General features: G+C 44.5%; 4 protein-coding genes across 4 annotated transcripts; 2 read left to right on the forward strand and 2 right to left on the reverse strand.

Moving 5' to 3' along the window:
• The first annotated feature begins 33,477 nt into the window (after positions 1-33,477).
• On the forward strand, positions 33,478-33,919 carry LOC118083158 (protein S100-A6-like). Its single transcript, XM_035111287.2, has one exon. It carries the CDS (start codon positions 33,549-33,551, stop codon positions 33,819-33,821), a length of 273 nt encoding a protein of 90 aa, XP_034967178.1. The 5' UTR covers positions 33,478-33,548; the 3' UTR covers positions 33,822-33,919.
• Positions 33,920-44,448: 10,529 nt separating this feature from the next.
• On the reverse strand, positions 44,449-48,399 carry NENF (neudesin neurotrophic factor). Its single transcript, XM_035111286.2, has 4 exons — positions 48,194-48,399; positions 47,152-47,212; positions 45,080-45,183; positions 44,449-44,800 (listed from the first exon to the last, which is right to left on the reverse strand). Exons 1-4 carry the CDS (start codon positions 48,353-48,355, stop codon positions 44,624-44,626), a joined length of 504 nt encoding a protein of 167 aa, XP_034967177.1. The 5' UTR covers positions 48,356-48,399; the 3' UTR covers positions 44,449-44,623.
• A 1,139-nt stretch (positions 48,400-49,538) lies between these two features.
• On the forward strand, positions 49,539-73,447 carry PACC1 (proton activated chloride channel 1). Its single transcript, XM_035111285.2, has 8 exons — positions 49,539-49,835; positions 56,346-56,445; positions 57,083-57,286; positions 59,183-59,337; positions 60,261-60,403; positions 67,304-67,448; positions 69,209-69,313; positions 71,551-73,447. The coding sequence occupies exons 1-8, from the start codon at positions 49,800-49,802 to the stop codon at positions 71,710-71,712; spliced, it is 1,050 nt and encodes a 349-aa protein (XP_034967176.1). The 5' UTR covers positions 49,539-49,799; the 3' UTR covers positions 71,713-73,447.
• A 7-nt stretch (positions 73,448-73,454) lies between these two features.
• On the reverse strand, positions 73,455-121,694 carry PPP2R5A (protein phosphatase 2 regulatory subunit B'alpha). The gene is made up of 13 exons (XM_035111284.2): positions 120,578-121,694; positions 102,425-102,621; positions 95,476-95,577; positions 94,020-94,112; positions 92,923-93,053; positions 90,407-90,466; positions 82,906-83,014; positions 81,484-81,537; positions 78,557-78,607; positions 78,148-78,267; positions 77,940-78,067; positions 75,684-75,785; positions 73,455-74,656 (listed from the first exon to the last, which is right to left on the reverse strand). The coding sequence occupies exons 1-13, from the start codon at positions 120,729-120,731 to the stop codon at positions 74,500-74,502; spliced, it is 1,458 nt and encodes a 485-aa protein (XP_034967175.1). The 5' UTR covers positions 120,732-121,694; the 3' UTR covers positions 73,455-74,499.
• Positions 121,695-140,042: the final 18,348 nt, after the last annotated feature.

Raw genomic sequence — 140,042 nt, forward strand, 5'->3', positions numbered from 1 at the left:
CAGCAGGGGGGGGGAGGGATTTTAAACAGGGCCTTGGGAAGGAAAGAGTTATGTTCCCCTTCCGCACACACCCAGATTTGCTTCAATTTCACTTGTCCATGTACTTCAGATCTAAAACAACAGAATAGCATGCTGAATGAGTGGAATTCTCCCTTATTGACAAATTCAGAAGAATAGTCATGTCTGTCAAATGTAAAAGACTTAAGGTATTATCTGTTATCTGAAGAAGTGTGCATGCACACAAAAGCTCATACCAATGAAAAACTTAGTTGGTCTCTAAGGTGCTATTGGAAGGAATTTTTTTATTTTGTTTAGACTTAAGGTATGTTCATTATTATTGGGGTAGGCTGGACCCAGGTGGCGCTGTGGGTTAAACCACAGAGCCTAGGGCTTGCTGATCAGAAGGTCGGCGGTTCGAGTCCCCGCGACAGGGTGAGCTCCCATTGCTCGGTCCCTGCTCCTGCCAACCTAGTAGTTTGAAAGCACGTCAAAGTGCAAGTAGATAAATAGGTACCGCTCCGGCGGGAAGGTAAACGGCGTTTCTGTGTGCTGCTCTGGTTCGCCAGAAGCGGCTTTGTCATGCTGGCCACATGACCTGGAAGCTGTATGCTGGCTCCCTCGGCCAATAATGCCAATAATGCGAGATGAGCGCCACAACCCCAGAGTCGGTCACGATTGGACCTAATGGTCAGGGATCCCTTTACCTTTACCTTTATGTTTATTATTAGTGGCTTGAAGCAAAATAAGGTCATTCTCTCCCTCTCAAGTCTTGGTTGCCATAGATTATTACCATACAAACTGGTCGCAATTAGATCATGTCGAGTCACAAAACGCACCTGAAGCCCCAGGAATTTTTAACACTGCAGGGAGGGCAAGGATGCTTTCGCTGAAAGCGAGGGACATTTTGAGTTTCCTTGCGCCTGCAACACACAAACCCCGAACACCTATTCGTTAAGCTGCCACCTGACTTGCATGCTCATCTGTACCTATACAATGGTTGTTAGGGTATGATCTTTTTATAAAATTTAATCCCACCTTTTTCCAAGGAGTGCAACATGTTGTATATGGCTCTCTCCCTCTTCGTTTAATCCCACCAACCCTGCAAATTCCCACCAACCCCCTAGACCCCCTAGACCAGGCATCCCCAAACTGCGGCCCTCCAGATGTTTTGGCCTACAACTCCCATGATCCCTAGCTAAGAGGATCAGTGGTCAGGGATGATGGGAATTGTAGTCCAAAACATCTGGAGGGCCGAAGTTTGGGGATGCCTGCCCTAGACACAATAAAAAGACAATGGGAGGATGACATAGGATATGAAATCAACCCTACCCAATGGACCCAGAATGTGGTCTGAACCCCCCTTTAAATCTATATCAATGAAAAGAAAAGAACTCACCCTAAAACTCACCTACAGGTACCACCTAACACCAAGAAAGCTAGCACTAATACTCCCAGGAACCTCACCAAAATGCTGGAGAGGATGCACTTCCGCAGGTACATACCTTCACATGTGGTGGGAATGCCCCAAAATCCAATTATTCTGGGCAACCACCATACGAGAAATATGTAAAATAACCGGACAAGTGTGACGGACCCAAGGACTTTGCCACCAATTAATATGCGACAAACCCAGTCCCGGCGTTGTCACTAAACTTTCGGGGATCCGCTGCCACCAATTATGTGACGAAATGTCCTCCCTCTCTATTACTAAAAATGCGACACAGGAATCCAGGGGTGAAACCACCCTCCCTCTTCTCCTGCCGCCTTAAAATAAACCCCTTTCACTTGTGGGTTTCTTAGTAAAGAGAGTCTTCCAGCTTACGTGGCCTGGTATCATGAGAAACTCTAGGCTGTTTGACAGAATAACCTCTTGCCTACAGTAAAGGGTCTCACTCAGTTTGATTCCCCACTGTAAAAGTTTGCCCTTTCCACTCTGGCAACTTTGTGGCACCCCAGGTTATCCTCCTAAGCCTCCTCAGTGTAACTCTAAGACACAAACCGTCGCCTCTATTCCCGAGGTAAGTTTTGTCCTCTATTGAGCCACCACTTCTGTGAGTTTTGATACCCAGCTGGAATAACTAGGAACATCCACTTTTAATACATTTAAGAAAGCTTTATTTAAACGAGATGACTTTTAAATGCGTAATGGTTTCCTGTGTACAGGCTCTTAGATCATATTCTTAGTTTCATTTAACAATGGCTAGATAATATAATTCAATTAAACTCCTCAGAACACTTTAAGATCTCCAACTCCTACACGCTCCCTCGCTCCCTCTACACTCTCACAACCCTCTCCCAATTCCCTCAACTAACTGCCTCCCATCCCTTTTAAACTCCTGGCAGTCCCGCCCCTGCGTCATTTATCTAGGAGGTTGGGTTTTAACTCTTTACACCCTGGGGTTCTATTGCCAACCAGACCAATCCGTCACAACAAGTAATAGAAATTACCCCAGAATTGGCCCTACTAAACATCTTTCAAGATAATAATGCCCATTTAGACCACAAAGACCTCATAACCCACCTACTTTCAGCAACCGGGAATGTCATAACCAGGCATTGGAGAGACCTATCAGGAGTAGGCTGGACCCAGGTGGCGCTGTGGGTTAAATCACAGAGTCTAGGGCTTGCTGATCAGAAGGTCGGCGGTTCGAATCCCTGTGACGGGGTGAGCTCCCGTTGCTCGGTCCCAGCTCCTGCCAACCTAGCAGTTCGAAAGCACGTCAAAATGCAAGTAGATAAATAGGGACCGCTCCGGCGGGAAGGTAAACGGCGTTTCTGTGCGCTGCTCTGGTTCGCCAGAAGCAGCTTTGTCATGCTGGCCACATGACCCAGAAGCTGTCTGCGGACAAACGCCGGCTCCCTCGGCCTATAGAGCGAGATGAGCGCCGCAACCCCAGAGTCGGACACGACTGGACCTGATGGTCAGGGGCCCCTTTACCTTTACCTTTATCAGGAGTAGGCATGGACCAGTGGTACCAAGTAGTATGGGAAACTGCCTTACTAGAAAAACTAACCAACAAGCTGAAACTGGCACAGGGACAAATAGAAGAGGATGCTTTACCCCGGTATGGTTCCCCTTTATCACACACACAGCCCAACAAGATAATGACAAAAAAATTACCGCCAGCATACAAATCAGTATGGCTAACCTGACCCAAAAATACCCACCCACCCCACTCACACATGAAAACAAAGACCATCATAGCCAATCACAAATGAACAACCACACCCTTGGCCAACCCCTATCTCTCTCACCATCAAAAGAACACAAGCAAATAAAGGAGTACCAACACAAACAAAGCTGACATCAAGCCCTACATATATTAAGCAAAACAGAAACATCTCACCTACTCTCACCCCCATCCACCCTCCCATCCCCTAACTACCTTGTTTTCCCTCTTTCTTCTTAGTGTCTTAACAAATGAAACTGATTTGCAAAAATGATACATTCAATGTTAACCGTTAACAGTCCCAAGCACTGTTCATTCACACACACACACACACACACACACACACACACACACACACACACTTACATAGATGTACACTATATAGTATTACCTGGGAAAGTTGAGAGATGAGCCAGTTCCAGACCTGAAGCAGCCCTCGGTCTCTGGGAAAGCTGAGCTTCTCTCTTTTAGCCTGACTCCTCATCTCTCTTTCAAACCTCTCCATCTGCTCCCTTAGCCAGAACCTCAGTTAATGACCTAAATCTCCTTTGCCCCCCAGGCACCCCCCAAGTAACCAACTGTTGTTACTAAATTAGGTGGGAATATGAAATCATAGCATAGGTGACTAATATGCGCCCTATAATTCTCCACTACCCATGATCTAAATATGAAGCAACCGCATCATCTCGACCTTAGAGTGAGTGAGGGGCTGTATTTCACAGCAATGCCCTTTGCTCAAAAGATAACCTACTAGGGACATCTGTCGTTCGAAAACCGGTGAGACTGACATGAGTTCTAAATATTTGTGTGTGATCCTTTGCTCCTCTAACTACTTCAGTCACTTCCTGCTTTTTAGAGTGTGGTGGAAATCTACAGCCAGTGGCTCTTCCTTTACAATACAAAGACATGTCAAAAACAACATTTAAAAGGGGGGGGGAATCACAATATTTAGAAAAGAAAAAGTCATGTTCAATTACAAAACTAGTGATAGGGAAGTTATTCTTAAATAAGTGAGTTATGAAAGAGACAGTTGGTGTAGTGGTTAGAATGTTGAATCCTTAGGAACAGGAAGGCATGAGTTCTAAGCCCCACAATCGTGAGGCCAAACTTACTCTGCCTAACCTACTTCTCAGGGTTGTTGTTGTGACGATGGAAGGGTGGGTGGGGAGGAAGAACCATATATGCCTCTTTGAACTCCTTGAAGGAAGGATGGGATAGAAACAGTATTAAATCATAGAATCATAGAGTTGGAAGGGACCCAAGGGTCATCTAGTCCAACCCCCTGCAATGCAGCAATCTCAGCTCAAGCATATATGACAGATGGATGCAATACAAACAATTCTGATTGTATTTCTAACACATGGGGAATGTCAATGTTACATGTGGCTGTTGTGGTTGTTGGCTTCTTCTTCTGTTGCTCACCAGCATCTGGTATTCAGTGACCTACTGTCTGAACATGGGTGTTGCACAGAGTCATCACAACTAGAATTGTCCATGAATTTGTCTAGCCAGCTTGAAAAGTCCTCTAAGCTTATGACCAGTGCAACAGGGGAGGCTCACCTGGCAGTGGAATGGTCATTGCACACCTTCAGGCACCAGGCAAAAGCATTCTTTGTTAATCAGGCCTTTGGTTTTTAACTACCTATGACCTTTTTGTCTCAGTGGGATGTTTCAACCTTGTGTGTGTGTGTGTGTGTGTGTGTGTGTGTGGCTGGTTTTAATGGACGTGTTTGATTTTTGCTTAAAATATTGTAAGTCTCCATGGCAAAACAGTGACTTATTATTCTTATTCTTAATGTGGCAGCCAATCCCATAAAACAGGGATGGGAAACGCAGCCAATCCCATAAAACAGGGATGGGAAACCCGTGGCTCTCGAGATGTCAGATTCCAGTTCCCATCATCCCCAGCCAGCATGACCAATGGTCAGGGATTATGGGAGCTCTAGCTCAAAAACATCTGGAAGGTCACAGTTAATTAATTATATGCTGTGTGAAAGAGTTTTCTCCTTTTTAACAGCAGCATTTAAACAGAAAAGCATCAGTTTGGGCTGGTCAAGAGGCCTTTGGGTTTTCTACTCATATGCAACAAAGCCATGACATGCTTATTTCTTATGGTTATATCCTACCTTTCTTCCAAGGATTTTAGGGAGTATTTTCCCTCAGTCCTCATAACAACCACCCTATGAGGTAGATTAGGCCAAGCAATATGGAGTGGCTGGCCCAAGGTTGTCCAGTAAGCTTCATGGCTGAATAGGGAGTTGATCCCGTGTCTTCCATCCTGGCCCATGTCCGCCACAGTAACCGCTGCACAAGAGTAACACTGGACTTGGCTGCCCCATGGGATTCTCTACTGCAAATGTCTGTGACACATTTGATTTCAACCATATTATATAAGGAAACCCTTGAGTGGTTACACACACAACCCAGCATGGCCAATGTATTCTTGGCATCATTCCCAACGTCAGTGGAGTTTTTGAGTAATTACGGAATGACGGTTACAACTTCATCTATGTTGGACAATATTGCTTTCCTCTCACACACCACAGTATTGCAGTGTGGAATAGGTACACAAAATCCATTTTAATTCAAATGGCCCTCATAAGATGAGAAGGCAAGGGATGTTTATTTCACATAATATAGATCTTAGGCTGGCTGTTCAGCTACCTCCAACTGGTATGAAGAACACTGTTATCAGAAAATGTAACGGGCTTTTTAGAAGTTAACTCTAACCAATGTAGTTTACAGCACAATCCTATACAAGTCTACTCAGAAGTAAGTCCCAATGAATCAATGGACCTTACTCCCAAGTAAGTGGCTATAGGATTCTAGCCTTAGACTGCAAACAATAATTTGTGTTCCAGACAAACTATGGTTCCTATCATTTCCCCTTTCTTCTGCCTACCCTGAGAACTCCCATATACTCTCACATTAACAACTATTTTATATGGTGTCAAGACTATTGGTTAATCTGGTTCAGTACTATCTACTTTGATTGGCAGCAGCTCTCCAAGGTTTCAGGTACAAGCTTTTCCGAGTCCTACCTGAAGACACCAAGAACTGAATCTGATACCTTCTGTATGCTAGACAGATGCTATAGACCAGGCATCCCCAAACTGCGGCCCTCCAGATGTTTTGGCCTACAACCCCCATGATCCCTAGCTAAGAGGACCAGAGGTCAGGGATTATGGGAATTTTGGTCCAAAACATCTGGAGGGCCGAAGTTTGGGGATGCCTGCTATAGACTGAGCTATAGTCCTTCTCCTCTGAGGGTGGCAAGGCAACACCCCAAGCCATGATTTTGTTGGTTTGGGTTTCACATCAAACCATGGTATGCCCGAAGGGTGGAGTACAAAACAGTTTCAAACCATGGTTTCAGATCCGTTTGATTGCTGCATTTGCAACCTTATGGTGGAAGGTGCTTAAGGGCTTCTAAGTAGAGCACAGGCCTGGGAGGGTGGGGATCTGTGGACTTCCAGATGTTTTTGGACTCCACAACTCTTTTGGGATGCCCAATGGTCAGGGAACTGTATTCCAGGAACATCTGAAGGATCACAGGTTCCCACACCAGGCACACAAGGACAGCATATCCCTGTATTTTTTTATCCAACTACCAAACACCAGGGGCAGGTAAAAGAGGAAGGCTGTTAACCTCAGGCTTGTATGTTTCCTAGAAGCATGTGGCTGGCAACCATTGGAAAGAGAATGTGCAATTAAACTGGGGGCTTTGGTCAAATGCACAAGCCACTTGTGTCCATTGTAACCAGGCTCAGATTTGGCCAATAATCTGCTGTAGATTAAGGCTTTATTGTATGAATACATTTCTATACCACCGTTTCCCCAAGGAACTCAAGGTGGTGCCCAGTATTATCCCCACTCCCCTTTTCATCCTCACAACACCCCTGTGAGGTGGGTTAGAAATGAGGGGGCAGTGGCCGACCCAAGGTCAACCGCCGGGTTTCACGGCTTAGTAGGAATTTGAACTCTGCTGTCTCTCAGCTCCTAGGCCACTACTCTAACCACTACAGCACACTGCCTCCCAGGAGGTCTCTCATCCAGGCACTGAACAGACCCAAGACCTGTATTTATATCCTGTTTTTAACAAATTTTAACAAGGCTGCTTTCGTTTTTCGCTTTAACAAGCGAAACTCTTCATTGGGCACGTCGTCTCCTTTAAACAAAGGCTCCTGACTGCCGCTTCCTTCTGCATTCGGAACCCAGAGCGGAAGGGAAAAGGTCACTGTCCCTTTAAGGGCGCCGCACGCCAGCTAACATTCCAAGCTTTCCCCGTCCCTCTTTAGCGCGTCACCGGCATTCCGGGAAGAGGTCGGCGTCGGCCCCTCTCCGTCCTTGACAAGAGGGGCGGGCGGCGACTCGAAACAAAGAAACATTCGCGTCGCGGAACAGGAGGAAAGAGGATTCAGAGCGCCGTCTCCGCACCGTCCCTTGCGCCCGAGTGCTTTCCAAGCGCTACGGCAAGCGACGAGCCCCCTCGCCTATCCGCACTCCTCAGAACTGGCAGGCCCGCCGCCGGGTGATGACTCACGAGGGGGCGTGGCTGCAAAGCCCTGTTTCCTTCTCTCGTGCTATGACTCACCGTTGACCGCGGAAGCTCCCTGCGCACGCGCAGCAGTGCCGCCTATTTATAAACTGGCCCAAGGAGGGTGAGTGATGTCATGCAGGCGGCAGTTGGGCAGCGACCGAGATTCGGTCTCGCCCCGCCTGTTGCCTAGCGCCCTAGCGGTGTTTACTCTGATGGGGGCCGCAGGTTGCCTGGCAACCGCGCCAGGTCGCAAGAGAGCGGGAGTGGTGTGGAGGGGGAACACCCCTTAAGCAAAGGCCGCTCAAGAGGGGGACGAAAAGAAATAGGCCCTTAAAACCCTTTAGGCCTTCTGCTCATGCCCAAGAACACTTCCATCATGTTGTTGGTTTTATTTAGAGGGGCTTTTTTGTCCTGCTTTTCAGCCCACAAAGAGTCCCAGGGTGGCTTACTTATGTCCATAATAAGGCATCATCATGCGTATTGCGTATTATATAACACATATATAGCTAGGTGTATTCTGTATGAGAACTTTAAAGTTTCTTTTTAAATAGTCCCAGGGAGGAATAGTAAAGCAGATTCATATAGTTGGGTCAGGATGAGGCCCTGCGTTCTAATTTATGGAAAGGTATAAAGCAAAGTTATTTATGCTGGGTCAAAGAGTTGCTTCTTTTTGCCTAAAATACAGTGGAAAGTTGGATTAATGAGTTTTTTTAAAGTATATTTTAGTATACTATGTTTCTAAAGAAATGTTAATATGAATGATTTTTGATATTATGTGTTAGGTTTATTTCGAAACAAACAAAAAAAAATCCTTCCAGTAGCACCTTAGAGACCATCTAAGTTTGTAATGGATGATTATGTGTGATTAAAAACCAAAAATCAAAAAGTTCTGGGCCGATATGCCTTTAAACATATCTATGGTGTGACCACATTTGGAAGACTCTATAATTCTGGTTGCCTCACCTTCCAAAGGATATTGTAGAGTTGGAAAGGGTTCAGAGAAGGGTAATCAAAATAATCAAGGGAATGGAGTGACTCTCTTAGCCATCATGGTGGCTATGATCAGCCTCCATGGTTAGAGATAGCAATGCTTGCTGGAAACCACATGTTCGGATGCTGCTTTTAGGTTTTCTACAGGCAGCTGGATGGCCACTGAGAGAGAGCAGGATGCTGGACTAGTTGGGCCATTGGCCTGATCCAGCAGGTTCCTTTTACGTTCTTATGACTGATTTGCCTTGCATTAAGCGCTGGCAGCATTCTCTATGGGTGGGAAAACATGGTCCTTGCGGCACAAAAATTTTTTATAATCGGTTTGGTTGTACCACGTGATGAATGTTTGAGATGGAATCCCAGCAGAATATTAAAATTTATTATTTATTTATTACAACATTTTAAGTCAGTATACATCTGTAAAAAGACATGAGGAGAAATGGACCTTTAGGAAGGCAGGAAATGAAATAAAAGCCAAGGACCTTGGGACCTGGGGTCAGATGAAGCAAGATTAGGAAAGAGGGATGATGAAACTGCAGGAAAAGGGAAAGAGCAGTGATCCTAGGAAAGGAAGAGTGGAAGAAAAATTGATAGAGGAAAGAGCTAGGGTGAATCTGATGAGAGTGAATCTTAGTTCTTTTACTATCTCTGTCATTCAGAAAAGCAGGTGTAAAATATAAGTGGCATGTGGCTCACACAGATGTGTGAAATTCAAGAAAGGAATGGAGCTATTCATAGATACTGAAGGCATGGACTATATAAATAAACAAATTCAATTTGTCTGTTATTTTTCACTGTCAGCTTCCCCAGTGTTCTGTTCAGGCTCAGCCCTCAAGCATTTTCAGCATTGTTTGGAGCCAACAGAATGCCTTGGTGCCTTGGTGGTGAGCCTTGCTGTTGATTTCATGGGGAGTATTGTTTGTGTATTAATTTGATGTGCCACCTGTAGTGACTTAAGACAATTGAATCTGGACAGCTTCGTCACGCCTTCAAGAAATGGATAGGACATGGGATTTATATGTAAGTGTTTGGGATAGTGCAGGTCCATTTGCATAAAAGACAATAAAGGGGTAATAATAAAGGTTCCTAGATTTACATTTTTTATGGCTGTGTCCTGCTCTGTTGATGTCTTAGAGCCAGTTAGATCCTTCAATATGGGGTTGGTTAATCAATTGTGCAAAACATGGAGCTTCGATGTCTTACTTTTATTCCCAGGATAGACTATAAAAGTAACAAATTATTTCTAACCAAATTGAAAAGATTGATTTTTTAAAAAAGAATTAGAAGTAGGGGGGGAATAGTGCTGCCAGTTTTTCCAATTGCTTTCCTTGGATGTGATTGTTAATTTTGCTTGATATATTGAGCTCTATAAATCTATGTTTGTGGCCATGTCTTTAAATAATACATATTAACCACAGATGAATTGAAAACGGCATCAGAACAGCAAGGCTTCTTGGTCAAGGGCTGTTCATTTTGCTTCTGACACTTTGTGGGGGCCTTTATTTGTCAATAAAAAAATGCTATGTAATAACATGTAAAATAGGTATATAAGAGATTTGTAATTCAGCAAGAATAAAGGAGAAGTGCCCCATAATAAGGACATAGGATGAAATCCAGGGTTGTAATTCTACTAATGGAATGGCTTTTGATCCAATAGTGGTGTCTGCCAACAGAAAAGGAGAGGAGGTGATTCTCATGGATTTCAGCTATCTTACATAATCTGGAGGACCCCTCAACTGTCTGGAACAGGTTTTGTAGAGGGTCTGCAGTGGGAAGGGGGAAATTGAGAAAATTGCCTTCCTGCTTAACATTAGTGAATGGATCTGTTAGATCAAAAGTTGTTCTGTGAGTGGGACAGCAGCCTTGGATTTCATCCAACAGAGGCTGCTTTATACCCAGACAGACTGCTGATTCATGTAGATTAAGGCTGCAATCCTTAAGGTATGTCCTAGGGCATGAGTACCATTGGACTTAATACTAAGTAAGAAATGCATAGAATTACACCGCCAGTGTTCCCAAATTAGTGATGAAGCCCCTACAAAGTGTGTGACACTATTCAGCCCCTATGATACTTCTTAAGACAAATCCTTCTGAAGACACCTGTTCAACCTTCATTCTTTTCTGTTGTCAAGAGCTGCAGTAGGGTTTGGTCCTCCATGAAGAAATAATGTTTTGGGTACATTTTCTTTTGGTTCCTTTATGTGCCTGTGGTCAGGGGCTTGGAAGAGGAGAATGAAAAACTTCATTTTTCCACATGTAATATTCTGGGATTGCCAAGTCCTAGGAGCTATTATGTTGATGTAATTGACTCTTTCCTGTTCCTGGCTACATAAATAGAATGGACATTTGGATCACCCGTGATTCTTCTAATTTTAGTCCCTATTTCTCAATTCTGTGACAAAAGACAGTGCTGATAAGATCTCAGAGTTTTCACGTGAGTCTCTCATTTCTTAGTTTCCAAGAGCAGAAAACTGGAGATCCACATGCTCATATCAGGAGCGGAAGTTGAACATTAACTTGAATCTTGCAGGCCAGCTCTTTTCCACTCCAGACAAAATGTGAGTCTACTGGAATCTACTGAGAATGTTTTATTCTAGTAGCTATTCATGTGACAGAAGCTGAAGGACAGTGCAACAGTGGCCGAAACCAAACTGCAACCACCCAGAATGTAGAAATCTTGGGGTCTTATTAGCAGTTTCCTTTTTTTAAAAATCTGAATGTGTTGTTGTACTTTCACAAAATCATTCTTATCATTTTCACCAGTATGAGTTTTCCTCTAATTTTAAAAAGGCATGCATTTGTGTCTGCACTGGAGCTGTTAAAAAGAAGAAAAGGAAACACTGCTAAAATTGATGCTTCACCACACTCTATGCAGCAAAAAGAAAGAAGAATTGATTTGGTGAAATTAACAAGGCTTCCCAATTTCTCCAAAGGGAAATGGGAGGGGCAGTGTTGGGATCCACAGAATGCTGTGTAAGATAGTAAGCTTGAGTTCGCTAGTAAAGTGAAACTAGCTGATGCAATTGGCTGATGCAATCAGCCTGCAATACTTTCTATAGAAGTGCTGGGTCAGAATGACTCAGCAGTAATGTGCTGTCAGATGATCAGCTGTCATCGGTTTAAAAGGGAAACCTATACAGCAGAGTATAGGAGAGTGGGTGTGGTCAGAGAGATAGAGTGAGAGGTTTAGAGCAGGCATTGGCAAGGTTATCCGGCCATGGACAGCCACAGCGCAACGCCGGAAATGGTGTCTGCACATGTCCGCAGCGCCGGAAATCGCTTCTGCGGCTGCACAGACACCGGAAATAGTGCCTGCGCAGAAGCAATTTTCGGCATCTGGGCATCCGCAGACGCTATTTACGACGTCGGTGCAGGCACCATTTCCGGCGCTGCTCGCCGAGTCCCTGTGCCACGCTGCGCTGGTTTAGCGCAGCGTGCAGGGGACTCACCAAGTGGGCGGCTTGGTTCACGGGCAGCCCGTGGGCCGGATAAACGGCCTTCGTGGGCCGCATCCGGCCCATGGGCCGGAGGTTGCCGGCCCCTGGTTTAGAGAGAGAAGTCTTCCTACATGCCTTAAGGTGCAAGCCAGGTACTCTGCTTGTTTGTATGAACTGTTCGTGTATCATAGCTTGTAGATATTTGTATATACTGTAGCTCACAATAAATATACTGCACTGAAGAAACTGAGACTGCATCTCTGCTAAATTGCCAAAAAGGAATATGCGACAGGCAGGCAATCAGTACAGAAAGGCATTAATGTAACCAGCCATGTCATGATGGGACTATATCCAAGTACATTCATAGGGCAGCATGGGCAAACATCCAGTGTAGGCAATGAGGACAGGGGAGGACAATGACTTCTGCAGTAGCTGGAGGAGTGTCATGACCTTTAAAGAGGGAAAAGCTGAAGTTTTTAAAGGCCACATGAACTGAAGTGAGGAAAGATTCCCCAATGTACTTCAAAATGTACATGTGATTTCAGTTTAAACTACAGTACTGCCTCTTTAACTCATTGCAACTTCACCTAAGGGCCAGACAATGGCTGCTATTGAATCTGAATGGGAATACAGTATAAGGATTTAGTAGTTGAGCTCTGCACTTTGGCAGAGGAGTGCTGGCAATCCTGAGTGCTGGACCACAATTCCCACCATCCCTGATCATTGGACATACTGACCGGGCTGGTGGGAGTTGAATTCTAATATCTGGAGAGCCACAGGTTCACCACCTTGCTATAAAACACTGTACTGTATATATGCACCAGTTTGCCTCTCTTTTACCGCCTGCATGCATTTGTTTTACAATCCATGCTTCTTCCTCTAAACTCTTACATTAAGTTTTTTTAAAACAAAACAAAACAAAACACATTTTCCATGCACATTTGGTAAGGCTTGTCAATAGGCAATATAAAAAGATACTGTACAGTATTAGGATGTGCTCAGGGTTGTTACAAGGTGACTTCTTCTGCACAAGATTTTTTCCAGACGTAGTGATGACTATCTCTACCTATCTTAAAACGGTTTACCTAAAGAAAATGGAATCGGCCCTAATAATAGAGGAGATGCTGGACAATGGCCAAAGGTAGAAGATATTTAAGAGTTTTGTGTGGATCAATTGTGGATCTCTCACATGCTGGGAAGCTGAATTGTAACTAGGCACATATCACTGGATGTGGTGTGCGGTGTACATTCTCATGCTGTACTTGGTGTAAGATGAAGTGAAAAACACCCATCTGGACAAGCCCTTTGGATCTGATGTTAATGGGCTGGTTAAAGTCAGCACCAGGCAAGAACAAGCCAGAGACAGGTCATCCTGGGCTTTGAGAGAGTGGAGAAACTAGACTTTGAGAGGGGGTGGGTGGGTTTGATGTCTCCTGATTCAGGTTCAGTCTTAAGGTTCTGGTGCATCTATTGTTGATCTCAAATCTTTACACTAGGGAAGAAGACCCTGTGGCCTCCTGGATGATGCAGGATTCCACCTTCAGTCTACCCTAGTCAACATGACCAATGCTCAGGGATGATGGGAATTGTAGTCCAACTACTGTATATCTGGAAAACCACAGGTTTTCCATCTCTGCTTCAGATTGAGGAAGTGGCTATCAGCTTTTCAATCAACCATCAGTGAGAAGAATGCAAATCATTCAAAGAAAGGTTTTATGGGTGTTTGGGAATGCAGACCATTAATATTTTAGGGACACATATTGTGCACTGCAGTAGTGTGCTAAAGATAAGTGCATGGAAGGAAAGTTTCCCAGTTCCTCCTGCTATTACCTGTACCCATTGAAAGCTCCCTGGGAAGGATCTCTATAAAATGGGTGGAGGTGAGGGAACTGTAGAAAATCATGAAGAGGCTTTCTGATTTTGATAACCTCCCCCTCCCATTTCTCAGTAGCCCTCTGTGCTACAAACTTCAACATATAAAATCCAAGGCTATGACTTGAATCTTAAGTTGAGTGAACTTGGCTTGTGTATATTACATTGCACCCATCAGGTTACCCCCTGTGAACGATACACAAAAAAGCATGGTTACTCATTTTTTGCCGCTATGAATCAGCTTTCAACAAATCTTCTCTAATTTCGCCCCTTCCAAAGAAACATTCATGTCTGTTCTACAGAAAAGAAGAAAGCCTTTATTATAGCCCAAGATGATTGGTAGAAACAATGTTTTCCACACTTAGAACTTTCCCTCCAATCATGACCACAAATCCATGTGACTCGTGGTACAAGAGAGATGCTGAGGTCATCAAATTGTCTGTCTTTTGAGCATGACTCTTGACATGTTGACTTCTGAAGATTCCTGCTTCTGGTAGGTAGGGAAACAAAGAGCAGTGTGTGACACAGCGAAAAGAAGCGGTGACTAAGCATTTGTGCAAAAAGAAACACTCCATTATTTTTGCTCTGCTCCCTCTTGGTTATCAACAACCGAAGCTATAATTAACAAGCATTAACACTGGACCCTTTATGGGAACTTGCTAAAAATAGTGAGTCATAGAAAATACTCTCTTTTCTCTGTAAATTGCATGAATCATATGAATTTTGTATTTTTGTCTGCTCCAAGTAAATGTGGATCAAACATACTGGAATGATGCTTTGCAGAATATGATGTGGCTTCCTGGGGATGCACCAGCAGCTGTGTGGGTTCATTGGAGAAGATGGAAGCTAAATAGACCATTTGGTATTGCATTTATCATTGCATTATTGATTGACCACCAAAGAGGTATTAGCTGAACACTGGCTTGCTTCTTCAACAGAGAGAGCTGCCACCTGTGGAGCAAAAGCTCATAGAATCATAGACTTGTAGAGTTGATCTGTTGTGAAGAAAGTGAGACACTGCAAGTCAGAATACACAATGCTGAGCTAGGTAGACTAATGACATGTCAATGAAGGAGACTCCACCACACTCCTTGGCAACAAATTCCAGAGCTGTTCGACAGTAGAATTTGCTGCCAATGAGTGTGGTGGAGTCTCCTTCTTTGGAGATCTTTAAGCGGAGGCTTGACAGCCATCTGTCAGGACTGCTTTGATTGTGTTTCCTGCTTGGCAGGGGGTTGGACTGCTTGGCCCTTGTGGTCTCTTCCAACTCTATGATTCTACAGGGCAGCTTCATACGTGTGCCCATACGTACATGTTTTTTGGAAGATACCATTAGGCAGCTACATATTAGCAATGAAAACAGAAACCTGACACACTGAATGTTAATTATAAAATGTAATTTCTATAGCAGAGCATAAGAAGGGCTTTGCCGTATCAGGCCAAAGACCTAACTAGCCCAAGTCTGTTCTCACAGTAGCCAGGCATATGGTTATGGGAAACCCAGAAGTAAAGCATGAATGCAACAGCACTCTCCCACCCGTGGTCTCCAGCAACTCGTACTCAGAGGTAAAGTTATTCATTAATTTATTTCATTTTATTTCATTTTCTATGCTGCTTTCCCAGCAAAGTTGTCCTTAAAAGGGTTTATCATCCTATTAAAACAGCAAGGGTTGCCTTGTCCTCCATGAATTTGTCTAACCCTTTAAAGCCATCCAAGTTGATCTTGTGGCAGCAAATTCCATAGTTTTAACTATGTTGTGTAAAGAAGTACTATATGTCTTTGGTCCTTCCTCTATCTCCCAATGTTCAGCTTAATGAAATAACTTCCAGTTGTATTATTATGGGAGATGGAGAAAACCTTCTTCCTACCAAATTTCTCCATCTATATCCACCCTTATTAGTCTTTTTTTTCTAAACTAAAAAGCCCCAACCCCATAACCATTATTCATAGGTGTGTTGCTCCAGCTCTTTCATCATTTTGGTTGCCATTTTCTGAACCTTTCCTAGCTCCTTTTGAGGTGAGGCAACCAAGTTTCCAAGTAAAACAGAGCAAGTATTTGACCTTTATAAAATCTGACATGGCCTCTTGGCATTTGCCCTTTCCTGACCAAGGTAAAGAAAAGCTGGTTTTTAAGCATTCCCCCCATTTACAACTTCCTTTATGTTTTATAAAAAAAATTGTGGGGAGGAGAGGAAGGACACTTTATGACATGCTAGACAAGTTCTATTAAGATTTGGACTCGCGTTCTCATGGACTTGCGTTCTCAGGAAGTATATGGAAGTATATAATCAGTTTCCTAGGAATCAGCATAATAGAATTGTAGAGCTGGAAGGGAATCCCAAGAGTCATCTATTCCAACCCCCTGTGTTGCAGGAATCTCGGCTAAAACATCCGCAACAGATGGCTATTCAACCTCTGCTTAAAAACCCAAGGGAGTCTGTTCCGCATAAATTCCCTGGCTTGGTAAAAGCATATATGATTTGCTGAACAACCAGTTTCCAGCCAGGGATGCAAATGACTTGTTCTACTGTGTTTGCTAATCTACCGAGTCGGACCACTGGTCCATCTAGCCCAGGAATGTCCACACTGGCTGGCAGCAGCTCTCCGGGCTTTCAGGCAAGGAATAGTTTTCTGGGGAACCTTGGGTACAGGGTATCAGTGCGTGCTTTGTCCTGTCCCTTCCTTTCCCACCTCAGACCTACCCCTTCTCCCACTTGGTCCCAACCCTTTAAAGAAAACAACGAGAACCCTGAAAAACTCCCTATTGATGGTGGTGGGGAAGCCAATACAAACTTGAATTTCACGGGTTGCCTTAAAAAAAGAAAAGAAATTGCAAACAGTGTAAGTTTGACTTCTAACTTAGGGTGCAAGCCAAATCCTGCTAGCTGGGGGCCGAAGGCTGTGGAGGTTGGGCAGCCAACATTACCATGCAGCCTTTGGTTTAACAGCTTGACTTCCGCTCTCAGCCGAACATCGCTGTTTGACACCAGGCCAGACTATTTGTACACCAGCTGTCTCAACATTGTCTTCTAAGACCAGCAGAAACAGGGTCTCAGGTAGAGGTCTTTCCCATCACCTATGCTTAATCATTTTATCTACAATTGGAGGTGCTGGGGGTTGAGATTGTATCTTCTGCAGATAAAGCAAACTCCCCGTATCCTATTTCTTTTGCACCCATCTTTCCAAACAAACCTCTCCCTTCACACAATGCCTGTCTCACCCAACTGACATGGGATTTCTCCCCAAACCTATTCTCCTCTTGCGTTTCTCTCCCCCCCCCCCCCATGATAAAGGCAGCAGGTGGAGGGCGGGGATTCAGGAAAACATCCAGGCCTGCTTGATGACAACAGGTGTGTCTGTATAGTAAGGAGCCTAGATCCCCCTTGAGTAACTAAACATGAATTCTTATCATTGTTCTAGTTTGAAACAGCCATATCCTAATACTTATTTCCGTGATCTTAATAGATACCTTAATCAGGGTTGCTGGACTCCACATGCCCATCGTCCCTGACCAGAAGCTGTGCCAGCTGGAGATGATGGGAATTGTAGTCCAAAATTTATGGAGGGCACCAGGTTAGTGAAGTCTGCATGAACAGGTGTAAGATATGCATGGTGATCTGTTAAATGCCTCTGTTGTTTCCTAAGCACCTTGTGATGAGCCTAGGGGTATAATATCTGGTGTTTCAAACAAGGCATGAGAAAATTTCAGAAATGCAGGATGGTAATTTGATCCTTGCTGGAAACTCATTTACACCACCAGCCCATAAACAGGGTTTAACACCCTCCAGCTATTTGCTGTGGAAAGATGAGAAGGCTCATTAGGCCTAAGAGGCTGTGTTTCATCCATCAGGCTGCCCTCAAGCCAGTGTTTGCCTGTAATATTTCGACCTGGATTGGGAGATAGCAAGTCGATCACTGTGTAAACTGAAAGCAGCACCGTGTTATTCCTGCTTTCCTAAACAAAAACCAATTCCCCTTTCTCATGCCACCCACACACCAGTGATTAACTTATTAATAAACCAGTGGAAGTGAAACCACTGGTTTCAACAAAGGCCTTTTTATAGCACCTTTCTGTCGCACTTCTCCCACAATGCCCTGCTCTGCTGTAGGTAATCAGGCTCCAATCAGCCGACAATGAATGGCAATAGAAACTCAGGAGTGACAGGAAACCACAGTTGCTTTGCAGGCTTCATGGGACAGGAATGCTGGCCCTAACTTTTAAGGCAGTTATAAAGCACTGCCCCACAGGCAATAAGCTTTTACCAAGCCTTTACGAGGGCCTGAGCTTTTAGTGTCGCCAAGCCCTGCCCTGTAGAACTCCCTGCCACTGGAAGCTTGGCAGTAATCATACCTGCTGGCTTTTTAGATGTCACTCAGGCAAGCCTTCGAAACATGAACTTCATTTCCCCAACCATTATTTTAATGAAAATGTGGTTTAGAAATATTAAGGCAGAAAGTCGTTCAGTCTGGCATCCTGTTCTCACAGCAGACAGGCAGATGGGCACAGAAAGCCCTCTCCCGCCCGTGTTTCCCACAACAGGCATGAAGTAAAACCATTGCATTAGCAGCATCAAAGTGACCTTTCTGGGGCGCAAGCCTGGGCAGTGTGTATGGAGGTCCTGGGCTGCCCAGATGACAAGACCTTTCTCTTGGCCCCCCTGATGTGGTCCAAAGGAAAGCACAGCAATATGTTTGGCACCAGCTTCACTGTAGGAGTTGAACAAGGCACCATCCAACAATTTTAGGGACTCCCCTCTGGATTTATGTAGGGTTTGCTCCTTAATGTTTTCTTTCCCCCAAGATATCTCTCAAGACAGCAGAAGGTTAGGATCAGAGTTTTCCTTCTCCTTGATGGGTTGATGAGCCCCATCTGCCCCTCATGTTCCTCTCCAGCACATGCAGAAAACGCCTTCTTTGACCACTCTTGGTCTCATCCACCAGAGCCTATCTTCACATCCAGGGGAAGTCCGTAACTCACCGAGGGTTTGAGACCCATCGGCTACCCACACCTGGTTTAGCCAGCCAGTACGTTTCCGAGCACAATTCAAAGTGTTGGTGCTGACCTTTAAAGCCCTAAATGGCCTCGGTCCAGTATACCTGAAGGAGCGTCTCCACCTCCATCATTCTGCCCGGACACTGAGGTCCAGCGCCAAGGGCCTTCTGGCGGTTCCCTCATTGCGAGAAGCCAAGTTGCAGGGAACTAGGCAGAGGGCCTTCTCGGTGGTGGCGCCTGCCCTGTGGAACGCCCTCCCAACAGATGTCAAAGAGGAAAACAACTACCAGACTTTTAGAAGACATCTGAAGGCAGCCCTGTTCAGGGAGGCTTTTAATGTTTAATAGATTACTGTGTTTTATTTTTCTGTTGGAAGCCGCCCAGAGTGGCTGGGGAAACCCAGCCAGATGGGCGGGGTATAAATAATAAATTATTATTATTATTATTATTATTATTATTATTATTATTATTATTATTATTGTCGAAGCCAGTCCCAGGGTGAAAGACCACATAAATTGAGTTTCATAAGGAAAACACTGCAGTGTTGTTTGCAATCCGGCTCTTTGGATTTTCCTCTTTGTATTCTCTTCCCCCTTCCCCCTTCTAATAAATCCTTACTTTATATTTTACTTGGGAATTAACTGGAAATGTTAATTCTTGGAACCTCCTTGTTTTTCTGTGCCTAGCCTTTCTGTAAAAGGGTTAGCATGCCGTAAGCGGGGGTGACAGTGTTTCATCTTGGAATTGCAAGTCATGTGCCTAATTGGAAATGATTTCAGTTTACTACACCGGAGAGTAATGCCGCGATGTCCTCACCAAAGGAGCACATGACTCTTGTGTAAGCCGGCTGTACCTGGGAGGAGGGAATTTGATAAGGCTCTCTGGGTCTGTATTGTTGTAAGCAGATTAATAGCTCTGATCCAATAAAGGAGGTCTCTGCAGTGGCATCATCGCAGGGAGCCAGTGTGGAGTGAGGGCTGCTGCCGGCTTCTCGGATCACGCTAGCCAATGAAAGATTCATGAGGAGATGATGTTTTATAAGCCAATATCTCATATTGCCACAGAGTCAGAAGTGTGACGTGAGCCAATCGATATAACTGAGCTCTCCCGAAAGGTGCTAATGGGAGCGTGTTTATGAGAGGAGAAATGCTCCACAACAGGTGTGGGAAATCTCAGGTTCAGAGACCAAAATCCAGCCTACTTGACTCTCCTCAGGCCAAACCCTGACGGTACTTACCTGGCTGCAATGTGTACTTCAGCGCTCGTAATACCTCTTTCTTGTCTGGATGAGGGATAGCTATTGTTGAGTGGCAGTTTTATATTTTTGTATTACTGGGGTTTTCTTTTTCTTTTGTAACATATACAGCTTTGGGTGAGCATTTGCCCAGAAGAGTGTCCTAAAACCACTTTAACTAAATAAAAATCTTGTCTAAATAAAAAATATTGTTTGCCGGGGGGGGGGGGGGAGAGACCAATTCCCTGAGTTGTGTTGGTAGTGGGATTTGGGGCTGGTTGGCGGGAAAACAGGGAGAAATTTGCAGTATCATGCCACATCAACACATGGTTACAGTAACTGGACACAGCCTTCCTTTTTTGGGTGAGAAGAGCTCGCTCTTCTGGTCCAGAATGATTGGTAGGCGTCTGTCTATGTGTGTAAAACTGAAAGCGAGAGAGAGTAGCTGCTTGCAACTGATAGCTCAGCACCCTGTGAAGTGCAATGCTGTTGAGATCTCAGCTGAAACTTCTTGATTTCCCAGAGGCACCTCCGTATACATATAGGTAAACCTGTGCCAGAGGCCTGCACCTTGACCTACGGTAGCAACATCTTCTCCAGTAAGATGGCCTGAAGGTTTTTCTTTCAGATTGCAGAGTAAGGGCGGGAAAACCTTTCCAGCCACATTGCTTTCTGGGTAGGCACGCCAACTCCATGGGGCTGAGGCCTCTACAACCCCCCCCCCCCATGTCCGCTGGGACGCGGCTCAACCTCCCCCCAGTCTTGAAGGGGCAGAGGAGGCCTGGCAGGATGTTGTCCCGGACTGCACAGCATCTCACACAGACCAGCACACCTGGCAGGTGAATGTCGCATCGGGAGGAGGCCTGGCGGCCTATCCCAATGTGACCATTCAGCCCGAACACTGAGATCCAGCACCGAGGGCCTTCTGGCAGTTTCCTCATTGCAAGAAGTGAGGTTACAGGGAACCAGACAGAGGGCCTTCTCGGTAGCAGCACCCGCCCTGTGGAACGCCCTTCCATCAGATGTCAAGGAAATAAGCAGCTATCTTAATTTTAGAAGACATCTGAAGGCAGCCCTGTTTAGGGAAGCTTTTAATATTTAATACTGTATTGTTTTAATATTCGATTGGGAGCCGCCCAGAGTGGCTGGGGAGACTCAGCCAGATGGGCAGGTTATAAATAAAATTATTATTATTATTATTATTATTATTATTATTATTATTATAGTTGTCATGCACAATGCACATGACTTCATGCACATGCACATCATGCACATGACACCTGCCACCATCACCCCAAATGTTGGACGCAACTCGGCGCCTGTGTTTCTGGACAACCGTCCAATGGGTCACCTGTTGGCAAGGCCAGTGTGAGGTAAGGCTAGGCTGAGAGGCAGTGACTGGCCCAAAGTCACCCAGTGGCTTCATGGCTTTAAAGTGAACCAGTAATAGTTAGAGATTTGTGGTTGGATATCTTGCCATATTTAGTGGTAAACACAGTGGGGGTGGGGGTGGGGGTGGATCTCAGTTGGAATCTACCTGCTGGGAGGTCAGCCAACTTCCCAGTAAAACCTCCCCTGTGAAGCTGCTATTTGCCCCACAAGTGAATATTTCCCCTTACAAGGCAAATAGCAACTTGGGAGGTGGCGGAGAGATGCAGTGGGAAAATAACACGAGTGAAAGGATTAATTGCCCCTCCCTGATTGGATTTGTGGGTCTTCAGTACTGCAATAATCAGGCTGCAGTCTTGTGTGCATATACCTGGAAGTCTCATTAAACTCAGTGGGACTTACTTCTGAGTTGGTATTGAAGTAAAATTTAGACTGGTTCCTATGAACCCAGAGAAATGGATCTTGACCCAGGGAGAGCCCGAGGATCCAGGCAAGCAGACGAATTTAAGCGTCTCCTGCCCACCAAATAACAGAGACCAAACCAGGACGTACGAAGCAAGGCACTTTTATTTTCGCTGTTGCAACAGGGTCCTTCCTCTCACTCAGGAGAACAAGGAAGGAACCCCAAACAAAGAGGTCTTGCCCTTAAAAAGAAATTTGAAATTGGTTTCAGCCCACCCCCCCAGAAGCATCATCCATATGTCACAGAAGGGGTGTAGCCCAAGACCCCCCCTCCCTAGATTCATCATAGGTACATCATGAACGGGGAGGTCTGGTGGCAGTAATCTGAGCAGTCTGGACCCTGCCCCCTGCCCCCAAAACCTAATCAACAAAATTGAGAGATATTTACATTTCCCTGTTTCCCAGCCAAGTTAATCACACCCTTTTGTCTGGCACTCAGGTATCAGGATGCCAGGGATTATCACTTTAATTCCTGAGACAATGAGAAGGTTCCCCCCACCCCACTTCTTCCTTGCAGAGGAACACCTGGTCAGAGAGAGTCAAAATGGTGTCAGTCAGGCCTGTTTTCCTGTGCTGCTTCAGACATGTTTCTGTACATTCATGTACATGTTTTATGAACAATTATTATATATATATATGACCTTAAAATTCTTATAACAGTATGGCTAGGAGTCAGATGTTCTTGTAGTCACATCCACATAATACATGTTTGGAAATTGTCATTTACCCATCACAGGCTGTGCAACCCACTGTACCTTTAAAGCACATTCCCCACCCCCAAAAATTCTAGGCCCTGTAGTTTGTTAAGGGTTACTGGAAACTGCAACTCTGTGAGTGGGGAACTACAGGGCCCAGAATTCTTTTGTGGGCAAGAATGTGGTTTGAATGCCCTTTACAGGTACAGTGTAGCCTTTAAAAACTATTTTTCCCGGAATTCTTTTGGGGAGGGAAGCCATGTGTTTTAAATGCAGAAACCTTTTGCTCAGATTGCAAGGGCTTTTTGTCCTTGGCCATTCTGGAAAGGGCGAGCCGTTTGAGTCCCCTTGAGGTTTGCATAAGAAAATGAATTAATATTTGTTTTGCCTTGTTCCTGCTGCTGGTGATTTTACATTTACAGTTGGCAAGGTTAGCACCGAGCAAAGGGAAGCAGCCTTATTTTCCTTTTGCTTGGAGATCGAAAGCAGCATTCCTAGTTCTGGTAACAGGAGCTCATAATTGCTCCTGCCTCCCCACTTTGCACAATGACACAGAGCTTGATCACCCGTCTCCACTGCCCATCAGTCTTGTTTTCGCTTATGATTTCTTGTAAGGCTAAAGGGCCATAAAATATTCTTATCTGCCTTTGTGGCAGCACTGGCTGAAGTGCGTTCTGAGATAACAGCTCTCTGAGCCGGAGAGGGAGGGACCTGTTTAGATTGCAAAACCATCTCCCTGCATCTGGAGAAACAGAAACTCCTGCAGTATAAAGCAGGCCTCTGGAGCTCTGATTGGTTATATACACAGGAAGGTTTGAATGAAATGCCACCTGTACTCTGTAGCCTGGAAGAGGGCAGGACCACAGAAGGGATGGGGATGTAGCTCAGCAGTAAAGCACGTGATTTACCTGCAAAAAGTCTTGGGGTCAATTGCCACATACCAGGTTTCTAATTAAAGGTGCCAGGTATCAGAAGATAGGGAAGATCTCCGTATATGCAAGGGAGCTGATCTGTCACAAATAATTCGGGCACTGTCGTTTACCCTCAAGAGTCACAATTCCCAGCAACACTTATCGGACAGCAATGCCCAGGATTCTGGGAAGGAGAGCATGCACTTTGAATGTGCATTAAAAGTATAGTGTTTGTACACAGCCTGGGGGAGGGGGGTTATTGTTTAGCTCAAGGTTTGCATTATGGGAAACCTTTCAGTAAGGGGCACATGCCAGCAGCAGGCAGGGGCTAAAGTGCGCAGAGGAGCAGGCGTAACTCTTGACTTTGAATAGTAGCAGTTTGAGGTTTCTGCATACAGACATACAGTAGAGCCCACCACACATCTCTCCGTCTCCTATGCAGGCAAGCAAGAGGGATCATCACAGTTCAAGGACACGTTCCAGTCTGGTAAAAGCCATCAAGGAGAGTGGAGAGCGGGGCCATTGAGAGGAGGAGCATGTAAAGGGCCTGATAGAGAGGTGTGGAAGGGTTGTAGGAGTTGGGAACAGGTCAGCAATAACTCACAAGGGGTCAAGGAAGTTAACTATTCAGAGTTAACTATTCAGCTCAGGCCTAGTGAGCACAGCACCTCTTCCTAGTGGATCTTGCCCCAATGAGACAGTTGCGAGGACTAAGACTCCTGCCTACCCCCCTGTCTCTGCTCCGTCCTCTTCATACCTCTGTGGATTCTGGGAAACCAGAGGGAGGGGAGCTGGTCACAGCAGGAGAGAGAGACTCCCTGGCTTCTCAGGGAGCCCACCTCATCTCCGCGTCTTGACCCTTCTCTCCAGCCTCTGATTCTGGACTGCCCTCTGACACAGCCTCTTCCTGCTCATTAAACCCTGTTGCCTCTCCAACTTCCAACATCTACTTCTCCCAGTCTGCTCCTTCTTCTCCCTCTGACCACTCACCATCATCCCACTACCAATCCCCTGGCCCTGAGCCTTCTTCCTTTGAGGGTTCCCCATTTGGTCCCTCCCACCACTCCTCAGCATCCAGCCAGTCCATGACACTAAGGTTCCCAACCTCAGAGGTGTGCAATACAGAACTAAAATGGACAGTCAGTCTGGTTTTGTGTGAGTTTGCCATGTAATCTTAAAGAAAGAAGATGGAATTGTTTTGGTTTTTATCATTTTGTATTGCTTTATTGTTTGTTTGTTTTTAAATAGTGATGCAGTGCATAGAAATGGGTATTGAAGCCTTTCGAAATTCAGGCAGAATAAGAAAGTTGTACGTCCCTGCCGGAAATCCTTCATTAAAGGGGAAGATGTTCCAGAGTTGGGGTGCCACCACCAAAAAGGCTCTGCACCACATCCTCTGCTATGCTTCTACTGGTGGCATCAGGTGGAGCAAGGCATCTAATCATGAATGTAAAGGACAGGCAGGTTCATGTTGCCTTTTCCCCTACCTGCTGTCTAACAAACTAGGGAAAGCATGATTTCTCACCCCAACAATGCTACTCTGAGGGCTGACATGCAGAAGGTGTGCCTCAAATTAAAATAAAAGATGCTTGGATCATGCAACAAAACTGACCTGGAGGTGTATCTGGGCTGCACTCTGTGTTTCCTCAAGGGTAGCAGCCTATTGCCCAGATACACCTTGCTGTAATCCAAGGGGAAGCTGATGAAAGTTTGATGCATAACCAGGAAGTATAAAACAAATCTCAGGAGGGAAGAAAAACATGCAAGCTCTCTTGAGGTTTGAGTACTGATTATTGAATTACCAGGTGCACCTAAATCTATCCGATACTAACTAGAGAACCAACAGCATGACAGTTCATATTCAATTTTTATGTCACCTATGATCATGTGGGTGGCACTGTGGTCTAAACCACAGAGCCTACGGCTTGCCGATCAGAAGGTCGGCGGTTCGAATCCCTGTGACGAGTTGAGCTCCCATTGCTTGGTCCCAGCTCCTGCCCATCTAGCAGTTTGAAAGCACGTCAACTGCAAGTTAAATAGGTACTGCTCCGGCAGGAAGGTAAACAGCGTTTTCGTGTGCAGCTCTGGTTCACCAGAAGCGGCCCTAGTCATGCTGGCCACATGACCCAGAAGCTGTCTCCAGACAAATGTTGGCTCCCTCGGCCTATAGAGCGAGATGAGTGCGCAACCCCAGAGTCATCCGCGACTGGACCTAACGGTCAGGGGTACCTTTACCTTTATTATCACATTTACACTGCTCCTGGTGATAGATTTTGATACTTTCTGCAGGTATTATGGCAATACATAGTATAATCACTATCTTATTATGTTTACAGTGTAATCAGATGAATAGCCTAATAAAACTTTGACCGGGCTTCCAACTCCATTGCTTTGTGATCAGAACACTTGTTGTTTTTTCAAATCAATATTAATTGGATTCTCAAGATTGCCTTGGCCAATATATCCGCACTAGACCTCTTTGGTCTAAGGAATTGGTACTGTTACAGGTGCTGCACATTCCTTCCCCTGAAAAGTATCTTGGGAACTGTAGTTTAACCCCTCACAGAACTACAGTTCCCAGCACCCTTCGCAAATTACAGCTCCCAGGATTCTTGTTGGGGAGGTTGCTTTAAATGAATGTTGCATACATACCATATCAGCCTGAGAATTATATATTATTGAAGACAGCATCTGGCCACATCCACAATATTTCCCCTTGCATTCTTGTTATTCGCCTTGGGGAAACCTTTGTTATGCAAAGATGGGTCATTAATCTTGGTTAAGAGAGTGAGCTATGTATCAGGAAGTCTCCACTTTGAATCTCACTCCTGTCCTTGTCTCACTAGCTGGCCTCAGGTTAATAATGTTGATTTACCTTCTAGACTTGTTGTCAGGATTACAAACAGGGTGCATGTGAAGAGCTCTGAACACTGAAAGCACAGTACTGTACAAATGTTATTGTTAAGATAAGGAGGCTGGGAAAAACCTCTGCCTGAGGCTTTGGTTCTCTCCCAGACTGTCTGGGCTGTTGCAGAGAATCTGTTTATTAAGCATTTGTCCCAATCTGTTTGCAATAATAATAATAATTAAAAAAATAAAAAATAAAAAATGCATGGAGGTTTATATGAGGTCACTGGGGATTTTTTTAAAAAGATAATTTTGTTTTGGATATTTTTATTTTAACCTCTGTATCTGTACTTGATCTGAAACTTTTAATATGTGGAATTTTTTGCTGCTGATGTTTTTATTGTTAAATCCCTTCAATATGTTTTATAGAGTAATGGGGTGGAAATAAATGAATAGCATCCCATGATCACATACTTCCCGTTGCATTTTCCCATCGCTTTTCTTAGCACAAAATTTCTGTGTCTGCAGTTGTGTGTGCTAAGTTGGAAGTAGGTTTGTTGTGCAAGAGTGCCAAATTCATTTTAAGTGTGCAAACCAATTTTGCCGGTATATGAGTGATTCAATACACTTGCAGTCTAGAAGAGACCCTATAGCAGGGGTGTCAAACTCAAATTCATCGGGGGCCGCATCAGCAGTTTGGTCACCTTCAAAGGGCCGGTTGTGTCTGTAGGACTATGTGTCCACTCTTTATTATCATAAATTATTGTCACTGCATTCAATTATTACTGTTTTTTGTAATAATGTAAGCTCATTCCCACCCCCACGCGGATCACATTCCTGCGTCGTGGCGCGTGTGTGGGAGGGGATGTAAACGAGGGAAATTTGAACAAAAGGTGGGGATCGACGGCTTGGGGGGGGGCTCAACTAAACCTTCGGCAGGAAGGAGAAAGCCACTGCTGGGATTGAAAACCTGCAGATGGAAAGACGGCTTCCCTCTCCCGCCCTGCGCACACCCAAACCCCGCTAGGCAGGATGCCACACGCTGCAACCCACCCCATGCTTTGGAGAGGGGCAGGAACATGCGGTGCAGCGCCAACTCCCTGCTTTGCTTTTGCATCCTCCCTCCTCAGCGCCAGAGTCCCTTCCCCTCGCGCTGAGGGAGGGCAGCGGATTTCCCGAGGAGGAAGGTGGCGGCAGCCCCAGAGGATGTGCATCTTCGCCTCAGAGCTGCTCTTCCCCCCACCCGCGCTGTTGTCATCTTCGCCGCCGCCTCTCCCTACCGGGACTGCAGGCAGAGGAGGCTTGAAAACCTCCCCCCCCCAAAAAAAATTCCCCTCCCACCTACTCAAACCGCGAGGCGACTCCATCTGGAGCCCTACATCACGAGGGGCTGAGAGGAGGCGGCGGCAGAGCGGGAAGAGCAGGAACCTGTGCCGTCGTTGCTGCCTCCCTCCCGGCCGCCCCCCGGGGAGCAGCTCCGCCGGAACTGAGAAGCCAAAGGGCGGCTCGGGGGTGGGGGGCAGAGCAAAAGCCAGGCACCCTCCCGAGTGTCTATGAGGAGAAAATGGGGGAAGAGGGAAGAGAAACCTGGCTCCATCAAGAGAGTGACTGTTGCGCTTCGCCTACTTCCCCCTCAGGCTCACTCCGTGTCCCTTTCGCCCGCTCGCTCGCCCACCTCCCGGATGCAGCCGAGGAGAGGAAGGGAAGCAGCAGGCGGCGGCTCCCCAGTGCCGCCTCACTCGCTCTCAGAGACAACAACAAAGCCCGCCAAAAAAAAAAATCCAGCGCTGCTCTGTCCCGGCACCAACTTTGCCGGCGGCGCCTGTAGGGCTTTCCTACCTCCTTGGCGGGCTTCCTCCTCCTCCTCCTCCTGCATCTCACTTCCCCATCTGGCCGCTGAGCCACTGCCTCCCTCAGCCTCATTCGAAATTGAAATTCCCTGGCCAAGGCCGTCAGCGCGGCTCCAGCGCCCCGGCCTCCACCTGCAGCCCCGCCTCCGGTTTTGACCCTCGGCCAATCGCAGGCTCCAGAACTACTGTCAGCAACTACTGTCAGCAGCGGCTACGCGGGCCACATGATGAGGTCTGGCGGGCCGGATTAGGCCCCCGGGCCTTGTGTTTGACACCCGTGCCCTATAGCATTTCTGAGGCATTGCCATTCCTCTCTGCTGTTAGTATAAATGAAACTGCTTCCACATGATACTTGGCTGAGTACACCATATGTTTAAAGCACATTGTTTCCCCCAAAGAATCCTGGGAACTGTAGTTTACCCTTCCAGACTCCCTGGCCTTCCGAAAACTTGCCCTTTAATTCACAGTTTCCTTTCTTTCTCATCCACAGCTGTTGCCAAAACAGACCTCAAATTATTCAGTTGTTTCTTCTCTGCAGCCATAGAACCCTCCGCTGTTCGTTCATCCATTTTAAGAAGTTTAATTTTCATTAGCACACTTGTGCTTGGGGGTGAAGGGGAAATGAATTTTAAAAGTATTAATCGCACATGCACTTTTAAAAGGAGATGAGATCACAAAGGAGGAGCAGAAGGCAAAATGGAGCTATGGGTTGCATAGCGGTACACGGTAATGAACCCAGGAAACGCTGCACAGAAAAAAGCAGGACTTCGCCTACTACATGGCCAACGTCCTAGGATTGTGCGCTGCACTGAAAGTGCTTTGCAAGTCTGCACTGGGCAGGCTGGCAGCTGCAATTACATTTGAAGTTAGAGAAAATCACAGCAAACCAAGTCTTTAAAAAGGAAGGCAGGGACAACAGGCGAAAGAGCTGCAGTGGTTTTGGAAGTTGCATCATTGGGATACTCTGCAATCACTGAGAGAATGAATGAATGAATGGTGTCTCTTCCGGAGAAAAGGGCTTGTGTGAAATCAGTGAGGAAAGAGGGGAAGGGCTGGTCCTTCAGGGCTAGAGCAGGAAATTTGCCTGCAAAAGTTACCAGGTTCAGTTCCTGGCCATGTCCCTGTAGCACTGGGAAAGCTCTCCGTCTTCTTCCTGAAATTGGAGACTGTTGAAAATGCAGAGCGAGGTGGACCAGGGGTCTGGCTATCAGACTGCTCCCTATCGAGATGGTCCTGATAGACCAGGGGTCTGATTCAACAGGAGGCAGGTTCCTGTTACGTTATAGCCACCCATGACCTTCACTTGTCCCTTCAGGCGAAGATCGGAAGCGTAGAGAACAGAGGAACTTGCAAGATGTGTGCGTAACAGTCCCTTCCTTCTGCAATCTTTGCCCTTCCCTTAGCCTACGTTAATACACATGCATACCTTTGCTTCCCCTTCCCCTTCTTATTCCTCATTTGGAAAGAAACTGCCCTGAGGAGAGAAGTCATCCCGCAATGTATTTTAAAGCCCCAAGCACAACTGCCGCCTTGTACAAGTCTAGTTCCTGCCTAGGACCGAGGAAAACAGCAGAAAACTGATCTAGTCTTTGGGCCCCTCCAGGCAGCCTCTTTCATGTGTCGTCCGGCTGATTTGCACTCTTGATGCTCTCAGGGTGGTCACATGGGCTCCTGCATTCAAATTGGTTTCCACCCTCCTGGGACAAGGCATAAACAGCCATCTGTGCATGGTCTGTAAAGGTAAAGGTACCCCTGACCATTAGGTCCAGTCGTGACCGACTCTGGGGTTGTGGTGCTCATCTCGCGTTATTGGCCGAGGGAGATGGTGTACAGCTTCCAGGTCATGTGGCCAGCATGACAAAGCCGCTTCTGGCGAACCAGAGCAGCACACAGAAACGCCACTTACCTTCCTGCTGTATTTATCTACTTGCACTTTGCCGTGCTTTCGAACGGCTAGGTTGGCAGGAGCTGGGACCGAGCAACAGGAGCTCACCCCGTCGCGGGGATTCGAATCGCCACCCTTCTGATTGGCAAGCCCTAGGCCAGGGGTCAGCAAACTTTTTCAGCGGGGGGCCGGTCCACTGTCCCTCAGACCTTGTGGGGGACTTTTTTTGGGGGGGGGGAATGAATGAATTCCTATGCCCCACAAATAGCCCAGAGATGCATTTTAAATAAAAGGACACATTCTACTCATGTAAAAACATGCTGATTCCTGGACCGTCCGCGGGCCAGATTCAGAAGGTGATTGGGCCGCTTCCGGCCCCCGGGCCTTAGTTTGGGGACCCCTGCCCTAGGCTCTGTGGTTTAACCCACAGCGCCATGGTCTGTAGCTTTCAGCAAATACAGTCATACCTTGGAAGTCAAACAGCCTAGTTCTCAAATGTTTTGGCTCCCGAATGATTGAAACCTGGAAGTGACTGTTCCGGTTTTCAAACGTTCTTTTGGAAGCCAATCATCTGACAGGTCTTCCACGGCTTCCGATTGGCTGCAGGAACGTCCTGCAGCCAATCAGAAGCCGCACTTTGGTTTTCGACTGTTTTGGAAGCTGAACGGACTTCTGGAACGGATTCCATTTGACTTCCAAGGTACGACTGTATGCCAAAACTTTTTATACCAGAAATGTGTTTTTTTTGGGGGGGGGGTGTTTTCTTTTACTACCACCTCTGATGCGCTAATGGTGCCACGGCAGTGTGACAAACTGAAGCCGCTTCTTTGTGACATAAGCCACTACCTTCTTGTTGATGCTGTTTTTGTGGAACCCGGGGGTTTCGCACAGCAATCACAGTTTGTACGTTAAAATGGCAAAATGAAATTATGATGCAGGCACAATGTCATAGGTCAAATTACTTACGCTTAAATAGGAGGGGGTGGGTGGGAATATGTATGTGGCACCCACTCTCTTTAGCTGCTTGGCTCTGGATACAGCAGGTTTGCTTGTGGTTGGTTGAGCCTCTTAGGCTTTTGTTTTGCTCTGGAATGGGAGTTTGAATAAAAGGAATGAAGCGCTTTGGAGGGAGCGCTTTGGGGACAGCCCAAACAGGATACATATACACACAGAAAGAGGGGACACGGGTGGCGCTGTGGTCCAAACCACTGAGCCTCTTGAGCTTGCTGATCAGAAGGTCAATGGTTTGAATCCCCATGATGGGGTGAGCTCCCATTGCTCTGTCCCAACTCCTGCCAACCTAGCAGTTCGAAAGCACACTAGTGCAAGTAGATAAATATATGGTGGTGGGAAGGTAAACGGCATTTCCGTGCGCTCTGGTTTTCGTCACGGTGTCCCATTGTGCCAGAAACGGTTTAGTCATTCTGACCACATGACCTGGAAACCTGTCTGTGGACGATGGCTGGCTCCCTCGGTCTGAAAGCGAGATGAGCATTGCAACCCCACAGTCGCCTTTGACTGGACTTAACCGTCCAGGGGTCCTTTACCTTTTTACACACAGAATGAGGACGACTGTGTAAGTGCGTATTTTGATAGAGAAATGAAGGGGTGTGTGCTAGTGTATCAGTGTATTGTTAGCTGTTCTGAGAATGTCAGAGGAGTAAACCCTACACAAATCTGGAGTGGAGTCCCTAGGATATTTGGATGGCGCCTTGTAGTACCCCTCCTTCCCGCAGCTCCTGCAGCCAAGATGGTGCCAAACATATTGCTCTGCTTTCCTTTGGACCACATTAGCAAGGCCGAGATTGGAGGGGGGATCTTGTCATCGGCGCAGCCCAGGCTTGCACCCTAGGGAGGACAGTTCGGTGCTGCTAACAAAGTGGTTTGACTCAATTGTCTTTCGACACAAACAGTTGCCAATAACAATGCACTGTTATGGAGTATCAGCACCTTTTTGCTACCCATGGCAGCCATTTTGTGCTGGCACTCACGGCACGTTTATCAATATATGAATACTGGCAATTCATTAAAAAAACCAACCACCATAAAAACACTGCCTGGAGGAAGTCTTGAGAGTTACCTTTTAAAAATGTGTTCAAAAGGAACCTGAAGGCTGGTTTTTGATATGGCAGGTGCCTCTACCCATGGAAGAGAAGGGGGAGAGGGGGAGATGTGCTATTTCACCCTTTTTTAGCCAAAGCTCCCTATCCGCTCTTTTCTGAAAGGTGCCAATTTGCAAGGGGCAAGGGGAGGCGCTGAAAAACACCAAATCGCTACTAGGAAATACGGGGGAATTCCTTCTTCTGTCAGCATCGCCAGCTTTCAATTGACAGCGGCAAAATCGCTAGGGGTGTGGTAATATTTGGCTCGCTCTCTTCTCCCCCCCCCCCCTCATATGCTCAAAGCAAGGGATACATGCCTGCGCAGATCCTCCCCACATATGAACGACTTTCCATCCAGGTATCAGTGAGTTTCTGCTGCAAGTGTGTTCTTTTTCCTCCTCGGCACACAGATTGTTAGTCATTGTGGTTGCCTCACACAAAGCCGCCATTCACCCACAGGAATGCTCAAGTGCTTTCATTCTTACATAAACACTGAGAGCATCTGGTGCAATGTCTCATGGGGGGTGGGCTTCATAGAAAACAGATGTAGTTTTCACATTTCCTGCCTTGGGGAAATTCTTTTCTGCACTACCTTGCTTGCAAAGGATTCTGGGGGCATGTTCTAAGGTAGAGGTTTTCAACCTTGGTCAAGGGAGGTCAAGGGAGTTGGTCAAGGGAGTCCACAGCTGCCTTGACCAACTACATTCTTTCTGCAGCACCCCTGTGGGGCTCAGGAGCCCAGTTATGTCACCCCATGCCTGCGGAGCTGGCAGCCCCTTACCAAACACCCTCCATTGGGGAGTGTTCCCTCAGCCTCCTCTCTTCTCCCCTCTCCTTGCAAGTCCTCTGGGTGGCCGCAGCTGCCGCCCCCGCCCCAAAGAGAGGCGCCTCCTCACACTGCCCCACAGGGGCCTGGGGAGCACCCCCTGCCCAACCCCAGAGGCACCATTCGCTTGGGGAGCTTGTAACCAGAGCTGCTGCAACAGCCAGCTGTGCAGGCCTTTAGGAGGCAGAGATGTGAGAGGGCATCAGAGGAGGGAGGGAAGTAAAGAGGGACAAGGGCCAGGGTGCCAGGGCACACTGGATGAAAACCACTGTTCTAGACCACTTTCCCCATCTCTTCCGTTCCTGCCACTCAGCACTGGACCATCTTGCTTCTGATCTCTCACCATGGCAGCACCTCTTGACCAAGCTATTGGCATGCTGGTTATCACCTTCCACAAATACGCCGGCAAGGATGGCGATAAGAACACCCTATCCAAGAAGAAATTGAAGGAGCTGATACAGAAGGAGCTCACCATTGGACCGAAACTGCAGGACGAAGACATACAGGCATTAATGAAAGATTTGGACCACAATGGGGACCAACTGGTGAACTTCCAGGAAGATGCCACTTTCCTGGCTGCCCTGGCAATGATTTACAACAAAGCTTTGAGTTCGTAAATGTACACCCCGGTGGGGCGAGGTGTCGTGGTTCGGGATTATACCTCTGTAGGCGGTTTCACGTCCAATAAAATATAAGTTTTGTAAAAAAAACAAAAACAAAAAAACCACTGTTCTAGTGACTCGCAGGCACGGAGGCAGGTAACAAAACAAGTTGAATATCACCACTCTAGGCAAGGCATCATAAACATGGGATATGTCTCGTTTGCCTTTGCAGAAGGTCATATAGGTAGAGCAAAGGGGAGTAGCAGATCCCCTGTGTTTCAGACCACATGCAATCAGACTTTAGGAGAGGGGTTTGGCCAGATATTCTTCATGTGAATCCCCCCCTGACAGAGCAGGGAAAATCACGCGAGACATTGTAATAAAGTGGACAGGTTCCTGTGTGTGTGAGTCTGAGACCCAGGCAAGATTTTGGGGTAGGAGACCAAGGCCCTGTTCAGCAAAATGCGCAGATGGACCCTCAAATGCAGGAAAGCTGACTTACCATATTTGGGAGAACTACACATTACCGCCCGCTCCATAAGACCATTAAATCTAAAATTACCTAACAGCACCACTGTGTGTGGTGATGTTAAATATAGTTACGTGTATCTATTCTGTGCAACATGAAAAAAACACATCACTATAGTGGTCAGTCTATAAATATGTCAGAAGGAAACCACTGTGAATGAAGGAATTATGGAAGAAGGCTTTATTTGGTCTTCTTAATGCCCACGAATAGATTTGAAAGGAGGAAGAAGGGACCGTGTGATGCAGCTATTTCAGGCAAGGATGGCTGTCATTGTTACAGCACACTGCATGTCATAGGCACAAAAACTGTCAACACAGCCCTTAAGAAATTGTGAACTTAAAGGAAGAAGACAACCCACACAGTTGTTCTAAAGGAAGGCAGGGCCTGAAATGTTCAGAAGTTAAAAGAATAGCCTTTCCCCTCTTCTTTTGCCCTTTCCTCTTCTATTTTCCTAATAAACAGCTACAATAATTACACAGAGTGCATTTTCAATCAAAGTTCAGCTCTTGTAAAAATGCAATTGCACGCGTATCTCTTTTGAAGCAAGCCCCACTGAATTCAATGTGGGGTTTACTCCTGCATAAATGTTGTTGTTGTTGTTGTTTATTAGATTTATACAGTGCTTTTTTCCCTTAAAAATGTTTAGGGGTACTCTCATTTTGACTCAAGAAAAACAGCATTTTATAGTTCGAATCGGGGGAAATAAATACAGTAAATGGACAAAAGTACGAAGAACATGCATTACACCGGGAAAGGAAAGGAAGCCGCCATTGGAGGTGGTAACAATGAAACTGACCAATCACCGTGCTAGATTCCAACTCCTACTTCACACATTAAACGCCCACTTCCGTCTGGAGACTCAGGAAACACTGTGACAGAAAATGAGGCCGCCATCGGGGGTAGCAGCGGAACTGACGATTCACCGTGCTAGAGAAGAAACTAATTTTTAAAATATTTTAAGTTTCTTCTCCCATTAGATTCACAAAATGTTTATGGGTATGCATCCCCCTGCATCTTCCTAGAAAAGCATTGGATTTATATACCGCCTTTCATCAAAAGGTCTCAGGGCGGTTCACAACATGAAAACATGAGATAAATGCACAAATAGTTAAAACAGAAAAATACAAAACAATAACCCCTCTATAAGCACATTTAAAAGAAGTCTTTCTTTAATAAAGGGGAGAAGGGGCTGGTGTATACACCATACATTTAAAACATCTAAAGCAAACCCAGATTGATAGGAACTGTAGTTTACCCTCGCAGTTCACAGTGCCCACGATTCTTTTTTTGGGGGGGAGGAAATGTGCTTTAAATGTGTGGTGCCTCCACAGCCAATGATTCATAGGAATCCTGTTCCTTCCATAATTGTTATTGCTACAGAAGTGTTTTGTAAGGGTGACTGGAATGTGCTTTGTATCATGGGCATTAGGTGGAAGTACCAATTATTCAGAAGCCGTGATAACAGCAAACATAGTGTAGGGAAGTGGAACTGGAGAGTTGGGTTATCTCTGGGCAAAGAGCCATTTCCACTCTGCAAAGCACCAACCCTTCCCCAAAGCTATCTTTGCAACAGCAGACTGTTTAGGGCAGAGCTTTCCAAACTTTCCATGTTTATGACACACTTCTTAGACATGCACCATTTTGCGCCACAGTAATTTGGTTTCACTAGCAAACCAGAGCTTAAAACTAATCCCTTCCCAGCTCCAGGAGAGATGCGGGGAGCGTTTGTGCGACACACCAACACACTAAGGTGTCATGTCACACAATTTGGAAAGCTCTGATTTAGGGTGACAAGAGGGAAAGGGGCAGGCATTGTGGGACTGCCCTCCAGGCCTAAATGACAATCCCTGAAGGACATGTGGAGAACTGAACTTAAAGGCTGGAAAAATGAAATACGGAGAGAAGCAAAACTGACAAGATTCTTTCATCCATGTTGACTATGAGCCTTCTGTGCAAACTGATATTTGCAGGGCTAGGCATTCTTCAAATCTTTGTTATTTTCAGTCACAGAGAAGAAGAAAAGGATTCCATTTGCGTGATTATAGATGATGAAATTGGTGTAAACTGTTTTATCCTTTGTGCATTTTGCAGGGTATATTTCTCTCTCTCTCTCTCTCTCTCTCTCTCTCTCTCTCTCTCTCACACACACACACACACACACACACACACAAAACACCTGGGAAATCCCCATCATATGACTCAGCACAGTATTCCTATTGCCCGCCTTTTGCTTCAGCCACTGTAGCACGTTTCACACACATTGCAGCATTTCAGAAGAAAGGAAACTTGGCCACTCATCCTTGGTGTTTCAGAATTTGCATCATAGATGATGTGTCTCTTAAGGTTTCTTAAGGTTTAATGTTTAAGCAGCAAGGAAGGTTGACTTGAAAGGTGAGGCTTGCAAGAAGCTATCAGCACTCACAAAAGAATCTCGCCCCAAGGGCAGTATAGGGAAATTTGCAAACAGTGGAATTGCTTTCCCACAATGTAGAGCAGGTGTAAGCAATTTTTTTTCTAGCAGGGGGCTAATCCACTGTCCCTCATACCTTGTGGGGGGTGGGTGGACTATATTTTTTTTTGGGGGGGGGAGAACAAATTCCTATGCCCTACAAATTACCCAGAGATGCATTTTAAATAAAAGGACACATTCTGTAAAAACACGCTGATTCCCAGACCGTCCGTGGGCCGGATTTAGAAGGCGATTGGGCCGGATCCGGCCCGCGGGGCTTAGTTTGCCTACCCATGATGTAGAGGGTATATTTATCTTGCTACATTCCACCCACACCAAGGGGCAGGACAGTGTTGTTTTGTGTGACCCCCTGAATTTATACTGTTCTGCTCCATTTGGAAATGTGTGTGCTGGTAGTGGCTTTATCTGTTTTTAGAACAGAATATGCCTGTGGGACCCAGGTGGCTCTGTGGGTTAAACCACTGAGCCTAGGGCTTGCTGATCAGAAGGTCAGCGGTTCGAATCCCTGTGGTGGGGTGAGCTCCCGTTGCTCGGTCCCAGCTCCTGCCAACCTAGCAGTTTTAAAGCACATCAAAATGCAAGTAGACAAATAGGAACCGCTATAGCGGGAAGGTAAACGGCGTTTCCATGTGCTGCTCTGGTTTGCCAGAAGCGGCTTTGTCATGCTGGCCACATGATCTGGAAACTATACGCCGGCTCCCTCGGCCAGTAATGCGAGATGAGCGCGCAACCCCAGAGTCGGTCACGACTGGACCTAATGGTCAGGGGTCCCTTTACCTTATGCCTGTGGTTCCCAAACGTTTTTGGGCCACTGCCCTCCTTGGTTCCATAATTCATCCTCAGAGCCCCCTAGCCTATAAAAAACATGATTCACAATAGCTGTTTGCACAACCCGCTAAAGAAGATAATAGTCATACCTCGGGTTGCATCCACTGCGGGTTGCGTCTTTTCGTGTTACGGACGCGCCGAACCCGGAACGGGTTACTTCTGGGTTCAGCATGTCCGTAACCCGTGCACATGCACAGAAGCGTGAAATCGCACTTTGTGCATGCACAGACGCGATGAATGACGCCATGCGCCTGCACAGAGGCGGGTGCTCGGGTTGTGGACTTTTCGGGGTGTGAATGGCACCCTGGAACAGATCGGGTCCGCAACCCGAGGTACCACTGTAACACAATAAAATTCGTAACAGGAAGAATTAAGTGCAAAAATCCAGGCAAAACCATTTACCGGTAGTTTCATTAATTCAACAAAGCTGATGAACTTGATCCAGCGATACCAGCTTTTCAAAGTTGGGTAGTCCTTTATACTTCCAGCTCCCTCCTGGGTAACCCCCCAGTGGGCAGTACCACCCACTTTGGGAACCATTGGTATGTATGCTGTGCCATTGTATCCAGCCCTACAACCTCATGATGAAAGTCGGGTAAGAAATTATGTGAACAAATAAATAAATAGCTGTAGGCGAGGAAGGTCTAGTTCACCCACGCAGCCATTTCAAGTTCAGCAAACTTTCATGATAACCTTTGAGGTGGACACCACTTTATCAAACTGTTTGTTTGTTTGTTTATGCCAGTCTTTTAATTAATGCTCCAGTGCTTTTCCAGCTGTAATATTTTAATAAACAAACAAAAATATTAGTGGCATAACAGCACCATAGCACTCATCTACATGGTAACACTATCTTGCTCATTATAGCTCAGTTGGTTAGCGTGTGGTGCTGATAACGCCAAGGTTGCAGGTTTGATCCCCGAATGGGGCAGCTGCACATTCCTGCACTGCAGGACTAGATGATCCTCAGGCTCCCTTCCAACTCTATTGAAGTTAAAAAGAGGGAAAAATTTTTTTGACCAGGCAGCTAATGGCAGTGACTGGAAAGGCTACCAGGTCCATTTCCAAGCAGAATTCAAGGAGACAGATCGTACCTTTTCAAAAAAATATATTACTGGTACATTTGTATCCCACCATTCCTCCAAAGAGTGATGTAAACAGTTTTCCCCCCTCCTCATTTCATCCTGGCAACAACCCCTTCAGATCACCTTGGGAAAGTGTCTTCAGCAATTTATTTCCTGTATGGCTGCACTTTTGATTTAAGGTTACATAACAAAGAAGATGTGGGACATGGGTGACACTGTGGTCTAAACCACAGAGCCTAGGGCTTGCCAATCAGAAGGTTGGCGGTTCGAATCCCCGTGACGGGGTGAGCTCCCGTTGCTCGGTCCAAGCTCCTGCCAACCTAGCAGTTTGAAAACACGTCAAAGTGGAAGTAGATAAATAGGTACCACTCTGGCAGGAAGGTACAACGTTTCCATGTGCTGCTCTGGTTTGCCAGAAGTAGCTTAGTTATGCTGGCCACATGACCCGGAAAAACTGTCTGCGGACAAATGCTGGCTCCCTCGGCCAGTAAAACGAGATCAGCGCCACAACCCCAGAGTCGTCCGCGACTGGACTTAACAGTCAGGGGTCCCTTTACCTTTAACAAAGCAGATACTTAACCAAGCTGTTCAGGGCTGTTTACTTAACAAAAGAGCTGGGCCCAACTATGTCAGCTGTCTCCTTTTTCTGCAGATTCCTATTTTGCAGAGGTAAAAATGACAGGATTAGAAGGGACCCCAGAAACCTAAATCATCTAACCCCAATTTCATTACAGTGGTACCTCGGTTTAAGTACACAATTGGTTCCGGAAGTCTGTACTTAACCTGAAGCGAACTTTCCCATTGAAAGTACTGTAATGGAAAGTGTATTAATCCGTTCCAGGCGGGTCCGCGGAGTACTTAAACTGAAAGTACTCAAACCGAAGCGTACTTAAACCGAGGTATGACTGTACATACACAATGCCAACAAAAGAGGGAGGACCGCACAAAACCATCCACAAAACCATGGAGCAATTTGCAGCATTTGTGCGAGTGTAGTTTGAAAAGAAGTTTGCAATTCTGGAAGGAACATAAAGAAAATGCACTGACATTAGCACAACAAGGAACACAACTGAAATGAAACGTGGCAATAGTGTGCAATTAAATATGAGGCTTTGCATTGCCCAGAAACCAAATATGATTTTGAATTCCTCTTCCTCCTCTTTTCCCACCGTACCTCCTTTTGACATGTTCCAATACAAGGCTGGTTGGCATGATTCAGCACAATGTGATGGATCATTTGACTCTGTGGGGAACAACATGCGGTAATGAAGGAATGTTTTATTTCCTCATTTTCTTTTTATCTAGAAAGCCGCTTACATAACTTCATACTGGGTGAAACGTGCTCAGGAGTCACACAGAGCCCCTTTCCCTTTGTTTATGGGGCTGCCTCAATCTGGCCAAAATGGAGCCTTGTCTCACTGTGGTCTAAGACAGTCGGAAGCCTGGTATGGTGACATCTGTCATCAGGTTGCTTTAAGGCAGGGATGGGGAACCTGTGGCCCAAATGTTGCTGGACTCTCAGCTCCCATCAGCCCCAGCGGACATAGCCAGCAGGCAGGGATGATGAGAGTTGTAGTCCAACAACATCTGGAGGACCATTGGGAAGAGGGACACCTTTGTCATACAATTCCCATTCAGGTGAGCTGCTTTTCAGTCCTGGTTGGTGTAATCCTATCTCTAACAAGGGGCTGCATCTTTTGGAAGGTAACCGAAGGCCTGTGGTTCAGTGGGAGAACACATGCATTCATGCAGAAAGCCTCAGTTTTAGTCCGCAGCATCTCTAGGTACAGTCGGAAATGGCCCCTATCTGAAATCCTGGCAGTCAAAATACAGGCGTCCCCGCTGTTACAAGCATTCGACTCGCATGCGACCCTGTATACGTGCAGTGCCAGCAAATAATTAAATAAATCTTTTTCTTTTCTTTTTTAGGCGAGGAAAGGGCCAAAATGACCACAAAAAGAGCAGGGAAATTGTAAAAAAAATGTGTGAAAAGAGCTAGCAATCCCAGGAGCTTTTGCACCAACCTTCAAGGCCTGTGGAGAGTTGCGAGTTTGAGAAAGGAGGTTCTCAGGGAGCGATTGTGGTGGAGTCTGGCAGATTTTTGTGGAATTTGGTTTCCAGTTTAGAGTGGGGTTCACAAGCTTTTTAGACAACATTCCCATCTATATGTGAGTTCATGGATACATGCATTTAACTCAAGTTCACCTGTCCTTCCTCGATACATTTATCCATCACACAAATGCCACCCCCTCCCTTAGAATTCAAAGCAGCTCCTGCTGCCTTCTCTCAGTCTCCCCATGTGGCAACATATGGGCCCAGACCTGCTTAGCACCAACTGCAAAACAGTAAAGCGGTCTTCTGGCCCAATGCAGATTATTACCCTGCAGAACAATAAAATGGCATAGGGAGGTACAGTGGAATATCAGCTCTCCCATCTACTGGGCTTCTGAAATCTCCGGAAATGGATGTGTTACAGCAAACCAAACCACGTCTCTTTGGGTACATTTGCTTTGAGGCTTTGCATACTCCCGAGAAATATCTATTTAAATTAATGGGTTTTCATATTTTATACTTGTCACAGGCATGTGTTGAAACCTGCGCCTCTCCATACCGCCAAGTGCCACAATGCCCACTTTTGCCAACCCTGGGTGGCTGTCCACTTATTGTTTGACCCACACTGCCCTCTGGTGGCAAAAACAGGCATGCACACAGCTCCCAGCAAAAGGCGAGGAAGATGGTTCAGATAACCTTCTTCAAGCAGAACATCTTACCTTCTTCATTACCATGCTTAAAACATCTGCACCTACATATCTTCCTGTAACACTGATGTAACACCTGCATTTTGTGACATGGTCCTTCTGATGCAGAGATTGGTACCCAACATACATTTCTCTATAACCAGGCCTTTGACTTTTAACTATCTGTGGCCTTTTAGAAATGGTTGGGATGTTTTTAACGTAGTTCTCTTTCCTCTGGGTTTTAATGTATCTATGTAAAGTTTACTGTCTAGTTGTTAAGTCTGTTTGGGTTGCCCTGGGTTGCTCTAATACTAAAACAATAGGATTGCTCCTTAAGGCAGCAGTGTTTTTACCTGTGAATGAATGAAACTCATAGAGAAGGAGCATAAAAACACGAACGCCTGTTACTGCATATAAATTCCACAATAGAAGAAGATTCTTTAACTACAGCACACACCTGAATCAACATCTTGCAATGCATTGACAGGCCTTTGGAGGGGGGGGGCATTGCACTGTTAAATGCCTTCCCTTCATGCCTTCCCTTTTTGTTCTTGTCCAGGACGCACTAGTTTTCAGCTCTAGGGCATGCGGAAGGCCTTTTCTTTGCACGAGAAGCCACAGCCTGAAATGAAACAACAGGATTTCCAGGTTGGATGGAATGGGTTGTAGACAAATGGGAACCCCTTGCATCTGTGGCTGCCGAAATGAATCTTTGTACTTGTCCCATGGAATGCCCCATCAATAGGTTATTCTCAGCAAAACACACACCTGGCACAGCTTTTGTGTTTTGTTTCTGCGCCACTACAATACCCATTCGTTTTGTACCTTTGTAAAGACACAGATGTCCCAAAGCTTTCTGTGTGGACATGGATTCAGGTGTGCACACCCAGAGGCTCTTAATTAGTTTCACTGCCCTTTCTAGTACCGGTAATGAATTGCTTTTATTGATTGCTTGTCTAAATTCAGTTTTTCATTATTATTGTGAACTAATATTTAATGGGTGGCTTGTTTTTGCCCGTAAGCTGCTTTGAGTAGTCATTGGTAAAATAACAGAAATTTAAATTTAGAGAAATGTGGGAATGGGATATAAGGAACTATTTCCCAGATTTGCCAAGGCATAGCTGCTCATAACACTTCCACAGCTATTATTCCTAGAAATGGGAGCAAAGCGCACTGTTTTCTGTACTATCTCCCGTTTCTGCAAACCGCAAACTGAAAGGGCTTCTGCCGAGTTTCGCTTCCACAATATGACGGCAGAACCCTGGAAGAAAATTTCTTCTGCTGACGGATGCTGACCACAATTGAGGTTGCGTTCTCTCCTGCTACTAATTAATGTGACTGGCGCAGGTCCAATTGCAACCACATGGAGATTTCTGGACGCCAGGTTGGCAACTGGCGAAAGCAAAATGTCAAGAGAAGGATCTGAATTTTTTTTCCTTGAAGCTTGAATTAGTTTTATTCTGGATTGTTTTATCTGATATTTTAATGTGTTGTAAACCACTTTTGAGATTTTTCCTTTAAAATATAAAGCGGTATAGAAATGAAATTAATAATAAATTTCATTGCAAAAAGGGGGGGGGAGTGCCTAGACATTCCATTGTGACCACCACAACCTAGGATTAAATTTCCATTTGGCAATAGCTTATATATTATAGAGTTTCTAACAAGCAGTCTGGCCAGGTATAAAACAGCTTCCTATGGCCAAAGTGGTACCTGAGGGCAGGGACTTCCTGAATCAAAACCCAGTTTTAATGCAGGAAGTTGCCTTATAGCGAGTCAGACCATTGGCTTCAACTAGCTCAGTAATGTCTGCAGTGTTTGGAAGAGACTCTCCAGGGTTTCAGGCAGAGATCTCTTCCAGCCCTAACTAAAAGAAATTAGGGGCAGAACTTTGAACCTTCTGCATGCAAGGCAACTAGTTTCATTCATTTCTTTTTTAGTGTGTATAACACACAACCTCCCCCAAGAGGGATGTATAATCATCTGCTCTTTGAAATCAAACAGTGGGGAGCTTAATGCAACAGAACAAATTATCTTTGAAGAATCCGAAGCGGCTGCTCAGTGTCATCTTGCTAATTTAGCCTCTCAGGTAAATCAACATAACACGACACAATCTCCTTAGGCTATTGCACCTATGTGGTTAGCATCAATTTGTCTAGCATAAGCATGCATGTTCTCCAAGAGCTATGCAAATTAAAGCCTGAGAGATTTCCTAATAGGACTCTTGACAGATGGATAAGGGCATGTCTTTCCTTGGTAGAAACTGGAGATTATGTAAATTAGGTTAAATAGGAGGGGAGGGGAACAAAAAACCACAACGCAACCCTCTCTCCAGAGGACTGAAGTAAATAAAATATGACCAAGCCGCAGTGACAGTTAACAAAAAAGACAGGGGACCCAATTTATATCTAAGATGACAAAACCCAGATGCAATTAATCTCAGGATAAAGAAACTGGAAATATTGAAGTCATTATGAAACAACCGTAACAAAATACGCAGTGCAAGGTTCATACCTGCAGGCATGTTCTGTGTCCTGTCCACAACCCAAGAAAATCTTATGCAGTTTAGGAAGCAGTAAATGAATGAATATAAAACAAGAGGGAGAGCATGAGCAGCCTTGGTTCACTGCAAAGTTTGTAGAAAGAAAAGAACCACAAGCACAGTCCACTGAGATGAAGCATGGTCAGTGGGTGCAGAATCCCAATTTACTGTTGCTAGGGGGGGCTAGAACAGTGGGTGGGTGGAATGGAATATCCTTCAAGCTGGCATGGCTGGAAGGCACCCTGAACTAGGAACACTCCATGCTGCAGCCTTTTTTTGCAAGTACTGCCCTTCTCATAAATACTCTTATTTAGTTAGCCAAGTGACAGGCAGATAGAAAGGCATGGAATATTTCACTGGGGAGGAGAGCATTGGACTAAAATAAAATCCACATTTACCATGATGTTACTGGCTCATCAGCTGCAGAGCCAAGATAGAATAGTAAGCGTCTGGTACCTAGTTTTACCCTTAAAGATGTCAAAAAATGCACCCTGTCACAGGCATGCTATGCCATTCATTTTTCCGAGGGTTCGTCCCGCTTTCAGCCATACATCCTGCTTTTGTCTATTTTCCGTTGTAATGCAGGAGAATATCCGCAGCTTCTTAGAACTGCAACGCCACTGGGTCAAAACTCATCCTTAATGGTGAAGTGTGGCTGATCTTCAGGTTTGAAGTTTGGATTAGGGCTGCCATCTTCATTGAGAATTCTTTGGGCAGTATAGCCAACAATAGGATATTTGGCTTTGTAGACATTGTGGAAGGTTTCCTCCAGAGCCTGCAACTCCTCTTCCGTAAGGCCCACCTAAATGAAGTATGAAAGTGAGTTAAGGTCTGTGCAAGGGGAGGGAGGGAAGAGAGAGCAAATACATTCACTGTGCCGTATGTGACTATTCAAAAGGGAGAGGAAGATATGCAGAGGGACCAGAGATCGCTTCCCCACCCACCAGGTGCCTTTGATCCTGCAAGTGTTTGAGGCAACAGCTAGCTGCCAACAACAACTTAGGCCCAGATGCAAGTAAAGTGATGTGCAGGATTGTGGCCTCAGCTCATGCCACAAAGAACACATCTCTCTTTTTCTTACTGTATCATGTGTGAGATCCACCGGATCAAGCGACATCTTTGCAATCCCTCGTGTGGAATCTTTGCCAGCTAGCGCATTGTACGGTGCTCCTTTCGCATAAAACTCTGTCCAAGGAGGAGAAAATAAGGTCTCAATGAAATTAAGCTAAAATTCATTACCCTTTAAACAAACAAACAAAAAACCTCTCATGGTACTTCTAATACAATCATACCTCGGTTTAAGTACGCTTCGGTTTGAGTACTTTCAGTTTAAGTACTCCGCGGACCCATCTGGAACGGATTAATCCACTTTCCATTACTTTCAATGGGAAAGTTCGCTTCAGGTTAAGTACAGACTTCCGGAACAAATTGTGTACTTAAACCGAGGTACCACTGTATTTAATTATGACCATGGTATTTCAGAAAAATAGCCTATTTCCTTTTAGAACAATGGACAAGTTAGAAAACCATGAGGGGAGAAAAATCCCACAAACATCTGATGGCTCAGGAGCTGAGCGCATCAAATATCTCGTCTCTGGACAACATTTGGAGGTTTGTCTGTTTTATCTTCCTTGTACAGTGCCAGAACCTAAAAAATATTAGATTCCAATACAAAAGAACTTAAGCTTCCATTGTACAAGATGAGAAAGACGTCCACTTAATGCACTTATCAGCCTCCCTGGCCATGAAAGTGACAAGCAAATTATATTACTAACACAGCACTAACAGAAGACCTGCAAACGATCTGAGGGCATCCAGTATTTTAAATAATGAGGCTCAGTGCACAGAAGATGACGGCAGGTGGCAACCAACTAATCACCTAGGAGGCAGCTAAGTGGATTTAAATGGTGATCCGCTGAGAGAGGGCAATGTGCGTTTTTGGCTGAGGTAACCACCAGGCCCAGCATTGGCATCCAGCAATGGTTGGGCAAATGTCAGGGCCTACAAACTCCAGCAGGTGCCAACGAGGCTGCTTCAGCATCCTTTGTATGTGTGTGTTGGCTTACTTTTTATTTACCGTATTTTTAAGGCCCACTCTTTAAAAAGCACCTTTTATTTCCCCCGATGTCTCCTTTGTTTCCCTCAAACATAGCAACCTTAAGTCAGACCCGAAAGGCATTGTGGGTAAATGAAGTCAGCGGCAACTGAAGCCACCCGGCTTGGCCCTTCTCCGACTAGCATCAGGCAGAATTATATATATATATATATATATATATATATATATATATATATATATATATATATATATTCCATGCCTGAGCTGTGCAGATGGCTGCTGAGAAGATACAGTCATTTCATTTGTATGCCGCTTTTCCAACAAAAAAAACCCACGCTCAAAGCAGTTTACAGGAACTCGATGCCTTGATGGGGAGAAAACATGCCTTCCTTCCAGAGGCAAGTTTAGCCACAGACAGCAAAGCTGGGAACATTACTAGGCCTGGTCAGAACGCCCCCTGAGGTCCAGCTCTGAGGGCCTTCTTGCAGTTCCCTCATTGCGAGAAGCCAAGTTGGGAACCAGGCAGAGGGCCTTCTCGGTGGTGGCGCCTGCCCTGTGGAACGCCCTCCCATCAGATGTCAAAAAGGAAAACAGCTACCAGATTTTTAGAAGACATCTGAAGGCTGTTTAGGGAGGTTTTTAATGTTTAAGAAATTAGTGTGTTTTAATGTTTCTGTTGTAAGCCGCCCAGAGTGGCTGGGGAAACCCAGCCAGATGGGCGGGGTATAAATAATAAATTATTATTAATATTAATATTATTATAGTTGTGAGGAATCCTTTGAGCACTTTTTGATGGAGAGGAAATAACTTTGGAGGTGGGAGAGGGGAAGGTACTGGAAGATATTTCAATTGTGGTTATATATTACTAATCTTTTGTTCTCCTCTCTCTTTCAAGAATATCCCAGGACAACGCTAGCTGGGGCTGATGGGAGCTGTGGTCCTGAACATCTGGCGGGCGCCAGGTTAGGAAATATAGAGCTTTCTTAAGAATGCCCTACAGTAGCCGAGGCTGCAGTGCTGAGATTTCTGCCTCTGAACCTGAGCCAGAGATGGGGAGGGAGAGAGGGAGGGACCCTCTGCTTAGAAAGCTAACTCACCTTTTCCAGAGGTGACATCAAACACCACGCCCTTCACAGCTATGTAAATAGGCTGATCCTCCTGAAAAGACATTTCCCACCCCCCCAAATAAGACTCATTTTTATGATATATATATATTTTTTAAATCATCCAAAATAATTTTGTACGCTTCTTTCCCCCAGACAATCCAAAAATGGTGCAAATCAAGTTAAGAGAGAAAGCCTTGTCTGACAAAACCCGTTAAAATCCCTAAAGGAGTATGGGAGTTTTAGGATAATGCATCTACGGAGCACAAGTTTGGGGGAAGGCTGGCACATAGCTGCCAAGTTCTCCCTTTTTTTTAAGGGAAATTCCCTTATGCTAAATAGACTTCCTCGCGAGAAAAGGGAAAACTTGGCAGCTATGGGCTGGCAGCTTTGCTTCCAGGTACTAAACCTGGAAGGAGTCAGCCTTGTCTCCTTGGGGGGGGGGGGCAGAAATCTGCAGTTGGGCTGCAGGGGGATGGGCCATGAACTTGCAGCTCACACACTTTGAGAGAGACAGAAGAAAAGAAATGTGAATTCCTTACGGCATGCTTACTTGGGAGAAGGAGGAAACATATCCTGCTGAGACTTTGACCCAAGCACGTATAAGTTTGCACCGCTGAGCAGCCTGCTTCTGTGGGGGCTTGTTTACTCAGAAAACCCACCGCGTTCATTCAATGGGTTCGCACTCAACGCCCTTCCATTCATAGCAACGGGAACCAAATGCGAGGCAAAACGGCACCCGTCGCTGTTTTGAGCTCTAATCCGGATCCTACCAAGAGGTGCAAAACTCTTCCGTCTATATACTCTTGCGCCCACATTTTAGCAGCGTCTGCAAGCCAAACATCCAATGGCAAACTCAATCTCGGCTGGCTTCCCGCGCCGGATCGTTCAAAGCCAGCAAAATCCGCCCTTGCTCCCTAAATCCTCGGCCAGCAGCCGCTCCTCCCAGCTTCAGCTTGGCCCTGGCCCGCCGCCTTCTCCCGGGAAAGCGCCCTCCCTCCCTCCCTCCCTCCCTGCCTCCCTCCGCCCGCCGTACCTGCTGCCCGCCGTATCTCGCCAGCTCGGAGTCGGTGAAGAGGCGCACGGGTCTCTGCCGGGGCGCGGGCTTGAAGCGCAGCTCCTGCTCGGTCCGCCCCTCGCGGAAACCCAGGAGGGCCGAGGCTAGCACGACCAGCGCCGCTGCGAAGCCGCCGGCCATGGCGCTCCTCCTGCACCGGATGGGGGCCAAGACTTAGAGGGGCGGGGAAAAGGAGCCGCAGGGATCGGGTTTCTCGAAAGCAAACTTCTCCCGCTTGCTTTTCTCTACGCCTTCCTTTCCACGCTGCAACCAGACCGCCTGTGCGCCATACATCCAAAGCACGCACGCTCCCCACCCACCCCCGCGAAGACTCCTGGGAACTGTAGTTTATATTCCTGACAAAGCTACAGTTCCCAGCACTCTGAAACAGAAATGCGCTTCAGATGCATGGCGTGAACTGCCTTCACGAGCCTTTAACATCACTCCTACGTTTTAAAATGAGAACTTGCACTGCAGAAGACATGCGTGTAACTTTGCTTTCCAGTGCTACAAACATGTCACCACCCTGGAAAGGCACGTGTGCTTAAATGCATTCATTTTAAAAAACAAACAAACAAACTGCCCAACTAATCAAGGGAAACTATTTAAACATTTGCCTGTTTTATAGTTGTTTATCCAATCCGTCAACCGACACTGCATTTCTATGCAGGCGAGGGCCCCATAATCCTGGGAACTGTAGTTCGTATGGATGCCGAGACTTAGGAAACCCCCTAAACCCCTCACAGAGCTACAATTCCCAGAGCTCCCTGAGAAGAGGGATTGATGTTTAAACTTCTGAAAACTATAGTTCTCCAAGAACAAAGGAGTCCCCTAGCTCAGTCGGTAGAACACGGCTCTTAATTTCAGAGTCGTGGGTTCAGGTCCCACGCTGAGCAATAAAATTCCTGCATTCAGGGAGCTGGACTAGTTAACCCCCATGGTCCACCACCCAACTCTACAATTCTATGAACCTAGCCTCTTTTAGCACCCTTACAAACTACAGTTTCCAGCCGTGGGGGAAGTCACGGCTGTTAGAAGTGGTATTATGCCGTTTTAAATGTCTTAACGCAGATATGACTCACTTTAGGCTTAGGGAGCTCAGAATAAACTACATGGAGCGCACACATCTGCCCTACAACAGAGGGGAACGGGTTTTTGGGGGGATGGGGGCTCACGAAATCGCAGTGAGTTCCCCGTGCAACGAGCATCTCGGAAGATTGCCGCCTTGCTCGGCACATTTCGAACCCGGCGCTTCCCCAGAAGCCCCGAGTCCAGCCCAATGCTTCCAGGTCACAAACTACATTCCCCAGCGTCCCCTTCTCTACAGCCCCCCCCCCACCTCGGTGTAAGCAACAAACCGTGCAGACCCGAGGTACGGGGAGCGCGCAAGTAAGTTTCTGGAGGAAACAGTGGGGTCGCGCGCGCTTGCGCCTTGCGCCTCCCGGCCGGAGAATGTGTGTCCCGTTACGCCCGGTGCTCTTTGATCCACTTGTCGCTTCCGCAGCTGCCTCGCCAGATCCCGGCTTCTTTTGCAGCTGCCTGTTGATCAAGTCTCTCCACTGCCTTTCTCTTCGCTGCTGGTGCCATGAATAGACAAGAGACTTCGTCGTCTTACCAAGAGGTATTGTATTGGGGGTCGGGGGGCAGTGGCGGAGATCTTGCTCCGAAATCGTCTTCGCGAAGCGCGATTGACGCGCTGCTTTTGTTTCTTGGCCGATCTGAGCAGTTTCTGCTGCTGTGGCAAACAAACAGGAAAACTTGCAGCCCGGGTATGGGCAGACATAACGCAGCTAGATCCGATGCATGCTTAGCGCTTTGCACAGAGGGAACAGCTTCATACCAAGTCTGACCGTTACCCCATCTAGCTCAGTATAGCCTACACACTGATTGGCAGCAGCTCTGGGTAGGAGTCGCACTCAGCTCTGCACTCAGATGTCGGGATTTGAACCTGAGCCCTTCTTCTGCGTGTAAGGCGGGCGCTTTACCACTGCAGTAGAGCTTGCCACTCTTATAGATGAAAACTGCTGTTGGTTCCCTGAAGTCAGGAGTAAGACTAATTGAACTCAGTGAGAGTTGCTCCTGAGTAAAACAGGCACAATCTTGCACTTACAATGAGCCCAGTGGGACTAGCTTCCTATTCTGAGTAGGAAACAAACACGCGATTCTGCAAAAAAAAAAACCCATGCACAAGTTTCTTGCTCGCCAGCGAAGGCTCTGCAGGAAAAGCGTTTTCTTTCCGGTGCACAGTAGTTCCTCCCCGCCCCCCTTCTCCCCCCTCCCCACTGCCCACAGCACTTTGCAGACGTTTGCTACTCCAGATGGCAAGAATCGGAAGTGGGAGCTCCGCTTAAAACTGCAGGACTGTAGCGGATTCTCCTGTCACCGGCAATTGATTCATAATGATGATAATAATAGTATAATAATCCTCCGGATGAGCTGAATGCTATCCTAGAAGGCAGTTGGTGATAATGAGCTCTTAATTATTGTTGTAAGTGATCTTATTATATGCTCAAATGTAATGCCCGCTGAGTTCAGTGGGGCTTAATAATAATTTATTATTAGTAGTAGTAGTAGTGTTGACAGGACTCTCTTGCCTTAATTCTCTTCCCAGTTTGCAACCTAACAGGGTCTCTACATCAACTCCTGCCTTTATTCCTATATTTAAATATAGGAATTTGACCGCCCTCCGTTAATTCTGATTCTCAGAATTCTGTTTAATGCCACAGAGAAAGATAGCCGGACCACCAAGTTAAGTCCATTTTGTAGTGTCAACAATGGCCTGTTTTTATTCCCCCTGAGCGAACTTCTCTCTCTCTCTCTCTCTCTCTCTCTCTCTCTCTCTCTCTCTCTCTCTCTCTCTAACAAAAGGATATCCTGCAGACTCTCTCACAAGTGCTGCCCTTGAATCTTTTTTCTTTTCTTCTGGAGCCCAGGTCTCTTGTGTTCATGGAGTTAATCTGGCAGGAAAGGGAAAGGGGTGGTGATGGCTGTTGGCATAAACAAACCCTCCCAGATCTCACTTTTTAAAAGGCATTTAAAGCAAATCCAGAAAATTGGTTATCCATTTGAATGTGCTCTGCTATGGTGCTATCAAACTGGTCTTAGCCATGCAATGAAAACTCCCCCCCCCTTGCCAGGCTTTGAGGGTTTCACCTCCTTTGCATATCAATGTACCAGCTGGTGCAACTTTAACTCTGGCTCATGGCAGTTGCCTTTGCTTCTCTTTCAAAACTGCAGATGTTGAGAGAGCTCAGCTCATTCAAATGCAATTATAGCATGCCTTACTTGGGAGGGGGGGCATTAGCAGGAGAGCTGCGATGCAGCCCATAATAATAATACTACGATATTAACAATATATTACCATTGCCAGGTTCTCTCCCAAATTCACAGATTCCATAGGGGTTGTCCTAGTGAAATCAAGTAAAGATTGATGCTTCTGTTAGTAACCTAACAGATTCTTCCCAGAAATCGAGATGAAATTGAGGGGGGGCAGGAATGTGGGCTGGCATTTTGATGTGTGGATAGGGGAGGAGCTTACATGGTTATGAAGCCCCAGTGCCACAATAAACACCCACCTGGAAGCATTTGTTGTGACAGAAGTTTATATGGGCTAAGTGATGCCAGAGATGAAATGTGTTGCTTTTTAAGGTGACACAAGACTCTGTGGTTTTTGCATTCACTAATGCAGATGAAGAATAATTCCTGAATTTGCTCAGTGGCAGGGCACCTCTGGTCTTCCAAGATGGTGTTCAGCAGTCACCAGCCACAGCCAGTATAGCCAATGGTCAGGTATGATCACAGATGTAGTCCCATGAAATCGGGAGTGCCACGGGTTTCTGCTCTTGCATTTGGTAGTACAGATGAATAAAGATAATCTCCTTTATAAATGGGGACTGCAGCAAAATGTTGTAACATGGGAATGCTTCTGTCCAGGGTGCCAGCCAAGGTTTGTGGCCTGGGATTCTGATGAGAATTCCAAGGGCCAAGTAGAGAGGTTTAAGCGGCACCTTTGGCTCCCAGGCCCGAGGCTCCCTGCCATTATAATATATTCTCAAGATGTTCCTCTGTTTTGGAGACTACAGGTTTTACTCATTTTTTCAAAATCTTTTGAAACGTCTTTGCAATCACATGTTCAGCTGCTTTTGTGATTGTAAACCTTCTGAGTTAAGTGACCTAAAGTGTTAGTGGGATTGCCATTTTGCTCTTTAAATGGACTTGGAAAGAAATGACATTTTTTTAAAAAAAAACACACCAAAAGTTCCCTGAAGGAGGTTAATGTGTGTTGAAGAACTAAGTAATGTATAAAAGATTTCCCTCCTTCCCTAAACACTCTGTTTGGTCTTTGGCCTCTTCTGGGAATTTTAATTTGTTAAGGGTGATGACTGGTGGGAGTTGGCAGGAGAGGCCCATTCCCCACCCAGAGCTATAATTCTCAGGGGTGGGGGTTAGCCATCAATGCTTCTCAGCGAATTCTCGATATTGTAGCTCCACACCCTTAACAGACCCCTAACAGACATGCTAGTGGTGGGCAAAAGTGGAACAACAGATATGACTTATCTAGTAAGTTACATTTCAGCTGCGCCAAAGCGCTCCAGGAGGGCGTGGAGCAGGACTGTTGAGAGCTGGTATGTCTTGAGGAGAAGGGGTTCAGGCTAAGGAGAGTGCCAAGGGCCACGCGGAAAGACCCAAAGTTTTCCAGTTCCGATGTACTTGCATGTGTGAATCATCCATTCCTCGGGATTTTAGACGTAGCCCCATTGAAGCCAATGTGAATAAATAGCTTAAGTGGCTTGTAGATCATAGCTTCCCCTGCTGTTGCCGCCTTGTCTGACATCTGAGTAAATACTGAAATAGGACACACCTGAAAGCCACCTGATCGCTGTAGCTCACCTGCTCCTAACAGTGTGCCAAGGCTTCTGTGCCAGGTTGATCTGTATTCATTGTGGAGGAGCTGCAGCCATGCGGTCATGTACACACGTAGCAGCCGAGAAGCCTGTTGCATGCATTGTCTTCTCAAGGGAGTGGAAAGCATGAGAGACTTACAGTGCCATGTCTTTACAGTGCCATGGGACCTGCAACAAAGTGTTGCAGTGTGGAGAGCTTCTAGTCAGCTAAGCATTCCATTCAGTCCCCACCAGTTAGCATTCCGCGGCCACTGAGCAGGCTCAGTTCTCATTGGGCTACTTTTGGCTTCCCTCCTTTATTCCCCACCCTTTTCGTTCGTACTTCTGCAAACCTTTGGGGTTTTCCCAAGACAGCTGATAACTTCACTGTTGCTTGCTTTAGTTTTGAGGGCCATTTATCACCTTGAAGGGGTGTTGAAGTCTTGTAATAATAGCCTTATCTGTTTAAATAATACAGCAGATGTAGCCAGCATGGTGCCTGGGTAGCTCAGTTGGTTAGAGCGTGGTGCCGATAACACCAAGGTTGCAGGGCAGCTGCATGTTCCTGCAATGCAGGGGGCTGGACTAGATGATGCTCAGGTTCCCTTCCAACTCTACAATTCTATTATTCTGTGGTGTCCCCAAGATGCTGCTGGCCTACAACTCCTGCTGTCCCTGACCATTGGCCATGCTGGCTGGGGATGACGGGAGCTGACCCACTCTGTGGGTTTCCCCCTTTGATAGAGGCAGATCTTGACAGAGGCTTCAGGGGCTTCTGAAATTGCCTTGACACCACCTCTAACTGGATGAACGAACCTTTCTCAGGTTGGGGGTTTGGTTGGTGCCCAGTTACGTATATTTCTGGGTCTGAGGCCCATCGGTGGAAAAATAAAGCAGACGGCTGAAATTTGGTAGTCAACTGAACTTGAAAAAGTATGTTTTCATTTGCAAAAACAGTGACTTAAATAAATAAAAAACAACCAATTCAGTTTGGGAAAGGGAAGAAGTGGAACGCGCGATCTGCAATCTGCAGGGTTGCTTCGGAACGCCAGGAGACAAAAAGAAAATTGTAGATAGAGGGAGGGAACAAAAGGAAGCAGAATCCTTTGTGCTATGCCTTTAGTTATTTTCCTGTCAGTTCTGGGATTAGATGCTGCGCAGCCTGCGGGGATCATGTCTATCAGATGTGACAAGCCTGTGACATTGACAAAAATGGCCTGGCAGTTTAGGCCTTGCGCTTTGAGTGATGGCTCAAGAAAGCATCTGGTCTGTTTTGCTGCTTTGAAAGGTGTTCAGTTGACTGTTGTTCTGGTCCGCTGAACCAAAGGATAACATAGCAGTGGCTATTATTACAAGACTTCAACACTCCTGCAAGCGGTGGTTGGCAGTCAGATGTCTGGGAAATCCCTTTGCTAGCTGTTCCGGGATTTGCATAAAGGTAAAGGGGCCCCTGACCATCAGGTCCAGTCGTGTCCGACTCTGGGGTTGCAGCGCTCATCTCGCTCTATAGGCCGAGAGAGCCGGCGTTTGTCCTCAGACAGCTTCCAGGTCATGTGGCCAGCATGTCAAAGCTGCTTCTGGCGAACCAGAGCAGCGCACGGAAACGCCATTTACCTTCCCACCGGAGCGGTTCCTATTTATCTACTTGCATTTTGACGTGCTTTCGAACTGCTAGGTGGGCAGGAGCTGGGACCAAGCAACGGGAGCTCACCCCATTGCAGGGATTTGAACCGCCGACCTTCTGATCAGCAAGCCCTAGACTCTGTGGTTTAACCCACAGCGCCACCTGGGTCCCCCTATCCATTAGGTCCAGTCGTGACTGACTCTGGGGTTGCAGCGCTCATCTCGTGTTATTGGCCGAGGGAGCCGTCGTACAGCTTCCAGGTCATGTGGCCAGCATGACAAAGCCGCTTCTGGCGAACCAGAGCACCACACGGAAACGCTGTTTACCTTCCCGCTGTAGTGATTCCTATTTATCTACTTGCACTTTGACGTGCTTTCAAACTGCTAGGTTGGCAGGAGCTGGGACCGAACAACGGGAGCTCACCCCATTGCGGGGTTTCGAACCGCCGACCTTCTGATCGGCAAGCCCTAGGCTCAGTGGCTTAACCCACAGCGCCACCTGCATACAGAGGGATAAATCCAGTCTTTTTGGTTGTGAATGCAAGAAGGCACATTAGAATGGAGAGTCGGGGAGAGGTGTAGATGCTCCACTGAATACTTTGCAGCCCAGACTGGAGACGTAACCAGTGCCGTTCTAAAATTTTATCAGAAACTCCCTACTCCATTTTCTCATTTTCTTCCACAACAGTGAGCACCAGAAATTGGCTTGCTCTTTTTTTTAAAAAACAACCAACACTGCTTCTTAGCTTTATATAGCAGCCTCTAGATCCAGCATTAGAAGCCACAGGTTGGATCTACAACAAATGTTCCAGTTTGTCCTCTTTAACAGGAGTGCTCTTGTTCAGGGTTCTAGGCAGTCATTTGAGAGAGCAGCTTCCAGTCAATGCAGATAGTACTGAGCTATATGCGCTAATGGTCTGACTTGATGTAAGGCAGTTTCCTATGTTCCTTCCACTCTTTTACAGGCGCGCATGCACAACCACATACTCGGAGATTATGGTTTGCCAGAAGTGTTTCCCTACCCCCTCTACTCAATATTCTATGACTAATGAACATGCTCAGTACTCATTGGGCTGTTGGTCTTTTGCCTCCACCGTTTCATTTTAATTTGTACCTCTGAAAATTCACGGGGTTCCCCTAGCATTGCTGAGAGCTCCCTCTCGGTTTCTCAGTAGCTCCATTTTGGCTCCATTTCTGTTCTCATTCACTGCCTGAGATTGCTATTGGAGGGAGTGCTCATTCATGCTTCCCAGTCCATTGGCAGCCATGAGCATACATGGAGAGGCAATTTAGAGCCGGGTTGGCAAACCTCTTTCTGGCTGGGAGTACCAATAATGATTCCCCTGGCCCCTGGTGGGCCAAATTTCACAGGTGGGCAGGGCTGTGTGATTAACACTGTGCAGAGCAGATGCAGCAGGGAGGCTGTAGGATGAGTGAGAGTAGCCCGCTGAGTGTGTGTCTTGTGGTTGAATTCCACTAGGAAGAACAGCTTCTTTGCAATGTCCTGGATCAGCTCCTCAGATACATCTTCAGGGTAGAACGTGGCATGGAATTTGAGCCCCTGTAGAAGCTCAGGGCTGTACCCACTACACAGATTTGATTGTTTCCGTATTTTATATTTGCAGCTGAGTGAAGATGTGGAGCACACAGATGCAAACTTGGAACCTGCAGAGGAACAAGTAGACAAAGAGGATCTGGATGATGCCAGCTCAACTATCCTTCCAAGTAAGATCTACTGATCCTGTGTAGCTGGATTTTAAATGTGATTGCATGAGAATATGCGCGTATTGTTTTCATGTTGACAAGAGATATTGCAGTGATGCATGTCGCAGGGTAGGGGGATTTCCTGCAACAGGTGCAGGAAAGCCTCTCTTGAAGGGAGTTCTCTGGCTGTGATAGAACATGTGCTGAGAGCAGCAGCGCCTGGTACAGTTCTACCTCGGAAGTCGAACGCCCTGCAAGTCGAATGTTTTGGCTCCCGAATGCCCTGAACGTCTTCCACAGCTTCTGATTGACTGCAGGAACTTCCCACGGCCAATTGGAAGCCGCACCTTGGTTTCCAAAAGTTTTGGAAGTCAAACGGACTTCCGGAACAGATTCTGGTCAACTTCCGAAGTACAACTGTATTATGAAAAAGTGAAGCACCTCCATGAGGCAGCCAACACTTGCCTTCGTCAAGCAGCCATCACTGCCTCCATTGGCCAACCATCACTTGCCACCAGCAGGTCCCTCTGCAGCCTACTCTCCCTACATGGGGAGAAATCAGTCTTTGGTTCTTTCCTCCTTAACATGGGGCAAATTTAAATTCTGACACCATATGTTCCAGTGTGAGTTAAAAGTCTCAGATGAATGTTTTCTCCAGTCCTAGACAGCAACAGCCCTTCGGTGCGTTTCAGCAAGTCCTGCCTGAAAAACGTCTTCTCGGTCTTTCTCCTCTTCATATACCTGCTGCTCATGGCTGTAGCTGTCTTCCTGGTCTACCAAACCACTGCTGACTTCAGGGATAAACTCAAGCACCCCGTGATGTCGGTCTCTTACAAGGAGGTGCCCTCTTACGACGCACCTGGTAAGATTGGAAACTGAACGATGAGCTTTTGGGGGGAATCTGGCAAGGTTGGAAGTTGCATTTCAGGCCTCCACAAATCTGTGGCCAGCTGCCACTTTGCTTACCAGCTCTCAGGCTTGCGCACTGTTGGGTTGTGGGACCTAGGCTGCCTTTGTCGATGCTTAAGCCTTATGCAGTTAAGTCAGCAGAAGCTTCTTCTGAGGAACACAAGGAACCCTCATTTTGTGGCTCTGCAGATGCTGGAGGTTGCAGGTGCCACTTGTTGAAGCCACAACAATAAGCTGTGTGTTACCTATTCTGTGAAAACACCCCCTTTTATTCAGAGCTCTTAAGGGTGGAATTAAGTGTTGCACGAGATTCAGGACTACCTTAGCCCCATGCAGGGTCCCCCACTTCTTGCCCTGTTAATACTTGGTAGGAGATTAGAAGCTGCTTTTTCACCGAGTTACATTCTTGGTCCATCTAGCTCACTAAGGTCTACTCTTGCCGGCAGTGGCTGTCCATGGTTCGAGTCAGTAGTGCATTTCCAGCGCAACATTCCCCATGGCCTGACATTGTGGCACTGGCTGCTTCTTGTGAGGATAGGAGTGTGCAATGAGGACCAGACGCATGGTAGATTGCAATAAGCATTGCAGAGAAGAGGAAGAAGTGGACATGGAGCTGTGGCTTTGGGTAGCCATGGGCAGACTTTCCCTCCATGAATTTGGGTGGCAAATGTTTCTTGTAATGCTTCATTCTCCTAAGCATCTAAGAAGAATCCTGCTGGATGAGGGTGAAGGTTTGTGGAGGGAGACTCTTAAGTTGGTTAGTGCCAATGGTTCACAAATCACTGAGGGGAGGAGTGGGTCCATATGTTTTAAGAGAAGCAATTTCAAGACTGTCGCATGAGAGACCTTTCACTGTTCTTCCTGTGCCAGGCAGTTCGAGACCTGTTTTAGCCTTTAGCAACCAGTGACTTACCAACTTCAGGAGTTTGGGGTTGAACTAAATTATCTAAATTCACATCAGTGCTGCCTTGATTGCTCTGGTGGATGATGTGTATCAGGAGAAAGACTGTGGGAGCTGACATATTGATTTCAGTGGCTTTTCATGCCCTTGGCCACAATGTCTCTCTGAGTTGCCTGCATGGAATAGGAATGTGTGTGCATGTGTGTGGAAGAAACTGCTTTATGGCATTTCCGTTCTCACCTGTCGGGTTCCAGAAGGTGGTGCTGTGGCATCCTTTTCTCAGCAGCCAACAAAATCAGGGGGATTGCTTGTGGAAGCCATTGATGCCCATAAGTTGAATCTGGATGTTTTGGGTCTTTTTCTCCTTCTGTAAAAGCCAGTCCCCTTTCCCCCAACAATCTCTAACATGACCAAGTAACGGAACACAAGTTGCGGCTATGCAGATTCAGTCTTAGTGGACGGTGCCGTCAGCCATCTTTCCCTGCCCCCAGGAGGCCTTTGGGAATGACACCAAGTCACGACACAGTGTTGTTGCCATGGGGAATTCTGTCGCAAGAATGCCGTTGAGGGTGCTGAGGACAGAGGGATGCACAGTCCTGCAAAAGTGTAGAAGGAGGGGAAGAATCTCAGCCTAGGTTTAATTGTTTTTCAACTGTCAGGGGACTCTGGATACTGGGGAGAGATTTTTCTCTTCCCTATGATCCTTTGTCTGAAGAAGCTAGGGATTGAACTTTGTCTGCATGCAAACTTTGGACTTTCTGCCAAAGCGCTATGAGGCTGCTTCCAAAATTTGTGGCTTTTGTGGTCAGTCTGGCCCAACATTCTACCCACCCTGACTCTCACACCACATTCTGTGTGATGTGTAAGCAATGCTGTATCTGTGATGGTTTTGCAGCAGTCCGTGGCTGATCCCGTTCGTTAGAAATGTAACATTGCTCTTCCAAACAGGTATTGCCCTCTACCCAGGCAAGGCTGAGCTGCTGACCTGCAAGCACCACTTACACAATTACATCCCACCTCTGGTAAACCCTGGTCAGCCAGGAGAAATTGAATGCACTACTCAGAGAATCAACTACACAGATCCTTTTGCTAATGGAACAAAGGTAATCATTAAGAGGAAGGACTCAAGTCAGTTGGGAAACCCTTGAGCGGTTGCAATCCCACCATCAGACAATGTCACTTATCTTGGAATGCCACTGTGTGACAGAGCGGGGAAACTGACTGGCTCCAATTTATACTTTAGCTGAGATTCCTGCATTGCAGTTGGTTGGACAAGATGACCCTTGGGTCCCTTCCAACTCTAGGATTCTATGAGTTTGAGACAGCTGTTGTCATAGCTGCTGCTAGAGAAGGGATGGGGACCACCCGTGGTCCTCCAGGTGTCATTGGGCCCTAACTCCCATCATCCCTGGCCTTTGGTCTTGGTGGCTGTGGCTGATGGGAGTTGTAGTTCGCAGAGTTGGAGGGAGCTTTGTAGGCCACCTGTTCCAAACTCCTCCTTGATGCAGGCAGTCCAGAGCTATGGCATCCCCAGCAGATGGCTGTGTCCATCCTCTGCTTGAACACCTAAGCAAGTGTCTGTTAATTATAGAGGAGCCCTTCCTGGGGCAGGTCTTGGGAGCATGATATTTAACAGAAAACGATAGCACATGTATTGGAAGTGATCCGCTGCAGGGATCCTTCACTTTGTAACTTAAGGGTTAGTTCTCTTGTCATCTAGTCAAGAGGCAGCGGTGTCGTGGTGGAGGTGTTGATGTTTCATTTAGGTTTCGTTTTGAAGTATTTTGTTATTACTCCCGCAGCTGACATAGAAAAGTGAGGTTGGAGGATGGGGTGGCTTAATGGGTGCCCTCCAGAAGATGGGACTCCAACTCCCATCATCCTTGACCATTGGCTATCCCTGTCCTAACACCAGAAAATATCCTGATCAATCCAGAGACACTCATATTGACACAGGATGAAAAGGTTCCCTTTTGTTCGTCTTACTCCTCTTCCCACATGTCTCCTCTGACCTTTCTACTCGTAGAAATTTGCGGTGATCGTTGAAGGACCTCGTGATGTGAAGCAGCAGGAACTGGTGTTCATGCAGTTCTACCTCAATGAAACGGACCAGGATTTCAGCGCAATAGACTACCTTCTCTTTTCTTCATTCCAGGATTTCCTCGAGAGGTACAGCTGCTCTCCTCATAATTTCTGTTCAGTAAAGAGCAGCGTGGTTCGAGTGTTGGACTAAGGCATCCCAGGTTCAGATCCCCCTTTGCCCGTGAAGTTCGCCGGGTGACATTAGGCCAATTTCTGCCTCTCAGCGTAACCAGAGAGAAACATGTGTGAGCCCGTGTTCCCTCTCAGTGATTCTTCCCATCCACTGCTTGCTTTGGAAGGAACTATGGGAGCTGGTTTCACACAGTCATGGGATGAATTTCAGGGGGTCCCCCGTGGTACCTAGAGACCACCAACCCCCTACATTTCCTGAATGAAAGAAGGGTAGAAACCAATGGGCAACTTTACAGAATAGATTAAAAACAAGAGCTAGGATTTATTGAGTAAAAGGGAGAGGGAAGGAAACAAAAGGAACAACTCTGGTGAGTTTACAGTGCACTGGTAAGTCTTTTAGCAACCAAGTAGGAAGAGGATGGAGTCCAGTAATTAAGACTTACGTGATCCACAGGTGAGCAATCAGTTTCTTCCACTTGCCTCATGAATTCCAGAGGCTCTCTGCTTCCGAAGACCATGCAGATGGAAGGCAATGAACAGGATGGAGCAAGCATGCTTGTCCCCACTGACCCCTCCTCATGTCTGTACAGGGCTTAAGTCAGGTATGGCCAAACTTGGCCCTCCAGCTGTTTTGGGACTACATTTCCCATCATCCCTGACCACTGGTCCTGTTAGCTAGGGATGATGGGAGCTATAGTCCCAAAACAGCTGGAGGGACAAGTTTGGCCATGCCTGGCTGAAGTCAAGCAGGATTTGTCCTCTGTGCTAGGTTGCACGCAAAGATAAATTCATGCCTCCAGGCAACGAGGTAGCATGCGATCCGTTTAGACAGGCCTTAAACTAGACTTTGAGTGTCTCTCTTTGAGGCCCTGCATCTAAGTGAATTCTGCATAATTGCCTGCTTAGAAGTGTTTCGTGTAAATTAAGCTTAGTGTGAATCATACTTGAGAATCCTGCACTTCCTCTTTTGGGTTCTCCACACAGCGTATTTGGCTGCCTTGGTAACCCACAATTAGCTGGTGAATGTGGAAGCTTTTGAAACTGTAGTGGGTAAGATTGAATAATTAGGAGGCCCAGCCAGGCCTGGTAATGGAGCAAAAGAGGCTCCGCAAGACAGTGGAGGGGAAGCATTTATATTTCCATCAGAAGCCTCCTTGAGTCAATAACTGCCATGGAAACTTAAGTGGGAGAGGAAAGGAACCATCTAGCAGTGATATTAATAAAAACCCTTTCCTGGCTGTGATTCTTTATTTCTGCTTTGGAAGGAACTATGGGAGTTCCTTATTGCTTAGTGCATAGCTGCCAAGTTCTCCCTTTTTTAAGGGAAATTCCCTTATGCTGAATAGGCTTCCTCGCGAGAAAAGGGAAAACTTGGCAGCTATGGCTTAGTGCCAACCCCCACCCCTCACACACCCTAAAGAACAAACCTTCTTCTGTTGTCTGCAAGGCTTTGAAAGCCTGTCCTCAAGGTAAAAAATTAAAATCCACTTTAGGGCCATACACTTCCATCTTGAAAGAGTTTCATGACAAAGTGATGGACAAGGCTGAAGACATTCTGAGGGGGTGGGGTAGAGGCAGAATTAAAAAGAAAGGGAAAATGAATGGTTTTGATCCAGAACAGGCATTCATCTATATCAGGCATGTCCAACAGGTAGATCGTGATCTACCGGTAGATCACTGGACATCTGCAGTAGATCCCTGGTAGATCATTGACTCCCCCCAAAGAAGCTGAACAACTGTGGCTCCCCTTAAAAAAGCTCAACATTTTACCTCCTCCCTGAAAAAACTCATCAACTTTGACCTGGAACCCCCACCCCAAAATGGGCCTTCCTCCTTCCTAAAAAAAGCTCAACAATTTTGACCGGAACCCAAAAAAGGGGGGATAGATCACTGCCAGTTTTTAACTCTGTGAGTAAATTGCAGTCTCTTGGGAGTTGGCCACCCCTGATCTATATTAACAATGCATTAAGTCCCCAACAAATGCACACATTTTTCATTGGACCTTACCTTTAGTGCTAGATTCAGCGAGCCACTTCCCTTCTGGCTCTAATTTTTTGGTCATTCTTCTGCCTTTTGGGAGAACGCTGAATACTGACTCCCAACACTTCCAAGCCATAAGGACTAGAATCATAGAATCATAGAGTTGGAAGAGACCACAAGGGCCATCCAGTCCAACCCCCTGCCAAGCAGGAAACATCATCAAAGCATTCCTGACAGATGGCTGTCAAGCCTCTGCTTAAAGACCCCCAAAGAAGGAGACTCCACCACACTCCTTGGTAGCAAATTCCACTGCCGAACAGATCTTACTGTCAGGAAGTTCTTCCTAATGTTTAGGTGAAATCTTCTTTCTTGTAGTTTGAATCCATTGCTCCGTGTCCGCTTCTCTGGAGCAGCAGAAAACAACCTTTCTCCCTCCTCTATATGACATCCTTTTATATATTTGAACATGGCTATCATATCACCCCTTAACCTTCTCTTCTCCAGGCTAAACATACCCAGCTCCCTAAGCCGTTCCTCATAAGGCATCATTTTCAGGCCTTTGACCATTTTGGTTGCCACACGTTCCAGTTTGTCAGTATCCTTGAACTGTGGTGCCCACAACTGGACACAGTATTCCAGGTGAGGTCTGACCAGAGCAGAATACAGTGGTACTGTTACTTCCCTTGATCTAGATGCTATACTCCTATTGATGCAGCCCAGAATTGCATTGGCTTTTTTAGCTGCTGCATCACACTGCTGACTCATGTCAAGTTTGTGGTCTACCAAGACTCCTAGATCCTTTTCACATGTACTGCTCTCAAGCCAGGTGTCTCCCATCCTGTATTTGTGCCTTTCATTATTATTATTTTTGCCCAAGTGTAGTACTTTACATTTCTCCTTGTTAAAATTCATCTTGTTTGCTTTGGCCCAGTTGTCTAATCTGTTAAGGTCATTTTGGAGTGTGATCCTGTCCACTGGGGTATTAGCCACCCCTCCCAATTTGGTGTCATCTGCAAACTTGCTCAGGATGCCCTAAAGACTAGAAACGTGCTTTATTCTTAAACGAAGGTAGAGATTCCCCAGGATGCTGAATTCTCTTGGATTCACAACAATTTATGGGCTTTGCAAGTATTTGTACCCTCCCTTGCATCATTAGCCTGCTGCTTATGCTATGCCAGCTTGAAGCAGATATAGTTTAATGATTTCGGTATTACATTTATATCTTGTCCGTCTTCTCCAAGGAGCACAAAGTGGCAGTCCATGCTTTCTCCTGCCCACTTTATCCTAACAACAACCCTGTGAGGTAGGTTTTATGCCGAGAGAAAGGTGACTAGCCCAGTGAGCTTCCATGGCCTCCCAGGTCCTAGTCCAGTCCTCTAACCACCACACCACACTGCCTCTCATACAAAACTCTGTTAAATTAAATATTATCATGTTAAATTGTTCTGAAACAGCCGGCATGATCTCAGGCTCACATGAGCTGCATAAGAAATCCTGCTGAATTTATAGTCTTCCGGTAATGGTCTGTGCTGTATTGCAACTCCCCTTTGCCAGAGCAATTCCCCGGGGTGCATCCAGTTTCCTTCCTTCTAAAAAACCATCCTGTTAAAAAACGGCTGGCTCCAGGTTCCTACAGGCCTTGGGAGAAGAGATTTACAGTGTGTGTGTGTGTGTCTTTGTGTGTCCCTCCTGACCCCCATGCCCAGGCAAGAGATCTGCCATTGTGTTCCTTCCAGGGCACCTTTGCAGGTGCTGATGCTGGGTCTGTGCACAAAGTGCTGTTGAGGAGGTTACTATAGCTTATAGCTAGGACTCCCTACAGCTTCTACAGCAGTGTTTCCCAACCCTGGGTCTCCAGCTGTTTTCGGACTACAATTCCCAGCATCCCTGACCACCGGTCTTGCTAGCTAGGGATGATGGGAGTTGAAGTCCAAAAACAGCTGAAGATCCAAGGTTGGGAAACACTGTTCTACAGCATCCAGCCCAAGGAGACTCGTATGGCAGCAAAGGCAGCAGGGACTCTCCTGCCGTTGCTATTTATGAAATATGAGCCTCGTGCTGTCGGTGACCATGCAGTGGATTATTACTGAGCTGTGGAAAATATATATATATGTATCTGTCAGAATGGGTCTTCGTGCGAGTTACGCTAAATGCCTTGGAAGAACACAGAATGGAAAATCAATTTCAGATGTCATGGAAGAGTTGAATGCCGCAACTCTCATCTCCCTGCTTTTGGTGTGCCCATTACAGTACATTTGTCTGCAAATGTATTTCCAGAGGCTGTTGTAGTTGACTTTCCCTACAGGGGCTGGAATCTAGAGGGAACTCACACCTCATTGGTAGAGAGGAGGGATGCTTGCTAAAGGTCATCTGGGACAACCCTCTGCTCAGTACAGCATCCCTGACAGAAGGTTGTCCAGCCTCTGCTATAGTACCTCCAGTGAAGGAGAGCCCAGCATCTCCATTTCCCCCATGTTTTGTACCTATGCGCTTCCAAATTTCAGGTGCTTTAGGCCTGGCTATGGTTATGTAGCCACCAAGGGAAGCCACTCTGCACGTGTTTCGAGGCATTCTCACTGAAATCACATCTCACAGCTGCTGGAGACACACCTTCAATACAGTGGTGCCTCACTTAACGAATGCCCTGCTTAATGAAATTTTCGCTTAACGAAAGGATTTTTCGAGCGGAGCTTGCCTCGCTAGATGAATGCGTTTTACAAAAAAATTGTCTAGCGAATCGCGGTTTCCCATAGGAATGCATTGAAATTCAATTAATGTGTTCCTACGGGCAAAAAAAAAGTCGAAAAAAATCCAGTGCATTCCTATGCGATTCACTAGACGAATTTTTCGCTATAAGAAAAGACCCGTGGAACGAATTAATTTCATCTAGCGAGGCACCACTGTATGTGCCTTTTCAGTTTTAACTGACAATAAAGTGGTCACTGTAGAATTCCACTTTTATATTCAAGACTCGAAGAGCATGTTAGCTAAAAGACTAAGCTACAAGTCATGAATCATAGAATCATAGAGTTGGAAGAGACCACGAGGGACATCCAGTCCAGCCCCCTGCCAAGCAGGAAACACCATCAAAGCATTCTTGACATATGCCTGTCAAGCCTCTGCTTAAAGACCTCCAAAGAAGGAGACTCCAACACACTACTTGGTAGCAAATTCCACTGCTGAACAGCTCTTACTGTCAGGAAGTTCTTCCTAATGTTTAGGTGGAATCTTCTTTCTTGTAGTTTGAATCCTTTGCTCCGTGCCCGCTTCTCTGGAGCAGCAGAAAACAACCTTTCTCCCTCCTCTGTATGACATCCTTTTATATATTTGAACATGGCTATCATATCGCCCCTTAACCTTCTCTTCTCCAGGCTAAACATACCCAGCTCCCTAAGCCGTTCCTCATAAGGCATTGTTTCCAGGCCTTTGACCATTTTGGTTGCCCTCCTCTGGACATGTTCCAGCTTGTCAGTATCCTTCTTGAACTGTAGTGCCCACAACTGGACACAGTATTCCAGGTGAGGTCTGCAGCCCAGAATTGCATTGGTTTTTTTGCTGCTGCATCACACTGTTGACTTATGTCAAGTTTGTGGTCTACCAAGACTCCTAGATCCTTTTCACATGTACTGCTCTCAAGCCAGGTGTCACCCATCCTGTATTTGTGCCTTTCATTATTTTTTTTGCCCAAGTGTAGTACTTTACATTTCTTCCTGTTAAAATTAATCTTGTTTGCTTTGGCCCAGTTGTATAATCTGTTAAGGTCATCTTGAAGTGTGCTCCTGTCCTCTGGGGTATTAGCCACCCCTCCCAATTTGGTGTCATCGGCAACCACGCTCAGGATGCCCTCAAGCCCATCATCCAAGTCATTGATGATGAATTCAAGACTCAAAGAGCATGTTAGCTAAAAGACTAAGCTACAAGTCATGAAGTATCCAGATCTGCCTTCTGCGTGAACTCACCGCCTTAGGCAGACTCAGTTTCTCATTCCCACATCTGCATTATTGGGATAATAGCACTGCCCTACCTTAGGAGGGCTATCGGGGATGCAGGTGACGCTGTGGTCTAAACCAATGAGCCGCTTGGGCTTGCTGATCAGAAGGTCGGCGGTTCGAATCCTCGTGACGGGCTGAGCTCCCGTTGCTCTGTCCCAGCTCCTGCCAACCTAGCAGTTCAAAAGCATACCAGTGCAAGTAAATAGGTACCGCTGCAGCTGGAAGGTAAACACCGTTTCCCTGTGCTCTGGTTTCCATTACGGTGTTCCGTTGTGCTAGAAGCAGTTTTGTCATGCTGGCCACATGACCCGGAAAGCTGTGTGTGGACAAAAGCCAGCCTGAAAGCAAGATGAGCGCTGCAACCCCATAGTCACCTTTGACTGGAATTAACCATCCAGGGTCCTTTACCTTTTTTACTTAGGAGGGGTATTGTAAGGATAATACGCACCCTGAACACTCAAAAAGGCTTAATAAATGTTTGTTGTTGTTGTTTATTCGTTTAGTCGTGTCCGACTCTTCATGACCCCATGGACCATAAGTACAGTGGAACCTTGGTTTATTAACACCTTGGTTTACGAATTTTCAGTTTACGAACCCATCTGGAACGGATTAATTCACTTTCCATTACTTTCAATGGGAAAGTTCGCTTCAGTTTATGAATGCTTCAGTTTATGAACAGACTTCCGGAACCAATTGTGTTCATAAACCGAGGTACCACTGTATAGTTAATTAGGGGGTCTTCTAGCAAAACCGATAACCAAGGCCTATAAAGCCAACACTACCACTTGCTAAATTTCCCCACCACCAAGGTAACAAGTCCTTGCAACAGAACTTGTCAGCTTCTTTTCGTTTCCCACACTAACACTACCTCCTTCTACCGCAGTCCAAACAAGCCAGACTTTATGAAGGCCTGTGAGAGCTCCTACTCCAGCTGGAAGTTTTCCAGTGGTTTCCGAACTTGGGTCAAAATGTCTCTGGTGAAAACGAAAGAAGAAGATGGCCGGGAGACGGTTGAATTCAGGCAGGAGGTAAGGAGGCAGCAAAACACAGCTTTTATTGCTGGGGTGTGTGTGTGTTCACACCACGCAGGTTCGCGATTCCGCGAGCGCTTTGTGCTAGATGTCGTGCCCCCTTGTTCTCCTTCTGCTCCCATAAGGGACACGGTGCCAGAGACTAATCAGAGTGAGAGAGGATGCAGCTCAGCATTTGTTCTTTAGTGACTCTTCATCCTGCACATTCATTCTCATCCACTTCCAGAGTGTCAAGAGGTTCACGGGCAGCACTTTAGAGAACAGATTTTCCTTTTGGATGATCGCGAGCCCCAGAGATTCCTGGAGCTTTTGTAAGAGCTTTTGTAAGAAATCCAAAATCCACAGCCAGGCAAGGATGAGGACTAACCAAGTGATCAATAGCAAGTAGGCTTCACCTAAAACTTTTCCTCAGGAAGGATGTTAACCCAAAAGCAGGGAGACGGGGAGTGGCAATGGAAGGAGAGACAAAAAGCCAGGCTGAGTGCTGTGGCCACGAGCTCTGCATTGCAGATTGATTGAATATAGACAAGTAGAGCAGATTGGAAGCAAGCAGGTACTGAACGCAAGAAGCTACTAAGAGCAGATACTAAGAGCAAATGTTGCACTGAACTCTTGTTTAAAAGTCTTGACTCTCTTTCTCTTTAAATTCAACCTGCAACTGTTCCCACTTTGCTCCCTCTGCTTGCTGAAGGCTATGATGTTTCACAAAAAATCAGAAAGAGATTCGCAGCCTTTAGGGAAGGTTAATCTCTCTTGCCCATCCTTCCAGTTTAGCAAGGGCAAAGCGACTGGGCATAACTCCTCTCTCCCTTGCCACCCGCCACCCCTCAGCTCCTTTGCACTCAGTGCATTTCCGCCAGTGTCTTCACATTAAGTAATGTGTGTGTGAAAAAACAGATGCAGCAGTTCTTGGATCTCTCCCCCTTTTGTGTTTTGGATGTGCTCTGCTGTTGTTTTCTTTTACTCAGTGGTTTAATGCATTTCCCCCGGGCGGGGTGGGGGTGGGGTGCAGGTATCGTTTTTATAAGACTTAGGTCACCTTGAACTCCCGTATTGGAGTAGAAAAGGTTGGGTAACAAAATGCCAAAAGTAAATAGTCACAAGGGATGCCAGGGAACAGTTTCCTTTGTGAGCCGAATGACTGTTTTTTAGAATTCCCCACGTGCTTCTGTCTTGAATCTGTAGCATGTTTGGAAAAAGCTACATGTCCCTTGGAAGAACGTGATAAAATCAGCACCCCTCATTTTTTACAAAGTACATGGCAAGAGGCAGAGGATGCTAGAGGATAAAGCTATTGGTGGCTATCAGTCATAATGGCCACGTTCTGCCTCCTCTGTCAATGGCAGATGTGGAAGATCTCCGATGCAATTGAGTTCTGCTTGCAAGCTTCCCATGAGCATCTGCAGATGAAGGGCAGTATACAAATTTAATAAATCATCACCACCACCATTGTGAGAAAAGGATGCTGGGCTAGGTAGACCATTAGCCTGACCCAGCAGTGTTCTTCAATGGCAACTTCAGAGTCTGATTTTGTTCACTGAAGTCTAGCCTCAAAACAGCCCATCAGTTTGATATCCTTTTTCTTCTTGGTGTTCCGGCTTTTGGATTTCCTGGCGTGCTATGGTCCATGGGGTCACGAAGAGTCGGACACGACTAAACGACTAAACAACAACCCTTTAAAGGGAACATGTATTCTGGAGTGGATTATATGACATACTAATGGCAAAACTCTCCCCCCCCCTTTGCCCTGTCGCCAGATCAGTGTGGTGAACTACATTGAACGAAGAGCAAAAGCAAGCGGTGACCAACTCTTCTTTGTTGTATTTGAATGGAAAGACCCTTTTATTCAGGAAGTTCAAGATGTGAGTAAACTAGATGCAAGGTTTTCTGGTTTGTTTCTCTTAAGAAGCCAAACAGAAATGTCCACAACGATTGGAAATTGAGTAGATGGCTTTAATTGGGGTTGTTTAAAGAATGCGTGACCGGGAAGGTGGGAATTGGGAAGCTGTATGGACTAGTCCCGTTCCCATGACAATGTGTGCCATAGCCATCCCTCTCCCCTGCTGTCCAAAACTTGACAGGCACGGGAAGGGGCTCTATGGGAGAGCCAGCATGGTGTAATGGTTAGAGTGTCAGACTAGGATCTGGGAGACCTGGGTTCGAATCCCCACTGAGCCAGAAAGCTCACTGCGTGACCTTGGGCCAGTCACTGCTTCTCAGCCTAATCTACCTCCTAGGGTTGTTCATAGAATTGTAGAGTTGGAAGGGACTGCAAGGGTCATCCAGTCCAACCCCCTGCCCTGCAAGGATCTTTTTCCCAATGGGGGGCTCAAACTCATGACCCTGGGATTAAGAGCATCATGCTCTATCCTAACTTGGTGACTCTCAGCTTTAAAAGTATGAGGATCCATCATGGAAGAGGATTGCATTTGAGGCAAAATGTGAATGCTCACTACTCACCGCTACCTGCACATTCCAAAACAAGGTTAGGATAACTTTTCCTTGATGCTAAATGCTATGTTTGTACAAGTAATGTCATCGCTGTTTTTAATATGGAAGGACCACTGAAATGTGCCACCTTGAACTCCTTGCAAGGGGTATAAATTAAATACAAATGTGCCCATGTATGTGTGTAGAAGTTCTCCACACAAGCAAGGCCCCCTAGACCAATTAGCACCCCCCCATGTGAAGGAGCTTATATCTACCGTATTTTTTCACTCCATAAGATGTTCCTGACCATAAGACGCACTTAGTTTTTTTCAGAGGAGGAAAACAAGAAAAAAAATTCTGAATCAAATGTTGTACTAAACTATTTAATAAACAACCGGTCCCACCGCTGCCTCTTGCTGGGGCAGGCACAGGAGGTGCGGTTGGGAGGGGTGCTGCGCTGTGCCTCTCCCAACCGCGGCTCCTATGCGGGCTCTTGCAAGCGGCAGAGGCGGCAGAGGGATGAGCGGCCCGAAAGGGCTGCTTTCGGGCTGCTCGTTCCTCCACCGCCACTGGGAGCCATGGCTCCGGTGGCAGAGGCACCCCTCTGCTTGCGACTGCAGCGGCAGCCGAGGGATCCCACTGCCGTCCAGTGCCTTCGCTCCATAAGACGCACAGACATTTCCCCTTCCTTTTCAGGAGGGAAAAAGTGTGTTTTATGGAGCGGAAAATACGGTAATTGCATACAGATCTTCTGCACATGGCATGGGAGAAGAATGACCACCATTGGCATTGGGACCCCTCCATTGGCACCATTGGCACCCTTCTGAGTGATCCCCCTCCCCATCCCCACCCCTCCCCACCCCTTCTCTACATAAGTGCCTGGAAACTTCCATTTCACTGTATCTGAAGAAGTGTGCATGCACACGAAAGCTCATACCAAAATAAAAACTTAGTTGGTCTTTAAGGTGCTACTGAAGGAATTTTATTTTATTTTATTGGCATTGGGAGTTGGATTAGCCCACACAACTCTATGACCCCCTTCCATCAACACACGGGAGGAAGAAAGTAGGCTCTGTTTCATCTCCAGAAGTGCCCACACTTTGACTTAGCTTGATATGCAAACTATGCCTGTACGTAGGTTCCTGCCTCAATCATTGATGGTGAAGGATCACCAGATAGCAGGCTTGGAAAGACTGCTTGAAGCCTTGATGCTTTTGGGAAAGGTTCTTCAGAGAAACAGCTTTTTCTGTTTTGCCTCCAGTATTAAGAGGCAGCGTGGCTCTGAATACAAGTTACTGGGGAACAAGAACAAGAAAGGGCTATGAAACACAGTGGCAACTGGATGCTGGATCAGATAGGTTTTTGTCTTATCTGATCAGTGGGGCTGTTACAATCCCAAGAGGGCAATTTATTCCCAGCCCCTGGACATGTAGGATTGTGCATGGAGGGAAATGGTGTTGGAGTGAGTGCAACTTTTCTCTCTTGGGTGGCTGGGATGCGGTGGGGGGAGGCTGAAGCTATGAAGAGCCTTCACTTGCGGTAACTACAAATCAAAATATTAGTTAAAAAACCTGCAGTGAAGGTCAAAAATATATAGCTATGAGGAAGAAAACCTGCATTGTAAACGTATCTCTTTCTCAACCATAGCCTTTTCTTTCTTTCTCAATAGATTGTCACTGCAAATGCTTGGAACATGATTGCAATTCTGTGCGGCATTTTCTTGGCTTTGTTCAAAGCAGCCGATTTTGCCAAACTCAGTGTGAAGTGGATGATAAAAATCCGGAAGCGACACCTTCAGAGAAGAACTCAAGCCTTGAACCACATAAGCTGAGGGCTGAGCGCTACTGAGTTTTCTATTATCACTGGGGAACACCGGTGGGCCTGAGACTAAACTAGCCTTCAGGTACCTTGGACAGAAAAGCTGCAATGGCAGAAGGATGACTTGCTTAACTGGAGTACAATACACTGGACACTTGGAAGTTTTAGAAAACTGTATAAGAAGCTCCTTCTAAATCCATGCTCTTTTCTAGAAACCTGAGTTCCTTTGACTAAGCTCTGAACTTCTAGGAAGATTCCCAAAACTATATTTAACCCTATTTTAACAGAACTCACAAGGAGGATAGATTGACAGGGCCCTTAGTTTGCAGGGAAACAGAACTGGCCTCTTTTAAACACATTTCTGCCTATGTTAAAATGGGATGTCTGCCTCAGAGTTAAGATTAGTAAGTCATGTTGCATGCCCAAGGCACAGTTTTTGTCTCTTGGGTCTTCAGTTAATATCTCAGGGGAAAAGACTCCAGCTTTAAGGGCCTACAGGACTTCTGGTTTAAGATAGGCTGTCAGTCAGTGGGTGGTATTGTGCTAGAAGAACGATTATCTGAATCTTAAGGCAGAGAAATCTCCCCAAGCATTGCTCTAGCAGAGAGGCACACCTCAACGGATGAAAGTATATTACTAGTAAAATTCTGGGCACTAGTTGTGTATTGGATCAGTGTTAATCTCTTGACTGACCCAAGTGATGGAAATTAATATGGTCAACAGTGGCTGACTATATGGTATTAATAGCAGTTTCAGCCTTCGGCATTCCCTCCTGAAGGAGTATGAACTCCACAGTGCCTGCCTCTAATTCACATTCAACTTGCAGTTGCTTCAGGATGACAAATAGACTAGATTGACCTTCACTGAAGTTAGCATTGAAAGGGGTTCTCTCCGCAAAACAGAAGCACTGGAATTTTATCAAGCTTTCCTATTGGATTAAAATGTATTTGTGTTCTGAAGATTTTTGAGTAAAATTAAACCTGTCTCCTATGCTTACCTTTTCAAACTATTCTTGTTGGTCCATTGGACAGGCAGGGCCCTCCAACTTTCAGACTCATTGTCTTGCCTGCATGAGAACAGGGCACAACGGGTACAATTCTGCTGTGTGATAGTAATGAGAGTTGTGCGGCTGCAGAAGCAAAAGTGCACACTGAAAAGCTAGTGAATATTAGACTAACATCTTGCCTTCATTGGTTCTACAACATGAGCAGAACCTAGCCAGTTAGTCAAAATGCTAGAGAAGCATTGTTAACTATCTCAGTTGCCCACCACCATGAGAAATTCCTAATAGAAAATCCGTGCATATTTATAAACACTGTACACAAGGAGCTCCTGCTGGTTTTTTTTATTGTGGCGGTGGGGGAAATAGTCACCAAAGAACCCCCTGCTTCCACTGAATCGCACCTTGTGTTCTCTGGACAAAGGCTCATTTAGAACTACACCAGAGACTTATGTACATTCATTTCTTCTGCCAACTTCTCTCCTTTTCAGTTTCACAGCCCATATTTTGTTCAGTCCTTTCATTATATTTTACATAAAATTGAATACCTTTCTTGAGAGCCCTTTCCACCCCCCAAAACACAACCAACCTTCTGTCTGGCATGGTAAAGCTACAAAGATGGTAATATACAGCACTAATTACAAACATAAAGACTTTATTGATGCTGCTCAATCCCTCAATCTTTCAATACAAAACCATTTTCCGCACAATTGCAATTTAAGAGACTGGAATGGTACTCTGATAGAAAGTTCTGCAAAAAAAAAAATTAAACACCCCACCTGATCAAGTAAAAAACAGACAAGACTTCTAGAGTCAGCTTCCCATCTTAAATAAGCACACTGTATTTTTCTTAAAGCGAAACAAGGAACTGTTTTGTCACACAGATGTTTCTATACCCGAATAGGAATTGCACCTTTGATAAGAGACTGGACCATCTTGAAGAGCCAAGTTGAAAGCAAAAGCTGCTAGGCTCTCTACGAGGAGTCCTGAGCTAAGTTAGGAGCTCCATTGATTGGCTCCACCCCCAGTTACAGGACCAGACAGATAATGACTGAATTCTCACTAAATAGAGACATGAGAGCCAAGCACAGCACAGCAACTGTTGGAGTGGAAGCCAATGACAGTTTCTCTTTATCCAATCACAGAACTCACATGTGCTGTATTGTATTTTTAACTTGTGCTTCATTTACACTCCATCCCCATAGCGCTTTGCTCTCTGAACCTCTTTATGTAGGAATAGCTCTGAAATCTGTAGTGGACAGATTATGAATATCTCATTCAGATACAGATTGCTATTCAATCCTAGACACATTTACTCAGAAGCAAGCCCTATTAAGTTCAATGGGGCTAGCTCCCATTTAAGTAGGAATACAGCTACAGAATTAATTTGAGAAAATACAGAAAACCTAGAAGTTTCTTCCAGAATCTCAGCCAAAGTCTGGAGTAATGTGAAAGCACACGGGAGGGAAATGTAAATAGCTGACTTCTATGCCTATGTGCAACACAATAAAAAAGAGAAAAATTCAAGTCATAATTTTCACCACTCCCATAATTAAATCACACACATCATGGATGATAAAATTCATTTCTATGAAATGTCAGAAGTGACAATATATCAATGATTAGAGACAAATTTACAATATGCTGTGGTAAATAATGTCACATTCAATTATTGTATTTAAGTTCAAAAAAATCATTTACATTTTGCCAGAGGGGAAAAAATGGCCATTTCAAATATACTGATGAGGTTTTTCTTTTGCATTTTTACATAGTTTTTAAAAAATGTGTATAAAACATGCCTCACAAAGAGAGGCTCTCTTTCTGATTTGGCACTTGATCATTTTGTGCATTTGCCACGGAGGACGTGTTGCTTGGCTGGTCAGACACAGCGTTCTTTAGTTTTAGTTCTTCCAGCTTTTGCCACAGTTCTTCACGTTCCAGCTCTTTCTTCTTCTCTCTGTAGAAAAGTACAGTAAAGCAATGTGAGTCTTTGGTCGCTGTGCACTCAATGAGTTTGATAAAGCAAGCGTATCAGAAGTCCTGTTTATCATAGCGTGAGCTGGTGTTCACTGCCTGTTGGTGGCTAACTGGCAGCTTACAAGCCACATCTGACCCACAGCATCTACTAGTTCTGAAGTGGACCTCGTACACAGCTCCTGGATTGGCTCAACAGCATCATGTGAGGCACTTCTTCCCAGGTCGCTGGACTAGTAGTGAGAGATGCCCAGAGGGCTCTGGGGTGACTGTCTAATCCACTGCAGAAAAAGGTGCTGGCAGCAGAAAAGCTGCCCTCTCTGAAATAAGAGAATGCCCTAGACTAGAGGAATGTCCTTTCCTTTAATGTTGAGAGGACTGGGAAAGGGGAGGAGAGACTGAGTGACAATGTTATGAGACGAATACTCAGTGCCCCAGCAACTTGGATGGAAAAGTTATCCATTCCTTGAATAGATGTATAAGGAATATTTTAGACCGCATTTCTGCCCAAAACATCCTTCAAGGTAGCTTTTCAGTGTAAACTCAAAATCATAATGCAAATAATAAAACAATATACTGATCAACACAGGTGCAGCAAAACGCCACATATAGGAACTGTCAACAGGAAAAACAAAAGATAAAAAAAGGAACTGAAGACCCAGCGAAACAAAAAGGTTTTTTAAAGAGTATTGACTGTAGTGGAAGGAGTCACACAGATTACCTAGTGGAAAGAGTTCCACAGCTTAGGTGCTGCTACTGAAAAGGCCCTGTGTCATGTCATTGTTAGTTGCAGTTCTGACAGTGCCAGGATGCTTTTACAAGGTCTCTACCAGGCAACGCTGGCATGGTAGGACAAGGCCACAGAGCTGCCTTCCTGACCAGCATTGGGTTTGCTTGATGAGGCTATTTAGCTACAAATTTACCATAATGTCAAATTAGCATTAATTTAAAGGATGTTTTCAGGCACATTTTGTATAGTCAAAATGGAGGTGGGTGAAGTAAGTAAATACCTTTGTCTTTCTGCTTTATAAGTACTTGTGAGTTCATCAAATAGTTTCCCATTCATCTCCATCAGTGTTTTCAGCACATTATATACTAATGCCACAATGGTCCTAGAAGAAAAGGAAAAGTAGAATGTTAAATTAAGAGACCGAGATGTTGTGTTCCAACATTTGTCTTGAATGTCTGACTTTAGTTTCCATTCTGTATAAAATACAAGGCAGCAATATAATCAATTAGGTTTAAAACAGATGCTCTCTCTTGAATATCTGCAGCTTCACGACTCAACTTGTGCACTGGGGATGTTTGCCTTTGATCAATCAAGTTACAAAACACTGGGAAGGAGTTCCAGCTAATCCATCTGAACTGATTGTTACCATTGCAATATTACATAGTTCAAATATTGGAAGCATTTGGTATGCGTCACTATGTAACATCAAAATAGGGAATGCTATTTTCAACAAATTCCTATGTTCAAATAGTGTTATAAATGCCACAGTTGCAAAAAAGCAAGCACTTTCATAATGGCTGGCATTTACAAGTTAGAACTTATGTTTATCTAAAACCATTTGAAGAAACGAGAATAATTTTTGTGTGCTTTCTGAGCAGATTTGTCTACAAATTTCACTCAGTCTTTCATTCATTCTGTTACAGTATACGCCTTCTAGAGAAACACTATTTTTTCATAATCTGCGCACACACCCCCACACACCCCAAGACACACATTACTCATTGCCAGTGATAACCAAGAGCCACCATGACCCTTGGGGTCTCTTCCAACTCTCCAGTTCTATGATTCCGTGAAATGTATAGTGCAGATGGTGCCAGAGTCTTGAATCAGTTTCTGCAAGGTTAAATCCTGTCTAACCTATTTGAGTTCTTTGAGACAATCAATAGGCATGTGAATGGGGTGTTCCAACAGATATTGTGTACTGAAGACTAAAACAAAAACAAAAAAAACCTCTTGGTAACATCCCTCACCTGGGTTAAGCTTAGCGGTCAAGGAGTAAGAGGACAGATCCTCTTAAGAATCAGTAACTGGTTAAAGAACAGGAAGGAGAGGGCAGGAATAAACAGTTAAGACTCCCAATAGAGTGTTCCCTCCAATGATTTTTATTGGGACTGGTAAATGTAAATGATCTAAAGTTAGGGGTCAGCAGTGAGGTGCCCAAGGTTGCTACTGACAGCAAATTGTTCAGGTTGGGGGGGGGGAGAGAAAGAAAGGTTATAAAGGTGCTACAAACCAATCCCTCCAAACTGGGTTGAATGGGCAGAAAAATTACTGTTGCAATTCAATGCAAGCACATTCAAAGTGATGCCCATTTGGGGCCAAAAAAGTTCTAACTTCATAGGGGTCTGAACTAGTGCTGACTAGCCAGGAAAGAGATATTGGGGCCATGACAGATAGCTTGATACAAATGCCAACCCAATGTGTAAAACAGACCAATTCCACATTTGGAATTATGAAAGGATTGAAAATAAAAATGCAGACATCACAGTGCCATTATACAAATCTATGGTGGAATTCAGCACGGTAGGTCTGCAACTGACGTGGGGGTTGCATTCTGGGGATGATGCCTGAAACCAAAATCGCATAGAGTCAAAACCCATTGTGTTCAGTGCCAGGTGGGATTGCCAAACTCATTTTTCCCAGAACCCCACCCCCTTTCGCCCCCCTTTCAAAAATTTTTCCACATGCCTAAAGCTGAATTTGCACAAGTTAAATGAACCCAAGTTGCAGGCTGACAGGTACTGTGAGATGTAGTGATGGTTACCAACTTGGACAGCTTTAAAAGCGGATTAAACAAATTCCTGGAACATAAACTATCATAACTACGGTAGTACCCTTTGTTCTACATACAGTTATCAGGGGCAGTATGAACACCAGCTGCTATGAAGCAGGAGCAGCAGAGTGCTGTTGTGCTTATGTCCTGTTTGTGAGCTTCCCATAGGGACTTGATTAGCCACTGTATGAACAAGATGCGGAACTAGATGGGTCCAACCCCTGCAATGCAGCAATATTTCACCCAATATGGGGCTGAAAACCACAACCCTGAGATCATAGAATCGTAGAATTGTAGAGTGGGAAGGGACCCCAAAGGTCATCCAGTCCAAGCCCCTGAAATGCAGGTATCTAAACGAAAGCATCCATGACCGATGGGTTAAGAGTCTCATGCTCTACCAACTAAGCTATCCCAAAACCACAGCAGTTAATGTATGAGTATCTGAAGGAACCTTTGAAAGACTGAATGCTAAAAAATACATACGGATTCCAGTGTTCTTTGGAGATCTTGTACAAACTAGCAAACATAATTGGCAGAATTTTATCAATGTTCTCCTCAATCAGACCAAGAATGTATTCATTGTTCCAGAAGTACAAAGCCCTTTCAGCAACCTGAAATATACATATGAGAATTATCAGGACCATGAGGTTGCATAGAGTCTGTTATAAAATTTGAAAATGCCATGTTATACCTGAAAATGTGAACTTGACACACACTTGGCTATCTGTTTAAAGAGAGGTTCTTGTATTTTTTTGAACTGTGTTGGTTCTATAACATCCAGGATTTCTTCAATTTCACCTAAAAACATGACCTGTTATAAAGAAAAGCATGTGGGCTTGATTCTAGTCACATCAGAAGTGGCTACACAACAGATCTATGACAAACAGTAAGTTAGTAACCAAACTCTTGAGCACTAGAGGGATGTCCCAGGGGTGGACTTCAGTGCTAAGACAATTCTTTTTAAAATATGAGTAGAATCCTACTTATTAGCAATATTACAGCTAGAATAAACAGCGTTCAGACATGCTGTTAATTATTATTTGCAACATGCTGTTAATTATTATTTGCAATTCAATATATGGAAATTAATAAGAACTGACCTCTTTCTGGCTGCATGTTTTTGGCCAAAATTTGAGCAATCCTCTGATAACCTAGGTTGTAAAAATAATTTAATAGGAGTCATTACACACCCGTTAAGACTGATTCATACATTCAGCCACCCACAATGCACAGAAAGACTAACTTAAGTTTGAGTACTATAATTATAAAAAATTTAGATAAATGCATCTTGGCTTTGAGTGCAGTTCTATTCCAGTCGTATCTCAAACTGTTTTAGCTCCGTGTTTTCGAAGGATAATTCATACATTTATTAGTGTTATAGAACACTGCCTTGTCGTGGCGAAGGGGCTTGAACAACTCAGAGAAGCTATGAGCTATGCCATGCAGGGCCACCCAAGATGGACAGGTCATAGTGGAGAGTTTTGACTGAACGTGATCATACCTAGAGCAGGAACCGGCAAGCCACTCCAGTATCCCTGCCAAGAAAACTCCATGGACAAAGACAACAGGCATCTAAAAGTTATGATGCTGGAAGGTGAGCCCCTCAGGTCGGAAGGCGTCCAACATGCTACTGAGGAAGAGCGGAGGACAAGTACAAGTAGATTCAGAGCTGATGAAGCAGCTGGGCCAAAGCCGAAAGGTCACCCCAGGTAGTGTGGTTGCTGACCTTGAGCCAGACATCCTGGAGAGTGAAGTCAAATGGGCCTTAGAAAGCACTGCTAATTACAAGGCCAGTGAAAGTGATGGTATTACAGCTGAACTATTTAAAATTTTAAAAGATGATGCTGTTAAGGTGCTACACTCAATATGCCAGCAAGTTTGGAAAACTCAGCAGTGGCCAGAGGATTAGAGAAGATCAGTCTACATCCCAGTCCCAAAGAAGGGCAGTGCCAAAGAATGCTCCAACAACAACACAATTGCACTCATTTCACATGCTAGCAAGGTTATTCTACAAGGCAGGCTTAAGCAGTATGTGGACCAAGAACTCCCAGAAGTGCAAGCTGGATTCCAAAGGGGCAGAGGAACCAGAGACCAAATTGCAAACATGCGCTGGATTATGGAGAAAGCTAGAGTTCCAGAAAAACATCTACTTCTGCTTCATTGACTACACAAAAGCATTTGACTGTGTTGACCACAGCAAACTATGGCAAGTTCTTAAAGAAATGGGAGTGCCTGATCACCTCATCTGTCTCCTGAGAAATCTCTATGTGGGACAAGAAGCTACAGTTAGAACTAAATATGGAACAACTGATAGGTTCAAAATTGGGAAAGGAGTACGACAAGGCTGTATATTGTCTCCCTGCTTATTTAACTTATATGCAGAATTCATCATGCGAAAGGCTGGACTGGATGAATCGCAAGACGGAATTAAGATTTGATGACACAACCTTTAAATTTGATGACACAACCTTGATGGCAGAAAGTGAGGAGGAATTAAAGAACCTTTTAATGAGGGTGAAAGAGGAGAGTGCAAAATATGGTCTGAAGCTCAACATCAAAAAGACTAAGATCATGGCCACTGGTCCCATCACCTCCTGGCAAATAGAAGGGGAAGAAATGGAGGCTGTGAGAGATTTTACTTTCTTGGGTTCCATGATCACTGCAGATGGTGACAGCAGTCACGAAATTAAAAGACGTGTGCTTCTTGGGAGAAAAGCAATGACAATCCTAGACAGCATCTTAAAAAGCAGAGACATCACCTTGCCGACAAAGGTCCGTATAGTTAAAGCTATGGTTTTCCCAGTAGTGATGTATGGAAGTGAGAGCTGGACCATAAAGAAGGCTGATCGCTGAAGAATTGATGCTTTTCAATTATGGTGCTGGAGGAGACTCTTGGAAGGAGTGCTCACTGGAAGGACAGATCGTGAAGCTGAGGCTCCAATACTTTGGCCACCTCATGAGAAGAGAAGACTCCCTGGAAAATACCCTGATGTTGGGAAAGATTGAGGGCACTAGGAGAAGGGAATGACAGAGGATGAGATGTTTGGACAGTGTTCTCGAAGCTACCAACATGAGTCTGACCAAACTGCGGGAGGCAGTGGAAGACAGGAGTGCCTGGCATGCTCTGGTCCATGGGGTCACGAAGTTGGACACGACTAAATGACTAAACAACAAATCTTATATTATTCTCTTGGAATTCAACCCAAGGCTTTTAAAAGGCTGAATTTACTTTTCTATCTGTACAAAAATGTACATGGTAACTTTAAAAACCATTTACACATTACACAAGAAACTACAAGGAGTCAGATAAACCATTAGTCCATCTAGCTCACTCTGTGTCAGAACCATGCTACCAATAGGAGTCTTTCCCACTTCCCAATTATTTGGACAAACACTGATCTTTCAACAAACACCAAAGGAATACGCCATTCCTTAATTTTCAATCTTAAATTGATTTAACAATACAGTACCTTTATTCAGGTTTCATTTTGTTGTCTGTATTGCACATATTAACAGAAATGTGGGATACAAATTTTACTGGTATACTTACTCATTTCGGGACAAGAAATACATGTAATGCTAGAAATATCTGTACTAAACTCCACTTTTTCATGTAGGTCAAATGTTTATCAATATCAGCTTTGTTAAACAGATCTGGTCCACCATAAACACTGCTTAATGTAAAATTCCCAGAGGCGAAAAGTATACTGTAGTAATCTTGAGATTCTTGCTAATTCAATTATTTTAATTTGTTCAGAATTCAAGCAAAGTCAAGATCTATGACTTAGGCAATTCCTATTAACAAGCAGTCATGCTTGCAAAATTTGGCATGGTTTAGTGGCCAAATCATTATTTGTAGTCACATTGACCCTTCCCTGCTTCTAAATCCTGTGGCACATGTAGACAAGGTGGGCATGTTTTCATCTCCTACGAATCTTTGGGAGCTGAACAAACATAGTGGAACCAATATTATTATTATTTAAACCAAGTGCACCAAAAAATTTCAAACTGAACATACATCACTTACCGGTTCGGTTAACGTCATATCTTTTTCCAGGAACTGAACAACACAATAGGCTAGCTAAAACACAGATAAAGGTTTAAATGTTTTGTTGAAAAAGATAATATTGCACATATTTTCACTGTTTTAAAAGGCAATTAAGCATGTGGCCCATACATGGTGATTACTAAATCTACAGAAAATGAGACTAATATAAAACTCTGGCTAAACTTTATGATCTGAAAGATCTGGATTCAAATTCAGATCTCGAGCACTCCATTCTTCTCTGCTATGAGGGGAGAGGAACAACTGGTCCAGGAGAGCTTCAAATAGAGGATCTCCTGGTTTAGTGAAAGTTGGTTGTCCACTTTCCTCCTAGTCAAGGTAAGACAGCCAGGAGCATGCAACCGAAGTATGGGAAGGGGGCGGGAGAAAGAAACTATATACTAAGAAGAAGAATATGAGCATCACTGCTGACATTGTCTGTAGTAGTAGTAGTAGTGAATTCATTACTGTAATTGCCTTCTAAACCACTGTCTGAAGGCAATTTACAGATAAGAAAATTAAAAACAAGAACAAATCTATTTAAAAAAAGAAAAAAACCCTAACAAGAGGACACTTGTGGTAAAGACCCATTTTATCGACCTGTGGCAACTCAGTTGGATGGGTGGCATTTATTATTATTATTATTGGTGTTATTGTGTTATTTCATCTTTCTTTTTATTATGTATTTTGTGTTTTTATCTTGTATTTTAATGTTGTGAACCACCCTGTGTGATCTATGGATGAAGGGTGGTATACAAATTTAATAAAATAACAACAACAACAACAACAACAACAACAACAACAACAACAACAACAACAACAACTTAAAGCCATGTCTCCCAGGTGCATGCTTTACTTTTCTAAACTGTAATATATAGGTCAACTGTAACAAATCCTGTACATTCCTAGAATCAATCAAGTACATGAGAAAATTAAGTATATAAAACAGAGAAAACAATTATAACAGACAAAAAATAAAAGGCAAGAAACTATAAAATAGGCATATAAGGTGAGTAGTTGCACACGAGTCCAAGTAAAGATTATCAATTTCATCAGATCGTCAAGTACAGTATAGTTTCAGATTTGCCAGGCTTGTGACGAGGGTTGCCTTGAATCTGAAATATTTCTAAAACCTTAAACTAAAGTAAGCTAACTTTTTCAAAAAATAACAAATAAAAATAAGATCATGTGGTCATATCTGCATAGCCTAGAGCAGGCATCCCCAAACTGCAGCGCTCCAGATGTTTTGGCCTACAACTCCCATGATCCCTAGCTAACAGGACCAGTGGTCGGGGAAGATGGGAATTGTAGTCCAAAACATCTGGAGGGCCGAAGTTTGGGGATGCCTGGCCTAGAGTATTCCAATCAAGATTAAAATCCAGTAGCATTTACAGACAGACATACCTGTGCATGAAATAAAGCTAGCGCCTTTGCAGTATGCATAGGGATGAGAACCTTCATAAGGAACTGCTTATGTTCTGCCTTCAGTGGCAATGCAAAACCATTGATAATACTGTAGGGGGGGAGAAATTAGACAGGAAAGATTATTACTGTATCGTTTTAAAGGTAAAAATGTACAGTTAATATTAAAAACATAGCGTAAGATCAATCCATCAATGCACTAAATCCAAAATTTCTCTGGACTGTAAGGTTTTATTGCATTAATCCTGTTGCTGAAGACATTGACTACAGGGCAGCAAATCTCAGGAACTGTTTATCAGGCTTGCTCCTGCTTCAGCAATCAGATGACCATCCTTTCAACTAGGGGCAGCAAGTGCTTTTGATGTTGGATGTGAGGGACAGGGGATATCGCGAAGTCCCTCCCCTCCTGAGTTCAAGCCCGTCCCCGAGCAAAGGGGAAAGCAGGGAGAGTTCCGATTCCAGTGGGGAAGCAGGAAGTCGTGTCCGAGGCTCAGGCAAGGTAGAGGAGCCAGGGTCCCAGGTGGGACAGGAAGGGGCAAGCAAGGGGGGAAGACCCATCCCTCCAACTCCAGAATTACGCAGGAAGAGGAGGGGCAAGAGGATGGGTCTGCCAAAGCTTTTGTGTTGGAGAAAGACGCGCCAAAAGCCATTAGGAGGTTCTGAAACCGACTGACAACATCGCTCCGTGTAAATAGCAATGACTTGAGCACTGTAAATACGCAGCACCAATAAAAGAATAAAATGCAGAGCTGCGTAGCGTCGTTACTCTGAAGTAGTCCACTCCGGCCACTGTGACAGCAACCTCCTAATCATTTTTGGGCTACTTCGGAGTTGCCGGGATGAGCGTGTCCGAGGCGGAGAAGTGGCGGCAGATCGCTGAGCAAGCCCAGCTAGAACTGCAACAGCTGTCGCTGCAGGCGCAGGGAGAATTGAAGGCAGCTAAAGAGGAGACTAAGAAGGTCCAGGACGACCGGCTACAACTTGCGGAACAGGTGAGAGAGCTCCAGGAAAAAGAGCAGCATTTAAGGGCGGTGGCGGTAGACCTCCAAAACAAGCTGGATGCAGAGAAAAACAAGGCGGGAGGGGCTCCCCAAGTCCAAGTGCTGCCAGGAAGGAGAGCAGGGACCCTTGTAAGCAAGTTCAATGGAGACCCGAAGGAGTTTCAGGGCTTTGAGACTGAGATCGTGTATGCTCTTGAGCTGCACCAGAATGAGTTCCCCGATGATGAGCACAGAGTAGCGTTTATTGTGGAACATCTCACCGGAGCAGCCAGGGAGTGGCTAAGACCATTAATCGCAACCAAGAATCCTTGCATGAAAAATGTCCAACAATTTCTAGAAGGTTTGAGGACGATGTATTCGTCCGATAGTCATTTGGACCAGACTAAGGAGGAACTGCATAATTTACGCCAAGGAAATATGACAGTTCGCGCATATTGGGCGAAATTCACCATGCTGGTGCACAGACTGGGGTGGGTTTTGGATTCGCCTCCCATGCAAGCTGCGTTTTACTTGGGTTTGAGCGAGGAGGTGAAGGATGAACTCTCGAGAGGTCCAAAGCCCAGTACTATGGATCAGCTGAGCAAAGCAGCTCTGGCGGTGGGGGTGAGGCAGGAATCCCGGTGGAACGACAAGCAAGCGACGCGCGCAAAGCGGGCTTGGTTCCCACGGTCGCAGGAGAAGCCCCTCCCTCAACAACCCTTTCAGGCCACGCCTGGAGCCAGCCAGGACCAGGAGCCCATGCAGATTGATAGCGCGCGCGCGCGGGCTTTTCAAACCCCAGCGGCGCCAAGACGCAAGGAGGGAAGGGGCGGGAATTGCTTTCTCTGCAACTCACCCCAGCATCTCGTCAGAGACTGCCCACATCGCAGGGAGTGGCAAGGAAAGGCGGGAACGGTGGTGCCCTCCCCCACTGACGCAGCACCACAGCAGGGAAACGGGAAAGCCTGGCTGCAGGAGACAAGGGGCAGCAGCCAGGCACAGTCAGCAGACAACAGCCCCAGCCCGCCCACCCGCACAGAGAGGTGCAGAGCCAGCCCACCCCTCCCAGAGCAGGAGTGGTTCTAGAAGTGACGCTAACGCTCCCAAATGGCTATCCCCTGACGGTCCTCGCCTTAATTGACAGTGGGGCGTCCGCCAACTTCTTCTCGAGAAGCTTTGCAGAAGAGCACCAAATCCAGCTTTTGCAGTTGGATTTTCCTCTGCACGTAGCAACCATTGACGGCAGGGAGCTGCTGGGAGGGGCCATCACACATCAAACCCCCCCCATGAGAATGACGGTGGGAAGGCACTCAGAGACACTGGCGTTCAACGTCACCACCATCTCAGACCCCCCCATCGTCTTGGGCATGAGCTGGCTGGCGCGCCACGACCCCTCCATCAGTTGGCACCAGAGGTGCATCACGTTTGGGTCAGACTTTTGTCTGGAACATTGCATGCAGCACCAACCAGGGGAGGGGCCTCCGATAGCCACGGTGGCCACCATGCATATCAAAGGGGGTGAGGCAATACCCAAGCAGTACTGGGACCTGCAGGAGGTCTTCAGCGAAGCGGAGTCCGACCACCTACCCCCGCACAGGCCTTTTGACTGCCAGATCAACCTGGTGCCAGGGGCGACGATACCCCCAGCCAAGCTGTACGCCATGTCAGACCAGGAGCTGGAGGATCTGCGCGCTTTCATCGACAAGAACCTCAAGCGGGGGTTCATAAGGGAAAGCAAGGCAGCAGGGGGCAGCCCGGTCTTCTGGGTGGACAAGAAAGACACGCAACAGCGCCGTCTTGTGGTGGACTTTAGACGGCTGAATTCGGTGACAGAGCCCGTGGCTTTCCCCATGCCCAGAGTGGATGATCTCCTGACAGCGGCACGCAGGGGCAAGATTTTCACCAAGCTGGACCTAAGGGGGGCGTACAACTTGATCAGGATCCGGGAAGGAGATGAATGGAAAACCACGATGTTCACGCCTCTGGGCTCTTTTGAATATCTGGTGATGCCCTTCGGTTTGCAAGGGGGCTCAGCATGCTTCCAGGCCTTCATGCACCACGTCCTGGGGTCCCTCCTCTTCAGGAAATGCTTGGTCTTCCTAGATGACATCCTTATCTACTCGAATGACCCAGTGCAGCATGTGAAAGATGTCAGAGAGGTGTTGCAACGCCTGAAGGAGCACCACCTGTATGTGAAGCTGGAGAAGTGCAAGTTTCACACCAAAGAGGTGGACTTCCTGGGCTACAAGCTGTCAGACAAGGGGCTGGCGATGGACAAGGACAAGGTGCAGGCCATCCTGGACTGGCACAGCCCCAGGACGCGCAAAGATGCCCAACGCCTACTAGGCTTCGCTAACTTCTACAGGAAGTTCATCAAGAACTTCTCTCGCGTTACGGCTCCCATCACGGACTGCCTGAGAGGCAAGCAGAAGTTCAAGTGGACACCAGAGGCGCAAGCAGCGTTCGAAAGCCTCAAGAGAGTGTTCGCCTCAGACCAAAACCTGTTCCATGTGGTGCAGGACGCGCCCCTACGCATTGAGACAGATGCTTCTGAAAAAGCTGTGGGCGCAATTTTGTTGCAACTGGACGCCAACAGGGAGTGGAGACCCTGTGCCTTCTTCTCCAGGAAGCTGACACAGCCTGAACGCAACTACACAGTGTTTGATAGGGAACTTCTTGCGATCTACGCTGCGTTCCAGCACTGGCGACACTTCCTGGTGGGCGCGAAGCACCCCATCCAGGTGTGCACAGACCACAAGAACCTGGAGTTCTGGAGAACTGCCAGGGTGCTCAACCAGCGGCAGATACGGTGGGCAGAGTTCTTCTCGAACTTCAACTTCTCCATCCACTACATCCCGGGGGAGCAGAATGTCAGGGCGGATGCCCTCTCCCGCAAGCCAGAGTACATGGAGGAGGAGGCGCCACCAGCCCCAAGGCACATTTTCCCCCCGTCGGCATGGTCCTGCGGAGCAGCTGTGGTGAGCGAGGCAGAACTCACAGCACTGACGGCAGCGGATGAATTTGCCAACCGCATCTTCAGAGAACTGAGAGGGGGGAGGGAGCAGGCAAAAGACTTTGCAGAACGCAGAGGGCTGCTTTTCTACAAGGGTGCGCTGTACCTACCCACCACCCAGCTTCGACGTACGGTCCTCAAGCAGATGCACGACAACCCTACAGCGGGGCATTTTGGAAGGGACAAAACCGCTCACCTAGTCATGAGACACTTCTGGTGGCCAGGGGTGCGGGAAGATGTTCGAGACTATGTAAGGGGCTGTACCACCTGCCAGCGGGCGAAGGTGGTCAGAGCAGCGCCACCAGGGTTGCTGGAGCCCTTAGCCACACCACACAGGCCGTGGGAAGTGGTGTCCATGGACTTCATCACAGATCTGCCTTCGTCCAGGGGTAAGACTGCAGTGTTGGTGGTGGTGGACCTTATGTCCAAAATGTGTCACTTTATACCGTGTGCCAGGGCAGTCTCGGCAGAAGAGACAGCCAAACTGTTTGTTGATCACATTTTCAGACTGCATGGATTACCTTTAAGGGTTATTTCGGATCGTGGCCGCCAATTTGTTTCCAGGTTCTGGCGGCGGCTCATGAACCTCCTGCAGGTGGAGGTCAGCTTGTCGACGGCTAGACACCCGCAGACCAACGGACAAGCGGAGAGGGTCAACGCCATTCTGCAGCAGTACCTGAGATGCTACGTCAGCCAGCGGCAAACGGACTGGGTGGATCGCTTGCCACTAGCAGAATTTGCCTACAACAATGCAGTGCACGTCTCCACAGGGGTGTCGCCCTTTAAGGCCAATTACGGGCGCGACCTCAGATCTTTCCCAGAGAGGGAGAGGGAGGAGGAGGAGGAGGAGGGCCCACAGGCTGAGGATTGGGCAGAGGAACTGGAGACGGTGCACCAGCAGCTCAGAGAACACTTGGAGAGGGCCAAGGAAGCGTACAAAAAGGGGGCAGATCGCCACAGGCGACAAGGGGAGGTCATCAGGGTGGGGGACAAGGTGTGGTTGTCCTCGGAGGGCCTTCCCACCAGAGGGAGGTGCAAAAAGCTGGCGCCCAGAAGGTTGGGCCCCTTCACGGTCACGCAACAGGTAAACCCGGTGGCATACAGGCTGGCACTGCCAGAGGACATGAGGGTGCATCCAGTGTTTCATAGATCGCTGCTGTCGCCGTACAGGGAAAGCAGCAGGCTCCGAGACAGCGAACAAACCCCCGAGGGAGGGGGGGAGAGGGAAGGCAGGGAGCAACTCAATGAGGCCACGGCCATCCTGGACTCAAGGTGGGGGGTGGGGGGACTGGAGTACCTCATGGCATGGGAGGATGCTCCACCGTCCCAGAATGAATGGGTCCCAGCCACTCAGATACAGGAGGAATTCTTGGTGGAAGAATTTCACGCCCTCTTTCCCCACAGACCCAAGCCCTGGCACATGGAAAGGGAGGGGGAGGAGGAGGAGGCACGGGAGAGCAGCTCACCATGGCGCTGGGAAGCGGAGTTTGAGGAACCAGAGGATGAGGTATGGGTGTCACCGAGATCCACCCAGTCAGAGGAAGGAGCAGATTGGCAGAACGTTTTTACCCCCACCAGCTCTGACGCCACGGACTTTTTGGGATTCCCGTCCGCCCAGGCGGAAGGGGGGGGCTCGCAGGACTGGGGGGAGGTATTCACACCAACGGGCTCGGAGAGCACTGAGTTCTTAGGCTTCCAGTCGTCACCGACACATGGGGGGGGCCTGGGGAGGGGTGAAGGAGAGCTTGGGAGGGGGGTGGATGTGAGGGACAGGGGATATCGCGAAGTCCCTCCCCTCCTGAGTTCAAGCCCGTCCCCGAGCAAAGGGGAAAGCAGGGAGAGTTCCGATTCCAGTGGGGAAGCAGGAAGTCGTGTCCGAGGCTCAGGCAAGGTAGAGGAGCCAGGGTCCCAGGTGGGACAGGAAGGGGCAAGCAAGGGGGGAAGACCCATCCCTCCAACTCCAGAATTACGCAGGAAGAGGAGGGGCAAGAGGATGGGTCTGCCAAAGCTTTTGTGTTGGAGAAAGACGCGCCAAAAGCCATTAGGAGGTTCTGAAACCGACTGACAACATCGCTCCGTGTAAATAGCAATGACTTGAGCACTGTAAATACGCAGCACCAATAAAAGAATAAAATGCAGAGCTGCGTAGCGTCGTTACTCTGAAGTAGTCCACTCCGGCCACTGTGACATTACCAAAAAAACCTACAAAATCAATCCAGAGCTTAATCAATGTAGCTAAGTTTGTATCAACTCAGTGCAACTTCTAAGAACTTTTGACTTTTGTTCTCCATATGAAACACACTTCAGTAGAAGGAAAAACATGCAACTGCATGATGATCATTCCATGACAAGGGTAGAGAAGCCTATTCCACGGCATGTGCATATTGGATGTACGAACATTGAAACAGATCTGTGGGAGGGGGTTAGTTTAGATAAGAGCTCTCCAAACAGGCAAGTCATAGCAACTGGGGTGAGCCTCGGAGTGCCCCTTTTTAATATTTTGAAGATGGGCTTCAACTCAAGCACCTTACTTCCCAAATTAGGCAATGCTCCAGTTGCCAGTCACCATGAGGAATCCTCTTACTGAATTCTTTTGAAAAAGTGTTCTCTGCTTTAACAATGTTTAGATGGGACGATAGTTGAACTGGCAGAAATGGTTTTGGTGAAAGTCACCCCGTTAAGAATTTAACTATAAAACTAATGCTTTGGAGAAAGGAAGAGACAGACAGGCTGTCACAGGCATCATATTCAGCCAACCTCGGTTCCTGGCAGTTATCCCAAAGTTGCAGCATCACATGGTGTTTCTACAATTTTAGATTATGGTGTAAATCATTTAACAGGAAGCAAGGGAAAGGATTCACAACATACCAGGGCAATGCTGCAGTTATGGGATGCTCCTGAGGCCGGGTTGGAACAATGTGTTAGTACATTAGCTAAATGCAACCTGAGGCATAAAAGCTAACACAAAGGAGAAACATTATTATTATTCTGGGCCATACCAGAAATGATTATGGCAGTCCTGATTTACCTAAGGCTGGAGTTCCAAATACAAAGAGAAGGGCCAGGTTTAGCAGCAGAAAGGGAGCATGGATGATGGATGCTAAACCCTTTCTGTGTCCACTATTTATCACCCCATAGTCCCTTCATCAAGCCTTTTATATCCAACCAAGATCACTTCTGTTATGAGAGCTTGGCTGAGGGGTATTTCATTCAACGAGAAAAGCTACAAAGAGGAAAGCGGCTGCCAGAGGCCAGGGATTTGGTTCTACATTTATCACAAGCAAGCTCCACTTATGGTTACATTTCCCAACCACCTCTTTCTGTGTTTAACATACATGGAATTGCTGCTCCCATACTCAGGGAGCAAAACCAAGAACAAAATCCACCAAATCTTTTGAATGTAGCGCAGATGGCTCTGATGAGTAATAAACTGTAACAATAATGATAATACCTCTACCTGATTGGCTAACTGGTGAAAGAGTAAACCTACCTTCCTAGTATCTCAAGTAGCTCAGCAACACCATTAAAATGTTCTGTTTCATATATAAACCTGTCAGGATACATTTACAGTCAGTCAATATATGAGCAAAATGGAACACAGAAAATAAACACACACACACACACACACACACACACACACACACACACACACACTTCAAGAGTTTCTTTTTTCTTTTTCTTTTTTGCCTAAATTTCAAATCTAAATCTAATAAATAAATGAAAATATTAAATTGCTATGGTCAGCTTCATTTTAGTCTAGAAATAAGGGAATTCATTTGCAATATTGTACAACAATGCTCTAGCACTAGAGGTAGAGAGGTAGGCTGGGGTGCATCTAAACCAGGGGTCCCCAAACTAAGGCCCGGGAGCCGGATGTGGCCCAATCACCTTCTAAATCCGGCCCGCGGACGGTCCGGGAATCAGCATGTTTTTACATGAGTAGAATGTGTCCTTTTATTTAAAATGTATCTCTGGGTTATTTGTGGGGCCTGCCTGATGTTTTTAGATGAGTAGAATGTGTCCTTTTATTTAAAATGCATCTCTGGGTTATTTGTGGGGCATAGGAATTCGTTCATTTCCCCCCCCCAAAAAAATATAGTCTGGCCCCCCACAAGGTCTGAGGGACAGTGGACCGGCCCCCTGCTGAAAAAGTTTGCTGACCCCTGATCTAAGCCATATTGCATATTCGGTTTCAAGTCACCATCACTAAACATCCATTCATCCATAAAACTTGCCATATCAGCAACCAGACCTGATTAATTTCTACAATTTTAGAAAGAGGAAAACCATCAAATTGATTTTTAAAACCACAAAGAAAAGAAGACAAGTTAAACGTCTGTGCTAGAGGAATGAATATGTTATTATATCCCTGAAAATTCAATGCCACAAACATGGGCAGACACTCCACTCTCTCATACTACTCCCTCAAAAAACCCTTGCATGTTGCATATAAATTACACACATGTCTCCAGAGCTGATACACTGAAGTAGCAGGAGGTATTTGTGCTGCTGCCAGAGGAAAAGGAGAAGGGGGAGCCCCCCTTGCACCAGCTCTGGGAGTCTAGTACTAAAGACAGCACAGCAAGGCTGGAAGAAGAATGTGCAATTTCAAGCAGCAAGTACAGTTAAAGTGTTTCTTTTTTCTTTTTCTTTTTTGCCTAAATTTCAAATCTAAATCTAATAAATAAATGAAAATATTAAATTGCTATGGTCAGCTTCATTTTAGTCTAGAAATAAGGGAATTCATTTGCAATATTGTACAACAATGCTCTAGCACTAGAGGTAGAGAGGTAGGCTGGGGTGCATCTAAACCAGTACAGTTTAGACATGTACTAAAAAGACATGTACTAAAAAGTACAGTTAAAGTGAAGCAGCCTTTCTATACACTGAAATACTACCGGTTTCAGCTTTTTAAAAACACATACACACTTTTCTTCATAAACCTGTATGGATAGTAGTTCTTTGATCAACTGGTGACTTTTCTAGCATTACTTTATCATTCTCCTTTTTCCTGGCCAGAACTTAAGTGTGACAGAACTTAAAGGCCTGCCTGTTTTATATGTGAATTACCACTTCACTGGGCACCTATGGCAAATATAAATGTTCCCCAGGAGCTACAACTTATGGTTTCATGCTTGAAGCCTCCAATCTGCAAACAATGGTTGCTGAATCTGCTATCTGTATATAATACTTTATGCCTGAAACTTTCTTGTTGCCAGAGTCAGCTTTATTATCTGCAGTTCACACCTCCTCTGGCATGCAGAGGGTGAGCTGTTTCTTACAGCAGTTTTCAACTGGGGGGGGGGGGGATATGTGAGCAGAACAACTTCTGCTTGTGCAGCAGGACCTTCCACCCCTCCCCCCATGCCACACCCTAATTTCCTCCAGAGGGTTGGGGAAACTTCCAGGATAGATTATGGGGTGTGCAGGGAGAAGGGGGTGGGGGTTCCTGTTGCACGGCAGAAGTTGTTTTGCTCACATAAAGCACTACTTAGTGCTACATTGAATAAAACACCGTCTTTTAAAGCAGCTGAAGCTACCTATCTTTTAGGAGGAAAACAGACAAAAACCTGCTTTTGGATGCACTTTATTCATATATTATTCAGAAGTGGGTGAATGAGTTCACATCAGTCAATGAATTCAATAAGTTTAACTGGAATTACGGTATGTGTGCAGAGGATAGCAGCCAGGTTGCACAACATGTCAGTCTGGGATTTATGGAGAAGATAGGAAGAATGTTCTCAAGTTATGGAAAGGTACCTCAAGGGGGAGACAGTCCATATTCCCCTAGTCCTTTAACCCAGCAGCAGCTCTTTTTAAATCCATTGCTTTCAAGAGTAAAAGAAGGGTGGTTTTATTGTTTTTGTTTTGTTTAAATCCCCATACATGTGGATAAGCACCCTAGTAAAAAATTGTGGCCAAGTAATTTTATTTTTGTTAAAACACATTTGCAAGATTAATTTGTATGTTTAGTAAACAAACAAACAAACACTACATATATTATACCTGAGAAAAATATTGTTGATTTGTTTTCTGATGAAGGCTCTTAATCCAAGGAATTTGCCATAAATTCGGTGAAGCACTGTTTTTAGGAAGTCGCGTTCTCGTGGATCTTCACTATCAAAAAGCTCCAGCAGCTATTAATAAAGCATTGCTTATTACTTCAATACCCAGTAACTAAATCCCTAATGGAAATAGAAACAAGTTTGACCCTCATTCTTCCCGCCTCCCTCTAAACTATACCAAAATTAAGCACTGGATTGATTCAGTGACATGTTGTCAAAAATTACTTCACACATAAATGCAGGTCAGGGAAGCTCTCAGTGAATTCATTCTTTATAAACAGCATTACATAAGAAAGAGCAAAAGCATAGATGTTACATCAATTCATCGGGCAGGTAGGGGAACACACAAAATCTACTGCAAGGAAATACCTTTAATTGGCAACAACCAAACCACAATGTTGTGTCAAATTTCGGTTGGTCCTAATAAAAGTATTTCCCTATTTTAGAGAATAGGAACAATATTACTGCCATGTAATAAGTTCATAAAACATTTCCTTAAAACTGGTTATAATTACACCTATCTAAGCCCACCTAAGCCTCTGAAATGAATGAGCACAACCCAAAACCAAAGATAGGTTACATAAGCAAATCCTGCTAAAAATAAGTCTTAAGCATAGTTAAAAAATTTAATGCACATTATTTCAGTATGACTCAGGTTTGGGTCAATTTAACCATGAAATGAGCCCCATGTTGCTAAATTAGCTGAAGCGCTCAGTGGCAATGTAGTTTCTCCACCAGAGTTTTGTTTCTTGCTCTACACAATGATACATGCAACATTGGCTCAAATCCAGAGTTCCCATAAGCAGAACCAGCTGCTCCTGCTTTAAGTCTTCCTCCCTCTGCTTCCTGAAAAACTACTCCAGATAACTGGGGGTCCCTTCAAGACAACTTCCCTCTTCTGCCAGCGGAAGCATAGACTGGATTGAAGCTCTCCTGCAAACTAAAGAAGTCCTTCCATTTGTGGAAAAGGTTCTTTAGATACAACCAATTATCTTTATACAAAATTAGCAAATTACAAATATTTCAGATGACTATTACCTGTTGTACAAATTTCTGGTCAATGTGACGTTTCGCGATGCTAGGTTGGAAATCAGGACTTTCTAAAAACCTTAGTAAAAATTCGTACACCAGCTAGGAAAGAGTAAAACAGACACTTTAGGAAAATATACCTTTAAATGCAATAAATTCACAAATTTAAAAGTAGCAAAAAGCTTATCCACTATATAAAGGGCCAGCAGAAGTGTGTTCCGAATAAAAGTAAATGTTTTGGCTCTTAAAGAGACAGCACCTCTTTTCCTGATCTACTGTGATATTTCAGCAGCCAAGCGTAGCCTCTCTCAGGCTTGGTGCAGAGGAATGTTTTCCTGATCTCCTGTTAACCATTCTTAAGATACCAGGAGTGCTTCTGAGCCATATCCTGCCAGCAGGAGTATACAGAGTATCCAAGCCAAAGTACAAAAGAATCAAACATGAGATGACAGTTAGGTGCAGCCAGGGCAGCAAAGAAATCAAGATAAATGTAGAGAGTAGAGCAAATATAGATTTGACAGTAAGGTAATCAATAATTCTGTGAGGGTCAGGTTCAGTTGAGCTCCCTTCCAAATCTACAATTCTATGATTCTATGAAATTAAAGAATGAAAGCTGTGGGTTCAGAAAGTGACTGAGAAAAGTCAAAGCAGTAGGAGTAAACCTCAAGTTCGAGGAGTTTGGAGGTGAAAGGTAGACGGGAAATCAATATTATATAGTTACTTAGGAATGAAAGGTATATATATCATTTCCAAAACTGCTACCCTCTAGCATACTACTAGCATACTAATGCATGAAATATTAATACAGTGGAACCTTGGTTTTCGAATGTAATCAGTTCTGGAAGTCCGTTCAACTTCTGAAACATTTGAAAACCAAAAATCAAAGGGCTATCAGCAAAGTGAATGGTGAAAATGGAAAAACACGCCACAGAAGCCGTTCAATTGCCAAGGCGAATTCGAAGACGGAAGTATTCACTTCTGGGTTTTTGGTGTTCGGCTTCTGAAATGTTCGGCAGCCAAGACGTTCAAAAACCAAGGTTCCACTGTACAGAAACCGCATGAATTGGGAATACATATACAGTAGACTCTTGAGAGTCCCATGGACTGCTAGAAGATCAAACCTATCCATTCTTAAGGAAATCAGCCCTGAGTGCTCCCTGGAAGGACAGATCGTGAAGCTGAGGCTCCAATACTTTGGCCACCTCATGAGAAGAGAAGAATCCTTGGAAAAGACCCTGATGTTGGGAAAGATTGAGGGCACTAGGAGAAGGGGACGACAGAGGACAAGATGGTTGGACAGTGTTCTCGAAGCTACGAACATGAGTTTGACCAAACTACGGGAGGCAGTGGAAGACAGGAGTGCCTGGCGTGCTATGGTCCATGGGGTCACGAAGAGTCGGACACGACTAAACGACTAAACAACAACAACAACAACATACAGTAGTTACACAAAGGAACAATATACCTGTATATGGGGCCATGAAGCTTCTAACGTAGGCTCATCTTCTTCTGGATCAAAATCCGGATTATCACTTGGTGGAAGTGTCCTGAAGATATTAGAACCAATCTGGAACAATATAGATATGTTTTAAGCTAATTTAATTGTGCCTAAAATAGGGCACAAATATTTATTTTAATGTATTTATATATTTTTAATTATTTATTGCATTTAGACATATGACATGCAAGAGTTACATGAAGTGAGAATTAATTTAAAACAACAGTATATGCTCAGAAAAAAACATTTCTGACTACATTAGCAAGATGTGTTATGATGTAAATTGTTATAGATATGAAATGATGTATAATAGTGTATATGTTTGGATTGTTGACCATTAGTAAAAAGGATTTTGAATAAAAAAAAATAATTTACAGGAATTTATAGGGAGCAAGGGAGAAAAAGGAAAGTTAAAATATATACTTCATGCACACCAAACAGTAAACTATGGGTACTGTTCTGCCATATACCTCATTATTTGTATAATCAACAAAATCACAAAATGCAGAAAAATTATTGTGTTTCTTCTGGCCTCTTGCTACTTATAATTTTTGTGTCAGTTTTTCCAATAATGCTGTTTACCAAATTACATTATACCATTGATCCATAGTCAATAATTGTAGTGCTTTCCATGTCCTTGCAATGGTTGTTTCTACAATGGTTAATAGATGTGTTATAAATTCTTTATTTCTAATTTGTAACATATCAAAACTATAAAAATTAAGTAGAGCTAGTCCTGAAGTCATGAAAACTTTGCCTTGTAATTAAAATACTTATGTAAATGCATTTTTCCAAAACCTTTCCATTTTTGGACATTCCCAACACATGTGCTGATATGTCCCTATAATAGGACATCCTCTCCAATGCATGGGAGATCTGTTTGGTTTTAGATTAGTACCAGTCATGTACAATTTTAAGGGTTCTTTCTCTTGTTGCCAATATAGATTTATATGGCACTTTTACCCCCTACACAGTTCCATGTTTCTTCAGTTTTTAACTTCCAATTCAATAACCAGCACCTTCTCAAATTTCGCTGAGGGCAAAACTGAATCTCTATAATAGATTTATAGAAAAAATGTATTAATCCTTTTGTCATTATATTTTCTTCAACAATTATTTTCTCATATGTCATTAATTATCTTGTGGCTTCATTTTTAACCTGGGAATTTGTTAAAAGGGACCTTAATTGGTAACTTAATAGCCATGGCATTTCCATAGTTCCCAACTGAATCTGCATCTCTTTGATGGTAAGTGGTCATCCATCTTTATAAAAATCTTTCAAATAATGCAGCCCCCCCCTTTCTGCACATTATATTAATAAAAGGAACAAGAAGTAGACACTGGAATCAAGGTCAGGGCAAAAGTGTCCCAGTGGAAAACTTATAACAAGAGATTGATGGAACATAAGGAAAGTAGGGATGGAAAGCAGGATAAAGGACAAGCCCAGGGGAGGAGGCTAGTAATGAAAAGGGTGTCAAAGCTCCTGTAGCAACAGTCCCATCCAGTATACTCTGAAGTATTCTATGGAAGATGGGAAGTGACTACAGCATCAAAAATTGACACTTGAAATAATAATGTATCAAGAAGTTTTTAATAATAAGCAGCCAACAAAGGAAGGAGCCACTGGAGTAAAGGGTAGGGAACAGAAGATATTAAAGATGGCATTTTGCTACTTCCATGTGTCTGTGAAGCCCCAGTGACCACTTTTGTCCAGTGATCATACTTCTGCTTCTCCTGGTTTTGAAACCTGAAACAAATGCTGCCTGCATGCTCTTTAAACATTAATTAGAAAGGAGACTATTTGAGATGCTTCTCTTCATAGACTGTGGGGCTGATATTTAACATATTGTCTACAGGGAAAAAGACAAATAGTGATCAAGAAAAATGGTAGGTTTTGTTGTCATGGATTACTGGTTTGAATAGAGCAGTTCAAATCAAGTTCTGTTCAACAGTGGGCACAGAGTCAGACAATAAGATTATTATTTTGACTTAGCCATGGTATTTACACACATTCAGTCTCCTTATCTGCTCAAGATTTGATAAAGAATTCTCATGCTGCCAGTTTCACATTTTCTTCTTATACTGCAATGCCAGGAGCAAAAACCTTCTAGTTTCTGTACCAAAACCTTAATAAATCTATGGCCTAAGTGGGCAACTTTCAAATTTCACAGAGGTTCCAAGTGTATAAAGTTTAGCTGAATGTTATATTAAATACATGTAAATGTTATTCACATGTATCATAAGGGTTGAGCACTTTCAAGGTGAATTTGACAGATGGTGCTAAAAAGAAGCTGATTAATCTACAGCTGCGAAACAAAGAGATAGATAGATAGATAGATAGATACAGATACTTTATTGTCATTGTACATAGTACGAGATTGCATGCCATCCCATAAAAACAAAAACAAAAACACATACACACACATCGCAACTCCCCAAGATCATATTACTTAGGACAATATGATGAACTATTGTTTTAATGGAATACATTCACTGCTGTTGTGAAGGCACAATGTGCCTCTGCTTTACAATTTACAATAATAAATTCCCAGACCTCTCATGGAAATTGTTGTTAAAAGCATCTTTGAAGATAAGGAATGAAAGGTCAAATGTAGAACTACAATTTCAGGAAAATATCTGTTCAGAAAGAGAATCTTACATGTTATTTGTCTGGGGGCAATACTGGAAAGTATTGGTTTCACCTGCCCTAGAAATTTATCCAGAAATGCTGGATATGCTCCTAACATTGTAGGAGTCTCACTTGGCCATTACTGGCTTTATCTCTGGAACATCCAAGGAAAGCACTGGTAGAGACAGGAGCACAGTTCAGACATCATGCTAGATTAAATGCAAGACCATGGACTGACAAGAGTGAGCACCTTAGAGACTCGCATGCCACTTATACCTCTGTCCACCTTTAATGACAACTATGATTGTATTTATTGCATACCTAATCTACATCTTTACATTTTCCTTATTCTCCCCCCCCCATTTTTCCTCATTTTCCTTATTCTAACTACTTGTCAGGTTAGGAAAAGAGGTCAAAGACATTTGGCAGCCATGATCTTTTCTGAGCTATCACTTAGCCAGAAATGTCATGGCAACTTTTCCTACCTGGTGCTGCTACTGAATGGCAGATCAGTGCGTAAGACTAGTCTCATGAAGCAATTGACATGGTGTGTATTACTGAAGCCTTGGTGGGTGAACTGAGCAGGCCTGACCTGACTCAGTGGTTCTGGTTTTTTTAATTTGTGAAGGAGCTGCTTTGCTCTAAAAATGTAATAGGTCTTTTACATATTTTGCAGGTCTTCACTGAATACATATTAATAATCTAACATTGCACTGCATTATAGATCTTTAACTTTGTGTATGCTGTAAACACACACACGATCACACCCACCCACCAAGGAGCTAGGACCAGTCCTGCTATAATCTGAATACCTGTCAACATCCAGAGGGGTAGCTGTGTTGGTCTGCTGCAACACACACAATAGCTTAAGGCACCTTAAAGACTAACAGATTTACTGTAGGAAAAGCTTTAAGTCTGCTGAAGCAAAAACAACAGCTGGGGCACCATAAAGACTAAAAGATTTATTATAGAGCAAGCTTTAAATCTTCAAGGTGTCACAAGGGTGTTTTAAGTAAGTTTAATTAACCTAGCAATAAACTAATATAGGTATCTAATTCAAAGACTAGGGTTGAACACATGGGAAACTAATTTGGTTTTCAGCCATTTCTAGAATTAATGAAATTCTAATCATAGTATATGCACTATGAAATTGCATATACCCAAAAGTTACAAAAAGGTTTGGTCCAGAACTATACATTTCATATTGGTATTACATTGATCTACAGTAGATCCTCTCGGGACACAGGTGGCACTAAACCACAGAGCCTAGGGCTTGCCAATCGGAAGGTCAGCAGTTCGAATCCCTGCAACGGGGTGAGCTCCCATTGCTCGATCCCTCCCATTGCTCCGGCCAACCCAGCAGTTCGAAAGCACACCAAAGTGCAAGTAGATAAATAGGTACCGCTCTGGTGGGAAGGTAAACGGCGTTTCCATGTGCTGCTCTGGATTGCTAGAAGCAGCTTAGTCATGCTGGCCACATGACCCGGAAAAACTGTCTGCGGACAAACACCGGCTCCCTCGGCCAGTAAAGCGAGATGAGAGCCGCAACCCCAGAGTTGTTCGCGACTGGACTTAACTGTCAGGGGTCCTTTACCTTTACCTTTTACAGTAGAACCTCTACTTACGTCCCACTCTACTTAGGCCCATTCCAAGTCACAACCATGACAAACCCGGAAGTAAACACCATGTTTATTGCGTTTCGAGAAGCGACTGCCGCTGTCTGCACAATGTTGGAGGCAGCAATGCTTCCGAATGACTGTTGGTGGAAACCATGGAAGGGGAAAGTGCTCATGCTCATTTTCTGCATATTTCCCACAGGAATCTATCTGGTTGGCCACTGGGCTGATCCAGCAGGCTAATCTTATGTTCTTAAGAGATATCCTGAAAAGCCTGCTACCAAAATTGATTTCATTCATTTTTACAACATTTTTGAAATCTGGATTACTGTTTAGGAACAATACATCTTTATTTGATCATCTTAATTATGTTTTTACTTGGTCAACAAAGCTTTTTCCAGGATTCCTGACCAGCATCATCCACATTGCATAGTGAGAAACATTGCAGTTTGCCTGCTTTTCTACCACTGTATACTTGGACACTTGTTTTCCAGGAACAGAGACAATGATAATTGTAAATGATAATGCCAGAGTTACTAAAGATAAAGCAACTGATAACGTGGACTCTAATCCATGAAAGTTTATGCCATGGTTAATTTGTTACTGTTCAAGATGCCAAAGCACTTTCTTTTTTTTTTGCTGCAACAGACTAACTGTGCTACCCATCTGGAAATTAAAGACAAAGATTAAACTTGTAAATTTATATAAACAATGGGTGCAATCCACAGCCAATAAAATCAACAACAGATTTACCATTAACTTCAATAACCACAAGCAAGATTTCAACAATACATTTACAAGCATTAAGTTGTGAAGTGTCATATCTTAATTGACATGTTTCATATAAAATGTTGTTGGACTCTAAATAGTCATCCCTAAAAGGGAATAAAAGCTGACCATTGCTCAATAATATTACATTTAAGATAGTTAACCAATATGTGCACTTTAAGATAGTTTAAGATAAGTAACTATCTACGATAGTTGATCAATATGTGCACTTCAACTATACTGAGGCTAAGGTTGTGGTGTACATACTTCTTTTTACTCTGTATTCAGTGCTCTCCAACTGCTGGTTTGTTGTGTACACACAACTTTAGCCACATTCCTCATCTATCCTGTCACTTCTTGAGAAATTCTGCATTTGCCCCCAAACCAGCTTTGATCCAATATGAAAATGCAAGACACAAGAAGACATCCACGCTCCTTCTCCAGCCATTGGTGTGGAGAGAAAGCAGGTGACTTGGAAACACATCCAACTATACTGATGAACACTGTGGAAATGCAATCTGAAATACAGTTGGGAGGGGGTTTAGGCTGTTAATGTGTGCACAGCCTAAGTAACTTTACAGGTGTGACTAACATGCTACAAAGTCCTACATATTAAGTAGGAAAAGGGACAAACATTTTTGCAAATCGTTAGAAGCCAATATTGTGGTGCTTAGTGGGCAGCCATACATTTATATTATACACTAGCTGGCCCTGCCACGCGTTGCTCTGGCTCATCCCTGTGACTCCCCCCCCCCACTCTGTCACGACCCATGACCTATTCTGCCCCCTCCTCCCCACCCCACCCCGGTTCATCCCCACCCTGTCCTGACCCATGAGGCATCGCCCCCCTCCCCTGTCACATCCCTGTGACTGGTGCCAGTCCCCTCCCTGAACAAGTGCACATTCAAAAATCAAGCAAACATTTTTTACACCAGCATTTGTTCCTTTGCACTGTCTGTTTTGCACTAACAATGAAGGGTCAATGTGATGTCAGGAGAAGGAGCTGCAAACTAAATTGCTGTTGTTGGAGGGAGAGAAATGACTGTTTAAAGCTACAATTTCTTCTGAGACACAATTCTATATATAGGAAGAGACTTCTAAAGGGTATGAAATTGCTGGGAGAAAATTGAGGTATAAAAGTAGCTAGAGCAAAAGCAATCTATTGATCAAGATGTGAACTTTTCCTGCTTCAGGAAAACATAGAACTGGAAACATGGGAAGAGGTTTAGCAACTTTCTCTTGGCCTCTTACGGCTTAAGGAGACATGGAACAGCCCTAGTCTGGCTCTCACACACCTTTACCTCTCCCACTCCTGTGTGGCCAGGAGAAGTAGAAGCTTCTGCTTCTGTGCTTGCTTAATAGAAGCTTTTTGTACAGACTGCGTAAACAAACTGTAGTAATATAAAATATGTTTAGCTTCAAACAAGAGAACTCAATCTGTAGTTTTTGAAGCTATCTTATCTGAAAGTAACCACAATTAAAATTAACTACAGTTCTAGGTCAAGCTAACACAGGAAGCTGTGGTAAAGCAAAAGCTCCCAAACTCCTCCTCCTCCTGGGTGTGGTGCCCACTTAACCATAGTTTAGTGTGACATCCAAATGCAGCCATTGTTCTCTCCAGCTATAACCTTTGAGCTCTAATCCTTCATTCTGCAGTAAAAGAGCGACAAACAATGAACCCATTCCTACATCCATGTCACCTAGGAGTCTATGGTTGTCATGCAACTAAATGTAACCAATTTTAATCCGTTACAATTTAACAGCAAGTTAACAGGTAGTGTCAGCAAAAAATTTGTTCTGCCATAGAAAAATTAATACAGAACACAGACTATACTTAGCAAAAAATATTGGGTGTCATTTTTAAATGTTTGCAAGAAGAGTATACTTCAGGTGTTTTACTTACCATTTTTACTATATCAGAATATGCTGATTCAACTAACACACCACGATGTGTTGAAACATATTCCACCAGTTCATTCAGTGTTGCTCTTTTAATTTCTTTGCTTCTCAAGTCAGAGACAGAGTCCATGAAATCAAACAATACACAACACTGCTGTAACTTCTGAGAGAAGAGGTCTTGCTGTTCATTTGAGGTGGCATCTATAAAGGAAAAAAGGCTGCAGAATTAGAATTTAATTCCTGTAGAATTTATAGAAACCAATATAACTTCCATCTCAACAGCAACAAACTAACACCAAGCAGGAAATATCAAATCCAATGTTCTATTAGCAGACATATAATTGTTACTTTATGTATAGAGCCCCTTCTTCAGCAGCACTAGCTGAACTGTAACATATTTATATGTTTTAATTTTTCTAATTCTGATATGGTCCTCTTTCCATGATCCTGAGGAAAATTGTACAGTATTCCCAGGTTCTAGGAAATGCTCTTAGGTTTGCTACAAAGTCAGCCAGTGCAAATTGCCCATGCATTTAGTGAGCAAGGGTTCTTTCTTGAGGAGGAATGCAGAACCAGCTTTCTACTGGCTAGAGAAGTGGTTCTCAAACTATTTTCTCTGGACCACACTTGCAGAATAACAATTTTCTCATGCCACGCTGATTTTTTATTAATAAGAAATACATTGGAAAACAAAATGGAAGAACTCCTAGCAATGCTTGATTTACAACACAGAACACAACTATTATCACAGGACATCCAGAAAGTATAAAACAATGCAGCTACATATTCTGCAAATAAAAATATTAGTTTGATACTATATTATACTGTGCTGTGCTGAAATGTTTAAATATTTCTTTGATTGTCCTTGAATCTTCTGGCCACACTTGTCATCCTCTCCTGTCACATCAGTGTGGTTCACCACACCCTTTGAGAACCACTGGGCTAGAGTATTGAAATTAGGCTGGATAAACCCAGTCAAAATTCCTGCCTAGCCATAAAATTAACTGGGCAATTTGGGACAGTCACACCCTCTCAGTTTAACCTACAAACAAGATTAAACTGAATCTGAGTATCACATGCAAAATATAAAAATGTCCTACTTCATGACATGCTGCTATGCATTCTCAACTAATTTTACTAGTAACATGCCATTAAAACTGTCCTAAGCAGAGAAGTACCCTTTCGGTTTATCATCAATTTACATTTTTACAGTTCTTACACAAACAAAAAAATCAACCCAGGATCAAATACAGTATAATACTGTTGCTAAAAATCACAGGGTCAATCACTTTGCAGTTATCTTCCAAAACACTCATAACATGTTTACATATCTATATCACCACACTTTAAGGAAATTATGAGAGAGAGTAACTTGTACAAATGTGTCATGAGAACATCACAAGTGTAGCACAGTGAGCAATAACTGCCAACAGACTTTATTGTTAAAAATTGGACCACCATAAAGAACGTTAAAACCAGTGTTCAAAACTCCCATTGTTCTCGGCGCATTTTGCAATGGGGAATTTCATTAGTGCGAGCAGTTTCTGAGCTCTGGGAGCAGTACTGTGCCTAAGATTTTAGAATAAAACTGCAGTGGAAGGAAAGGAGGACCTTTTTCTGCCTCCCCACTTCCAAGCTACTCTCTGAACACTGGAAAAGAGACCATCTTGAGAATATTAGAAAGGTGGGTGGGAAAAGGACTAGACCATTTGAAAAATGAACATAATATTTTAGCTGCAGTTCATTGATTTTCAGCTTTGTATTCTGGTTATAAAATAAGTGCACCTAGAGTCCTAGACATTCCATTGTTGTGCCCATAACCTAGGTTTAAGGTGTCGTTTAGCTCCTAGCTTTCATCTCAGTTTCTAACACTGGTTAAAACACATATCACCATGCTGAGGAGAACCAATTCAAGTAAAGCACTCCATGGGGTAAAAAATTCCTATGAGGAGGGCCCCAATTCCCATCTCTGCCTATAGTCTACTCTTCCCTCCCAAGCAACATAATACTGTATAAATTTTCAGAGAGTTCACCAATACAGTTGTAGCTTGGTTTTCAAACAGCTTAGTTCTTGAATGTTTTGGCTCCTAAACGCCGCAAACCCAGAAGTGACTGTTCCGGTTTGCAAACTATTTTTGGAAGCCAAATGTCTGACAGAGCTTCTGATTGGCTGCAGGAGCTTTGGAAGTCAAACGGACTTCCAGAACAGATTCCGTTTCACTTCCAAGGTACGACTGTACTAACAACCAGCTTTCCAAGGAGCACAACATACAAAGACCTCTATATTCTAAATATATTGGTATACAGTTCATTTCAAGCCTTTTTCTACACTCCTCCTTCTAGTTTGTGACATAAAGTAAACAGTCACAATGGCACAGAGAGGGTGGGTGCCAATCAGTGAATTTGTGTGGTCCCTCATTGGCTTCTATTCATCAAGCTTCCATTCTTTTTTAAATACATGCTAGAAAAGTAGTAGAACCTGAGTAGGCATATATGAAAACTTACGACATGTAATAAAAGTCAGCAGTGGCTGCCTGGAGCCCTGTCTAAATTAATATTTCCAATGTTTTTCTACCAGTACAGATCTGCAAGGTTAGATGTTTCCCTCAAGGAAGAGGATGCAGAGAACAAAGCAATATCAAATCCGAGTTCATGTAGTCATTTTGCTTTATTTAATGAACTGATTTATAGTCCACCCTTTATCTGAGGGTCCTAGGGTGGAATCAGAAACACTAACATGAGAAGAAATAAACATTACAATAAAATTAAAAAACATAAAACCAAATGCAATGCAAATATTCAAGTACAAATTTAACATTTATCAGCATCCAGAATTCAAACCACAATGCCTTTTTCTTCAGCCCCTCCAGTAAACCTTCATTCTATTTTATTCTCAAGTCAATTTCTATAGAATCCAGGCAAATTCATATATTTCTCCCAACCTATCCTAAAACCCTCTCCAGCAACACATAAAAAGATAGAGAGTTCAAAGCAATTAATTTTCCTTGACATGCTGCAGATATTGCCTGCAGGAGTACAATGTGAGGAACTCATTTTCTTCCACTAGCACAACACAAGAAAAACATATAAAATACTCAGAGGACAACTATTAGCATACTTCCATATCCTATGTAAAGTATCCTCCAAGGATAGCCAGAAAAATGGAGAAGTACTGAGGTACAAACAGAGAGGAGGTTTTCTGCCTTATTAATGTGTGTCTCTTATAACTGACTATCTTCTGCAGATTCAATATGTATCTTCTGAGCATTCAATTTCTGGAGATTGTAACTGCACAGAACATGTTTCTTAAGCCACTGAAATGGAGTTGATTCGCCTCTAAACAACTTTTAATTAAATTAAATAATTTAATTTAATAACACATTAAGTCATCCCTACCAATCTTGGTGTGTTCTGGAGTGCTGCCCCGAGTTTACCTAAATGTCTCTTTAAAATGCTTTGATTGATCTTGTGTCTTGTCTGCTCCTGCCATCCCTGCAATAGTCTGGTTGTTTAGGTATGCAGTTAGACAGATCTAAAGACATCCAAATCTTCCATAAGAACATTTTAAAATGTAAATTCAGACAAAAAAAGCTAAGTGTACACTCCTAGAGCAGGGCTACCAGGAATACACAACTTGGCTAGTTAAAAACACATTCGGCTGCACTGGCTATCATTTCTTACATTTCTGCTAAAGGAACAATATACATCTCTGCACTTAGCTCTCACCTCTGACTCCTCAAAGCTACCAAAAGTGACAGCGGCCACACCCCGCACCTGTGGCTCCTTGAAGCTGTCAACACTGGCAGTGGTCACACCCTGGGAAAACTGCTTTGACTGGCTGGCCAAACCAGGTGAGGTAGCTGATGGGTCTCAAAACCTCAGGGAATTAGGGACTTCCCCTGCATGCAAAGACAGGCTCCAGCAGATTGAGCAAATGAGACCAAGAATGGGTCCAACAGTCAAGAAAGTGGTTTCTGCACTTGCTGTAGAGGGAAGTGCGGGGCAGATGGGGCTTGTCAACCTGGGAAGGTAGTCCATCTAGGAGAAGGGAAACTCTTATCCTAAACCCCTGCTGCCTTGCAGGATATCGTTGAGAGAACGAAAGGCTAAGGAGTAAACCGTACACACATCCAGAGTAAACTCCTGAAGACAGCTGGAAGGCACCTTGTACGCCTCTTTCTGGCAACTCCTGCAGCCAAGCTGGTGCTAACATATTGCTCTGCTTTCCTCTGGACCACATCAGAGAGGCCAAACCACTGATTGAAATGCTCTAGAAAATCAGAACACCTGGATCTGGTATGTCTATGTCATTAATTCATTTAGGGTGCAACCATATGGCCCCTGTGAAAATGTTCTAGGGGGTCATTCATAGGATTGTAGCTCTCCATCTCTGCCTACAGAGCAGGAAGCCTAATCATGGATGCCTCTTTTTTGTAGCTATGGAAGCCAGTGGGAAGGAAGGGGGAAAGCTAAAGATGGAAAGCAGAGCAGGTGGAACTAAAATGCCACACCCCTTTTATCCTGCTGATTCAAGGCCAAGAAGGCTTTTGATTTGGTTCTTTGTCTGCCTTTGATTCCCCCCCCTCCACTAACTAGGTAGGGATTGGTGTATTGCGCTCAATAGTATCAGACACCCCTTAGGTAATTGAAGGTTTATAAAAATTATACTAACTCTTGGAAATGTGGTAGGAATTCTTTATTACACAGTTGGCGGCATTTGAGGGAAGAAATCTTTTATAATTAAGAAGGTTATACCACAAGTCATACTTTTAAATACAGTACCTATATTTATTTTCTTATTTGGACTGTGCAGTATCAAGGACTGCAGACTAAGCTTAGCATGTATTTGACCTGTGATGCTAGCTGGAATTCAATTATAGCAGAAACACTGGACAAGCATTTGAATGGTCTGCAAGTGGGAAGAACAATGAAATTGGAATAACCTTCTCATTATATACATTTTCCAACTCAAATGAATTTCCTCCAGAAATAATTATTCTGCATGGAATATGAAATGCCATGTTCTCAGTCTGATTACCCAGCACAACAGAAGTGCAGAAACGATACAGGAAAGTTGAACATTCTCACTGATGTGGGCATTTTCCCAAGTTATGCCATTTCACACCATTATGGATTCATTGCCAATTAATTTGGCTGACCACCGTTTTATGCCTTTACTTCTCTCAGTGCTCCAGCTTATTTTCAGTAGTCACAAATAGACCATAAATACATACAGTGTGTGTGTGTGAAATGTGACTATTCACAAGCCTACTTCAAAAAAGTGTATTAGGATATTATTAAGATCTTCCCTGGCTGTCCCTACCATTCTTCAGAAAAAATGCAAGGTATAAAGCAAGTAACTAAAAATGATCAACAAAGATTTGAATATTTCAGTTTCCAAAGTTCTGAAAGTTACAATTGTACAAAAGATAGCACACAAAACCATAGTTTCCTATTGCCAAGGCAAACTGAATGCCTAATGCATCTATGAATAGTTGGGCAAGTTTAAAAGTCCTTACTTGATATATATCAAAACAATTATCCTATTCAACACACTGAAATGAGAAGTGCTTGCTTTACAATTTCATACCCACTTTGACATCCTACAATTTGTCCACTAATGTTGTCAGTAACAAGCTCAAGGTAAATCCTGCTGAATTTTACCTACCAAATTTCCTGAACATAGGCTACATTAGGTAAACCAAATCTATGGCCTGTTATCCACATGTCAACTTAGCAATTCAACTTATTGTGAATATGCTACTGATATAATTGGTTTCCCTCAGAGCTTCTAGACATGTGCAAGGCCTAAGAGAACATGACAGGTGTTAACTTGGAAGCTAGCATAATCTGTAGGGCCCTGGAGGATGGGGATTGGGGGAGGTGGTTAAAGATGTTTGTGATTTCTCATGTGCAATTAAGCTGCTGAGCAATGAAGCTGGAAGAAGCAGAGCTAGCAGTCAGATAGGGAAAAGAATAGGTAGCAGTAGCAATCATGCATTTTGTTGCTATTCTTGCAGAAGTGTTTGCACCTCAACATAACTTGTCCCAGACTCATAGCCTATGTTATGAGGGTTTTAAGGCTTAAGAGCTTTAGTCACCTCTTTACCATTTGAAAGAAAGATACTGAATAACATTTTCCATTTTTAGACACTGCTGTACAGTGGTACCTTGGTTTTAGAACAGCTTAGTTTATGAACAACTTGGAAACAGAAGGCTGCAAACCCGGAAGTAGGTGTTCCGGTTTGTGAATTTTGCCTTGGAAGCAGAACCTGTTCTGCTTCTTGTTGAGTGTGTTCTGTTTGTGAATCGAGTCCCCCGCTGCTAATCAGAGGCTTCCTGTTGAGTCTGTCGGCTGTTGAGTCCCAAGCACCCACGCAACACAGAGGTGATATTTGGAGCTTTTGTTTTCGCTAATTTTTTGTGTTTTTGTTTGTGTGGCTTTTTCGATTTTTAGACTGTGACTGTGGCTTGTGGCTTCATTTTTGTGACTGTGTGGAACCCAGTTCAGCTACTGATTGATTGTGTGACTGCAGAAATGGATAAAAGCCCCCCATCCAAACAATGACTATCATCAGTGCACACAAGAAATTTTTTAAAAAAATTTTATCATCTACAATACTGTCTTATTTATTTTATAGTACAGTACATTGATTATTGCTTTCATTTTATGGATCAATGGTCTCATTATATAGTAAAATCCATTTTAAATTGCTGTTTTAGGGATTGTTTTTAACATTCTGTAACGGATTAATCCATTTTGCATTACTTTCTATGGGAAAGCACACCTTGGTTTTGGAATGCTTTGGTTTTGGAACAGACTTCAGGAATGGATTAAGTTTGGGAACCAAGGTACCACTGCAATGGCACACTGGAATAATTCTTCTTGTTGTCTGCTGCTCTCATCCATGTCTACAGAAATAAAATTCAAATACTGTATTCTAAAGACCTTTATAACTCTAAATCAAGCATTAAACTTCTACGTAAGTTAACTGCTTTAAAAACTGAGATAGGTTTGTTATACATCAACTTTCTGTAGCTTTAGATGTTGTTGTGGAAACACGGGTAGAACCATAGCAAAAATGGCAGCATAATGTGAGGCTACATGGACAAACATGATTCACTGATCTTTAGTATCCATCCCTTTACTTCTTTTTTATTTACGAGTTGTGAGTTGGGACCACCTAACCTTTGTGTTTTGGCACAAGGCATCAGCAGCACCTTCATAGGCTTTGTGCAGTGTTCATGTCTGTTCTGCAAAGAAGCTTTTTACGATTTAGAAACAAGAGGGCTGCTGAGTTTTTCATATAAGCCCTTCTCACTTCTACCACACCACCTATGCATATTCATAAGAACTGCCTTCCTGAGCAGATTGTTTTGCATCCTGCATCCTAGCAAATATTTTAAGACCAACAATGTGCAAGAAACACTATCACTCACAACTGATGGTACATAGTTTGCCTCTATCAAAGGTCTAAGGACACCCTGGCTGCAGTGTGACATTTTGTAACTATCTTGGCTGCAAGATTTATCACCGACAGGCTTGTCTACTCTCCTCAAGCATCTTTCCACACATTGCAAACACTTCAAAATATAGACATAAATTTATTTTAGCCTACATTACTGGTTCCCAGTACCTGCCTACAGTCTTGATTTCTGCAAGGCAGGCCTTGCTTGTGAGACCCTTTGGTGACTACAGTCCATAGGGCAACTACATATAGCAGAGCACCCTGTTAATGAAACACCCTCGCTGTAGACATTTGGTTTCCCCCCCTCTCACTCTGTTTTCAGTTAGCAATTGGGAACCTTTTTGTTTCTGCATGCCTTCAGTTCATAGTGGAATTGCCCACACATGTGCAACTTTTTAATGGGCATTATACTGTATTTTTATTGTATATTATATTTCACTGTTTTACTGCTTAAGGTTTCATTCTTGAAAGCTGCACTGTGCTCTTTCCAAGAGGAACAGGAACTGTGGGGAATAAAAGTAACAATGATAATATATCGGGCACTGCGTGAAATCCAAAATCATGTGAGCAGACTTCCACTTGTACATTAAGGATTCCCCTTCCTCTCTTCCCTCTGCAGACCCACACCATCCTCAAAATCTGCTCAGAGTTCTTCAACTCTCCAGAACAGATTTGAGGAGCACACAGGACAGCAGAGAGGCACAGAAAGTCTCAGTGTCCTACTAGAAGTCAGTTCAAAGGATGCAACACATTATTTCTAAACTCACCATATTCCTAGAAAGATAATCATAAATTGGGCTACAATTCATTATGTGTTTGTTTAATATGATGTATTTACTGAAAGAATAATGTGGCACTAATTAGACAGCCATACCAGCCAGTTTCACAAGGCTAAAAAAGGTTCTTATGTAAGTTTTAAGTGCATACTTAGGGTCTTTCAAGAAAAGAAGAATAACCCACTTCTGGAACAATCCTACTATATTTGTATAAGCATACTGACAATTCAAACATTACAATTACTTTGAAGGCTGGATCTAGAAACATCACAGAAGCGATTCAGTTAAATGCATTCTAAACTTCATACAGGGACATCCCATTGATGAAAGATGGGACTCTATAGCACCATCAGTGTTATAACACATATAAAGCACTTTATCTTTATGAATGTACCTGAGTCCATAGTCTATATTTTAACTAGCATAGGATGGGTGGGGGTAGGCAAGAGACACTAGCTAATTTCTAAGTAAGGGAACATTCTAAATAGCTTTTGAACAAATAGAAGTTACTACAAATACAAAAAAGGAAAGAAAATTTGGTTCCAAGGCTTGTGACTATATACACTAACACAGGATAGCAAACATAGGCTAGCCAACAGTCAAGGATGCTGTAGACTCCCAATAGCATCTGGAGAACACTATGTTGGCTACTCTTGCAATAACTTCACATTAGCTGTTTTAAGACAAATAAAATCTCACCTCACAGTGAACTGCTTCATGAGAGACAGAATTAACCAACAATGAAGGGAGGGGGAAACAGTGCTGTGTATTGTCCTGAGTTTAAACCCATGCACTCATTGGGTTGGGCTCTCAACACATCACTCCATCTGTTTGCCACCTGCAACTAGGAAGAGGGATCCCTGGACAGTACACTGCTTCAGAAACAAACAAAATCTCTCCCAACTTGTTCAAGTTTCCCCTCTTCTTTTAACATCCCTCCCCTTGTATCTCCCTCCCCCCTTTTTTTGCATTGTGAATTGGCAGGCAAAGATCTGGGTTTTTTATTTTTGTACAACACTCAGCACATAAATAAAATATAAATATATAAACAAGGTGATGGCTATGATAATTATAGTAACAAATATTACAAATTATTAGAAATAATAAACTGACATTCTGCTGAACTCTCTAAGTCCTCTTGTACTTTGTAGTGCAAGGGAAGAGGTCACATTATTCCAACACCACACATGCAGCATTTCTCCCTGCTGAATATATGAATTGCAACCAATATCATTAGGTATTTTGTTTGGATTCCTTCTATACTGCACAAGACTTAACTTCCAAAGATGATGACATGTAAGCCCAGATGATAAGATCTCCACTTATAATTAACATCTGGAGAGGTGAACAGGAGCACTCATAGCATGTATAGAAAATGTCAGAACCAATTATTGCTTTAGCCAGCAGAAAGCCTCTATAACATGGAATACTGTGTGAACTAGGCCTCAAAGATCTGCTGATAAATGGACAACAGATTTGCAAACAAAACCCTTTAAAAATATTATTGCCGCCAGTCAGTAGGTTGGACTGGATTCCCCCCCCCGTAGGTTTTTATCTATGAAAGGCAGGTTTAAAATATTATAAATGAATAGACTTCAGACCAGATAAAGTCAATTAACCTTCAACAATATTTAATATTTCTCTCCTATTCAAGTAAATAAGTTTATTCAATTTAACACCTGCACAACTAGAATCTGACTCAACTTGAATGCAATAAACATGGAAAAAGAAATTCAATACTATGCTGGCACAAAGATGCTGAAGATTAAAATAGAAAGGTTCTGCATGTGAAGACTGTCAATGGACACTATATTTAGCAATTACTGTTCATGAAAGTGTATTTTTTTAATTCAGACATTCTAGGGAGGTCACATCTTGAAGAACTTAAGCTATGAATAGTATCTTTGTTTAGAAGACATGGAAACTTTGCAATGCTATGTGAAAGCTGTGTTAATAAAACTGAAAATACCTTAAAAGCCTACATATTAAAAACACAATACAGTAGTTGTTGATCCACATTTCTAAAATTTAAGAATGTATATGTTCCTTCCTTTTCTTAAGAAATCAAGAGGCTAACATTAAAAACAATTAACATAATAACTAATCATTACTGAAACAAAGCAACAGGACACAAAAAAGGGACAAAGTCTATCAAGATAAAAGCAAAACATAGATTGATAGCTCCACTGCAGCAACTAAATTAGCAAAATACACATTGTGTTCAATTTCAAACCCTTATCTAAAATGCCAAGCATTTCCCATTCATCTAAAACACTCAATATTGTGGCTAAAAGTACTAGAAAGCTGTAAAAGGTATAAAGCAACAATTAAGGTGACCCTGGTCCTTATGAACAATTTGTGGAATAGATCTGCAGATGCTGAATGGAACATATGACAGAAGGTGTAGGATGTTACATAACCAGACTAGCTTTGGTTGAAATCCTAAGCATATTTATAGGGAAGCTCAGCTGAAATCAACAAACTTTCAACTTTTTTATTTCTCATGAAAGATATCAAAATTATTTAATATTTAAACATATGCAAAACAATTTCATATTAAAAACTATTTTTTGTACTCAAAATTGGGATAAAAGTATGTGCTTAAAAGATTCATTTTAAAAGCAAAGTCTTGAACAGATGCTGAAAAGGCCATGGGGAGAGCACACCCCAAATGCCCAATTCCTACATCATACAAATGGACCTCCTGATAAGATAGAATCTGCAAGAAAACTCTCCCTGCAGAACACCACCCTGGTTGGTTGCATATATAAAGGAGTGAGCTTATCCTTTATGTATTGCCGTCCCAATATGTATAGCACTCTGTTCACCAGTACAAGCATTTGGCACTTTGCCCAGTAGATAACCAACAGTGTAATGTGATGGCAAAAGTCTGCCCAGGGAGCAGTCAAGCTGCTGCGTTTTACACTAGTTGCACTTCTGTTCAACCCCAGGAGCAGCCCCCCCCCCCAGCACATTGCAGTAGTTTAACCTGGAGGTTACCACATTGACCAGGCTACCCAGGTCCAGAAATGTCTATAGCCATCTTACCAGCACAAGCTGGTAAAACACATTCATAGCTACTGAGAGCCTCTAGCAGAGATTATTCAGCAGCACCCCCAGACTACAAACCTGGTCCTTCAGGGAAAGTATGGCCCCATCCAAAGCAGGCAATTGAGGGAACCATGCACCCACAGCACTTTTGTATTGCCAGGTTTTGGAGCTCCAGTGAGCATGCTAGCCATCTGCCAAGTCTAAGCCAAGAGCCCAGGTTCAAATGGCATGCTAAGCTAAACCTTGATTTAGCTCACCAGAGTGTGGGAATGAAAAAAGACTGGAGAGAAACTAAGCACTCCTCTCTGGGATCCTGCATATTTACGCAGTCCCTACAAGCCACAGTTTGGCTTACCAAGCTAGGCAAATGAGGTCACAAGCAGAGATTCAAAGAATACCGTAAGTCTTGCTAGCAAAAGGCCATGTAATGACTTGTGCTAGCACAATGGGGCTTTCCCCCCCTCCCTCCTTCCATTCTGCCCCAAAGTGGCTTGGGGTAGTCAGCAGAACCCCCAAAACAATGCACGGGGGGGGGGGGTTGTTCTGTCTGGCAAGCTGATATGCTTGTGTTGATGCAATGCTTTCCATAGCACTACACTGGATCCTCTCCTAGTGTCTCATTTTAAGAAATCATTAAACACCTATCTGGTTAACTAGGTTACACTAGATTTAGTATAATACTCATGTTACATTTTAAGTTTAATCTAGCCCAGATGGATTTATCAAACTACAGCATTTGATAAGAGTTTTTGAAAAGTTTGCCCACTGTAAAACTATGGTTAAAATAACTGCTTTGCAATTATATCAGAATTATCTCCCTTGAGAGTAGAAGAGGTACGGAACACTTCTGTCACGCAAATTCTTGAATCCATATTTGGACACTCAGTTTTTAAATTGGAAAAAAACTGAGCCTCAAAAACCTCTCTCAAATCTTGAAATTCTTTGGCATACTTCCAATCCTTTCACTATAAAGGGCATACGTTTCCACCAGGAGTCAACCTCATTTGAAAACAATATAAAATAAACAGATTTGATTTCAGTGTTTTTTTTAAAAAAATCTTTTTCTTTTCCAGAGTTGAAAATCTGAATGTTTCCACGGTGCTAACTACAGATTTCCCACTGGGTGCAGTACTTTATGAAATCAACTCCCTAATGGTATTTAATCTAACATAGGCACCATCTTCCTACCGTAGGGTTTTTGTTGTGGGTGCCCAGTCTCTACCCCGTCTGTCTCTATGGTCGCCTCCACACAACGCGGCCACCATGTGTCACCTCCATGGCTGCCTCTGTGCACCACATGCCAGACGCCATGACCACCACCTTACTTCTTGTGCTCTGGCACCATGGCAACGACTGAACTGGGGCCTGCACCTCTGCTCCAATGTCCTGGTCCAGTCTACGCCGTAGTGCTGAAGCGCATGCACCATCACGTGACATCATCATATCATAACGTCAGCACATTGTGGCATGGTGCACGTGTGCTTCTATGTTCATTCAGCAACATGCTTTCTTAATTTGATATTCTATAGGTATCAAACAAGGACCAAAAATGACAGTAACATTTTAAGTCTAAATTATAAGGGTAAACCTAGCAAGTGCTTTAAATGGAATCATAATAGCCCCAATTTAGTATGCCCTGTAATATAAATGCACAAAGCAGTTCCTCCCCTAATTTTACCAGTCCATACAGTGATACAGTACTTTATTACGGCCATAGGCCCATATCAAGTTATCAACACAAAACAATGTACATCGTACAACAGAACAAAACAAAACAAAAGTAAACAAAATCAATTCCATTCATAAAAATCCTATCCCTATAAATATTATAAAATTACAATTACAAGGTAAAACATATCACTTAGATCATCTGGTCACCACTATAAATCAAACATTAGGGCAAAAAAAAAATCAATAATCATAAACTAACCCATTTTTCCTCTTGTAGGATAGAACTGCAATCAGGTATCTAGCTACAGGGAGTGATGTACTTGGCTCGTTATCCTGTAACAAATATGTTAACTGGGATTCCGAAGTCTTATCCAAAGTTTCAGATATTAAGGGGGATAAAAATCTGGTCCGAGGGACCATGTGCAAGGGGCAACAGAATAATATGTGATGGAGGGATTCTATGGATCTGTTGTCACATGCACACAGAACTGAACTCTGGCCTTTCGAGAACCTATTATTCACAACATTGCAAGGAAAGACATTAAATCTTGCCTTAATAAAGGCAAACCTATGGGCCGCGACTGATAGGGATGTCAAATAAGATGGAATCTGCGGGGAGGGCACTATGCCGAGGTTCGATGGTGAACAGGTACCACTTCCCATTATGACATTTTGCTGGAGGTCCATCTCCTCTAGTTTTTGCTTGAGGGTTCTTTTAGCTGTGGCAAGGTCTAGTTTCAACAAGTCCGAAGGGGACAGTCCATAGGACACAATTTTAGTATGGATCGTTTTTGCCCAGGGACTAGGAAACTCGTCTCGCCAAAGACATTGAATCAAATAACGATTCGGAAGCCTGTACCACAGAGACAGCCAATAGCATAGAATACGCCTCCAGAAAATAGTTTCTAGAGAGGAGATTTTTAATTCTAAGCGAATGGCTGAATTACTGACACACTGAGGCAGTTTTAATAGACGTCTCATGAATTGATTTTGGATTACCTCCAAAGGCCTTAAATTTACTGCGGCCCCCCATAGTGGGGCGGCATAGGTCATTTTCGCAATCACTTTGTTGTTAAATACCTTCAAGGCGGATGGAACGTGGAGAGCCCCGTCAGAGAAGAAAAAGCGCAAAAGCGCGAAAGAAAGGGCTTTGGCCTTATTTAGGGTATATGCAATATGTGCTTTCCAACCCATGTTGTGTTGGAGATAAACTCCTAGGTATTGAAATTTAAAAACCTGTTCGATAGGTTTCCCGTCTAGTATTTACCAGTCCATAGTGCCCACACATCATAGTGCAAATCTGATCACATGATTATAACTAGTATCCCTTGTCCACCACCTGGATGAAGTCCAACAGCAAGTAGTTTTGCCATTTGCCCAGAACTGCAAAAGCAGGGGAAGTTACAAAGCACCCACTGGGCACAATACAAAGCTGCTGGATTAGATTCAGCTAAGTGGGTCATATGTTGCACAGTCCTGTTAAAAAACTTGTTGCAATGTGGCACATAAATTGCAGATCAGCAAAATAAGGGATAAGTTCCATTGTGCTTGTGCTTTCCCATACATATCTGAACAAGGTCCTTCAATTTGCTTTGCAATTCTATTCCTTATAAACACTTAGTATAGAAAAAGCATATTTAAGACAATCCATCTATTATTCTCCTTCAAACCTTCAATTTACAGAGAATGAAAACTGATAATTTATGCCAGGCACTCCTTAACAAATAACTTGTACAAGATAACCAATAACAGCTATCTGTCATGCATTTTAAAGACCACAAACTACCTGTAGTATCACCAGCTAGAGCAGCACATACTTCAGAATGACAAAAGGGAAGACAACAATGTCCCAAGACCTGGAAATATTCCTCAATATGTAGAGCATGCTCAGTTGTCTACAATTTTTTGTTAGGCTTAATTGCCAACTACTACTTGAAGTCACCATCAACCACTCTCTTCTCTCTTTTACTGAGGTTTTCGGCACATGAAGAGAGCCAAGGAGAAAGGAAAGGTGGTTTATCTCCCTACCAATGGCGTTTTGGAAAAGCTGTGAGCAACACCTTGCTACTTTGGTAGAAGTCTAACAGGGAAAGGAAGGAGACCCCCTCTTCTCTCTGACCTGCAGAAAACAGTGAAATAAACGTTGCCAGGACCTAAGGTGAAGACAGACTGTCCCGTCTTCCCCACAATTCACATAAAATTCAGGAAAATGTATCTCTGTGCTGGGTATGTGGAAAAGAAACATGGGTAGTTACAAGACAAGAGGAGGAGGAGCTCCATCTCTCTCCAGTGTGCACTGTTGACAAAGACAATAAACTGGCACATACACAGAGTAGAAGGAAGTATACACACACACTCTCTTTTTCTATATGTGTGATGTAGTGTGTACATTTGCCCAAAGTCCTCCACTCTTACAGACACAAGGTTTTAGTACAGGTATTTGCACATATTCTTGCTATGGCACTTGCTTCTCTCTTTCCTTCCCTCACTATCTCTCTCCACACCTATTTGTTTGTTTAATTTCTTACCCACCCTTCACTCAAAAGTCCCCAGTTGGGTTACATACAATTAAAAAATACAATACTTAAATCCACAAAAAATACAGACAGCCATTTATGTGAATTCAGTATGTGTGCGACCTTGTATACACGCCGAACGCAGAAGCAACCCAGAAACTTCATAAAGACATCACTGAAATGTCTCTAAAAGGGTGTGGTGGGGGCAGAACAGGGTATTTGTAGGCTTCAATGATATATGATTTCACTGACGTGTGCAGTGTCTCAGAACGTAACTCCGTGTAAATGGGCGCTATCTGTACAATAAAAAAGCACCACTCAAAATTAGATAAATTTGACAAAACAACACCTCACCCCACCAAAATTTGGGCAAAGAGATACACCTTGACATGACAAAAAAGTTATACAGTATCAGTGCAAGACGCACCTTAGTGAGAGCACTCCACAACGCATGGGCTACCACTGAAAAGGCCCTACAATGCACCTTTGCCCTCAAACTCTTTTTTTGGTAATGTCACCAAGAGCAGAGTCTCCCTGGGTGATCTTACTCAGATAAGTTGATATGGAAGCAGACAATACCTCACATACTTTGGGCCCAAGTTGTTAGGACTTGATATTGTTAGAATATCTTTCGGAGGATTTTACTTACCATCACTACCGGTATCAACATGGTTAGTTTATCCTGAGTTCACTGCTCCTGTTTTTATTGTATTTTAATGTCTTATTCTGGAACACTTTCAGATATTTTTTAATGAAAGGTGGTATACTACTTTAAACAAAAGAATAAATACATTTCCTATATATTGTGTATGCTGCTAATTATATAAATTGGTATCCAATTTGCAGGTATCGCTACCTTCCAACAGTTTCTAGTTTAGTAAAAAAAATTACCTTAGAAATTATTTCAGCTGGAAAACATCACCAACTGAAGTTTCAGGACCTGCCTTATGAGTCATCGTTTTTGATGGGCATGCAGTATATACACTGGATGCTCGGGTTGCGAACATGATCTGTGCAGGAGGCACGTTCACAACCCACAGAGCCACATCTGCACACATGCAGGTTATGATTTGGTGCTTCTGCGCATGCGCAAAGTGTGATTTAGTGTTTCTGCACATGTGTGAGCGCTGAAACCCGGAAGTAACCTGTTTCGGGACTTCCGGGTTCAGTGTGGTGCGCAACCCGAAAACGTGCAACCTGAAGCGGCCGTAACCCGAAGTATGACTGTACACAGATAATGTGAGAAACTCGCTTCAGCTAGTCCTATCCCCCTCCTACTTCAATTAATTCACCCTACTTTTCTCCATCCAAAAATATATTCCAGTTGGTAGAAAACATAGAATTGGGATGAAGAACATGTTCAGATGTTGTAGCACTATAATTTCCAACAACCCTGCCATGGCTGGGTGGGACTGATGAGCATTTTAGTCCAGCAACATCTAAAGAACCTCAGGTTTCCCACTCCTGATGTGGAGAGAGAAATCTAAAGAAGAGACACAGGGGCCTCTCTCTTCTGCCTTTTAAAGGGCTTCCTGTTCAACTACTAGAAATAATTAAGTTAGCACCACCTGCTCAAGACACTATTTGAAACGCATAGGATACCCTGCCAGAATGTGTGACATCTTTGGATGGTCAAATATCCCTTCAAAAGACGTGATATTTTATTCATTTTCTAGTCATGCTAGTACAGTGCAAGTCTCAATACTGCTCATATTGGTAGTATTAAAAAACAAACAGAACTCATTACACAACACTACACAAATGTCAGTCCTAACCCCTCTCAGCTCAAACTATCATTTCTTCATCCTCTCCCCATTTTTTAAAAAAAATATGAAAAACTTTTTTTAGACAGCCAAACAAGTGTTGAGTTGCACGTAAGAATTCCAGTACTTCAAATTAGCATCAGAGTTGGTAAAAACAGTTTGCACACTTGCTAAACACTACTACTATGAACTTCTGGAAGCCTAACTAATCATGTGAGCACTCTAATTCCAGGGGGTGAAAGTAACACAGTACCACAATTTTAAAGGGAATGATACTTTTTACACTAATTTAAACAACAGTAACAGATCCTGGAGGAGATTACACAAAACCCAGAGAAGAATGAGGAAGGGGAGGACAGGTTAAAATTTATGACCTTGTTTCTGAGCAAGTTCTGCAGATTATGCCATAAACCTTGATGCTCCCAGCCAGTGTTGGCCTGGGGGTCCTCTTTTGTCCCTGGTACTACCCACAAATGCATCAAGAAGCCAACATTTTACATCGCCAACTCCTTAAGGCAGGGCAGGAAAGCATGAAATCCCAGCAGCTCAGGGAACAAGGCCCTTAAAAGTGCAAGGTCTTCAAAACAGGAAAGCAGCTAATCCCCTGAAAGCTGTTCAAATGCGAACCTGTGGCACCATATTTCTCAGGGGAAAGGGATAATAGGGTTTTAACAAGGCTGCGGAGAGGAAGTTTCGGAACAAGAGTTGCGGCTTAACATGGAGTAACAGAGGGCAGTGAAACGGGCTGCCGCGAAATTTAGAGGGTTGGCACAAGGAAGCAAGCAGCACGTAGGCGGCAGCGAGAGGCGGGAGGAAGTCTCTTCCCGCAGAAGGCAGCAGCACCTGTAGCCTGGGGCTAAGTGAGCTGCAGCTCGCTCGATTCCTCCCTGGGATATACATTTATACATTACCTTTGAGCTGGGGCAGCGGGAAGAGCTCCACCGGGCTGCTTTGGGTGCGGAACTGCGAAGACCCCTGCGACCGCTTCTGCTTCTGAGCCTTGCGCACCGACCTCCGCGTGAAGCCGTCCACTTTCTCTGCGGCGGAGATCGCTGTCGCCGACATGGCTGGGAAAAGAGGAGGCACGAGGGGGGATCGCCTCTCCCTTGAAGCATATAATCACGCCGGGGGGGTGGGGGTGGGGAGGAAGGAAGGCAGAGCAAGCGACGGCGGGCGAGAAGACAACACCAGCCAAGGAAGGAGGAAGACACTTAATCCAATGCACCAAGGAATTAGGGGCCGCGGGGGGTGGTGGTCTTCCAAGACCAAAAAAAAAACCAAGAAAGGGGGAAGAATCCAAACACCTTCCAAGGGGCGGGGGGGAGGCTGTTTATCCAACACCTCAAAGACAGGCTCTTAATCCGACACCCTTGAGAAGGAAGGGGATACACTTAATCCGATACCCCAAAAGAAAAAGGGGTTTCCAAATAATGGATACTTTTCCGAGGAAGAGACCAAATGAGGGTTAAACCAGGGGGGGGCGGCACGCAGCAAAGACCCGCCCCCGCTGCGTCCTCCAAATCAGCCGAGCCGCCGAAGGAGAAAAACAGAAGAGGAAACTTTTATTCTTCCTCCCGCCAGCGACGTCTCTTCGCCGCCCGCCCGCGAGCAGCAAACTTTTGCGGCGTGCGGTCTCGTGAGGAGGAAGGAGGCGCTGTTCTCCCGCCCCCTGCCGCCTCAGCCAGGCTCGCTGTCGCCTGGGCCGCCCCGCCAGGCGATCTCTGTCATGAGCCGGGGTTTCTCGGCGACTCCTGAGGGAAGAACGGCGGCGGAGCGGGAAGGGGGAGAGAGAGAGGCCAGGGCCGTGCAGCTTCCTCTTCAGCCACCGTCGGGAGCACCCGGCGCCTCTTCCGCCAACATCTTGTCACGCCAGCGCCGCCGCCGCCGCCGCCGCCGCCGCTTCTCTTCCTCCTCCTCAGAGGCCGCGCGCAACGTAACAGCGGGGGAGGGAGGGGCGCGGAGGCGGCGAACCTTCCACTCGAGAAGCGGCGCGCAACTTGCTGGAAGCGAGCGCGCTGTTAAGGGCAGCTGAGTTCCGACTCGGAGGAGGGGGCGGGGCCAGCAGCGAGGGGAGGGGAGGAGGTAGAGGGGAGCAGGAGCAGGGAGGCGGTTGGAACAGCAGTTGGAGGACACTGGCCGGAGGGTAATTGACAGGAGCGCAGCAGCCAATCGGAGAGGCGGCGGGGCGGGTGGTGGCGGTGGTTAAGGCGAATTGCATTCTGCTAGGCGGGGCAAGCTGGAAGCCAAGCGACGCGTCCTCTGGGGGACCGGGCGAGTGACACCAGGATTTGCCCAATGCGAGGAGGTCATGGGCGGGGTGTGGTGCGACGGACGCGATTGGGTCTACGTTAGCGGAGGCGGGACGAGCGGGCAGCCAATGACGAGTTGCGATCAGGACTTTTTCGTTGGTTTGTTTTGAGGTGGGAGCTCAGAGGGGCGCGAGGAGGGCAAGAATCCCACCCGGCAGCTTTCGGGGGTTGTGAAGTTGGGTTGCTCTTCCGGGAAAGGTCATCGTTGTTGGCTTTTGGGTCCCTAGCGGCCGGAGGGAGAGGGGAGAGTCCACAAGAAACTTTAGCAGCCCAGTCTTACTCATCTTTACTTGCAAGTAAACCCTGTTCAACCAGTAGAGCTTACTCTTGGGTAAGCAGTCAGTTACTAACTTTTGTCTTCCCTCTTCCCCACCGCTCCTAAGGAGATGTAACATTTCCAGAAAACTTTAAAGCTGTGTGAAGTAAAACCCATTTCCCCTTCTCCCCGCACAGCTTTTTCGTGCACACAAAACAGAAAAATTGAGAAATTGTGTGTGTGTGTTATATATTTATATTTTTATATAAATATAACCCAGCCAGATGGGCGGGGTATAATAATTATATATATATATATATATATATATATATATATATATATATAGGATCAGCAAAAGGCCTGGGAAAAGAGGGATGTTTTTGCCTGGCACCTAAAAATATGTAACACAGGCGCCAGGTGAGTCTCCCTGGGGAGAGCATTCCACAAACATATATGCAATACTTATCAACCCCAAATATATGTTGCTGCTTTAGCAACATAACATGTATTGTTCCAAAGCTAGGGTAGAATAAAATTGTCCCCTTCGGCATATTTATTAAACTTAAGACTATAGATGTACCAAGTAATAACAATATACCCACACAGTCCACTTCCTTCTGTGGGTCTTGGTAAAGCTCACACCCCTATTTGCAGTTTCTGCCCCACTGCCTTTTGACCTTTTTTTTATCCCCAGCAAAACAAAGCAAGAAGCTGCTTTGTTTGTTTCCCATTCTGCAGCAGTGTGTCTGTGTCCTTCAAGGGGCAAGGTGAAAAGGTTGACCACAAAGGAGGGAACAGGTCAGAAGGGCAGCAGAAACAGGATGATTGCTAGTAGTATCTACAGACTAAACCAAAGGTGACTAGGAGACGGAAGCGACAGAGGCCCTGCATGTTCCTCTAACGAAGATTACTGCACCCATAATACTTTACAGAAATTCATTTTGGATTGAAGTGTTGTGTTTGCCAGTGCACTAATGCTGTACTTCTTAAAATAAAACATACTTAATAGTTTTTATCCAGTGTCCTTCAAAATATGTCAGTTTTTAAGATGGAAATATTTGCAAAAAGTCCTCTGAAAAAAAACACCTTTAAAAAAATTCCCTGGGTGAGGTGTAATAGGACCTTCACATCTGTCCCCTCAGCCCATTTCTTGAGGCAGGAGGGAAAGGCTTGACCTCTTAAATATTGGCCTGTAATACAACTTTTTAAAGTGTATTAGCCCTGGAGAGGCATAGCAGTCCAAATTATGGAAAGAGGTTCAGTTTGTGTTGTTGTAACAGTGCCTGGAAATAAGTATGCAAATAGCAGCTGTTTCAGAAGGGGAAAACTTTTTGAAGCTTCATTATTGGTATGTTAGGAATAGCAGCCGTGAGCTTCTCTTTAAAGCCACATACACACAGGATGGGTCTTGTTTACACATTCTGGGAGACTGTATTTACTAACTGACCATTTATAATGCATGTGTGCAGTGTTCTTCACACCTGAGCACCTTTGCATGGAAGAGAAAGAATTGCTATGCCATATTCCAAACAAATGTGTGAAGCGTTCTTAATTCTCCCATTCAAGGAGATGTGATTAAGATCTAATCATAGACACCGTGCAGCTCAGAAGCTTGTGTAGTGGTTTCAAGAGCCTACATTACTGTTGTGTATGCAGCATCTCATCAACTTCTAGAAGCTGTGCAGAGACTTGTTCAACTGTGCTGCAGGCCTGCAGTCTTGTGCAGTCAAACAATTTTAGTCTGTTTTGCTCAGCCAATCCTACTTCAGATTCTTTATTAGATTACTGCATCAATTAAGAACTCTGGAACAGAGACAAGATTCCTTGCTTCTGTCATGTCTGCACCTCAGTGAGGTTCCATCAACATAACTCTCCTTCCCTCAAAAGTTGTTAATGGAGATGCTGAATCTGAATGTTAAACCCCCTAAGGTTTAACACGTCTTTGCTGTCCTTGCTATGGCTTTGCATCCGCGGCCTTTTATTATGCCATATCCTCAATTTTCATCTTGTTAAAAGAAGGGTGGTTCCCAAATTGTTGAGAAAAGAAGACCCAGCAAATAATTATTTAATCCTAAAAATAACTGGCATTTAATTTTAGGAATAAATTTTTGTTTTGACCCTTCCGTTCCTTTGAAACCAGTATCCCTGCAATTGCTGCAGCCTACTGGTTAAGTCCAATTTCCCATGCGGTTTCTCATGCCTTACGCCTTCTTTAAAGGACAACTCATGTGCTTGCTCAAATATGATCACCAATTAATAGCAGTTTGTGAGGCAGGTAATCTCTGTGAGTGGTGCAGTAGAGATAAACCTCTGCTCCCGCTGAGCGAACAAATGAGAAGTCAAAGATTCAGTTTTTCAGCCATGCACATGTAAATCAATACTCTTTCCTTCTCAGTACTAACAGATGCCTTTAAGTGGTCAGAGTGGAGTTTGGAAAATTGCCACACTAGCAAGATTGTGTCAGGAAATTGATGCATTTGTATACTGTGATCATGATGATGGGTAACTGTTTATGAAAAAAAAGCCTGAACTGTTCCATTTATACACTACCTTTTTTATTACCTTTTGGCGGGATTATAGTATTGGCTCCAGGGTTTTTAATAGCTTAGAAGCTATAGTATTTGCTGCTGCACTACTTTGACAGGAAATGCTCCACCTGCTGAAAATTTCTCTTCTATACATTTATTAATATGAACCTGAGGACAGCACCCTCTGCCATTAGATAATGACAAGGGCACTGGGAGGCCACTCCCCCTGCCTTCTAGCAACAGCATCACAGCAAGACGGAAACCTACCTAGCCCTATCAGTGGACCAAAGGAGGACTTGTCATAAAGAACACTCCCAACTGCTGGTTGCCCTGCAGAAGCAAGAAGAAGGGCCTCTCTGGTCCCAGCCATCAGCCAAAGGAGCCAGAGGCATCAGTTGCCAGTCACAGGGCTTTTTTTTTTTTTAAAAAAAGCTGTTTTTCCAACTGCACAAATTCCCCATCAGTCATTCCCTTCACTATATTTTCCTACCTTTCTCTGGAAGCCTAGAATCATAGAACTGTAGAGTTGGAAGGGACCCTGAGGCTTGAATCTCAACTAAAGCAACGGCAGATGGCCATCCAACCTCTGCTTTAAAACCTGCAGTGAAGGACAGTCCACAAACTCCAAAGGGAGTCTGCCTCATAATTCAGCAACTGTGAAATCAGGATAGTCTCTTGGATTTCTTGTTCTTAAAAATGTTGATATTGAAGAAAACATTGAATATTTGTCTATTTTGCCTCAAGTTCTTTAAGATATTTGGGAACATAGGAAGCTGCCTTTTGCAGAGTTAGCTCATTGGTCCATCTACCTCTGGGTTGTCTACAGTGACTGGAAGCAAATTCCCAGGATATCAGGCAGGAGTCATTCCCCAGCCCTACCTAGACTCTAGAGCAGGCATGTCAAACCTGCGGCCCTCCAGATGTTTTGGACTACAATTCCCATCTTCCCCAACCACTGGTCCTGCTAGCTAGGGATCATGGGACTTGTAGGCCAAAACATCTGGAGGGCCGCAGGTTTGACATGCCTGCTCTAGAGAATCCTGGGATTGAACTTGGGACCTTCTGCATGCAAAGCAGATCCTCTAACAATAAGCTGCAGCCCCTTTTGATTCATTGATTTTAAGGAAATTAAATAAAAGTGCATTTACTTTTATGTGTCAACAAACTTAATAACAAATTAAACAGCATAAAAAGTTAATGAAATGTTGGTGTACATTTTTGCTACTGTACTTGTTTGGCTTCACGAGCACTCAGTCTGCTTTCACAAGTGGGACTATCCTATTGCTCAAATGCATGGCAAGACTCCTGTCTCATTCACTGCAAATTGCACAGGCTATCCGGCACTCAATAAATGAGAGTCCTTAAATAACATTGGAACAAATTGTCCGAGAGACCATCTGTTGTCTCCCCCTTGCATCTTAGGATTTGAGATAGAGGGATTGGAACTGAGATCAGGAGGTACTTAGGAGGAACTTAGGGACTCCTAAGTAAGATCGCCCTTCAGCTTAGATTGTGCTGAAACCTATTTGTAAATAACAAACTACTACTACAGGGAAATATTTCAGTTTTAGGAGTGTGCATTTGTCAGTTACAGTTGTGGCTATTCTCTTTGGGGTTCTTCATTCCATTTTTAAAAATAGTTCTTTGTGGAACGCTCATATGCCAAACGCTTCATACAGATATAAAACTGAATATGTCATGTACATAAATAGCAAATGTACCCTGACTATCCTGGCCCTTGACTGTTTACAATTACCGTGTTTCTCCTAAAATAAGACACGTCTTATATTTATTTTTCCTCCAAAAAAAAACACACCACGGCTTATTTTCAGGGGATGTCTTATTTTTTATTAAGTATTTTTTTTATTAACCATGCATTTTGTAAAGTGGGCAAGGTTGGGGCTCGGATCCGTGAGCGCTGCACCGCTTGCCGGCTTTTGCTCAGTCGGGGCGGGCTGTTGCTGGCTCTCACCGGGTCCCGGGTCTCACCGGCTCTCACCTCGGGGAGGCGCGCTGTTCAGGCTCCCGCTGGGTCGGAGCTCGGCGAGCGCTGCACCTTTTGCCAGCTCCCGCTCAGTCAGGGCTCGGTGCGGCGTGTGCTGCGCCTCTCACCGGGTCCTGCTGAGTCGGGGCTCGGCGAGCACTGCACCTCTTCCCTGCTCCCGCTCAATCGGGGCTTCGTGCGGCTCACGCTACAGCTCTCGCCGGGTCCCGCTGGGTCAGGGATCGACACGGCGCGCTGTTGTCGGCTCTCCCGGGTCAGCCCTCGTGGGGTCCTGCTTGGTCGGGGCTCGGCGCGCTGTACTGCCGGGACCTGCGGCTCTCGCAGGGTCCTGCTGCAGCTCTTGCCGGCTCCTGGTCAGTCGTGACTCCACGTGGGACACGCTGCTGGGCGATTTGGCGGGGCAGCAACATCTGTTTCTGGGCGCCGACAGGAAACTTCATTTTCCTTTTCCTCTTCCTTGGCGCCATCCAGACCTGCTCCCCCCCGGCTTATTTTCGGGGTATGTCTTATATTTATTCTACCCTTGAACAGCCTGCCATGGCTTATTTTTGAGGCCCGTCTTATTTTAGGAGAAACACGGTATTTCAAGGTCCCAGGACACCTGCAACAATGTGGTGTAATTTGGAAACCCATAACGGCACATCAAAGATATAGAATCATTTGACAATCTGTTAAATTTAATAAAGGTATATTATTCAATTTAGAATTAAAATAGTGATTTTTCTACAACCACCTTTAACTACATAGCTGCCTAGACCTTCAGCAGATAAAGCAGGGGCAGCCAAATGGGTTCTCTCCAAGCCTTTCCCTTTCCCTGCCAGGTTTTCTATATGCAGGAAATTCTTTTGTGTGGAGTATTCACTCCTGTCAGCCTCAACAGGGATGTTACAAACTCTGATATGCATCTCCTGGACTAATGTGCAGATCATAACTTAATTATCCAGTTGCTTTTGCACAAACCAAAAGTTCAAACAATAATGTGTATTTTGAAAGAAAATATGTACCGACATGTATTTAAATGGGCATTTTGTGCATATTTCTTTATTACAGATTAATGCGAAAGCAGGATGAAATCTACTGATGGGTGAACACAAGCAGAAGTTGTGTGGATCAGAAATAGATTCTTCCCATCCCTAATCTGAACAGGGACAGGGACATATTTGGTAGTTCACCATCTCTGTTGTTTGTAAAAACAAGACAACAGAAGCCAGCAACCCAGGGTGGTGACAGTGGGGCTTGGCTGTGGGAAGCTGAGAGTATAATTCTTCCATCTTGCTGTAAAGTTCATTGAATGGCCTCAGGCAAGTCATAGACCTGATGCAGATGCCACAATCTCAGCTTCACAAACCACAGTATATTGAGCCATGATTGTAATGGCTGACTTGGATCAATGCTTCTTAGCCTCCTTCACTCAGGGTTGCTTTGAGGAGCTTAGAGGCTGGACCTGAAAGACAATACTGGGACAATACATATGAGTCCTTATTGCCTTTTATTGGGGGGGGGGGGGGTTGGAATCTGTAGAAAACCAGCAATTTTGTAATGTGCAGAAGCCACAAAAGAAAATGATGTATGTCAACTAATCTGTCTCAGAAGGGTTAGGAAGCACAGATATTTCAAGAAACTTGCTAAAGCATAAAAAGGAAACCAGTCTTAACAGAAAACTTAATGGTTAGCATCCTGTCAGCTTCTTAGCAAGCTTTTACCATGAGTTTAATACCTGCCTGAAATAATCTCCAGCTGGAAAACATGCAGTGCCGGTGAACAAAACTAATACAGTACAAAGCAAATGCAGTGGATCTCATTAACAAAGTCTCCATTATTTAGGATACACAGGGACTGCCTATCATTTATGTAAAATTATTGTTCTGTTAAACCACTGAGCCTAGGGCTTGCTGATCAGAAGGTCGGCGGTTTGAATCCCTGTGACGGGGTGAGCTCCCGTTGCTTGGTCCCAGCTCCTGCCAACCTAGCAGTTCGAAAGCACGTCAAAATGCAAGTAGATAAATAGGAACCGCTACAGCGGGAAGGTAAACGGCGTTTCCATGTGCTGCTCTGGTTTGCCAGAAGCGGCTTTGTCATGCTGGCCACATGACCTGGAAGCTATACGCCGGCTCCCTCGGCCAATAATGTGAGATGAGCGCGCAACCTCAGAGTCGGTCACGACTGGACCTAATGGTCAGGGGTCCCTTTACCTTTACCTTTACCTTTACCTTTACCTTTACCTTTACCTTTACCTTTACCTTTACCTTTACCTTTATTGTTCTGTTCAGTGGTACCTCGGGTTAAGAACTTAATTCGTTCTGGAGGTCCGTTTGTAACCTGAAACTGTTCTTAACCTGAGGTACCACTTTAGCTAATGGGGGCTCCCGCTGCCGCTGTGCCGCCGCCGCACGATTTCTGTTCTCATCCTGAAGCAAAGTTCTTAACCCGAGGTGCTATTTCCGGGTTAGCAGAGTCTGTAACCTGAAGCGTCTGTAACCTGAAGTGTCTGTAACCCGAGGTACCACTGTATAAGGTAAAGGTAAATGACCCCTGGACGGTTAAGTCCAGTCAAATGTGACTGTAGGGTGTGGCACTCATCTCGCTTTTCAGGCTGATATATTGGGAGGGAGAAGTGTGGCTCCAAAGTTTCTGATATTTCATGCCATTACCAGGTTCATTTGGACATTTTTTGATTCGAGATGAGCAGACATCATTAGTGGTTAATTATTTCTATAGTGTGTTGTTTCAGTGCCCTATATTAAACAGACATACAGAAAAGATTTTTAAATGATTCTGGACATGGGAGAGACATGCACATGTCACATTCCATGCTGGTGGTGTCTCATTTAAATTCTGCCATTAGCTGCCATGTGTTCAGCATTAGCGTAACAGAAGAGTTCCCACATGGGTCATGGAACTCTGGTATGCCGGTGCCACATGACTTACTTACTTTAAATGAGATGATGACTGCATGGAGGTAGAGACTCGCGAATCTCTTAATTTCAGATTCTGTCTTATTCATTTTTCATATATTATGCTCAGTTTGCCCCCTTTTTGTTATCAGTTTGTGATTTTATTTATTTATTGCAAATAGTTCCACACAAAATTTTGTATGTTGTACACTATTTTCACTAATATACACTCCTTTTTGCACATTTCCACCTTTTTCCCCCCTACACATTTGTTTTGGTTGGAGAGCTATATTGCAAATTCAGAAAAGTGTGACATTCAAACAAAAGCTGCCATTTGGTTTGGGAAGTGCGAATTAGGGAGGTTTGCATTAAAACATGAACAGAACCATGAACCATGCAAACCTTGTTTGCATTAAAACATGAACAGAATCTCACCTCATTTCTATATGGAGCTACTGCCTAGTTACATTTTCCCAGCATCAAATGTAAATCAGGCCTCATGATAAATAGATGCCACCAAATCACAGCTTGCCTCAGCTGAACCCATGATAGACTACAGTCAACAGCTTGCTGCAGACATTTTACGGCTGTCACTTTGCATATGCAAGAAAAGAATAATATGATGAGCAATGCACACATTTCTACTTATCTTTCCTGCATGAGATGTGATGGAAAACAGGATTTTTCACAACCACTGGGGAGAGGAAAAAAGCATCCTATACTGTATTCTAGCTTCTTGTCATGTGGCTTTCAGAGCAGATTTTGGAATACATTATATAATGTAAATGTTCACATACATTTATTTAAACTGGGGCATGGTGAAACATTAGAAGGTCGGGGCTAAACAGTAAGAATAAAATGAGCTGGTGAGTCTAAAAGACTAAGCTAAACAGTACCTACAAGTGGTTTTTCCTTCCCCCTTCCAACACTGACTATGAACCACTCATGAATACAGTGCTTACATAGGCTTACATCCTGATGATAAGAAATGCAGTATCAGTTGCTACTACCACAGAAAATCTGATATTACAGAAGAAACTCGGGCTCTCAAGCCCCCAAAAAGGAATACTACTATTACATTCTGCTTTGTGCAGATGAAACACTAAAGCTGTCTTGATTCAGCTTCCCACAGAGCTGAACACATTCATGAAGCACCAGCCATGCAGTGGGCTCAAATACAGAGGACTTCTGTACTCAAGTTATGCCAGATGAGGGGCCTTAGGATACAGTGGAAGCCCCACTATGCCAGCAGAACGCAATATATTTCATGGAAGATGCGCCACTATTCATTCATCAGGGCAACCAAGGCCAATGTGGTTCCATGACCAGGCATGAACCCAAGTTGAAATGAGTCCAGAAAATCTATATTATTCAAGAATGTCTGCAGATTGCTCCACTACGACTCCACCTTTCTGGGTCAGCAGGTAGTCCAAACCCATGGGTCCAAAGCTGGCTTCTTTAGAAGTGGCTTTAGAAGTACCACCTCATACCTTGAACCCCACCATTCAAGCCCCCTCTGCTAGATTTAATAAAGCAAGAAGGGCAGGGGTCAAGAGGTTACACAGGTCCGTGAGCATCTCACCTGCCTCATCAGTCTGTAGAGGCTGAAAATGATCCCAAAATACATCACAGTCTGAGGCATTAGGCACTTGGGTCAGAAATGAAACAGCGGTTGAATCAAAGTGCCTCCAAAGCCAAACAACTTTATCCACAGCCAGTTGGTCACGGCAGGTCTTGGAATGGCTCCTGAAGTCCTTCCCCCTCAGTGGGGAGTCAACAACCCTTGGACCACCCAAAAGAGCTCCACTGGTCAGTTGTTTGAAGGTGCAACGCAGCTGCAAAGTTGTCTTCTTTGCTGCTCACTCGTGAGGTAACACGTGAGGCACAATTCTGTGCAATAGTCAGCGTCGGAACAAGATCTGTGTCCCTTACACTCTAGTCTAAGTCCGACTGCTTTATAGCCTATGGCTTTCCAGACTGTCGGAGAGCCAGCTGGTCGCCAGACTCATCACAATGATGCCTTCGATTGATAGGAATCCAAAATGACCGTTCCCCATATAAAAAGGGGTGCACATTTTGCGCGGTCGCACGCAGTCCCTGGGAACCCTGGGGCAGCCCTCAGCAGTTCGGAGGCTGGCATCACCTTCCCGGGCTGGGTACCTGTGGTCTCCGCCCACACAGCCAGCCGTCCAATCCAGCTGGGGAAGGTGTTGCCAGGGGGGGTTGGCCAGGTAGGAGGAGGTAACCATCCAGTGCACACAGCAGAAGGCGAGACATACCTGGGAAGCAGCCAAAGGTTCCAGAGCTTTCCCACCCTCCACTCCCAAAATATTTGCTTATATTACAGGATAACCCCTTTACTTCCGCAGACGAACACGCATGCAGGTGCTGCTACGACAAGGCCGCTGTTGAAGGGCCGGAAATGACTTTCCCTGCATTGGCAGGTTTCGCCTTTCCCGTAGCAATTCGTCACAACTTTGGCGGTTGCAGGCCTTGGGCGGAATCCGTGAGTCATTTACCAAAGTGGGGAGGGGGCATGGGGGAGGTGACCCCCTGCCCCCATTGTGGCGGTGATACCAGGGTTCTCGTTAAAGGGGTTTAGGGGGGAGGCATTGACCATACGCCCAGAGGTTGTCATTGCCCTCCCCCTCCAGCGGTGGCGAAAAGGGGAGCAGGCTATCTGCTTGAACATATGTTCTCCAGAGCTAGCCCAAAACCCCCACCCCCCAATTGCTGGATAACCCTGAAATTACCCAGACCCCCGGCTGGGGGCTGGGAAGGATAAACGCCAAATGCCTGAGCCAAGGTCTCCCTACATCTGAATCTTAATAAAGTTGTGGCCAATTTTAATCCCATAGAACGTTGTCTGGTGTCGTTATTCCGCTCAGGGGTTTTGGGGGGACTCCGCCTGACCGTGCAAAAAACCTCTGGAGGGCCACAGGTTCCCCATTGTTGCTTTCAAGGATGGGGTTGTTGCTGCCTGTGCCATTGGGACTGATGGTTTGGGAGTGCTGTGACATCACATTGTGTGCTGTGATGGAGCCTGTATGAGTCTGTGTCCCCACTGACCACAGTTCATTGGCTGTGTGTGTGTGTGTGTGTATTGTATATACCGTAGGTATCAATGACACAGTCTTTGTTTCTATGGATCCTGGGTGTGTGCCTGCCCTTTTGTGCCATTTCCCGTTATTTACTGTGCCACGATGTAATTGTGGTGTAAGATTGCTCAGTTAATCCTCTTAACTGCGACATTTTGCATTTGGGTCTGCAAACTAGTTCTTTTGTTTTGCTGGCTTTACTAGCTGCCATTTGTATTTCATGTGACTGTGCTATTTATGGAGGAGTAAATATCGCCACGGGGGCCTGTTTAAAAAGGCCAATGACCTGGATTCTTTTTTCCATTTGAATTAACTGCAAAAATCAGACATGTTTAACCACTGATCTTTTCCCTTATAGCTGTGGACTATAAGTCATTTTAACGTTTTTGACACACTATCAGGCAGAAAAGAAGATTCGTTTATACGAGCCTAGTTCAGAAGGCTAATGCCTTTTAACAGCTATTTGTTTTTATGGAAATGTAATGAGTTACCAAAAGAAAAAGAAAAAGAAAATCTTATTTTTAACAAGGACTGAGATTTAATATGTTTCTATGGTAAATATAGTAAGAACATTTTGTTGTTGCGCAATAATATCATGAAACCAAAATAGCTCAGATAACAAGGCCAGTGTTCTGTGGCTTCAGCATGTATTTATTTATTTAGTTCTCGTATTTATTCTGCCATTTAACCCAAAGTGTTCTAGTGTACAAATTGCCTACAGGAAATAATACTAAACATGGCTCTTGGAGGGAATGCTTTAAAAAAACAAAAACCCAAAAAACCCCCAGACATGTCAAATGCATAGCATTATATACTACAATAAGAAAATAAGGAGAGCCCTGTAGGATCAGACCAAAGGGTAGCTAACCAACATTTTATTTTCATAGTGGCGAACCAGATGCCTATGGAAACGCACAAGCAGGTCAAGCTTTCCTGCTCATGTTCCTCAGTAACTGGTATTTTCCAAGTTAAAAAGCTACAGATATTGTAACTTTTACAGAGGAATTGCTCCAGCCCCTTGGTCATTCTGGTAGCTTTTCCTGCCCTTTCCCTAGCATTATAATATTATTTTCGAGGTGCGGTATCCAGAATTATATAGCCGACTGTGTTACACTGTAGATTTATATGAATGCATTACAGCACTGGCAATTTTATTTTCAAAGGCTTTCCTAAAGACCCCCAGCATGGAATTTGCCCCTCTCTTTTCCACGGCACTGTATAAAATGTGTCCTTCACTGTCAAGCAAAAGAGCAGACTTGAAAGTGAGGTCTTTTGGAACATGTGATATACTTGATATGGCAGGCAGCCTTTCCACCACAGAGGTCAATTTGGTTTTTTGGTTTTTTTAACGCTCTCAGATTAATGGACATTTTTCGGTCGTCGTCTTCCAATTCATGCAGTTTAAACATGGGGCAGAAAATATAGAGCATGGAAAGACCTAGTCTTTCCAATCACCCACTGCCTGATCCGTTTCTAAAGGGTTAACAGAACCAGGGCTTTTTCCTACCTGGGTTCCTAATTCTGCAAACCCACCTAGATAAACTGCAGCATAAGTGCTTTAAGGTCTGTCCCTCTTTGACCCCATTTCTGCCTTTTGCTCATTACAGGTGCAGAAGTCTACTTGCATTAAGTCAATTGCAGTCCTGGAGCCTAAGGTGATGCTGTAGCCCAGCTTGTAACCCATTTACCACTGTTTATATTCTCCTTGGCATTTAGATGACAAGCCCTAATTAAAACAAACAGACATTTTTTGTTAAGAATATGCAAGATGTATTACCATAACTATTTTTACTGGAGCAGGAGGGAGGGCTCTTTGTTAACTCTTTCTTTCCTTCCCTATTAATAAATCTGTCCACATACATTGTGTTTATTAAAGACATCGTTGGCTGCAGCTAAACACAGAGCAGGCATTGTGCTTGCTTTTATACGCACAGTGCTGTCCCTCATCATCACACAGGAAGCTCATTATATGCAGATTGTTATGAAAAATGAACCCCAAAATGCATTGCCTTTTAAGAAGGACAGACACTGATCGGAAGCTCCGGGTTTTGCGCTAAGTTCAGCTCCGTCGGGAAATGACAGAGACCACACATAACAAGATCTTGGGGACTTAACTACCAGTACATGTGGAGGATGAGACAATGACATAGTTCCCTTACATGCCTTGCTGGTAATTAATAGTAAAATAAATGTGTGACAGGGACCCAGGTGGCGCTGTGGTTAAACCACTGAGCCTAGGGCTTGCTGATCAGAAGGTCGGCGGTTCGAATCCCTGTGACGGGGTGAGCTCCCGTTGCTTGGTTCCAGCTCCTGCCAACCTAGCAGTTCCAAAGCACGTCAAAATGCAAGTAGATAAATAGGAACCACTACAGCGGGAAGGTAAACGCCGTTTCCATGTGCTGCTCTGGTTTGCCAGAAGCGGCTTTGTCATGCTGGCCACATGACCTGGAAGCTATACGCCGGCTCCCTCGGCCAGTAATGCGAGATGAGCGCGCAACCCCAGAGTCAGTCATGACTGGACCTAATGGTCAGGGGTACCTTTACCTTTACCTTTAAATGTGTGACATGACATCACATCCAGGATTCATGCTCCTTCATTTGGTAGCCAGTGGAGGATCGAGGAAAATGTTAACAGGGCGACAGCATATCACCTGTTGGCCAAGTAGGGATTTGAACCCGGGCCTTCCAAGTCCTAGTCCGACACTCTAAGCCCATTTAGCACAAGGGCTTTTTCCTAGTCATTAAAGTGAGCTGGAACAAAGCTTACCGAAGCATACGTGGACTTAGGACACTGCTTTTGAATCCCCCAAAGCAAAATGGGTTAAACAAAAGCAAAGCAGATCACTAGAGGAAACATGTACCATAACATTAGGCATACAGGCCAACGCACACAAAAATAGCATGTTAGATATTAAAGGATACAATATACACAGGTTGTCATGGTCCAGGGAGTTTTCTTTGATACATTTTATGCAGGCAGAAGGGTTCAAACCTAGATAGCAAAACTATCCGTACAGGCTGTGTGCGCTCAGTTTCTTTAAAGGAAAATCACACCCTCAGTTTTGAGCACCAGCCTCTTAATTCCGGTAGTAATGTGGTTCTCTGCCAATCCAAACAGTCCTGGGTTACATTACAAACTAGACAAAAGAACTTTAGAGAGGTGTGACTCATCACCCGCAGGAAGAGGGGTAATTGCTAAGTACTTAGGAAGCACCTGCAGGAGTTGTCTTGCTTAGTGGTAAAAGTCAATGGTTATTCATTATGTGAAAACACATTTGGATATTAAACAAGATAGCTCAGTTTAAAGCTGTTGTGAATAGTTTGGCTAAGGCAATATAAATCAAGCCTATCTTTATATATCTGTCATACAACTGCAAAGAGGAGTACTTCGTTTAATTAAGGGAGAGTATCCTTGCCTGTTGGGTACTATTCAGTCACAAGCGATGATGACTTGATTTAATGTCTGAATATGGGTGTAGCTTGCATTAGATACAGCACCGGATTCCGGAGTTAGTTGGGGCAGGGTGTGACCTGACAGTAAGGCTGGCTAACCTACAGCGGTTCCAATTACAATTATGCTCTCATTGCTTTGACTAAAGCAAAATGGCACACACACTTACAGGGCATTCACAGAGTTACAGCTGAATTGAGATTTGCAGTAACGTGTGTGTGTCCATGTGTGAATCAGAGGCCTTTCTCTACACTCCAATTTGTTCACAATTCTCAGCAATTCCAGATAGTAAGCAAAGGGAAAGCTGTGTGTATGTATATCGATTTGAAAACAACAGTGTTTTGGAAACAAATTTATATCACAGATTGAAATGTGTATGGATTACCGGTAGTTGCATCTAAAAGAGATACGTAAATATATGCTTTCTAATCAGAAGGGAGGAATGCTAAGGAATTTTTTGAAATGAAGCCTTTCAAAATGGCGGCCTGTCAGTTGCTCCCCCCCCCAACCCAATGTTCACTTTCAGGCCCACTGTGGGGAGGTACATTCTCTCACGACGACACAACATGCCTAATTTTATATGGCAAATGTTGGAGGATGGACTTTTGGCCAGAATTTCACCATTCTGGGCCTCTCCCCTGCCCCCACCCGTCCCAGTCTCTTTTAATTCCCCATAGGCCGGTATACAGTTACAGATGGCGGCTTGCCCTGGGCCAGAATAAGAATGCTTCACCTCCCTTCAACCTTCATACCTTCATCTCTCAGCAGCCCTCAGTGCCTTTTGAAGCCTCAAATATTAATATTATTTAAATTGGAGTTGTCTCGCACTAGGTTTCGGGGCGAATACCTTTGAGACCTCTCGTCCGTATTGCTAAACAAGAATATGCAAGTTGCTTGCTGGCTGCATTTTGTTTTGTTCCAAATGAAACTTAACGGAAGACTTAATAGGCATTCAACTGCTCATAACAGATTGCAGTGACTTTATGTACGCCACTCCCTCCAGCCTCTGCCAACATTCAGAAAAAGCCTAAGGGGAGATACCAAAGCTGGCTGCTGCTGTATTTTAGTGTATTGTACTTGGGATTTGTTTGAAGAAAAGAACAGCAAGGCTAGTTCTGCTTCCCATAAATAATTATAGAGTCCCCCTCCTTTGACATGTTTTCTGACAGTGTATTTACCGAATTAAAACATGAAATGAGCTTAATAGCAGTAATATCGGTGTTCTGAGGTAAATCTGACAGAACAGGCATAATCTTCCCCTATTGCTTCTCTCTAAAGATTAGGGACTCTATTGCCCCACATTGAAACAAGTTTTCTTGTGGGTTCAACTGAACTCTAGAATAGGACTAATTTATTAGGGAAATAAATCTATAACAGGACCATACATGGAGCGAAATCAACTCATGCTTTATTCCCGTTTGAAATTCCTACACAGGACAGGGTGCTGGAACAAGCCTCGAGCTCATCCACACCACAGGCAGAGACTTTAGGGTGATTTGAGTCTCAAGCCAAGGCTATAAAACCTTTTTGCCTTTTGGAGATGTCATCGTGGCAGGACTGGCTGCAAAAGGAGGGAGAATGAGCATCCTGGAAGCTTCCTCAGCTCCTCCCTTTTCAGCCCCCTCCTGGTTCTGTGAGACAGTGCTGCAGGAGAGGGTGGGGAAGCACCTGGCCCTTCACTTGTCTGACTTGCCTCTGCCTCCTCTTCTTCCCATCGATCCTGTGCTCTACCCTCCCGCTCTTAAGCTTCCCCTGCCTCTGATCCGTGCCTCGTGGCTGTACAAGGCCCCACAAACCACTGCCCCCCATCCTAAGTCAGACTCCAGCTCCCCTGCCCTTAGGGCACACTCGTCAGCTCCTGCCAGCCCCAAAGATCAAATCTTGAGAGTCGCAATTGTTTACACAATTACCAGCTCCTGCAGAGCAGCAAATATGTTGCTTTCTTCCTTTTTAATAAATGGGCATTCGAACGGAAGAGAAATCCCACCTGTTGCAGCCAGTCAGTTAGAAGCTAGGCGGTTTTGTTTTGAGATGTATTAGGACATTTTGTTCCAGGTCCAGAATATTTAAGCACAGCTAAAGACTGATTGTCTTTCATTGTGTACTCTGAGCGTCATTTCTCATGTTTTGAACAAGGGGCCGCAGTGTTATCGTTGGGTCTGTGTTCAAAACAGAGAAACAAAGTATTTTATTTTAAATCTGCAAACAGACAATGCTACTTTTATATTTTGCCTCATAGCTTTGCTATCTCTATTAAAAACAAAAACAAAAACTCATGTTTTGGCTTTTGACACCGATCATGCTCACAGATTGGCATAAAGCACTCACATTTTCAGCTACCTTTCATCTGTCTTTAATATTTGCTTTCTAATTCATGGTTTACATTAACTACAGCTGTTTCCCCCTCCACTAGAAAGGCAGATATTCTTTCTGTGGTTTGTTGTCTTGATGGTTAGCTCAAAGCCAGAGTAAATAGAACAAGCTTCTTGTGTTGGCCCAGAGCAGGTGGAAAGGAGTCTCTGCCCCCATGGCTGGCTTTGCTCCCTGTTGCATAAGTGGAGACAAGGAAAAGACTCTTGAAGAAGAGGGGGGGATAGGAAAAGTGCTGTTTACAGTTGTCCTCAGCTTTTCTCTAAGGTGCTCAAATCAACGGAGGTGTCTCCCAAGAACTCAAAAAATAGTAGGTTATCATGAGACCCAATAACATATATGGAGCTTCACAGCCAATTAGAAATTTGAACCAGTTTCTAATATTCAGAACAAAAAGTTTGGGCTCTCCAAACAAACAAGCATTTCTCTTGTACGAGTCTCACACCTGCCTGTGCTGATCCTTCTAAATTTGCTTTGACTTTGAAAGGTGCATTGAGATTGGAACAGTCCCCACCAGAATCAGCACACCCAACCCAAAAAATAATAGAATCGTAGAGTTGGAAGAGACCACAAGGGCCATCCAGTCCAACCCCCTGCCAAGCAGGAAACACCATCAAAGCATTCTTGACATATGCCTACCAAGCCTCTGCTTAAAGACCTCCAAAGAAGGAGACTCCACCACACTCCTTGGTAGCAAATTCCACTGCCGAACAGCTCTTACTGTCAGGAAGTTCTTCCTAATGTTTAGGTGGAATCTTCTTTCTAATGTTTAGGTGGAATCTTCTTTCTTGTACGGTAGTTTGAATCCATTGCTCTGTGTCCGCTTCTCTGGAGCAGCAGAAAACAACCTTTCTCCCTCCTCTATATGACATCCTTTTATATATTTGAACATGGCTATCATATCACCCCTTAACCTTCTCTTCTCCAGGCTAAACATACCCAGCTCCCTAAGCCGTTCCTCATAAGGCATCGTTTCCAGGCCTTTGACCAAAAAGGTTGCCTTCACCTGGAAGCGCTGTGTGTGTGTGTGTGTGTGTGTGTGTGTGTTGTGAATGACGGTCTATATGGCATATGCTGTTGCTTCTTGAAGGCACTGCTCAGATACCTTTCGATCACAATCTCTTCAACGTACCAACATACCATGGAGGAGAAAGTGGCTTCCCCCCATTATTTCCTTTGGTTGTGCCCATGCTCATGCATTTAGTGTGCATAGGATTGCAGCACTAGCTGCTCCAAATGCTATAATAATTTTATTGAACAAAACAGCACAGTCATTGATCCCAGTTTGCAACACTCTTGCTCACTTCTTGTCCTTCCTTAGTCTTAACTTCCTGTGTGAGCAACCTCCTCTGAAAGTGACAGCTACATACTGTAATGTCTCTCCGTAGCAGCCTTCTCAAACCAGTGTGGTGTATGGCCTACGGGTTCTAATCCTCACTCTGCCATGGAGCTCCTTTGTGCCAGC

This window comes from Zootoca vivipara, chromosome 3 (genome assembly GCF_963506605.1).
Source record: "Zootoca vivipara chromosome 3, rZooViv1.1, whole genome shotgun sequence".
In the NCBI taxonomy this organism is placed as follows: Eukaryota; Metazoa; Chordata; class Lepidosauria; order Squamata; family Lacertidae; genus Zootoca; species Zootoca vivipara.

Bases quoted from the DNA above. Each gene is read 5' to 3' on its own strand.
- PACC1 (XM_035111285.2), top strand. From the start codon at position 49,800: ATGAATAGACAAGAGACTTCGTCGTCTTACCAAGAG. The intron at 49,836-56,345 runs GTATTGTATTGG...TTATATTTGCAG, and splicing joins CTTCGTCGTCTTACCAAGAG to CTGAGTGAAGATGTGGAGCA. The intron at 57,287-59,182 runs GTAAGATTGGAA...TCTTCCAAACAG, and splicing joins GCCCTCTTACGACGCACCTG to GTATTGCCCTCTACCCAGGC.
- PPP2R5A (XM_035111284.2), bottom strand. From the start codon at position 120,731: ATGTCGGCGACAGCGATCTCCGCCGCAGAGAAAGTGGACGGCTTCACG. The intron at 78,068-78,147 runs GTATAACATGGC...TGTATATTTCAG, and splicing joins TGTCAAGTTCACATTTTCAG to GTTGCTGAAAGGGCTTTGTA. The intron at 74,657-75,683 runs GTATTTACTTAC...ACTTTTCTACAG, and splicing joins TATAAAGCAGAAAGACAAAG to AGAGAAGAAGAAAGAGCTGG.
- LOC118083158 (XM_035111287.2), top strand. From the start codon at position 33,549: ATGGCAGCACCTCTTGACCAAGCTATTGGCATGCTGGTTATCACCTTC.
- NENF (XM_035111286.2), bottom strand. From the start codon at position 48,355: ATGGCCGGCGGCTTCGCAGCGGCGCTGGTCGTGCTAGCCTCGGCCCTC. The intron at 47,213-48,193 runs GTACGGCGGGCG...ATGTCTTTTCAG, and splicing joins CGAGATACGGCGGGCAGCAG to GAGGATCAGCCTATTTACAT. The intron at 45,184-47,151 runs GTGAGTTAGCTT...CTCCTTGGACAG, and splicing joins TGATGTCACCTCTGGAAAAG to AGTTTTATGCGAAAGGAGCA.